The sequence below is a fragment of the Petromyzon marinus genome, chromosome 34, assembly GCF_048934315.1.
Source record: "Petromyzon marinus isolate PM22_M1 ecotype Great Lakes invasive population chromosome 34, UKy_Petmar_22M1.pri1.0, whole genome shotgun sequence".
Taxonomy (NCBI): Eukaryota; Metazoa; Chordata; class Hyperoartia; order Petromyzontiformes; family Petromyzontidae; genus Petromyzon; species Petromyzon marinus.
Genome location: NC_133700.1, coordinates 12,933,319 through 13,042,978, shown reverse-complemented (window position 1 = coordinate 13,042,978; position 109,660 = coordinate 12,933,319). Strand labels below are relative to the sequence as shown.

General features: G+C 46.3%; 1 protein-coding gene across 1 annotated transcript; it reads left to right on the top strand.

Annotated features, from left to right (window-relative positions):
* Positions 1 to 19,915: 19,915 nt before the first annotated feature.
* On the top strand, positions 19,916 to 103,727 carry ITGA9 (integrin subunit alpha 9). Its single transcript, XM_032965788.2, has 28 exons — positions 19,916 to 20,950; positions 25,923 to 26,044; positions 27,052 to 27,158; positions 27,317 to 27,443; positions 28,204 to 28,271; positions 29,061 to 29,193; positions 32,996 to 33,081; positions 33,594 to 33,656; positions 35,307 to 35,444; positions 36,932 to 37,037; positions 38,259 to 38,350; positions 46,228 to 46,318; positions 51,019 to 51,064; positions 51,465 to 51,619; positions 51,988 to 52,142; positions 56,250 to 56,414; positions 58,176 to 58,252; positions 60,551 to 60,698; positions 83,499 to 83,600; positions 92,456 to 92,535; positions 93,522 to 93,611; positions 93,882 to 93,993; positions 96,038 to 96,145; positions 97,326 to 97,451; positions 98,472 to 98,588; positions 99,112 to 99,213; positions 100,098 to 100,217; positions 101,153 to 103,727. Exons 1-28 carry the CDS (start codon positions 20,532 to 20,534, stop codon positions 101,222 to 101,224), a joined length of 3,327 nt encoding a protein of 1,108 aa, XP_032821679.2. The 5' UTR covers positions 19,916 to 20,531; the 3' UTR covers positions 101,225 to 103,727.
* Positions 103,728 to 109,660: the final 5,933 nt, after the last annotated feature.

Sequence of the window (109,660 nt, the reverse complement as noted above, 5' to 3'; positions counted from 1 at the left end):
CATTGAGCTCTTAATGGCACGTGCATTCGTGAAAGAGACAGCAAGAGTGATTCCTGCAACTCCTCAATTCCCATCCTCCATACTCTCACACTTGGAGAACCAGATTCCTTAATCCTCTTCCCCAGCGGCTTTCCCCCACTTATCTGAAACAGTTGAAAGCAAACGCAGCTGTTTGTGTTCGCCTTCCTCCCACGTCAGCCTCCGCTTGTTTCTGCCTTGGTGGATGAGATGACGCGCGCGGTGGAGCTGACGGCGCTGGACCGGGTCGCGCGCGTGTGCCGCCCCGGGTCACGTGTGCCGCCCCTCACACTGAAGCGGGCACGCGCTCCGTTTGGCCGTGACCTCCGTGCGAGGGACGCGGTCGAGGGACGGAGTCGAGTTGCGTCTCGGCGCGGCCTTCGTGGGCGCGATAGGAAATTGCGCGTGGGGAGGGGGGGTCCGACGTACGCAGACGGCAACAATAACACGCAAACGGTGGTGAAAAATAAATAAATTTTGTATTCATAAGCAAAAGATGAACCAGACAGATAGGCTTCATATCACATTTACTTTTGAGCTAGACTCATAAGCAAAAGATGAACCAGACAGACAGGCTTCATATCACACACCAAAGGATAAAATTAAATGTGGACCCATCGCATCCTTGGCCTTGAGCGCCAACGTTTTCCACCAGCATTTATTTGAGAAGTCAAATTGTGCTTCCATGCATTCTGATGGACCTACATTTTGTTGTGTGTGAATTTCAATGTTAACGTGGGTTTATATTTGGATGGTGAAAAAGATTATAGTGTGTATTACTAAATTATGTATAACCCATGACTTGCTGTAAGATAATACTTTTAGACGTTTCCTAACAAAAACGGAAAATTGTGCAAAAAAGCATGGGGAGATGCATGCTTGGATTTTCGTTTAGGAACAGAAAGAGGAACATGTGGATGAGAGAACTACTCAGGTTGATGCCATCATCCAAACTATTGAAACGTGAGTGGACTTGTGCAGGATACTTCATGTCTCGAAGGGATAATAATGATAATGGGGTGGCAGCCAAGCAATGAGATGTGTCCAAGAGGACGTCCACTGAGGACATGGAGCTATGAATTCAGTTCATGTTCAGGTGTAGGATCATGAAAGGTAGCGGTTGCTTGGGAGATATTCATCCAGCAGTGGATTGACCATGTCTGAAGATGATGTTTCATGTGTGTATAACATCATATGGGAAGCTACAGCACTCATGTTGTGCAGATACTTTTATAACTATGTCTTTAAAAAAATCTTCAGTGTTGAACACCTAAAATATCATTGTTAACTATGCTCACAAATATATTGCCAAAGGGACATCTGAGATGGCTTGAGGTGAGCACTTTGAGATTGACTTATCAAATAAAAAAGACGGTAAGTATTGTCATGAGTCTAGCTCAAAAGTAAATGTACACTGCTCCCGTAGACACGGCAGTGTGTTTATGTTGTACAATAAAGCGTAACAAATTGACTGCATATGCATACTCCAAAGGTGCCATGCGAAAAAAAATATATGTTTGATGAAAATAGAATCTCCCAAGATTCCACGAAACCCCCACCTCCCCGCTGTGCACAGATTGAATCACGAACTGGATTGAAGGAGCCGGTGCCGTTTTGTCGATGCGACACTAGCGGGACTTCACAGCTGATGAACAGCACTCCGCACGCCACGTGGCACTGCGTCGCCACTCACCATGGAGTACTACATCATGGTGTGGTGGGTACGCCTTTGAATGTCAATACAAGTACGCATGTGTACGTGTGTGTCAGTCGCGTATCGTGGTTGGCATGGGCCCCTGTGCAAGAAATAAAATGGGACCCCCCCATAAGGTCCAGGTGAATATCCCCTTCCTTCGTAGCCCAGTGCCTGGGCCCCTCTGGCTCATGAACCCCTGTGCAATTGCACCCCCTGCACACTCCATAGTCACTGATGTGCGTTGTGTTCACGTCACAGAGATTGCACGAAGGAACCTTTTTGCGAAATACGCATTATGATTTATGATGACATCGTTGATGATATGTACACATAGATTGCAGTGTATGGTGAACTTCTTTCACACCGTACGTAGCCAACCGTGCTAATCGGAGGTGCTAATCAGTGCAGTACGGCATGTGACCAAATCTCCCAGAATGAGCCCAATTTCATCATATTTCAGAAGCTATGCAGAGATGAGCCTGGATCGTGCTTGGATGGGCGACCACCGTGCATAAAAACAGGCACTGTAGGCTGCTGCGGGGCTATATTGTCAGCAGAGGGCAGTACAGCAAAATCCATTGTTGTACTGCACTTCTGTGCTCTAACGTTTATGCTCCCAACCTTCACCAACCCACATTGGCTCGCGTGGTGAAGTATAGTCAAATATATTATCCATAACCCGTACAACAGGGGGAGGCCCTCATCCAGCAGTGGATTAATAACAGGGCTAGACAGTACAAACACTTTCAGCAGACGCTAGGAATGAGTGAATAGTACATTCGTTGTACTGTGCATGACTAAATCTTAACTTAAAGCTTTCGTGACTGCAGGAATTAATATTCTATGGGACTTTCGGGAAGGCCACGTAGATAGAAAAATAATCACAATATCGCGACGTTTTGATCGCAACACAAGCAATCGTCATCAGGTGAGAGCTGCTGAAGCATATTTATATTATATTCTTGGTTCTTTCAGTAAAGTCACGTTTAAAAAAAGCTACTTTTTTCAAATTTTCTTGTTGTGGTTTTCACACCTGATGATGATTGCTTGTGTTGCAGTCGAAACGTGGTGAGAATTTTGTTTTATATTTTTATTATTTTATTGTTTCCCTTCTACGTGACTTTACCGAAAGAACCAAGAATATACGTATTTATATTGTTTCCCTGTTTCAGCAGCTCTCACCTGATAACGATTGTTTGTGTTGCGATCGAAATGTCGCGATATTGTGATTCTTTTGATTATTTTTCTATGTACGTGGCTTTACCGAAAGACCCAAAGAATGTGTATGACTACTGGAGACATACTTCGCGTGAAAGCTACATAGGTTTGTTTTAAAACGTAGTTCATGGCAGCTCGTAATTACATCAAGCTATTGCAACGTGAGACACATTTATAACACGAATTACTCTCGGCTCATCCACTATTATTAATGATAGGTGTATTCAGTGCCTGGCCATGTGTGTGCATGTGTGCGTACACGTATGTATGTGTTTCTGCAAAGCAGTCGTGTCGTGGTTAGCACACAGGTAGCCCACTGCGCTACAAACCGGGCGACATGAATTCGATCGCTGCTTATAGCCAACATCAGCAACAAATATCTGAACAGTCCTGGGCCTCTCCTAGGTCTACTCAGCCTTAAATCAGTACCTGGTGCTGTGTGTAAATATCAGCTTTTGGGATAAAAAAGGTGGCCGGGTTTGGTGGTGGCCAAGCACCCGCCCCCTAGTGTGTTTTGTTCCAACCTTAATAAGCGATCGCTAACAGCACTTGCCCCCACCGTATGTTAAAGGATATACGGGGGATCTTTGTCTTGTGTGTTTCTGCGTAGGGGTGTTATTCCTACTCAAAGGCAGCCCCCCCACCTCCACGTCAGCGATTAATCAGCACAGATAACCCTGCAGCTTTCAAGCAGACTGTTTGGCAGCGTGTGGCAACAACCAGCCACCCCCTCCTAACAAAGGAAAACATCCTGATGCCCTTTAAATTAAATGTTCAATTCTAACTTCCCCTCTTTCCTCCAAGGAGCCTGGTATGTCCTTATTGTATTGATCCCCCCCCTCCAATTATATAAAATTGTGCTATCAGCATTGTGTTGTCGCGAGACAAAGAAACTCCCATTAGGAACTCTTGTGGCAGAGAACATCCTGGAAGATGATAATACAGAACTACTTCTTATGATGCTCCTTGAAGAGGCCCTTTTATCCACACCGGAGCAGAACTTTGTATATACCCTGGCAAATATACTGAGATTTGTTTATCTCACATTTCTCAATCTCAGAACTAGAATACCCTAAATCAACAGTAAAACCAAATTAAACATGACGTTTCTGTTGTGCAGTAATCGGTGACCGGGTTGAGCCCGTTAGCTCACTCGACTTAAGAACCTGGTTTTACCATAAGTCAAGTGTGGGAGCCTACTCCAAGACGGCGAGTAGCAGCGTCCACCCTCCGACACCAACCCCGAGGGTCCCTCCTGGCAGAGCTTCCAAGAGAGCTGCCTTCTAATCCCCACGTCTCGAGAGAAACGATGGAACTGACACAGCTATGAGGCCTGTGGTTGACCCGTAGGCTGGCTCCTCCACCCGCGGGCTTCTCTGCAATGGGTGGCTGCCTAGATCTGAACCCAAGATCTCAGCGGTGCCGGCTCAGTGTCTCTGACAGCATCAGACGCCGTGAGTCACCCGGCCATTTCAAGGCCATCGCAGTTCTTGCCGAATGATTGATAGAATCCTCCCTTCGCTAGAGGGGCCCCACACATTTCTCCGGGCCCCGAAGGGCAAGAGTTACTTCCTGCACGTCGATTTAGAGAAATGATATTCGTCTTTTTCCGGATGATTCAATGTTCCCACATCTATACTTAACGGGAACGTTATCAAGAGATCGAGAAACACACTGTAGTAATAATACAAGAATGACGGGAAAAGTAAAATGCGTTCACTTCACATTGGTTGTGCTTAAATATATATTTTTGGATGAAGATACGGAATACGCAGCATTGTGCATATAATGTGTTGCCTATTGTTAAACCTGATGTTCAAAATATTGCATGGCTAACTCATGTTTCCTATTATGCATTACAGTACTTAAATGATCAGGTTTTGCTTGAAAAATGCTGACAGTTGGATACTGCAGTGGGTTTATTGTCATCAGTTCTCATTTATATTCAATTACAGAGCACTAATGGGAATTAATGGACAATTACATGATAAACTGTACAATTAGCGTCGCTGAGACTCCAAACTGTTTCCAATTAATTAAAATGCAATGGGAATCGTTATATTCCTAATGTTCAACCCGTTTTTTCTCAGCACCCCCATGACACAATTAAGGGGGCCTCATTTAATTCTGATACCAAGCCATTCTGCTGCCACCTTCGTGAACGTCAACAATCTCTGTTGTACTGGTGGTGGCACCCAGCTTGTTGGGATTATTGTTGCAAGCTGTATTGAGAGTCTTGTCGAGGTGCCATGGTTTGTCTCCGACCCTCGGGCATTTCCAATGAATTCTGAGAACGCTGAGAGTCTTCGGCGCCCCCTCCCTTCCCCCCCCGTTTGCGATGCCCTGACACATGCGGTTTTAATCAACCCACTGGCCACCCCCGTGTACACATGGCCATTATGTGCCGGGCATGACCTGACTGGCTGCGTTTAGTGACCTGGCAAAGCCTGACCCGACCTGCACCCTCACGCGCGCCGCTTTTACATTTCCAAGAAACGCTCCAGCACTGCTCTTTGCTGCCTGGCCCAAGGCTTTCTGCGTCATCAAGCACAAGATGACCGATGACCAAAACACCGAGAATGCGGCCGATCTCGTCAGATCTTGGAAGATATGCGGGGTTGAGCCTGGATCGTGATGCTCTAACAACGCATGTTGTTATAGGGCTGTTACAGGGCTACATCATCAATATAGGCCAGTGCAGTACAACCCATTGTATTGTACTATGCTGCGACGTCTATCCTCACCGAGTTCACAAACTCAAACTGACGAATGTGGTCGGTCTTCTTATTTCGTATTGCGTTTGAAAAGAAAAACACAACAGGGCTGCAATGAAATGTTTCATGTCGCAAGATATTCTACGGCAGCATCCAGGATGGTAGTTGAGTGGAGGCCGCTGGTTCCACCAGAATACGCGTGTTGCATTGGGCAGGCATTAGTGATACACGCCCTATGGTTAGCACCTCACTGCATTCACAGTTTAGCGAATTCTTGAGTGGTCCACTGTCGTCGAGGCAGCAGAGAGAAACCAGGCGGCTCCTTTCTATTCCTGCATTGGGTCTTCAACTTCTCCACAATGCACCGTGGGAAAATTATCTCCACGATTGGCATGGCGCGAGGAGTGCCCCATCTCGCAAAATTGATGGATACGTGAGCTGCACGTGTACACGTGCACACCCGAGACAACCCGCCTGTGCATGCTGCAGTGAACTAGAGAACCACTTACAAGATGAGATTGACCGTCTGCTGAGGTCACTATCAGAAAAATTATTCGCTCTTGCGATGCAGAGGTAGAAATTTCAGGAGACAGCCATCGTGACTATTGAGAGAGTATGCGTGTGTGTATATCAGCGACGCATGCAACAACATACATTATTCTTCCCTGTCCACCTCCCGCTGTTAAACACGCCTCGGTAATTTTCTTGAGTAAAGCATTTTGAGTTCGTGTCCTCACTTCGACGGCATCGCTGTAAAATAGCAACATAGCCGTCTTCGACAAGCACTGGGAAATGATCTTACTTTGTTTAGAAGCTTTCGTGACTGCAGGAATTCATACTCTTTGGTTCTTTCGGTAAAGTCACGTAGATAGGAAAATAAGCAATAGATCACGACGTTTCGATGGCAACAACTAGCGATCGTCCTCAGGTGAAAGAGAGAAACATGCCTCTGTGACGAGGCATTATAGAGATTCGAGAGGGGAGAGGGTAAGGATGAAATTCAAAGAGGGCTTGGGTGAAATATTTAGCAATCTTTGGAAGGACTTGATCAAGCAGGTAAAGTGTTAACTGTTGTGTTAGCCGACTCTCTGAGTTGCATTACATTTCTAAATGTTGTTAAGTTTGATATCTAAGCTTCCGTGTCACATTATTTATCTCTCTCACCCAAGCCCTCTTTGAATTTCAGCCCCACCCTCTTGCCCGTTCCGTTCTCTCCTCCCCCCATCCCCCCTCTCGGATCTCTATAATGCCTCGTCACAGAGGCATGTTTCCCTCTTTCACCTGAGGATGATCGCTTGTTGTTGCGATCGAGACGTCGTGATCTATTGCTTATTTTCCTATCTACGTGACTTTGCCGAAAGAACCAGAGTACAATTATTCATAATAAAGGTTTTTGGGTTAGATCGCGTTTATTTATAAATGTGTCGTAACCCTCCACCACCCGACACGGCCAATCAGCAAAGAAAAGTGTCACGTTGACAAAAGACAAATAATTCACTACTTCAGCCCACCGGTGTGTTGAAGAGTTAATCCACATTTACAGTTTGAGTACGACGTTTCGCTGGTAAATACTTCCAGCATCATCGGGCAATTCGCCAGAATGGTAAAGCCCTCGCTTGCTCCCGATTTTATATAGAGCAGAAGAGTGACGTCATCACTTAACTCATCAGGTGCAGTGATTAGAGGCGGAGGGGGGGGTAATGTAATTATATAATCGATTAGTAATCAGTCATTGGTTGTGATTAGTAATGAGTTGTAGATTAGTAATTCTTTAAATCAAAATGTAATGTGTATTATTTAATAATACGCTTCCAGGCCGCACTGAGCCGGTAGCTGTCAGAGCGATTAAAGTTATTCTTGTTCCTCTCAATTTCAATGGATTCTCTAATTAGTCTTTGCCAGTAATAATTAGTTTTACACACCACTGCAACATTGTCAAAATCAATTGAGTGTCCTTGTTGACAAGCATGTTCTGCCACTGCCGACAGTTGTGTTTGAGATAATTTAATATTTCTAAAGGCCTTAACTTTGCCGTTACCCCACGCACAATTCCAGTGGATGAGATAATTGCTGAGGTAGAATCAGCAGTTAGACTCCTTCCACATAATGAGGCAGAGATGACTAGACATGAGGTTGCTAAAATAATTGAGAATAGCAAAGTTCCAAAAGTAAATATTAGCTCTAACGAGGCAAAAGCCTTAAGAGAGCTGCGTGTAAATAAGGATATCCAAATCCTAGCAGCTGATAAAGGCCGCACTACTGTACTGATGTCACGAGCCGATTATGATAATAAAATTAGAAATTTACTAGAGGAAAGTACCTACATTAAAATTAAACGAGATCCAACTAATACTTTAGAACGTAAGACCACTGCAATAATTGCAAATTCATTAATCCCTAAAAATGAGCAATACCTAATTAAGCCAAGGGCCTCAAAACCACCTAGACTCTATGGGCTACCAAAGATTCATAAAATCGGCATCCCATTACGACCCATAGTCAGTACAATTGGCTCTGCCACATATCAATTAGCAAAATATATAACCAAACAAATACAGCCCTACATCGGTAAGACATCTTCATTCATAAAAAATTCAGAACATCTTGTGAATGTGATTAAAGATATTAAACTTACTCCTGATGATATTCTGGTAAGCTTTGATGTGATTTCTCTATTCACTAAGGTTCCAGTGGACGAATCGCTTAAATTACTTGATACACTAGTAAAGAATACCGGTTTACAAAAAGATATTCCGAAACTTGCTGGCCATTGCTTAAATAACACTTACTTCTTATGGAGAGGGGATTTCTTTAAACAAAAGGAAGGAGCAGCAATGGGTTCTCCTTTATCCCCTGCTATAGCAAATTTGTACATGGAAAACTTTGAAATAAGAGCACTTGCCTCGAGCACATTAAAACCATCCTTTTGGTTTAGGTATGTGGATGACACTTTGGTTGTCTGGCCACATGGTAAAGATACACTTAATGAATTTCTAAATCATCTCAATGCACAAAACCCGGCCATCCAGTTCACCATGGAAATGGAGGTGAATAATACACTCCCATTCCTAGATATTTTGCTTGGACATGGCCTAAACGGTAAAATAACACACAGCGTTTACAGAAAGCAAACGCACACTGATGCCTATCTGAATGCAGAATCACATCATCATCCAGCTCAAAAATCCTCTCTTATTAAGACGCTCGTGCATCGGGCGAAAACAGTGTCAGATGGTGAGAGTCTAGTGAGAGAGATTAAACACGTTAAAGACGCACTACGACAGAATGGCTACAATAATGCTCAAATTAACAGAGCACTGAATGCCAAATCACCATCGCAAAGCAATACTACTGAAAGCGACCAGATTGTTAAAACAATAAAAATTCCATATATCTCAGGAGTAACTGACAAATTAGCCCGCGTTTTGCAAAAGCAAAACATTACAGTAAGATTTGGTACAGTACACAAAATTCAAAAACTAGTATCTTGCACTAAAGACGCATTACCTAAACTATCAACAGAAGGTGTATATCGGATTAATTGTTCATGTGGCAGCTGCTACATTGGGCAGACGGGACGTAACATCAGCGTAAGACTAAAAGAACATCAGAGAAATATTAAATTATCTCAAACACAACTGTCGGCAGTGGCAGAACATGCTTGTCAACAAGGACACTCAATTGATTTTGACAATGTTGCAGTGGTGTGTAAAACTAATTATTACTGGCAAAGACTAATTAGAGAATCCATTGAAATTGAGAGGAACAAGAATAACTTTAATCGCTCTGACAGCTACCGGCTCAGTGCGGCCTGGAAGCGTATTATTAAATAATACACATTACATTTTGATTTAAAGAATTACTAATCTACAACTCATTACTAATCACAACCAATGACTGATTACTAATCGATTATATAATTACATTACCCCCCCCTCCGCCTCTAATCACTGCACCTGATGAGTTAAGTGATGACGTCACTCTTCTGCTCTATATAAAATCGGGAGCAAGCGAGGGCTTTACCATTCTGGCGAATTGCCCGATGATGCTGGAAGTATTTACCAGCGAAACGTCGTACTCAAACTGTAAATGTGGATTAACTCTTCAACACACCGGTGGGCTGAAGTAGTGAATTATTTGTCTTTTGTCAACGTGACACTTTTCTTTGCTGATTGGCCGTGTCGGGTGGTGGAGGGTTACGACACATTTATAAATAAACGCGATCTAACCCAAAAACCTTTATTATGAATAATATTGGTCGCGAAAGCCTACGTGTTAAACAGAGTACAATTATCTTACTGTTAATCAATGTACGAAGAGATCAGGTGATGGAGGAGTATTATTCTCTATCGATGGCAACATCGCTGGATCGTGCGAGACCATCAGAGGCACTTATCTCGTATCTATTCTCATGTCGAGGTTGGTAAGTGAGCCAGTTGACGGCTTCCGGAGTAGCAAAGCAAATATCTGAATTTCTGGCGGCGAATAACAGAATCGGGAAGTTGCGTAATTCACCATGAACATCGGCCGCTACTACCCTTGCCAAGATGATGGTGTTTTCTTGCTGTTCATGGCCAGCACACACATTGCCCATCGTACCCCATTGCCTCTTGGCGCCTTTGGTTTTCTTTTGTGCGCTACAGCGCAGCTTACAGCCGTGACTTGCGCGCGCCACGCTCTCCGCCGCGCTGCTGCAGTCTTTCAAGACCCCTGCAAAGACTTCCTGATATTGTTCTCCAGCGCCACCGGTCATGCCCGTTCGCTTGACGCCACTTGGCAAGGCGAACAAGGCGAGTCGTTTAAAAACACAAATGGGCGACGCGTGGGGAGAGACCCATGACCGAGGGCAGGAAGGCGGCGCTTGCTGGGGATTGCATCAACACGTGACCTCGCCGCTCGCTCTGGGTCGTAACTCTCTCGTTGGCGATGTTGGGCTTCACTCTGCACGGGGGCGACCAGTCATGGGACAATGCCGTAAAGCATTACAATTGCCCTGTTTCTGCCTGGACATTGTGTTACTATACTCTCAATAAACATGATGTATTGGGCGGCTCTGAGCCAGTGTTGTCAAACCGAGCACAACATTGCCTCAATGTCAGCGTGTTTACTGCACAGGTAATTTGTGTGTCTGCTGCGGTGTCTGTAGACTGTTTGAAAGCCTCTAAAGTGACTTTAGTGTGTACAAAACTGTCTGAAACGAGACCTTGGCGTCCAATTTTTTACTCATAAAGTTACGTGTGACGTGAATTACTGATGAATGGCTGTTGTTAACGCGGGGTAGTGGCTGGGGTCAGAGTGACGTGTACATTTGTTGGCCGCCAACATTGATCGGAGGAGCCCAAGATCGATTTAACAAAACATATCGCTCGAGGCTTGGGCAACGCATCCACCAAATTGGGGGTCCTGTAACAGTGTAACACAGATGGCCAGCAATTGGGACGATTTCTCATTGTACAAGATTTAAAACCTAGGTTTAAAACTAATTTCTTCAGAACTGCTTTTTGTGTTTAGTTTGCTGTCCTTCCCCCGCAACTCCGATTAGCACGGTTGGCTACGTACGGTGCGAAATAAGTTCAATATAATGCGTACAATAAGAGAGAGTAATGGGGATGACAAGGGCTGCCTGCAAATATTCGGCTTAGGCTGAAGGGTGGCCAGGACATGGATGAACAGAAATTGATTTTTGGATGAAGCCGTGTAGAGATTTCAATCTCGTCCCCTTGACGAGAGAACTTTATCTGGTCACGGCAGTTTCCTCCCACGTGTAACACACTCACAAATGGAACCATGAAAACATCCCAATGCAGTAGAATCCTACTGGACAAGAGTCTTGAGGTGCAGGGAGTTTTTCCTGGCTAAATGAATGGGTGGAGTGGTGGCACAGTGGTTAGCTCACTGCCCTGTTACAAGGCTAAAATCAGTGGCGATTGATGTCTTAACTGCGCCTGCCTACCTCCCCCCTCCAACAATAACAACAACCGCCACGACTCATATGAAATGGAGAGGTATTAATTTAGCAGTGGATCTACATAGGGCTCTAACCATTATAACAGGTCCCTGCAGGGTGGGCTGGTAGGAACATTGTAATTTTGCGCAATTTTATTTTTACACCCTAACAGCACGAGATTTCACTTCGTTAAAGTATTGAAAGGGGACGGACGGACACGTTAATCTATTGCAGGCTGGTACACTCAGTTTACAACTTCGTTCCTACCAGTATTATTTCTGGACTCCATGCTGCTGGGTTACCAGATATTATGGGTCCCTTATTAATAATCCAATTATTAGCTCGACTGTAAGCGAGTGACTCGCAATGTGAAGGTTGCGAGTTCAAATTCTGGGTGGCAGCTACCTAAGCCCTTAAGGATCGATAAAATATGCACCACTTTTTGGCGAAATGAATAGTCGTCCTGTGGATAGACTCACCCCTGCCATAGTAACCTGTGATTTCCACCACTGGCTCAGTGTATAAATAGGACATTAATACCGCCTCAATGTTCTATATTAGCAGGAAATCACTTTGACTTTGTATTATTATTCCTGTATCTGCTCATCGGAGCAATCATGACTATTACCCCCCCATCTCGTACTGCTGCGTGACTCCCCCTGATCTCTCTGTGCTCGTTGAGAGCCAGCGTGGTGGGAGTGAGCCTTGCATAATGAACTCGTACTTGATGGGAATGTGACGAAGTCTTTTTACAAAACCGCTGGCCTGTGTTGTGTTTTAAATCACTGCTCCACTCACATGCGGTAACGCCCACGAAAATACTGCACATTCCAATGGGAAACACATGTGCCGATGCACTTATCCAACTTAAAAAAATATATATTACTGTAGTCATAGCGTCTTAAATTGAATTCATTCCCCAGTACGAAGTAAGATAATCTTAATACGACACAATGAAAGGGCCGTGATGCACACGTGGCACACGTTAATGATGTTAATTGGCACAACGATAATTGCGGCAGCCCTCTCGCTCGTTACTTGGCCGCGTTCCGCACGGTGCCAAAATAGATGTGGAGACTCATTCGTTGACGCTGTTCGTTATCACGTGCGATGCCACCTGGTTATATTATTGGTGATTGGGGTGTACAAACTTATTATTCGTGTTGTGGTGCATTATAGGTTAAAACAGATTAGCGTGGTTAGCTACGTATGGTGCGAAAGAAGTTAAATATACATACAAGCAAGCAGAATTTGCCTCAATATAGGAATACAAATATTTTCAGTCCATCGCACTATTTCAAGACCAAAAGTATCCAGCAGCATTTGTTTTTATATTCAGCATATTTCCTTGTCTGTTCTTTAAATGAGTACTATATTCACCCTATATCTCTTGAATGTTAATGTTTCTGTGGCTGAGTATTGCAATTTGTGCTGTGTCCAACCTGGAACTCAATCTTCTTCGAACCGATTTGTGCTGCGAGGAATTACGATTGTGCAATTTTTACATTTCTCAAAATGTGACACGCAGTTGTCTATGTTCTGACTTTTGTTTTTTTTGCTTTTGTCATTTTGGTGACCCATATCACCCTTGCAAATACGACTCATCCAGGTCTCTTGAGTCTCGACACGATTTCCACCCATTCATAATTCCTACTCAAAAATATTTAGTCTTAGGGGCATACAGCGGGGGAACGGGTATGTAAATGCTCACTGAGGAGACAATTACGGGCTGTGTTTCAGGGACCGCAGCTTTTGCCGGAACGAGGGGTTTAATTTTGGTTGTTTCTGGATTGCCTGGCTAGGAGTGCTCTTATAAAACCGGGATTCCACAGCTCGTTACACGTCAAAGATCAAAAATCCCCCCGATAACCTTTACAGACTGTTGGTGCAAGTTCTGGAAGCGAGCACCTATGAAGGCCGCCACGGCTCACGAGGGCGTGGATGGCTGAGTGGACCTAGGAGAGGCCCAGGACCGGTTCAGATAATCGTCACTGGTGTTGGCAGTGAGCCGGAATCGAATTCGGGTCGTCAGGTTCGTAGCGCAGTGCTCTAACCCCTGCGCCATCACTCTCCACGTATGCACACGTACACACATGATCGATATCAACGCGACTTGGAACGTGCTTAACAATCATCAGGCGTGCACAGCGTTTAACAAAGCATGCATTTGTATATGAACGGAAAATATCGGTGACGGTGGCGATGCGATTTGCGAGCATTGGCGTTTTGCGCATTGTAAAGGACACGTAATCCAGATGTAGCCAGGACAGTGGCATTCTTGTATAGGTTCATTCGCATTGGTCTCGATATTTAAACTTACAATCAACGATGTTTGGACATCGAGTTAGTCGGCAAGTGATTCTCAGATAATTATAAATACGCGCACGTAATAACTAATTTGTCTCGCATTAGCGTGGCATTTAAAGCCTACCTGTTTTACGCTGCAGTCCGCACGCGAGTCTGAGTGGCTCGTGATACTTATTTCCTCATAGTCGATGGGAACATTAGAAGAAGAAGAGCACTGACGATATCAACCAGCGTCCATTTCGTGATTGATGAGAGAATAACAGTGTCACAAGAAAAACATGTTTGTTCCTGGCTAGTAAGTGTTATTTCCTAATTGCTTATGCCTCAAAAGTACAGAACATGGATATTATTCCCCACAAACTTTGCTTTTGTGACAGTGCTATTTTGAAATTTACCTATTTTCCATGAGAAATCGGGCGAATTTGTGTATTTTCATTCACATAAAGTCAGAAAAAAACAACATATGAATCAAAATTAACATGTATTTATACTAAAGTAATACAAAAATTTGACAAAATTTAGATACCAAGGCGCACTACCACAGGCGGGACTGGCCACAGCGGACCGAGTTCTCTCTGGGAAGGAACAACGTCAAGTGGGAGCCACTGGTGGACCCCCGGAAGGTGCTGATGCCACCACTGCACATCAAATTGGGTCTTATGAAACAATTTGTCAAACTGTAGATAAGGAGTCGGCAGCCTTCAAGTACCTTCAAGACTTCTTCCCGAAGCTGTCTGAGGCAAAGGTCAAAGCCGGTGTCTTCGTCGACCACAGATAAAGAATATCCTGGAGTGCAATGAATTCCCCAAGAAGCTCACTAATAAGGAGAAAGCGGCTTGGAACAGCTTTGTCGCAGTGGTTCGTGGCTTCCTGGGCAATCACAAGGTCAAAAACTACGTGGAGCTGGTTGAGACTCTGGTGAAGAACTACAGCACAATGGGCTCTAGGATGTCCCTCAAAGTCCATATCCTCGATGCTCATCTTGATAAATTCAAGGAGGAGCAAGGCGATCGCTTCCACCAGGATATACTGGACTTTGAACGCCGCTACCAAGGACAGTAGAACGAGAACATGATGGGAGACTACATTTGGGGGCTGACTCGTGAAAGTGATTTACAGTATAATCTTAAATTTCGAAAAACTACTCATTTCTAAACCTTTTGTAGTCATTTTTTATTAATTTAGTATAAATACATGTTAATTTTGATTCATTTGTTTTTTTCTGACTTTGTGAACAAAAATACACAAATTCGCCCGTTTTCTCATTGAAAATAGGTAAATTTCAAAATATCACTGTCCTGGTCACAAAAGCAAAGTTTGTGGGGAAAAATAGCCATTTTATATACTTTTAGGCATAATAAATTACGAAATAACACTACCCAGGAACAAAAATTGTGTTACATCGTGTAATCCGTCATTTGCGGTGGACGTCCTCAGGGGCGCGCTCTCCCCTTCGGCTGCTGCTCTGTTGGCACCTCCGATTAGCACGGTTGGCTACGTACGGTGCGAAAGAAGTTCAACGTACATACTGTACATACAGCCTCGGCTGTCACCCCTTCTAGCCATCCACGTGTTGTCGGGCGAACATCAGAGACGTCCTTTTTCCTGTTCAGAACGATCGCCGGCCAAAGGGTTTATAACGGTTCTAACGTGATATCCGTGTGAGATGAAAGGGCCGTGCCTTGGCCTGTGTAAGGGTCGCCGTGAACGATCTGCAGACAGACCGGCTTCACCCGTGACAGCTGCACGCGTGTGTGATGGGCAGGCAGTGTAACGCGCATCAGCAGCAGCAGCAGCCAGCCCTCTGATGATGTGGTGACTGATGTGAGGCCCAATATACTATGAACTTCAATGAAGCAGAGACACAAGGGAGAGAACCTTTTTGAGTCGCCTTTGCTTAGAGTGGCGCTTTTAGATTGAATGTTCCATATGCTAGACGTTACTGTCTTAGGGGTGTGACGCTTCGGACAAAACAACACACTCAATCGCAGCAGGTCGCCGCAACTAAGCAGACTTTAGCCTGGACCGTGTCTGTATGGGTGACTGTTATACACAGATTGTTACAGGCAGCTGCGCGGCTGTGCTATGTTTTGGACTGCAGATGGCAGTGCGCAAAAAGGTGTTGTACTGCGCTTCTAATCATAATAAACGCTTTTGGGTTAGATCGCGTAAGTATAAATGTGTACTTACGCGATCTTACTCAAAAGAATTCATTATGAATAATACTGGTCGCGACAGCCTACGTGTTAAACTGCGCTTCTATTCTCCCACGTCTATTACTCCCTGCCCAGACTTGACAGCAGAGACTCGGCCGCAGAAGTGGTTCAGATATCACCACTGATGTTAGCCGTGGCCTGGAATCAAACTTGGGTTTCTAGGTTCATAGAGCAGTGCTAAATCCACTGTGGCATGACCCCACCCTTCACGGACAACCATCGACATGCTTCCATCAGAGACAACATGTAGATCCATTCATTGGCATTGGCTGTGCTGTTGATCAACTCGATCCCGTCACAGAAATATGGAATGTCCATAACTGGCTCAGGATTGTAAACAGTTGCGCACTGCCCCATCCTGGATTCATTTATTTTAAAAGACATTAACCTTTCAAAAATATATCGTTTTTTTAACTGGTGCGCAGTCTGTGAATCCGTGGTTTATTTAGTCTCTTACGCAGCCATGCAGCGTCACGGCATGCAGGGTATGATTGGCATACCGTATACTCCTAATCTTGATTTGAGGTGGTCGCACCCATCAACCTGGCTCATGGATTTTATGTGCGTGACGACATCAGGTGGAGCAGATCCCGTTACACCACGAGTCGCCGGTCATGCGAGCAAACATGAACATGCGTGACCGTTCCCACATTCCTGCCAGCGGCAGATAGGCGGCGTTATGAACGCCGGGACATGTTCATAGTGAGAAGCGTGCCACGGCTTTCAATATCACACGATGCAGATAGGAGTAAGGGCACGCAAGCAGTTTGGGGGACGGAGCGTGCTAGCCAACCACTATCGCTCATCAAACTAGCCATAACCCTCACGAACTAGCCAAACTGACAATAGTAGCACTCCCCTAGCGCTAGCAAGGAGAGTGCTACTGGGGTGGGCGCTGCACCACCACCAAAGGTCCATGTAGCACCAGCCGAGTTCACTCTGCTTAGCGGTTAATCACTGTTATCATGGTGGCCTCCACATCCCCATCCCAGAGGAGCTGCAGCCGGGCCTGCTTCCCCCCAACCCTAACCAGCGAGCCGGTTACCAATACTTATCCCTCTTACCAACTAGCTACTGGTACTATAGCCTTACTTCTCAACCAACTAGCCAACCAGGCACTAGTACTGGCTCCCGTGCTGATCCTAATCACATCTGCAAGCGTCTCGCCAGATCATTTTTTTTCATCGTTTGTCTTTTCAATGTTGGCGATCACAGAGCTTTAAGAATGCAGAGTCGTCAACATGAACACCGTCGTCGTCGGCATCGCAGTCTCGGGAGACCATAGATTTATTGTGCCTTGGGGGTTAGGTCTTAGCGTAGCATCTGCTCTGCCTGGGAAGTCCAATCCGTGAGAGGCAGACTCGGCCGCAGTTGTCACAGATGTAGGCCGGCCTGGATGTTGTCGATGTTTTGGTCGTGTCCTGATGTTCCTTCCTCCTCAATCTCTTTGCTTCTCGTTGATGAGCCACAGTTGTTTCGTTTATCAGCAGCCTCCTGCCAGAGAAGACGGTCCTGGGCAGCATCTTCCCAGGTGTCGGTGTTGATGACGAATGACTTTAGATCTTGCTTGCAGACATCTTTGTAGTGTAGCGGTGGGCAGCCAGCTGATCTCTTTAAGGAGGACAATTCTGCGTAGAGAATGTCCTTCGGTATTCGTCCGTCATCCATCCGACGGACGTGGCCCAGCCAGCATAGACGTCGCTGCCTCAGGAGAGAATACATACTGGGTAGCTGTGCTCTCCAGAACTGCTGAATGCGTGATCCTATCCTTCCAGGTGAGGCCTAGTATTCGCCTCGGGCAGCATAGGTGGAGTTTGTTTCGCCTCGTGGTGTCCAGGTTTCCATACAACGCTGGTGATGCATGCTTTTTACACCTGTACCTTTGTGTGAACTCTGAGTTTTTGGTTGTTCCATACCCTAGATGTCAGTTTTCCAAAGGTGGAGGCTGCTTTTCCGATGTGGCTGCTGAGTTCGGCATTGAGTGACAGATTGTTGGTGATGGTGGACCCAAGTTAAGTGAAAGTGCTGACGGCTGCCAGTGTGTAGTTGTTGATGGTGATAGAGGGGGGGGGGGGGGTTTGTACCCTAACCCATTTTTTGGTTTTCTTCAGGCTGATGGTCAAGCTGAAATCCTGGCATGCTTGGATGAACTGGTCCATGAGGGTTTGTAGCTGCTTTTGGGAGTGTGCCGCTGCTGCAGCGTTATCTGCAAACAGCATGTCCAGAACGAGGAGTGTTCGCACCTTTGCTTTTGCTTTTAACCAAACAAGGTTTAATAGTTTCCGATCTGTTCTTGTGTGTAGGTAGACTCCCTCGATGGATGTCCCAAAGGCTTTGCCGGAGGAGGAGGGAAAGGAATATCCCGAACAGGGTGATTGACAGCCTACATCCTTGCTTGACACCGCCACATATTTTGAAAGGGTCTGAAGTAGACCCATCAAACTGGATGGTGCCTTGCATGTTGTTGTGAAAGGACTGAAGAATGCTGAAGCGTTCTGGGGTGCAACCTATCCATTCGACCATCTTAAAGAAGCCACACCTGCTCACAAGAGCGAAAGCTTTTGTGAAATCAATGAAGGCCATGTCGAGTGGTTTTCTCTGCTCTCTGCACTTTCATGGAGTTGTCTCAGAGAGAATATCACGTCCGTGGTTGATCTTCCTGCTCTGAACCCTGCCTGTGCCTCTGGATAAAGCTTCTCTGCGAGGACCTGGAGTTTATTCAGTGCAACGCTAGCAAAGAGCTTACCAGTGAAGCTGAGTAAGGAGATGCCACGGTAGTTGTTACAGTCACACCTGTCTCCCCTGTTTTTGTACAGGATGACAGTACTGGCATCTCTCGTGTCCTTGTGGGACAGTACCATCCCTCCAGTACAGACACGGCGTGCGAATATGGCTGTAGATTACTCAGCCAAACAAGGGAAGAGCTCACATGTGTCTGAACTAAACGTGGCAGTGAGTGCTGACATGAACATCCATGGCTTAATTTCAAATGGGTCAGTCTGCGTCAGTCACTCGAATATTTCCGCATGCGGAACACCACATCCAGTATACATCTCGAGATTGGTGTGGCTACGAGTCAAAAATGAAGCCCTGCTCGTATTCAGCACTCCCCCTGTCCTGCCACTCCAATCCGCATATAAGTGATTGAAACATCATCGGAGAGTGCAAGATATATAAGCTACGGTACCTTTACATACGCGGGCGAATATTTATATAGAATTAATGGTTATGAAGTTACCGAGCTAGTCAACGGCCGAATCTCACCGCCTGGGCGGTTTGCCACATTAATCGCTCGTGGTGGTGGTGGTGGTGACGAACAGTGGGGGAAGCTTTCACCAAAAATCGCACGAAAAGGGAAATCCGCAAACAACAGCGTACGGATCGGGCCCATATATGTGAGAGCATTGGTCAATGACAATGTAATGAATATACTGTAGTAGATTCAATGTGCGCCTGATATATATACAAGATGTGAATCTACATTGTTGTAGATTTGAACATCGCCAACATCGCACCAACCAGCATAGTGAAGGATGGTTAAACAACTCCTATGACCGACACAGCAGCGTGGAGGACGAGAGAGGGCCTTCTTCCAGGAGTATATTGGCATAGCACTGCTATGTAAAATGGATATTGTATTCATGCACATATGAGCCGCGGGCTTTGAATAATGCGAAGGGCAGGGGATCATGCGGATGGGGGTGGTGGGGAGGGAGAAGTTGGGGTTGGGTGGTGGGGCGGGAGACGTTGGGGTTGGGTGGTGGGGGGGGGTGCGAGATTCGTGACGCACGGAGCCACAGCAGGGCTCCGCCTGTGCTGCGCGCGCGGGTCCACGTGTTGCGTCTCAGTGTGCGCATCAGTGCGCATCAGTCCTCCGTGTGTTCCTGTGTACGCGCCCGTGGTGTATTGGCAGCAGCAGCAGGAGCAGAGGCAGCAAGGGAGGAACCTGCGCTCGTGACACCACGCGCGACGCTGGGATTTGACACGAGCTGTGGGGCAGAGCGTGCGGTGAGCGGCGACACGCAGTTTGGGCCATGCTGAGCTGCTCTTAGCCACGGACGTGAGAGGAGAAACAGAGGTTTTGAGTGGGGGACGGGGACTGCAAGCGGGCTTTAGTTTGGTTGGATTTGCCCACGTTCTTTGCGGGAGAGCTGTCTCCTGGAGATGCGGCCGTGCGCAGAAGTCTCGACATACTTCAGGATGCAGTGGAATTCGTAACATCTGGACTGCGTGCGGAGACAAACACCCCCATCCACGATACTCTGACTTGTACCTCGAGCGCAACACGCGAGGCGTCATACACGACATACATATACGTAAATGTGGACATGCATTTACGCGTGCAATATTAATGACATACTATACACAAACATAGTTATTTACACAAGTATACTCGCTAACATATACAAAAACATATGCATAAACGTATACTACTACACGGATTTACATTTAATGAACATACACGCACTGGTATACCCACCTACACACACTCGCTTAACCACATACTCAAGCGAATAAACACGTATACGTATACAACAAACTCGTACACACAAACTCATACACACATACAAACTGATACACACAAATACACATACAAACTCATACATACAGACACACGCACGCACACGCGCGTACACACGCACGCACGCGCACGTGCCATGGCGCGGCTGGGCCCCCTGTGCCGTGCTCCCCGGCTGCTGCTCCACTTCCTCGCCCTGCTGTGCTGCGCCTGCGCCTACAACGTGGACCTGGGGTCCCGGCTCGTCTTCACGGGACCCAATGGCAGCTACTTCGGCTACTCTGTGCTGGGGCACAGCTACAGGGACTCCAGCTGGTAGGGCGCCACGCCGGGTACCCCTTTTAGCGTGTGTGCACCCATGTGTGGGGTGTATGTGTGTACCCATGTGTGGGGTGTATGTGTGTACCCATGTGTGGGGTGTATGTGTGTACCCATGTGTGGGGTGTATGTGTGTACCCATGTGTGGGGTGTATGTGTGTACCCATGTGTGGGGTGTATGTGTGTACCCATGTGTGGGGTGTATGTGTGTACCCATGTGTGTGGTGTATGTGTGGGGTGTATGTGTGTACCCATGTGTGGGGTGTATGTGTGCACCCATGTGTGGGGTGTATGTGTGTACCCATGTGTGGGGTGTATGTGTGCACCCATGTGTGGGGTGTACGTGTGCACCCATGTGTGGGGTGTATGTGTGCACCCATGTGTGTGGTGTATGTGTGTACCCATGTGTGTGGTGTATGTGTGGGGTGTATGTGTGTACCCATGTGTGGGGTGTATGTGTATACCAATGTGTGTGGTGAGCGGTGGCGCAGTGGTTCGAGGCACTGCGCTACGAACATTCTGAGTTCGATTCCTGGCCCAGGCTAACATTAGTGGTGAGTGGTATCAGAACCGGGCCTGCTCTAGATCGACTCGACCTTGAATGATTACATGAAAAGGTATGTCTAAACTTTGCTTGAGACTCCCCAGGGTCGACTCGACCTTAAATATATACCTTCTACAGTGTGTGTGCGCACATCAGAGAGACAAAGGCAGCCGGGCATGGTCCTGGGCACACGACCCTTTCGTGTTGCGTTCCGGCTTTACGAGATTATCACTAAGCGGTAATTATACCGCCCGTCTGTGCCTATTCGGGTAGCCTGCAATGAGCTACTGAAGTAACACGCGCAATACACACTGGCGTTATTGGGTGTGATAAACAGCGCTGTGTGATGGACAGGCCGGCTTGCACGTGCTACAGCCGAGGTGTGTAATGAAACGATAACCGTACGCAATGTCTGTGTGCATTGTGTAACGTCTGCATGCCAATTGCATTTGAACACGCCGCATTATATTGCACGCTTGGTGGTAATAATGCTGCTGCACGTGCGTATGCCGATGCAACACACGGACCCACCAGCTGCGTAGCTATTTGAGCAGACGGCGTGCCCGGACTCCGGGGGTACGACACGGGACGTTGGGGTTGGGAAAGGACAGCCCCCCCCCCCCCCATTTGGATGATTTATCCATACCAACAACGCTACGTCGCTCATACCAACGTGGTCGACAAGCGCTGTAGAGTTACTGTGATTTCAAGAAGGGGGAGATACCATTGTAGAAAACACTAGAATTGAGATGCAGTGCGTGAGGTCGTTGAGCCCACAGGGGCCAGCAGTGGACTCGGTGACGAATGCGTTCGCTGGGGGTGGGGGGGGGACGATCGTGTCTGTAATGTAGGTTGAACTTCTTTTGCACCGTACATAACCAACCGTGCTAATCGGAGGTAATCGCGGGTAATGGTCGTGTCGCCCACGCGGGATATTTCTGCTAATGCCGCAACGCTCTGCCGAGGGGTGGTTGTTACCCCTCTTACTGTGTAGGTTACAGTTACACAAATGTCAGGGTTTCTTAGCACAGGACCAAAGCCCCAAAAACGCCGAACGGCCAGCAACAATCAGCACTGTTGAGTGTATACTATACGGGGAGTCATCGACTTACGAACGTGTTCAGTTCTGAGACCCGCTCGTTAGTCGAGCGGTTCGTAAGTTGGAACATGAACACAGCAATGCACTGTATTTAAATGCACCTTTAGTCAGTGTGTGTTACGGTTCAAGAAAAAGGGAAACTTGACTTAAAGCTTTCGTGACTGCAGGGATTCATATTCTTTGGGTCTTTTGGTAAAGTCACGTAGATAGGTTCAAAGAAAATAACAAACTACGACGTTTCGATCGCAACACAAGCGGTCGTCATCAGGAAAAGGGGGTTATTTTTGAACCTATCTAAGTGACTTTACCGAAAGACCCAAAGAACATTAAAAAAACTGATGCATTGTTAAACTCATAAATAATTGTACATTTTTATGTAATACAGTACTGTAATAAATATTGTAAAGAAAAATCTACGCGACTACGGGGAGAACATGCAAACTACAAATATACAACAGCCTGTATACCAGGCGAGGTAGTTATCATCTCTTTACCGTGTAGAGATGATAACCCAGGTGGACAGGTTTATAACCCTGTGCTAACCATTGCGCAACCACGCCACCTAAGCAGCTGTGTACATTGCATTGTGATAGAAAATGTGTGGCGGTAAAGCTGACGCTGTACTCTTTCAGAATTGCCCCGTTGAAAAGTACAATACCATTCAGTACAATCCTGATTCATATAGCGTCTGAAGAATGCTTCTGCATATCATGACGCTGGCCAGAACAGATGCTGAATGATTCCCACGGGGAGTAGGACGAGGTCTGTATATCAAAAAAGAGGCAGTCATAGGCAGAGGAGAAGAGGACCTTTGAATAAGTGTAACCATTCTGTTTCTATTATAAAGCTGTGTTATGTAAAATATTTGTATTTTAACAAAGACCCCTCTCACCAAGTAGCGCTCATTGCACTACAAAACCATGGTGATGTATTGAGACTCATTCATTATGTAGTGGATGCGTGCCAGGCTGGCTGCTTGACACTTGAGAGTTGAGATAAGTATGTGTCATTGAGATCAGAACCATAGCTCCAAATTGCCACTGCTTCCCTCTGTTGGCTGATATGGTTGATGAACTTGGGCTGGGAGCTCAGGAGTTGTACTCGTGGGTTTAACACGACTGCAGTGAGCTGTATTCCTCAATGGCGTAGCTATCGAGTGTGCAGGTGGTGCAACTGTATAGGTGCCAGACGACGAAGAGGGGGAATTAGAGGCCCGTTTCATTCCACGCACCAGGGCCCATGCCAAACACGCCGCTACTTCGCTGATATTCCGCTGTGTTGAGAAAGAGCACAACCTAACTGCTGCTGCAATTTATGGTGCGATGTGTGGTGAAAATAACATTTCACACTCCCGATGTCACCTTTTGAGAGGTTTGAGCGGCTGTAATTTGCCAGTTCAGATGTATTGCCATGTCACCATTCTGGAAACCTTTCTCAATCAAGGCTAGCACGTCGGGTTTAAACAACCAAAACAACGCAAGGTAAAACAATCTGTGCACACTACTATACTCTTGATGCCAAGCCCTGCCGTTTGTGTGGCTCACATTGCGGTGTGCAGAGTAATCTCTGATGTTACACGCACGTTGTTTGGAGTGTTACATCGTGGCCTACACCACCGCATTTTGGGGGAAATAAGTAAAAGAATAACCATTTACGTGGTCAGACAACGTGGTCAGACGTCCGGTCCATGTTTTGAAGACAGCATGGATTTTAATTTCGCGCGATCGTGCCCAAGCCAGGCTTGGACGCTCGCGCGGTGCCTCCCCCGTGTGCACATAGATCCCGCTTGAAAGGGCCCTACGTCATCCCAAAGCCACGCACTCTTCTTTTTCACATCTCCCCCAGAGGGCCCACATGTGCCAAGTTGTTTTTGTTGTTGCAGTTTGAGGCTGTATTTTTAGGGCCACAGCGTGCGCGCCGCGTGCGACGGAGGCCGTTTGCCCTGTGCTGGTTGCGTGTTTGCCGTGCTCGTGGTAAGCGCTTCCGATGGACTCAACGGCGCTGCACGGTCGTGGCGTGTGCGTCAACGCGCACCGCACGCCCAGTGCCGACGCTGGCTTCCTCTGCAGTTGTGCCTGTTTACATTGTACATTCTGGGTTAATACAAGGGTGTGGCTCTTTTTGGCGCTCATAAATGACTTATTTGGGATATGGCTTGTAAGGGAGGTGACCCGATGTTCGTGCCTTGTGAGGTCATTCATCTCACTGGTTTCTCGCCTGACTATAAATACATCGGTTGATTTACTCACTAAAATATCTGCACTTCCGGAACTTTAGGCCGTATTACGAAATCACGTTTTTTTTCCGTAATTTTACTTTCCGTCGAGACTCGGTGGGCACACAATGGCCCACCACCATAGGTGTGGGCACCGCAGTTGGCGTGGGTGTGCCGAACCGGGGCGAGCGGACCGTGTTCCCGTGGGGTTGTGCCGCGAGCGGCGTGCCGGCCCCGCAGCTCCCGCCCCGGTGCAGGGTGGCACGCGGCCCACCGCTCCACACCGCTCTCAGGTTGCACAGCACGTGACCATTTTTTTTGTTTAAGCGGTAAAAGGAACGCGAAAAAAATCGTGACAAAAGAAATAACACAAGAAGAACCTTTCGGCAGGGAAATAAATGTTTTCTTTAGGTGGGATGTGTGGCGCGGTGTTGGTGGAACACGAAAAAGCGGCATTAAAAACTGTTTGGGGCCCGAACATGTGCAAAGCGTTAAGGGCCCTGTAAACAAGCGGCTTTCTGTGTGAACACGTGCGCGGCCACGTCCAGCACTCGCGCCCTCACCTCTCGCTCCCGCGCTGCACAACATTCCGCGCATTTCACGATCGAGCGATCCCGGGGCCCTCACGCGCTTGAGACGCTTGATCCACAGCGCCGTTAGTACCAAGATTGATTGCGTGTTTGTATTTGCCCTGTCAGCGTTTACTAGTAGACTTTAATATTGTATAAATGAAGACGAAGGAGATGTTATTGCCTGTGGTTGTGTATTTATCCGTGGTTATTTATTCTGAAAGCTTTAAAGGCTTTATGTTTGGTAATAAATTACTTTAACAAAAAAAGATTTCCTAACCTTTGCCGGGGTGCTTTAAATGATGCAAATGTTGAACTTTAGTGGGGAGTTTTGACTGAACGCTACTTCCTCATTTGCCATTGAACCTGTGACGCCAGGCAATGGTTTTTCAACAGTCACAATCTGGCAGTGGCAGTGACGACATCGACTGCGTGGGGCCCACAATGACCATGAACCATAAAGCTGGCAGAGTTGTCAATTTAATTTTCACGTTCATCTCTGCGCCTCCCGTGTCCCTTATTTCACTACGTGGCATGCACAGGATCCTGGTGGGAGCTCCGAAAGCCGACTCGGATCTCCTGACAGAGACGGTGCACCCGGGCGCCATATTTAAGTGCCGGGTGCAGCCAAACGGCGAGCAGAGCTGCACTGAGATGCTGCTGGGTGAGAGGCCGTAACCATGGAGACATCGTTGTGACGACACCTCTGCGTCTGCACTCTGCCTTTACTCTCTTCCGTCAATCGGCACACGGCAGCTGACGAGGCTGAGTGAACTAATTCTGCTCCTCCACTGGCCATGGCGATCGCTTCCTCTAGAGCGATGTTTGTCTCTTAAGTTTTCCTCCATTACCCCATCAGTCTACCTCTCAGGTGGGTTTGCTTCTAATTCTTGCTCCTTCCACATGGCGGTAGGAGGCCACTGATGGCCACTTCCGGTCATCCTCGCAGCAGCGGCCTTTAGCTGGCCATCCGACAAAGATGGTCCACTGCATTGCGCGCTTTCAGATGTGCTTCTGCAGTCGTCTAGAATGCCCTTCTGATATTAGGAAGCCACTGGAGCAATCTACATTGAAAACTAATTTCTTTAGAACAGTTTATGTTAAGTTTGTTGTCCTTCCACGCACCTCGGATTAGCATGGTTGACTATGTATGGCGCAAAAGAAGTTCAACATACCTATATATATGTTCTCAATGCTTTTCACCTTAGTGGCCCCATATAATTTAATTCATCACCAAGTCCAGCAGTGTAAATGTTATTAATGTGGATTTAAACATGGCTATAGGTCACCAATACACTGAGACAACTCTTCAGGAAGGAAATGAACGTTTTCTTTAGCTGGGATGTGGTGGAGCATTTATGGAAAAAAAACACGTGAAATGGCATGGAAACGCTACATATATTTATGGCTCTTTGATTCCATTGTTCCCATCGTGGTGCGATGATAAGCCACCTCATTTGAGACAATACCACATAAAGGAGATGGTAAAAATGAGACAAGAAATCATGTATTCTTGAATCAAACCATAACCCTGAATAATGACTTTAATAAATTGGCAGTTGGAGGATCGTTACGCCGCTGGTTTTTAATCCTCTAGGTGGTCGGGTCTGTGGAAGCGCACGGATTGGGTGAGTTACCTCACCGTTGTTACCTTTGGGTCACGGCCCCCAGGCTCGCGGCACAACCACCAATGTGGGCGCACGTGCCTGGAGGAGCGCGACAACCAGTGGCTTGGCGTCAGCATGGCCCGGCAGAACAAACCCGATGGCAAGATCCTGGTAAGCGCAGTTTCACGCGGCCTGGACTTACCAACGTAGTACCCACCACACCACCTCATCGCTTTCCTCACCCCCTCGCTGCCTACTCCTTCTCCCCCTCTTCCTCGTCCTCCTCGCCCTTGTCCTCACCCGTACGTTTCCCTGCGTTTTCGCTGTAGGCGTGCGCTCACCGCTGGAAGAACGCGTTCTACGTGAGGGAGTGGAAGCTGCCGCATGGCCTGTGCTACATCATCCCCGCCAGCCTCGCGCCCAGCGAGAGCACACACATCATCCCCTGCTTTAAAGGTACGGCCGAGCCAGCGGAGTACAGCGAGATCTTTAATGAGCTGGGCACGGTGGTGGCAATTTTTTTTTTTTACCTGTGATCCAACGCTTTGGGAGTCGAGTAGAAAGTTGTTAAACGGCCAAAACTGCTGGGCTGTGAGGTGGCCAGGTGATGGTTAAGGTGAAGGTCATGGTTGTTTTATACCACACAAGCCTAGATTCGTTTGAGGTTTTTCCTCCTGAAATAAAAGGCGTTCGAACTTTTTTTTAACCCAGAGTGGAGTAGTGTCCTAGTGGTTAGTGCACTCTGTTGTGAATCGAGCATTCTGAGCTCAATTCCCAGCCATTGTTACCATCAGTGATAAGAGATATCTGAACCAGTTTTGGCTGGGTCGCCTGATTCACCATCTCGCATTGACCAGGGTGGTGGAGTATGGTCAAACAACCCCCATGGCCGACATGGCATGGGGAGGCCTTCCTGCAGGACTGGAGCGGTGATAAGGCTGTAAAAGAATACTATTAGCTTTATTATTAACGCTTTTGTTGGCCATAACGTGGAGACCCAAGCCAGAGGATAAAAGTATTATTGGCCCTGACAGCTAACCCGCCGGCTGCTATCCTACTGATTGAATATTTACAAAGACAAACGCATGTTGGAAGGCGTTACATACTATTCTTCATGTATGGTGCGGGCGAAGAGGGCTGCGGCATTGAAGTTACGGCCAGTGTTCACCGTGTTTCTTTGCCGGGGCTGATGTCAACCGTTGCATCTGTCGCGCAGAGCACCAGAAGAAGTATGGGGAGGAGCACGGCTCCTGCCAGGCGGGGATCGCGGGACTCTTCCTCGAGGTCTGTCTCCCGTGATCCACCGTACTTGCCCGAGACGGCGACATCGATGAACGTTTAAAATGTGTATAATTGTTTATTCAAATTTTATTTTACCAGGTAAAGTCCACTGAGCTATATAGCTCTTTTTCAGAAGCAACCTGGCCACAAATAATAGCTCATCGAAGTGGTTTATCACGTGAAAATTTATCGCAGCCAAATACTCTAAACGCGTGATGTTGATTCTAAATGTCGAGGGGAAAACCAGAGCACCCAGAGAACAATCCACGTGACCACGGGGAGAACATGCAAACTCCAAATATACAGGCGTCAGGGTCGGGATGGAACCCACAACCTCCTGCATACCAGGCGAGGTATTTAGCATCTCGCCACAGTTTAAGATGGCAGTGAGGCTGAATCTGTTCATCGTACTGATGACGAGCTTCATTTCACTTTTAATTTGTACATTGCGCCTCTGACCAAATCACCCGGAATGCGCTAGGTAAGCTTGATCCTGGACAGGGCTTGGCTGGATAACCACCGTCATGCATTTAACAGCTTGCTTGGGGGGCTACCTGATGCGCAGCAGTGCAACAACATCCGTTATCGCACAGAACTCCTGTGCTCACGTTCATAAACTCCCACTGACCAGCGTGGTGAGTGTAGCGTGTTCATAATAACTCCTGTGTAAGCATGGGGAGGCCTCCATCCAGCAGCGGATTGACAAGAGGGTCATACGCAGTGATGTTGGGAGGGTGTTGGATCAGTGGCATTTGTAATGGCGAGGGTGGGGGCGGTGCCTCTGTGTCCCAGGATGCGGTCGTGCTGGGTGCTCCCGGCTCTTTCTACTGGACAGGCACGGTGATCCTGCACAACCTGACCACACGCGCCAACTCCTTCTACTCGGAGAGCGAGCGCCGCGCTGTCGGATACAGCAGCTACCTCGGTGAGCCATGGCACAGCTATGTCCAGCGTGCAGGCAGTGCAACTGCACCAATGCCCATGGGCCGTGGGGGCCCAAGTGCCGGGTTAAGAAGAGGGGCGTAGGAGGAGGCGAGTGCTGGCGGTTGGCATCGAGGCCTTGGCGGTGCCAGCTTTAGGCCTAGGCAATGTGGGCATTTGCCTACGGCGGTGGCAAGTTGTTGTGTTGGGCCTTGAGAGGGGCGGTTTTGTGTGATTGGTGGATGTGGGTGCTCGAGATCTGCTCACGGACATCGACACACCGTCGATGGTGATAGAATGGGGAAGGAGTGGGGGGTCCCATTTAATTCCCCATACCATGTCTCATGTCGACCAAGCACCGCTGCTGATGATCCGGCCCAGTGGGCCATGGGTGCCCACTCTCTTCCCTTCTCGCATCATCGATTCAAACAGCAGCAGCAGAATAGTAATTTTGTATTTTCTTACTGATTTTCTTTGACAAGAGTTTTTCCCTTTTGTAGTGACGTACTCAGAGAAACTAGGAGTAGGAGGCACTCTATTTATTAACAGCCTTCACAGGTTACAAGGGATAACTACAACTCTTAGTCAGGACAGCTGGCAGACTACCTGACTGATGATGCCGAGAAGGTGAAGACACAGACGAAGACTCCAGAAGCCCGACGAGGGGATCCCACTCCAAGCAACAGCCCTGAACCTTCGCTCAGGGTCCCCTTTTATCCTCCTTGCGTGGGCTCAATCCTCCCCGGCCACGCCCCCCTTCTAGAATCTACTCACAGGTTTCCGGGCTTACCTCATGTGCCTCCTCTATCACCTTTCCCCTACATCCCTCTCTCTGACTTATCACGTGACCTGCTGACAGACAGGGCTGCTGCAACTACAGATCCCCTTCTCTGCCAGCAACCCGCGCTATGCTACGTAGTGATCCGTTCCATGTCACTACACTTGTATGGAAAATGAATTTGCGTTCCGATGCGTGGTACCACGCAGCTGTTCGGCTTCATCGTCACGCGCGCGGGCGCCTCGCAATGTGCTGCCAGCATCCTGGGATTGAGAGTGGAAAACTAAGGCCCCCCCACATTTGCAAAAAACTGCAAATGTGTTCACTTGTCAGTTTGTCAGCTTGTTTAGCCGTTAATTTGTTTACGCTTTGTGTTTGCAGAGGAAATGGAAAATTGTCCAGTTCCTTGGGCAGACCAAGAGGTTCTGTGTCTTGTTATGGAGTGTGGTGGTCGTGTTCTTTTAAAGTTTAAGAGCCAAGAATGTTTTCTGCTCAAGGTGCACTTTCTCATTTGTTCATAGGACACAGCACCGTAAGTGGCCAGCTGGCTTAGAGATCAGAGCGCTGAGCTAACACAGCTGAAATTCCTGGTTTAAATCCGGTCATCCACCTGTGATAGCGAGTTGATAGTTTCAGCCTGGTCACCAATGACTGCGCAATAAATTAATTCATATTAATTTGGGTTTTTACTTAACCTGAAACAATTCCACCTCCGTAAATGAAAACTATGGGTTTGACTACCGTGTGACTCTTACTGTCTGTAGCAAAGTGAGCGGTAAAGTGCTGGCTCCAAGTCCAGTCAAGAGGTCACTTGCAGGGATCTAAAATTCGTTCTCTAATGCCTCCTACCACAGACCATGCTCTCACACGTCGTGTTGCCCTGCCCTGCGAGGGTTCCTCATAGATTGTTCATTCTCGTGACACTACACCGGTAGCACAATCAGGATAACACTGGGGGGAGGGGCATGGGTAAATAAAAAAATGTTTGTTAAGACACAGCACTGTGTTTCATTTGAATATATGTATTCTCTTTGGCACCTTGCGGAGCCGTGCTGTAGATGCCTCCGCAGGATATTACGCGTCGGCACTGGGATGAAGCCCTCTAACGAGGGCCCCATCTGAGAATTAGGATCGCCGCCGCCACCGCTGTCGCTTGATTGAAACATCGGGGCTTGGCAGAGCGCGCCTCGCTGCACACAACAGGTTGCAGATGTTGCCGCGTGTTTGCTGCTACTTTAGGCGCAAGTAGCTGTGTGCTGAGCTTGTTCCCAGACACAGGTGGCTGGGCACTGAGCTTGTTCCCAGACACAGGTGGCTGGGTGCTGAGCTTGTTCCCAGGTGCAGGTGGCTGGGCACTGAGCTTGTTCCCAGGTGCAGGTGGTTGGGCACTGAGCTTGTTCCCAGGTGCAGGTGGCTGGGCACTGAGCTTGTTCCCAGGTGCAGGTGGCTGGGCACTGAGCTTGTTCCCAGGTGCAGGTGGCTGGGCACTGAGCTTGTTCCCAGACACAGGTGGCTGGGTGCTGAGCTTGTTCCCAGGTGCAGGTGGCTGGGCACTGAGCTTGTTCCCAGGTGCAGGTGGCTGGGCACTGAGCTTGTTCCCAGGTGCAGGTGGCTGGGCACTGAGCTTGTTCCCAGACACAGGTGGCTGGGTGCTGAGCTTGTTCCCAGGTGCAGGTGGCTGGGCACTGAGCTTGTTCCCAGGTGCAGGTGGCTGGGCACTGAGCTTGTTCCCAGACGCAGGTGGCTGGGCACTGAGCTTGTTCTCAGGTGCAGGTGGCTGGGCACTGAGCTTGTTCCCAGACACAGGTGGCTGGGTGCTGAGCTTGTTCCCAGGTGCAGGTGGCTGGGCACTGAGCTTGTTCCCAGACGCAGGTGGCTGGGCACTGAGCTTGTTCCCAGGTGCAGGTGGCTGGGCACTGAGCTTGTTCCCAGGTGCAGGTGGCTGGGCACTGAGCTTGTTCCCAGGTGCAGGTGGCTGGGCACTGAGCTTGTTCCCAGACGCAGGTGGCTGGGCACTGAGCTTGTTCCCAGGTGCAGGTGGCTGGGCACTGAGCTTGTTCCCAGGTGCAGGTGGCTGGGCACTGAGCTTGTTCCCAGGTGCAGGTGGCTGGGTGCTGAGCTTGTTCCCAAGCACAGGTGGCTGGGCTCTGGAGAGCCATGAACTCAAACGAATAAATGCTCATGAACTTCGTCGTCGTGACCTGGCACAGCAGCACGTGCGCTCGGCCTGTGAAACGCTGCCCGGGAAGTGGACAATGATCCTCCCCCTTCCCACCTCCAGCGGCCACGATGAACTGGCACGATTACTAGTCATGATTCAATCCATGGCTACTTTGCAACAAGCGTAGGTTGACGCGGTTGTGACGCACAGCTCTCTCACGTGTCATTCGAGGGCTGTACTGCATGTTGTTTGGCGCGATGTCTGACATTTTGCTCCACGTGCTGTTCCTGGAGAAGCTCCCAGCTTGTGGAACGAAACGTCAGACATCGTGCCGAACAGCACGGTACGACTCAACAAAACATCGCAGAGCTGTTGGTTATATTTCTTGTCTTGTGTTAACTGTCACGTTTGTATTGTTTCTTGGTGTTTCTGACTTATACAGTTTAACTTAAACTGTTTATACAGTTTAAGTTTGCTTCGTTATCCTTAATGTAGCTGCACATCCTTTTGTAGATCATTTGAATAAAATCATACGTATATGATTCTCACACACATAATTCCGAGTACGTATCTTGAACATAATGTATTACGCAGGGCACAAATCAGGGTGTCATGTCTGGTGGGGGAGTTTCTAGGCAAATGAAGACCCTGCACACTCCATGCACCTGCTAATTCGTAATCACGGAAAGCTCTGCCGTGGGTGACTGACTATGCAGAATTTGGATATTCACTATAGATTTGGGATGATTGCAAATCCTGAGCAGGTGAGTACTGCCATGTTTGTGTTCGATTAACCCAGAGTCAAAGACAAATCGAAGGCTGTAGCCAGGGCTCCCGTTTCTAACAACTCTGGTGGAATCGTTGCAGGGTACAGCATCACAGCGGGGCACTTCACACACCCGCAGAGCACGGAGGTCGTGGGCGGAGCGCCACAAAGAGCCAACGTTGGAGAGGTGAGGGTTACGCGAGACGCCTCAATCATGCGCATGCACGCGCACGCACTCATGTGCGTAGGAACTCCACAGGCTTGCACATGCAGAGCTCCGTTTCAGCCGAACCCGTCAGTGGCAAATATTTAAACTGGTCCAGGGCCTTCCCTCGGTCAACTCAGCCTCCTGTGGTGTGTGCACAACAGTACTGGGGAGACTCAGGCAGCCTGGCATGGTGCTGTCCGTACCAGCCTATTGCGTGCCATTCCATTATTAACATGTTCCCACAAACAGCACTTGCCCCTATACTTCATAAGGCCAAATGCGGGATCTTTATCTTTTCATGTGGGTATTGATAAAGCGATATTGGAAGCACCAGGCACCACCTTTGTACAGAAGACAAAACTGATAGCAATGCAGTCTAATTTTGAAACTCAAATGTTTACGTACCATTCTCGTACTGAAATAAGTGCACTCGAGTTTGTGGTTATTTTATATCTTAATGTCACACATTCCTGTATGTCTGTCTGCTCAAGGTCTACCTCTTCAGGATTCAGCGAGGAGGTCTCCACATCATACGACATTTCTCAGGGAAGAAGGTGGGCTCACGGATAGTGTTTGTAAAACTTTAAAAAGTCTTCAACTTCTGTTCATATTCGTGACCTGACGCTACTACACATTTGTTCTGCGGCCATAACATGGCTACACGATGAAAGCAGATGAAGGTAAAGATACAGCCCTGCAATGCCTTGCCCTGCCATTGCTGGTGGAAGAGGTCTTCTCTAGAGGAAGCTCTAGAGAAGGTATTTGGTCTACTCTACCAGACTGGCCATGCGTCTTGGAAGAGTCTTAGTGCCCACACCTTACCCCACCACACAAGATCTACTGATCGACTAACTGTGGTTGTACCCATTTACCCTGCTGGGTACACAGAGGTCGGGAGTGAGATTTAATTAACTTGCCCCATTGCTTCAACTGGCACGCCAGGAGCTAGAATCGAACCGGCAACATCTGGATTGCAAGTCCAGTGCGCTGACCGTCACACCACAGCAGCTTCCCTGCTACAAGATGATTGTTTTGTCATCATCACAAGGCAGCAGCAATAGTATCCAACGCATGACTTTGTAAACATCGAACTTAGGGACAAGTCAGTGCACGTGTTTTGGTCTAAAAGTGATTTTGATAAAACCGCGCTGGTGCCTTGCATACACAGCCGCTCCATTGTGAGGGCTCCCGTGCCTGTGGGGAGGAAGGATATGCGAGTAAAAAGAAAAAAGCCTTTGTTGCGCATGGGACATAGGGGGGAATTGTTCTCTACATGCTAATGAAGATTAGCAAAAAATAACACTTTAATTCCCGTTGAAATAGTTCTATTAACATGTATTTTCTGGAGCTGTGTTGGCAGGGATGTAGAAACATCGGCTTAATGCACTTCACCACCCCGGTTATTAACAACACTGCTTTGTAATGAAACGCACGGCGATGTGCTGTATTCAGCGAACATTTCACTCAGAGGACCTTCTCTAGATGAGAGCCCAGGATGTAAACTTGTTATGTGATTTAAACATTTTCTGTTGGGAAACATAACCTTTGGAGAAATATCGCTCCAATCGAAATAAAAGTTTTGAGAGACGTTCAAGAGTGCAGCCCAATCAAACCGTCGGCAATGAAACGTTCGGCAAGAATTATCATTGCAGTTAAGATCCATTTAGTTTTTTACAATCGAGATTACACATTCAGCCCATTGTGCCACTCTGGTCAATTAGAAGCCAGGAGATTAAAACGTGACCTGTGTGTGCTATACCTGTTATTCTACAGTCACATAGTAATTACTTTTTAGGGCCAGTGGGTGATGTGGGCCCAGCGGTAGGGCATTCACCGCTCGTTATTGCAGAGGTTCCTGGTTTGAATCCGACAGGCCACCCTGGTTAATGCCGAGGGTGTATTAGCCATAAATGCTCACCATCTACTTCACAGTGGATGTTAAAGATCTCGTGATATAAATCTCGGAATTGTAGGCCATCGTGTGCAGAATCATGGTTCAAGTTTGCCAATTTGACACACCGCAAATGACCAAATTGGGAACAGCACACAGCAAATGACGCCACCCCCTCCCGACTAGAGAATCCCGGCAGGATCCCCCCAAAAGAGTCTCGAGACTCGGCGAGGCGCTCCGTGGTGATCGAGGGGGGCGATAACAAAATGTGCGATTTAGCCCCGGGCATTTGTGCATCATCTCGTTTGCTCAGATGGGCTCGTACTTTGGCTCGGCACTGTGCGCCGTCGACCTCAACAGCGACGGCCTCTCGGATCTGCTGGTGGGGGCGCCCACGCACAGCGCCTCACGCGACGAGGGCCGCGTGCACGTCTATGTCAACCACGGCAATGTAAGGGTGCCGCGGCGGCAAGATGTTGACTACCTCGCCTGGTGCGCGGGAAGTCGTGGGTTCGACGATCCCGACCCTGACGATGCCTGTTGTATATTTGGATTTGGCGTGTTTCTCTCCCCGCGATCGCGTGGATTTTTCTCCGGGTCCTCCGGTTTTTCCCTCCACATTTAGAATCGATATCACGCATTTGGAGTATTCGACTGCTATAAATATCCACGTGACAAGCCACTTCGTTGAGCTATCATTTGTGATAGCCAGGTCGCTTATAAAAAAGAGCAAATAGCTCAGTGGGCCTTACCTGGTAAAATTAAAATAGATTAAAAAAATAGATAAGAGCAGCGGCACCTGCACGAGGCCAGGGTAAACTTGGTGTGGGCGGCGGCAGCAGTAGCAGCACGTTCACGTCAGGTATGGTGTCGCTGCTCCGGTCCCTTTGCACGCACATCGCAGAGTGGTCCGTCCAACTTGCTGAGGACTTTGGTAGAATAGGCGGATACCACGCACTGATCAGATTTGTCAACGTCTATGGATAATGAGAGTGAGACCGTGCACAGATGCTGCACTGGATGTGCGTGGTTAATTGGTCAGAGTGAAAATTACACATTTGTGTAATTTGCTGTGATCAAAACTTAGGTTGGATTTGGTGGTCGGGTAAATAGTTTACTTTCCTACCTGTGTGAAGCTCTCGTAACAATTATTATGAATAGTCTTGTTTTATTTTGATCATGAATTGCTGTCCAATCCGAGTGATCCAGCTGAATTAAATTATCGTCCAGTTGTAAATATAAGCCCATTAATTGCACAGTGCCATAGGCTGGTACCATACATGTTTTTTTTTTATTTAAATTCAGCCGCCGTGACACATTTGTGTAATGATGCCATGCTCCGGGATTTCAGTTTAAAACGAAAAAAAATATTGTTCACTAAGCTGACGGTGAAAAAAAAGTTATTTATTTGGAGGTCGGCTGCGTGCCGACCTCCGAGCCACACAGAGCGCAGATTATTTATAAACAGCCTCACTATTCATAATAACAGCCTCACTATTCATAATAACAGCCTCACTATTCATAATAACAGCCTCACTATTCATAATAACAGCCTCACTATTCATAATAACAGCCTCACTATTCATAATAACAGCCTCACTATTCATAATAACAGCCTCACTATTCATAATAACAGCCTCACTATCCATAATAACAGCCTCACTATGCCGGCAGTGCCCCGGCACAGGTGATGGTCGCCTTCCACTGCTGCCCACGCCGCCCATCCAGGCACCTCCCTCCCCTTGTCCCAAAACTTTCTTGAGGGTGTAATCGTGGGAGGCTGCTCGCTCACTCACTCGTTCATCAAATTAGTTTCGCGAAGAGCGGGGCAGACTATCACAAATAACCAGCGCAGTGTCTGCCTGCCGCACTGCCCGGCGCGACCTTTGTGCCCCCCCCTTTTCCCGGCGTGTCTTAACACGTGCCCTTTGACCCCAGGGTGACCTGGTGGAGCAGGAGCCGCTGGTCGGGTTGAACGCTTACAACGCGCACTTCGGAGCCGTCATCGCCGCGCTGGGCGACATCGACGACGACGGATTCCCAGGCACGTTCCACTCGCCTGGGCACCAGGGACGTGCGGTCAGGGGAGGCAGGAGAGGCACAGCCTCACCTGCCATACCCCAATGAAAATAGCTGTTATGTAAAGTAATATATTTTTTTATTTTTCCACTGATCTGTGTTATGTTCTTTTTGTACGATTCCAATCATTTTTGTCGTCAAAATCGCCAAATTTGCGGAGCTCCGCTGCAAATAGAGGGAGAGACGAGAGGTGAGGCAGCGACGAGCTCAGCCTCCCCGATGATTGCGCAACCCCTCAGAAACTGGATGGAGCGCGGGCAATAAGCGCGTGCCTCTTATTATCTCTCTGTAATGATTGGACTCATACAGAAATGGCATTTATGACACAGATCAGTGCAAAAATCTTATTGTTTATTCTATTTTATATATTTTTTTACTTTTCGTAACAGCTATTTTCATTGGAGTATGACAGGTGAGGCTCCGCCTCCCCTGACCACATGTCTCTGCTGGGTGGCAACTTTTCGAGTTTCCATCTGGGGTTACGGCTTTTCCTGGTTTTCTTAGGATCGTCCCCTTGTTCAATGAGGGTTGAGTGAGATTGCTACTGTGCTGGGAAATCTGAAAGTCCTCCGAGGACATGAAGTCCCTTTTTTGTCAGTTGTGTGATAATGCACCACTCACGACAATGCACGTGGATGTTGTTCTTGCGTCTTTCGCGATAGCGAGAATTATTCTTCCCGTAATATGTGCCGATTATTTGTGCCTCAGCGGTGGCAACCCCCAATCTCATCGCCGTCTTGGTTTCACACGCACGCTGCCGCAATAGGCCACGCCCTTTCCTACTATCGTTTTGATTTTAATAAATGATTAAAGCTGGTAGTTATTTATACACAAGGTAATGATTTTTGGAAAATGGGCTCCTGTAAAACATAAATGTGTTCTTCCGTTTTCAGTCAAAAGAAATGCTCACGCATAAAAACACACTGGTTTTTTAGCGTTACATTCGTTGTTAAAAATGAGAACGGATTTGTTTGGTAGAAAATTAGTTTAAAGTGCTTAGCCGAATTGGGGGATAAACGCTTCAGAATCTCCCGTAATGCAATTACAAACCGAGGAATCTGAAATAAATAAAACTATAAAAGAATGTTTAACCACACAGCTCTTGATTTTATTGAGCGATTTATGAGCAGCTGTCCGAGCGGCCGTGACCGTCCCTCTCCTGCGCTTGCTCTCCGTCTCTCGGCAGACGTTGCAGTGGGGGCACCGCAGGAGGAGGAGTTTGGGGCGGTGTACATCTACCATGGCAGCCAGAACGGCATCACTCACAAACATTCACAGGTGTGTGTACTCCCACACCACTCACACACAGGTGTGTGTACTCCCACACCACTCACACTCACTCGCAGATGTGTGTACTCCCACACCACTCACACTCACAGGTGTGTGTACTCCCACACCACTCACACTCACTCGCAGATGTGTGTACTCCCACACCACTCACACTCACTCGCAGATGTGTGTACTCCCACACCACTCACACTCACAGGTGTGTGTACTCCCACACCACTCACACTCACTCGCAGATGTGTGTACTCCCACACCACTCACACTCACTCGCAGATGTGTGTACTCCCACAACACTCACACACACTCACAGGTGAGTGTACTCCCACACCACTCACACTCACTCACAGGTGAGTGTACTCCCACACCACTCACACTCACTCACAGGTGTGTGTACTCCCACACCACTCACACTCACTCACAGGTGTGTGTACTCCCACACCACTCACACTCACTCACAGGTGTGTGTACTCCCACACCACTCACACTCACTCACAGGTGTGTGTACTCCCACACCACTCACACTCACTCACAGGTGTGTGTACTCCCACACCACTTATACACATTCACAGGTGTGTGTACTCCCACACCACTCACACTCACAGGTGTGTGTACTCCCACACCACTCACACACACTCACAGGTGTCATGGTGGTTGTTTGAACATACTTCACCACGCTGGTCAGTGTGGATTGGTGAAGGGGGGTCCAAGGACCGGTTAGATATCCCTGATGTTAGGTGAGACCGGTGAACCGAACCCAGGTCGCGAGATTCGTGGTGCAGCTTGCAAACCACTGTGCCATCGCTGTGCCCTGCAGTCGTATACCTCTGTTCGGCTTATTGTGAACAGGGGGTAGACGATATTGCTTCTTGTCGACCGCGTGAAAACCTCAGTACGAGGGATCGGCGCATGTCAAGAAGTTAAAGCGGTGAGCGAAATACGTAGTGCAGACCACGTGAATGATGATGCCAGCGTCTGCCAAATTTCCCTCTGGCGGGCCCTTTCCACTCGCCCATTGCGTATGATGAAGAACTCGCCAAGTGTCACCGTGAGCTCTGGTCTGGACAGAGATCGTGGCCTCTGTTAAAATCTTCAGTTTTGTTTGCCGACTGCGCAACTGTATTTCAAGTCAGCCCGGTGTTGGATGCGTGAATTCGACCGTTCCCCGGAAGTCTGTTTTCCCTTTCATAGGCGATGACTAACTATGGAAGAAGGCGATCCCCCAAGATGTGTGAGCTCCGTGCCAAAGTAAACTGCCTTTTCACCAGGTTTTGCAGCGAGCGTCTGCTGCTACTGTCTGCTCGTTACCTAGGATGAACCTGGAGCGATTGGTGCCAAGTCCGCTATTAGCGTTCATTTTCACTCTGCTCTAACCCGCGCCCACGTCACCCTGAATGCGCCCAAACTCATCAGATCGCAAAAGCTCAGCAGGTTGGAGCATGGCTGACACCGGAGGAGGGAGTTGGTCTGCGAATGCCAAGTTTTATAGCCTTGGGCTGTGAGCTAGCCAGGAGGTGGCAGTACAGAAGTTAATTCAAAATGTCTCTTTACGGAGCTATGAGTGTTTGACTATATGTATGGATTTTCTTGGGGTGCTCACAGATTTCTTCCAAATGAAGCCAGATGCTCATTCATGGGATTTTTCAAACATACTAATGACAGGGCCCTTCTGAAAAAGTCTTGCTACCGTGAGGTTATTCTAGGTAAATAATAAAAATAACAATAATTATTATCACCATCCATTGCGCTTGCTCTGCGATCGCATAGAAACTGCGAGACGTTGGTAAACAAAAACTATCCACATCGTTACCCACAAGTTCTGTGGTCATTGTTGCCCGATGGCCCAGCCTCCCATACGCCGCAGCCTCTCCACATGTGACACCTGATTAATTCCAGACGGTGGCCTCGCGCCAAGCAGGGGGTCGTTTCTCATCCCCACTCGCCTATGTTTTCTCGTGTCTCGAAACAAAAGAATATTAGCTGTATAAATACAATAAGCATTGCTCGGGAATCTGGTCCTGTGCTGAATCCAACCTTAAATCACAGAATTGTCTCCTGCCCTCTCGGACCACATGCAGTGCGCCGCTAAGTTATTTTGCAGTGACAGGTTCCCCTCGCTCCACACACAACAAAGATTCCCCATATTGCCTTGAACAGACTGCTAGGGTGAGTGGTGTTAGTGAGCAGCAACTATGAAGGCCAACATGGTACACCAAGGAGGTGGGTGGCCAGGACCATGCCTAAACGCCTTTGCCTGCCCAGTGGTGATGTTTTTACGCATCGGATTTGATCATCATTTGAGGCTGAGTCGACCTAGGGGAGGCCCAGGACCAGTTAAGAGAATTGTCACTGGTGTTGGCCATCAGCGGGAATCGAACTCAGGTTGACAGGTTCGTAGGGCAGTACACGACTGCTCGTAGCACTCACTCACACTCATAAGAAGAAAGGAATCCCCCTGTGTATATTTATAGATTTCCTGAAACAAGTGCTGTTAGCAAGCACCCATTCAGCCTGGCACTTCACACACGGGGGGGTGGTGCAGTCAGGACCATGCCTATCTGACATTGTTTCCCCTGGTGCTGCACCAGTTACTTACTCATTTAGGGTGGATTTGACCATAGTGAGGACCAGGACGGATTAAGACGTCACCGATATAATTTATGGCCAGCAATTGAATGCACATTTTCCAGGATGGTAGTGCAGTGCTTAGAATCGCTGTGCAAATGCACTTCGCGCGCATATATATCAGGCGCCTTCAAAGGTGCTCACTAACAGCATTCACAATAACAGTCTGTTAAATATGGGGAAACCTGTCACTGCAGAATAACTTAGCGGCTCGCTGCATGTGGTCCAACCGTACGGAGCATGGTTTAACACGTAGCACAGTTGACTACGTACGGTACGAAAGTAGTTCTGCATACATACATAAGATATACACACATTTGCGTAAACACGTGTCAGCATTCACACGTGCGTGTGAACTGTCGCTCGTAGTCGTCACAGTGGAGGGAGAAGTGTGGTTGTGGGGATCGCTGAGGCGAACTCCCCATGACGGCCGTTCGCTTGCGCTCACTGCCTGGCACGGAACTCCCCTTCGGGAAGCGACGCACTTCCTCTCGTGTCACGCAATAGCGTTGCGTGTGCGCTTGATGATGTCACCTTCCGCTACTTGAAAACAACTACAGTATCATCACGCAGCACAGTGTGTGTGTGCAACCAGGGGCTCCAGCTCTGGACATCTGTGAAAAAATAACTTCATAGCTCATCGGATTCCTCCAGGATAAATGTAGATTATTATTTTGAGGGATTTCCACGGTGCCTGGAAGAGGGCGGAAAACGCCAGCACAGTGTGGTGACAACATTATATTTGGTCACGATGGCATCTCGATGATTTGTTATTAACCTGTTGTTTGACATACACATTTATTGAAAGAGCAACTATATCCACGTCAATTTCTCAACTACCTCGTCTATTAAAATAAGTTGTATTTTGTTTTACCAAACAATATCTTCTCATCCCTCTTCATTTTATTAGCGTTTCTCGAGCGGTCGATTCTGAATGCATCTATTTTTATTAATGCTACTGAATTTAGACATACAAAAATAATACACTTGATAAATCCGGTCTCACGTTTATTAAATATTAAATCATGAATATTTGGGTAGTTGGATGAGGTTTGTTGTAGAGCCATGTGTTGGAAACGCACAGGCCAGGCGGTGTCAAAGCTGCCTGTGGAACGTCATGATTAATATTGTTTAAAGGCCCTTTTTAAAATTCGTAAATTTCTCATGTTACGATTATATAAGTCTGCTCAGCAAATTCCACTTCAGCACACAGTGTCCCGTTAAACACACTGTGAGGCCAACGTGCATTACTGAAAAGAATTTGTTCAAGAAAAAAATCCACAGATGCTCCACGAGTCTCCCGCATTGGCAGTGTCCACCGCTTTGAATGGAAAAGATGCTCAAGTTAATTTCAGCACCGTAATTTTCTTGATGGCTCAATTGGTTTGCCTTTTTATTTTTACACGGCAGCATTCCGCTTGCCCTCCTCCGCATGACGTCCACTTGAGAATGGATGGAGGCCACGGGGGATCCAACGCAGTCCCCCCCCAACCCCCGCCCCACTGCGTAGAACGGCCTGAGGTCCGGGGTAAAACGTTCTGGATCGCGTGTCCGGCATCACGGAATGTGCCACGGTTTTTGGAGGGAGGCGGAATCCGCGATTGGAATTCCCACAGCCGGCGGATTTTTGCCGTCTGTCCGCACGTGGGTCCCAGATGCTCCTGTGCCACGAGACCGAAACACCACGAGCCAGCATCGTGAGAATGGGGGCCGGGGGGACGGAAGATTATTCCACTCTGGTATTAAAAAAACAGTCCATGTTACTCCTTAAAGATTCTAACGGCTGAAAATAAAAGTTCGGTGGATTTAAATTAGTGTGTCAGAGTGAGATCAGTCGAATGTCATGCTCATTTATTGCAGCTGATAAAGAGAGTCTGTTACATTTATACATTGTTCAATGGTGTCAGGGTGATGGGTAGACCACAGTCCGCTAGTTTGTCACTGCCGGTGGGTTTGTGTAAGGCAGCGTGCTGGAGGCCGGCAAGGGTCCTGCTGCGTCATGGTCACCATTACTCATCAGTCGTGACGTTGATGCTTCGAGTTGAACTCTGTTTTGTGTGAAGAAGAGAGCCTTGCTGGTGCAGCCCCAGCTGTCTTAATGTACATGACCGTGCAGTTGTGTCCTCCTTCATCTACCCCGTGGCTTTATGCTCTTGTCCATGAAATTCTCAGCAATGCCCTCTCTAAGTGCACACCCATCCTTACTTCAAAGAGCACCACAGCCGACCGGATCGCAGTATATGATGTAGCCTTTTGTTCACACGACACAGCACAATGCGGATGTACATCGTGGCCTCGAAATGTGACCACATTTCCAGACGCCGTACAGAGACAGTGGGTGTCATTATTTTATAGAGAGAGGCTGTCAGTCATCGCCATAGGTAGAGGGGAAGGTCCTGAGCCTGGACTCGGGCAGGGACAGGGAGCCGACAGCACGGATGACTGGGGGAAGGAGAGAATTCCAAACGATGGAGGCAGTCCAGGAGAATTATTGACCTTCCACTGAGCGAGCTTTGGCTGTGGGCTTATGGGCACAGCTGTGCTCATCTCTCAATTCAATGTATCGGTTGTTGGCTGTGGATAATCCTTACTAATTGGCTGTGTGCTAAACAACAATGGGAAACATTCACTTCCATTACTCCCTGAACACAACGACACCATTTCTTGTCGGTATTATTTATACATGCCAATATTGATCAAATTGTAACCATATCCTTAGTTCTTTCGGTAAAGTCACGTTGAAGGGAATCAATAAAATAATAAAATATATATAAAACAATAAAAATTCTCACGACGTTTCGACACGACGTTTCGACACAAACGGTCGTTTGTGTTATGGTCGAAAAGTTGTGAGAATTTTTATTGTTTTATATATATTTTATTATTTTATTGTTTCCCTTCAACGTGACTTTACCGAAAGAACTAAGAATATGAATTACTGCAGTCACGAAAGCTTTAAATCAAAATTGGAACCAATTAAGCTCCTCACCAGTAGCTTGAGACTTTTCGTTGTGAGCTTCATCAGGTCGTGACATCATGAAAAGTCTCAAGCCCCTGGTGAGCTGGAGCTTTATCGGTCAGAATCTGATCAACACATCGGCACGTATAAATAATATTGTAAACGTGACAATCTTGTCGGTTTAACGTCAATAATATTGGCATAAAACCACCACGTGGCCTAACTGAAACTCAGATACGGATTAGGGACTCCCCGGTAGATTGTAACTTCGGCCAATTTGTCTCTTGTGCAAACTCGACCCTTGAAGAGGTGCACGCTCTGTCGGGTGGGCGGGGAGTGCGAGTGAGCTGCGCGCTCGCCAGAGCTGTCTCTTTGTGAAGGCGACATGGCACCGCTAATCACGATCGACGCCTGCTCGCGGTGGCGCCGGTGATAAATATGCGGGACTTGGACATGACGGGGGCCACACGTGTCAATCGAGGTGTTGGCTTTCGGTAGGCGGTGTAGCTGATGTCGTTCTTGCTGTTACAGTTGCTATTTGGTTGCAGCCGCAGGGGAACTCAGTCCCACGGTGAATCCGCGCTTTTTTGGCAACGGAGTCAGCCGGCCCTATCGCATTACAATTCAAATAGAGACCTCGTTCACAGCCAGATGACGAAGCTAATTGCTCTCCCTTCCTTTATTGTATTAGTTAATGGACACATAGACTTAATAATTGAAATTTCATAATTTGAATTGGCAATAATGTTCCAAATCTATGAGAGAAATCGACCATTATGGCTGTAATGTTCTCATGAAACTAGATAATGGTCTTAGTTGCCATTTCATCTGCACAGCGATTTTACTTAATTTTTAATACCTTTTTGATGTGTTTTAAAATATTGATGCTGCTGTTTACATTGTTGTTGTTAACTTGCACAAGTTGAGAGAGAGGGACACGGGAACAAGGAATGTCACTGCCATGTACCTCATGTATGCATGGGTATGTGATCAATAAAGCTGGCTTGACTTCACTTGGAAGCCGTTGCCAACGATTGGCTGCCACCAGGTTTAAGGGGAACTTTGTTTGCCAATGCATTGCAGCTGTGTGTTTCCAGTGACGATTTTAACCTCACTATTTGTTCTCAGATTAGTTTTGTTTAAACCAAAAATGCATTTCCCCATATTACGCAAACAAGTTGTGAAAAAACAAAGACGTAAAAAATCTAGTTCAGAAGGTGGAAAATTTTAGAAAAGAATGATGATGTGGATGTTGCCAATGTAAATAATGAAATAACTATCATTGTGAAAAGACCAGTGAAAGTGGGGGACAAGGTAGAATAACAATCGCATCAGAAACGTGGATCAATCACAATGAAGCAAAAGATGGAACAGGAAGCAAAGAAGTGTGGAGAGGTGCATGTTTGGAATTGTGGAAAGAGGAACACATGGATCAGGGACAATGCAAATTAGAAACATAATTTACATCAGACAAGTAAGTTGGTTTGTTAGGAGTGATGATGACAGATGGGCGAGACTGGTGATGGAATTACAGCCAAATGTGGGAATGCACTCGAGAGAATGACTGCCATGGAGATGGAGGGGTAAGCTTACATGCAAGAATGAGATGGATTGTGACATTGCAAGACTGTGAGGGATTCTTTTTGGCACGGGGAGGCTGTCATCCAGCAATGGATAGATCACGGCTGACAAAGATGATAAAAAAGTGGTTCCTGAAATGCGTTCCTTGAATGTAACAAAATGTGATGTTGTTTTTTCTTGCACATCATTATGTTATCTGTGTCTGTTTTCTCTTCGAAGCTCGCACTGCGTTTGTTTTATGGGGAAGTACTTTAGAGTAAACACTGGGGCCAGATGTGCCTGTGCTAAGCGTAGCTTCGTGTGTTCGCATGTGTGTCTAACTCCATGGGGAGTGGTAGTATAGCAGTCAGCGTGCTACGCTACGAAACCCGGCGACCCGAGTTTGATTCCCGCTCAGGGCCAACACTAGTGGCGATTACAGAACGAGTCCACGGCCTCCCCTAGGTCAACTCAGACTAAAATGAGTACCTGCTGCTGCTGCGTGTAAACATCGCCACTAGAGAGACAATGGCGGCCAGGCGTGGTTCTGGCCACCCACCTCGTTTGCCATGCCGGTCTTCATAAGTGCGAGCTAACACCACTTGCCCCAACAATCTGTTCAGGCTATATGGGACATATGTGTCTTTGTGTAACTCTGGGTCTGCATATGTGTGTGTGCAATTATGTGTGTGTGCATAACTGTGTGTGTGTGTCTGTTTCTTTATAGAGGATTTTTGGGAAGAGTATCGAGTCTGGGATTAGCATGTTTGGCCAGTCCATCTCGGGTCAAGTGGACTTGGATGGGAATGGCTACCCAGGTAAGCAGCTCTATCTCTGTCTCTCTCTCTCTCCTCCTCGAACCCACAGATGCGGAGTCGCGTGCAGACCAAGAAACTGAGCGAACCTCGCGTATTGAGACAGACATTCCTAAGACTCAGCCTTGGGCCACGTTAAATAACTACAGAAAATACAAATAAATAGAACTAGAGAGAGTGTATGCGCACGCGGCGCGATGGAACAATAAAACACGATATGACATCACAGCGGCAGGGTTTAGCTGGACAACGCTGAGGGGCATGCGGTGGCGCAAAAACACGACGAACCAGGCCCTGGGCTGAGCAGGTGGCTTACACAAAATCCAGACGCCCTCCGCTCCACCTGGAACAATAGTCGGTTAGCTATACGCATTAGTTAGCCCTACGCACGGTCCTGTGAATCTCCGACGTGTTTGTTTTAGAACCGCCGATTCGGCCCTCTGCCCTCTTGACATGTTCCGCAAAGTCTCCTGGGGGAATATTTTCAAGGTCGCGCAACGGACAATATTGGGGATCGAGTCGTGGGAGCTGTCGGGAGTAAATCGTGGGAGCCTGTGGCCCGAGCAGGGGTCGCTTGACCTGAGCATTAGTAGACGGCACTCCAAGGCAGGCGAGCTAAGGCGTCGCGACGGTGACGTGTGTATTGACAGCGCCAGTAAGTCTGTTGTACCCCAAAACAAAACCAATGGCTTAAGGCAGTTGTCTCTCGGCCTCATTACACCGTGGCTTTAATGCAGCCGCATAGCGTGGGAGACGGGGGGCTATAGGTGTCTGACCTCCAACCCCCTCGCCTCACATTTCATAATTTGTTCCACTTTCCTCTATCTTGTGCCAATATGCTCAAGTAGTGCAACATCTTTCTGGCACCCATCTCTTGTGATGTCGCCGTCAAGCCGTTCTTTCTCAAGTCTTCCTCTCTTTCGGGTTCCTTCCATTTTTCAAACAACACACTTTAAATGTTCCTGTATTCCATCCTACATATGTGTCCAAGTAGTGCCAGTTTCCTTCTCAATACTGCCCACATCATCGGGTCTTCTTCGATTTGCAACCATTTTCTTTCTTTTAGATTGGTCATTCTTATAGTTAAGTCAAAAAATATAGTACAACCTTTCGCAGCAGTGTAAGTTTTTATTTAGCAAGAAGCAGGGGACTGGACAAACTCCAGTTGTACAAAACGTACGTGATCGGCGTCACAGCTGATCCCTCAAAAACACACGAGGCGACAGGCAGAGCAGATCGCATCGTTCCTCATTCTGTTAACTTTCGTCTGAGTTGGTTTAATATTGACTCTTGTCATGCGCCCCCTGAATTCTTCTATGCAGCGACTTTTAACGAGGTTACGATCACTCGTCTGGTTCGTAAGCAGGATGCTATTCACTGTGGTCATGACTGCAAGATTCACACAGACAATGTCACCCCGTGTGCCACTGTAAATTATGATAAACATTAGCCATTGGTTAATGGCTAATTATGAAGCATTTAAAGTTGAGCAATTTTGTAAAATATTAACAGTTCACGGAATTACCTATTCATGTTTCTTATTAATGCAAAACTGTCCACGGTAATTCACACTTAAGTGCTTAATGATGGCAGCGGCACTGCTTAAACAGCCTTAATGATGCATAATGACTCCCACGCATGGCACTGTATTCAGCTGCATTCATGAACCTATTAACTTGTCTTCTATCGGCTGGCATAAATAACCGGACTACTCACAAGATGAGATTGGGCTGGGAAAAAAATTACACTCCAGTTTGAATTTGCGCGATAAACAAATCACATTAAATGTTTTCTCATCGGGCCCAGCGCCAGCTCCTCTTGAAGGGGGGCGGGGGTGGGCAGTCGATCTGGTGTGTGGGGGGCCACCATAATAACAGCGATGATAGCGCATAGCAGTGAACTTGGGTGGTGCTACGGGGACATTTGGTGGTGCAGGGACCATGACAGCAGGAAAGTGCCGGCCCTGTTTCTCATAAATTATACTGCATAAGTCAAAGTTTGATTCGTGTGACTAGGTGAGAACCCAAGATACCAGTGGAGTCTTGTTTTGGAGTACATGTAAACCCTTTTGTAAATCCACTGCTGGATGAGGGCCCCTCGTGCTCTGGCATTGTTGGACCATACTACTTCACCACGCTGGTCAGTGCGGATTGGTGTAGATGGCGAGAATATACATTGGAGCATGGAAGTACAGTACAATGGTTTTTCTGCACTGCCCTCTGCTACTCCACGTGTAGCTCCTCAGCCTATAACACCCTTTTATGCATGGCGGTCATACATTTAAGCACTATTCAGACTGCTTGCCTTCTGAAAACAAGAAATCAGGCATATTCCAGGGATTTTTTTTATCAATAAAAAAACTGATATTCCACAATAGTCATTGACTGCAAAAAGAAAACAGGTCCCACTTGAGAGTCACGCATGTACCTTGAACGCCTCTCCCACCGTACATAGTCAACCGTGCTAATCGGAGGTGTGGGAATTAATCGAAGTGACTCACAGTTGAATTTGAGCAGCGGTAGTGTCCTGCAGCGAGAGCCTTGGGATGTTTATCATTCCTGACCGGCCGCTAGGCTCTTAATGCAGTGCCCAAACCGAGAGCTTCGTGTGCGTCCCTGCAGTGCAGTGTCCATATGTGCCCAAACCCCAAAGGGCAGGGGCCACAGTTGAGGGGTCGGAAAGTAAATTGAGTGAGGCATTAGCGCCGAGCGTCTGGCGATTCCTGGGTTTTATTAGACGAGCTAGCGCCCGTTACACTTTTATTGCTGCGCACGTCGTGCCGAGAAAGGACGCAGCCTCGTAAACTGGCTCTGTGCATCACTTGGCCCACTGAGACGCTTGCGGATCACAAAGATGTGGCACCAAAGCAAAAAGACGGTCAAGAGGGTTAATCGGCTGTAGAATACCTTTTAGGAAAATGTGCCGCCAAACTTAAACACTTAGGGCCAGATTCCTATCTTGACAAAGTCACGAACATGTACGGCCCGCTTGTCAATCCAATGCTGGATGAGGGCCTCCCCATGCCTGTGGGTAGTAAGAGATATTTGACCAGACAGTACTCTTCCACTCTTGTCAGTGCAGGTTGGTGAAGTTAGAGGGAGTAAAAAAAACGATGGATTTTTGCTGCGCCACCCTCTGTTGGCCGTAATGCCGATTACACTTGATTGTTTAGACATGGTGGTCACCCATCTTAGCACAGTCCCGGCTAAAGACCCACTTGGCTTCTGAGATTTGATGATACCGGTCACATTTCGGGTGATTTGGTTATACCCTGACAATTGCATTGGCAACACAATAATGTTTTTTACCCAGGAAAAGCCTCATTTTCAGGAGGATCCTGCGATTGGTCAATCCCATTAGCATGTGGGAAGAAAGCGGAGACCCTGCAGAAAACCCATGCACACGAGGAGATAACAATTATAGCTCCCCACAGGTAGAAAGTTAAGAATCCACTGATATACCGTTATCCCCGAGCACCTAGCAGCCAGCCCCAAGCCTGCAGCATCAGCCTTACACTGGCGGTCGTCAATGCCAGAATTGACCAGGCTCGAGCCTGCTTGGTTTCTGAGATCTGGCACAATCTGGACCATTTGTGACGATTTGGTTGTAAGAATTCGTCCCATTGTAGATGACAGAATAATTGTTACAGTGTGTAAGAAAAATGGGTGGGAAGGAAGATTCCTGATCAAGTGACAGTTGAACTCTTTACCGTGTGCGCACTGACGCAGACACAAGCACACAGCAGGTCGGCCACCAGTGTCAGTGAGAGCTTGTTTTTTGGGCGGCTGCAGATCTTAAAATGAGATATTTCTGCAGGTGCTTTTGTAGAGGGAAATAAGTTACTGTGGCTGTTTTTTATTCATGTACTGTCCCATTGTTACCATCACAAGAACGAGCACTGCTCTGTTATTGTGTTGTGTACTCGTTTCACGAATTGGAGAAGTCACAAACGCACTGGCGAACTTGACGGGCTACGTGGTGGGTATCAATTTCAATCAATCCATCTTTATTTTGCGTGACGCTATGGTCCTCAATAAATTAGGCATCGGTGCATATTACAGCAGAACGGCAATGATACAGGGGCATAGAGCAACAAGAATTAAATCTCGACCTCGGCAGCTAACACCGCATCAGAGACCTGTGCATAAAATCCAGTGTTGCACTGTACTTCTATACTCCCACATTTGTTCTTCATGTCTTCCCCAACCCGAACTAACCAGTGTGATGAAGCATGGTCGAATAACCCCCGTGACCCACATGGCATGGGGAGACTCTCATCCAGCAGTGGATTGACACTGGGCAGTGCATACAAGCATACAACATGTATTTGTGTATACCAATGCAGAACTGTGCTGTATAACTAATCGTTGAAAAGTTATTAACGACCTTCCTGGTATGCAGGAGGTCGTGGGTTCGATCCTGACCCTGATGACTTTGGGTCCTTCGGTTTTTCCCTCCAAATTTCGAAACATGCGTTTAAGATTATTTGGTTGCATTAAATGTCCACGCGATGAGCCACTTTGTTGAGCTATCATTTGTGGCTAGGTCGCTTCTGACAAAGAGCTATATAGCTCAGTGGGCTTTACCTGGTAACATGAAAAAAAATAGTTTTAGTTTAATGATCATGGCATGAACAGCGTGGCGCTTCATCCCATTGCTCAGCAGCTGCCGCTAAAGATGCTGTCGCCTCTGGTTTCTTGCAGACGTCGTCATTGGGGCCTTCACGTCGGACGTGGCGGTGCTCTTCAGGTGAGATGGCGCCGCGACCCAACGCTGGCTGCTCTACATTACCACGTGATGACAAGCCACTTCATTGAGCTGTCATTTGTGGCCAAGTTGCTTCTTAAAAAGAGCTATATAGCTCAGTGGGCCTTGCCCCGCTAAAATAAAGAATAGTTTAGTTTTATGTGTATTTTTTTTGTGATTTGCTTACCTTTCCTATACTTTGCCCTCCTATCGTGTTTTTGTATGTTTGTTGTTGTAACGTACTGAGCCGCTCCTACTGGACATCTGTGAAAGAGCTTTATAGCTAATCTGATTCCTCCGGTATAAATCAATATTCCGATTCTGAAATGTGAAGTGCGTGACGCCGTCTCGGAGAGCACTGAGTGGCGAGCGATCGAGCGCCTACGCACGTGGTGTCCCGCAGGACGCGACCGGTGATCACGGTGGAGGCGTCGGTGGTGCTGCCGCGTTCCGTGAACATCACAGCGCCGCTGTGTGTGGACGGTGGACAGCCGACGCTCTGCCTCAACGTGAGCGTGTGCCTGCGCTTCCGCGGGCGTGCGGTCCCGGGCAAGATCGGTGAGGGCCTACTGCTCGCACGCGCGCACACGTGCGCGCGTGCGCACGTCTGTATGGGCGTGTTCATGCGTGTCTAGAGAGTGGTAGTATAGCAGTCCCGCTCACGGCCAACACCAGTGATGATTGTCTGAACCGGTCCTGGGCCTCCCCTAGGTCGACTCAGCTTCAAATGAGTACCTGGTACGATGTGTAAACATCAGCTCACGGGAGACAAAGTTGTATTGGCATAATGTTTGTCACACCAACCCCGAATACGCCATGCCGGCTTTCGTAGGTACTTTCTTACGGAACTGTCCCAACAGGCTGTATGTCGATACAGGGGGTGCGTGCGTGCTTGCGCACATTTAAATCTTGCTCTCTGACTTCAGAGCTCTTCTACAACCTGACGGCGGACGTGGCCAAGAAGGCCGGAGGTTCACGGATCATCCTGGGTCCGTACGCCGACGGCATCACGCAGGTGTCGGGCAAGGCCGACCTCGCATACGACAAGCAGCTCTGCCGCACGCAGCTTGCTTACATCAAGGTGAGGCCTGGGGCAGCACTAGACCACCACCACTGTGAGCCTGGGTTCGAATCAATGTCTCAAACGACGAGTCCCAGTGACCGGGGGGCAGTGGTGGAGGTGAAGCATCGTTTGAGTTCCACCCTCGAGTTCCCATTTCGCCAAGGGTAGCCACCTCTAACGTAAAACAGAACACGGACATATCATGGGAATAAACATATCTCGCAATTCTGGAATATAGAACTACACGTGTAAATACCCTGTCTTGAGTCGTGCAGTATTATGTACCTCACAAAACTGGGGCATTTAATGTCCTAGTTTATATTACCGAGCGCGTCTCCAGCTACCTCAGTCGCCAGCATCTGGAGACTTGGATTCTCAAAGCCACGTCTCTCGCAGCCTCGCTGTGAAACCTCGCAGGGTGAATTCATGGTGGGGTTGATTTAAAGGGAGGGGAGGTGGTTTTTTTCCTTCTGTGTGAAAAATTGGGATAAACATTCCATCCGTCGGGTTATTTATTTGATCCATGAAGCAAGGGGGATGGGTCTGCGAGAGTCTCCACTTGCACACCATGGCCGGGACAATCAACGACAACCTTGACTCCGCTTTCCCTAAATAAGCTGACAATTAGGTGAATTGGTACATGAAAATTGTAATTGAAGCAATGCTTGTAAAATGTTGATATGGCTTCTTTGGCATACTGCGTAGTACTGTCCGCAGACTTTACTATCCAGGAAAGCCTCACAGGAAAGTCTCAAGACACCACCTGAAGCGTACACACACAGATTACAATGTTCAGTCTCAAGTCTCTTGTTCAGGAGGGCCCTACTAAGTTTTCACAGTAGATGGAAATGTTACTGTCTGTGTAATCCCAAATGAGTAATTTGTTCACAGTATTTCAGCATTGGGATATTTGGCCAATACTACTTACATTGTGTGTTTGTTTATCTATATGTTGAAACCCGGAGAAAATCCATGAAGAACAGGGAGATAAACATACAAACTTCACGCAGAAAGATGTCCAAGTCGGGAATTGAACCGGACCCTTCTTGCTGTGAGGCAGCAGTGATATAACTGGACTACCCTGCCGCCCAGTGTTAAAATAAAAACTGAGTGGCAATAAACACAAATGTACAATAAGGTGCTTTTATCTTCTGTTTTAAATTATAACAGTGGTGTAAATTGTACTTTACTATGGCAGGGGTGAGTCAATCTATTGAACAATGATGGTTGACCTTTCACAAAACCACAAATTTAATCCACCCTCATTCAATCACTCGTCAGTGATTCGGAAATGGTTAATAATAATTTCACTTTTTATTTCTCCCAATTCTATTTTTTGGAAGAAAAAAAATATTCCACTGTCGCAGCAACGGTTTAAAAATAAATAACAACATATATTTTAAACGTTTACAACAACTTTATTGGGTCGTAGCCTTGCATGGATCTTTTTTTCGTGTCGGCAGTTTTGTCCTGCGAGGACTCGGTCTGCGGCGCGCGCCAGCGTCTGTCTGTCCGTCCGTCCGTTCGTCGTTTGCGCAGCAAGCACCCCCAGCAACCGTGGCCTCGCGCGGGGGCTCCAGCGTCACTCAGACGGCCCGGGGATATTTTCTCTCTCTCTCCGCTGCACTCGTGCAAGTGCGGGGATGTAAAACACGTGCTGCCTGATTATTGTTTTAGTAAATTTTCATCTTGTTATTTTGGTGGCCGCCACGGGGCCGCCCGGCCGCCGTACCACTCGAGGGCTTTGTTTGTGAGCCACGCAAAGTCACCGCGATGATTATTCTGCTTTGGTTGATGGTAAAGAAGATATAAACTAAACTATTTTTAATTTTACCGGTAAGGCCCACTGAGCTATATAGCTATTTTTTTCAGAAGGGACCTGGCCACAAATGATAGCTCAACGAAGTGGCTTATCATGTGGAAATTTCTAGCATCCAAATACTCTAAACGCGCATTTCTAAATGTGGAGGGAAAAACCGGAGGACCCGGAGAAAAATCCACACGACCATGGGGAGAGAGACACGCAAACTCCAAATATACAGGCGTCAGGGTCGGGATCGAATCCACTACCTCCTGAATACCAGGCGAGGTAGTCAACATCTCGCCACAGTGGCACCCCAGTTTGGAAATAGTTCGAAGTCACTTGGAAAGTTTCCATATTTGGTATTCATCAAGGGTGACGTATCCTATAAAATAGTGGACTCCAAAACATATTTATAGCACAGTTATTAAATATTTAAGAAAAAACATCCCAGGAGGGCGCTCTCTTTTCCCATTGATTAATTCTGTCGAGCTCCCCACGTCCACACCTCCAAATCACTTTTCCGATGTCTACACAATGTTCAACAACAAGACATTTGTTTTATTCAGACTTTTGAAATTTGTGTCCATGCCTGATCCAATGTCTGAAAACTGCGACTGCAGTGTGTGGGGTACAGATCCTCCTGGCTGATTAAATGCCCCATTACCACTTTGTTACGGAAATGCAATTTAGAGTAATTACTTAATGACCTAAACATAAACGTTTGACTCGCTCGGAGCGTTCATCCACATGAACTCTTGATTGCACGTTAGTTCTGTGCAGTAAGTGCTCTTTGGATATTGTAATATCATTTAACACAATTCTATATCATCGTGTCATTTACTTCTGCAGGAACACCTCTCTCTGAGTCTCAATGCTCTTTTTCAGGAGAATCCTACACCAGAATGTTTGGCCAATTCCTTTTTAAGACGTTTTTTGACACGTGGTCGGAAACAGGAGTCATCTGAAACAGTGGGTGAATTTATTTCATAGAGAGAAGAGTCAGTCATAGGCAGAGGAGAAGAGGAGGGTCTAGACCCTGGAATTGAACATAGGAAAGGGAGTCGGCAGCACGGGTGGCTGGGGAAAGGGAGTTCCAGACAATCAGAGCAGCACAGGAGAATGAGTGACCTGCCACTGAACGAAGGTTCACTGAGGGCTTCAGAAAAAAAGTCTTGGTTGCTGGAGCAGAGAGTGCATGGAAAGAAATAGAGTGAGATGAGAGGGGAGAGGTAGGAGGGCGTGTGCAGGTGAGTAGGGTGAGATCAGTGGGGAGATGCGGGCGGGGGTGAGTCCATTCTGGATGTTGACAATGGTGAGGTGCGACCTTAATTCTGGCAGCGTGCGTCTCTGCGCCTAGCACGCCGTGCGGGGTAGCGAGCGAACGCCTCGTCTGTCGGCAGAGCCACGTGCACGGGTGCGCAGTGCGACTCCGCAAACAACTACCGCTGACGCTCGCTCGCCAGATTACAAACAGCTTCTCCTCGACGTGTGGAAGTGTCGACCGCGTTTTATTTTTTAACCATCGTCTGCCTTGACGGACAAATGCAGAAACTTGATATGACGCGTCGGGCGCAGCGTGTGTCCCCGATGGCACGGCGGTGGCGAGATATCATCTGCCTTGCCTGGTATAGAGAAGGTCGTGGGATCGTTCCCGACCCCGCCGCCTGCTGTATATTTCGAGTTTTCATGCTCTCCTTTTGGTCGTGAGCGCCGCGTGCGTGGGTGCCACGTGCGTGGGCGCCACGTGTGTGGGCGCCGCGTGGGCTACGTCTCGGTGTCCGAGTGAGTCGGCCAGAGAACTATAATTCAACTTGGGTTTTTTTAAATCATTATTATTACTGAACGGAGTTATGGAAAACAAAGTTAATTGTTTTTTGTCTCGGTCGAAATTCACAATTGTTTATGCTCCAGTGAAAGCTTTATGAGCCTGTAGTTTTCTTCTTCACATTTTTGTAAATTCTGTGCATTTCTATCATGCGCCTATTACTGTTACGATTTTTTTCTCCAAACGAAGAGTTTTCAATAAAGTATTTATATTTTTCAGCACTGCATGACACATGTATGATGGTAATTATGCTAGCAGTGATTATTATGTCAATGGTAATAGCACTGATATTGATGATGATTATTGTGATGATTATTCTGATGATGATAAGCATAATGAATGTAGAGATCATGATAACAATAGTTATATCATTTATGAAGTAGTTCATAATGGTCATAACGACGATGATTATGATATCACGATGATGATGATGCTGCTGAATCCGCTTGCAACGTGGTAACGTGGCTCGCGGCACTGTGGGTTTTCATTCCGCCAGCGGGACATGAGGGACGTGATCTCGCCGCTGGCGTTTGAGGTGTCCTACTGGCTGGGCAAACACCACGTTGACGACGTGGGCGGCACCAACGGGCGGCCCAGATTCCCCTCGCTGGAGCCCATCCTGCGCTGGAACGACGGGCGTGGCAGCGTCGTGCGCAACAAGGTGCCGCGGGCAGGAGGGACCAAACAGCGACAAAAAACAGTGACTTCACTGAGCCTCGAGACTCTTTGTCAGGAGGGTCCTGCCAAGTTTTTGTAGTTAAGCGCAATGTTGCTTCTCTGTGTAATCCTAATAGTTCAGCGTTGGGATGTTTGGCCGAATCGAGGTCACATTGTATGGGGGTATCTTTAGCTATGGGAGGAAACCGGAGAACCTGGAGGCAACCCATGCAGGACAAGGGGAAAACCTACAAACTGCACATGCTCACACACACCCACATACTTACTCACACTGTCACTCACACTGCAGAAGACAGGGGAAGGGCATTCAAGATTCACGTCGAAAGGCACCCGAGTCAGGCATTGAACCCAGGCAAGAAGTACCCTGCAGGCTTGTCAAGAGACGCGGCATTTTTATTCGCCGTGCCAAGCGATCAATTTCGCGACAACTGCAATACACAGAGGCTGTGGTGATTGAAGCCCAACATGAGGCTTCAGTCCTGTGCAGCGGATTTGTGACGAAGCTGGTGGAGCAAACGCTGTGGGCACACACGAAATTGATTTTGCCAAGAGGAGGGTACTCTGCAAGCCCACTTTTGTGATCCCCGCAATGTAGGACCCTTTCAAAACCATTACTTTACCCTACATTGCGGGGATCACAAAAAAGATCTCCAAAATCTTGAATAAACACAAGATCCAGGTCCGTTTCAACACATTACATAAAATCCGTGATCTGGTTCCGTCTGTAAAAGATGTGAATCCGGACATACAGTACCCTGGTGTCTACAAACTAAGTTGCCTCTGTGGTAGTAGTTACATTGGAGAAACCAAACGCCATGTCTCGGACCGCATTCGTGAACACAAAGCAGACCTTAAACACGGTAGGACCAACACCTCGGCCATGGCAGATCACTGTTATAATTCAGTAGGCTCACATGACATTGACTTCTCCAAGACAGAGGTTCTTTGCAAGCCATCTGGCTACCATGAGAGATTTGTTCATGAGGCTATCCACATATACAAGCACAGAGACAATTTCAACCGAGAAGATGGATTCTATCTTAGCAGTCATTGGAAGGATTTGATAAACCATTTCAGGTCTTAATTGATTGTTCACGCTTACGGTGGCTTTCAGACAGCATACATTAATTTTTCATCTCCCCCCTACTCTTTTCAAAACATAGATGGACTCGTCCTTCTAAAAAAACTGCCAAATCGCTGCCCGTGGCGCTACCGTTTTTTAAAATTAATAAAAAAACACACTGGTTTTTTTTAAAATAAATAAATAAATGCGGCCCGCCGCTTCTTTCAAATGTTTCTTGCCGTTGTTTTTTTTCACACCTGATGATGACCGTTTGTGTTATGGTCGAAACGTCGTGAGAATTGTTTTGTTTTATATATATTATTATTTTATTATTTCCCTTCAACGTGACTTTACCGAAAGAGCTAAGAATACGTTGTGATATTGTTATTATTTGTATTTTATTATTTGTTCTATCTACTTGGCTTTACCGAAAGACCCAAAGAATATGAATTATTGCAGTCACGAAAGCTTTAAGTCAAGATTTAACGCAACACATTCTTAAAAAATAACACCGTGGTCTGAATATATATATAAACGGTTACGTTTCGGGTAATGACTGAAGAAGGGCCATTTCCCAAAACGTCACTTATCTATATTTGTTTTAAGTCACAGTGCTATTGACGAATCAAACGTGCGTGCAATTTTCCATTTCTCAAATATTTCCCGTGTGCACTCTCGCAGACCGTGTTCGAGAGGAATTGCTTCAACGAGGATTGCGCCACTGACATGAAGTTGGAGGCCAAGATGTTCAGCAAAAGGTGAGAGCCGTTGCGACTGTTGGCTTCTCTTTAGTAGCGAATAATGAACCACTCTTCCCCTCTGTGCATAGTGTTCAGTTTACTTATTCCCTGCTGCCTTGGAAAAACGTTATATCTGATGGGAGTGGTTCTCACGTGAACTTTATACGTGGAGGATATGAAAGATGGGTGTGGTTAATGCAATGTTACAAATAAAAAACTTACAACATTTTTATTTTACCAGGTAAGGCCCACTGAGCTATGTAGCTGTTTTTCAGAAGCGACCTGGCCACAAATGATAGCTCAACGAAATGGCTTATCATATGAAAATGTATTGCAGCCAAATACTCTAAACACATTTTTTTAAACGTGGAAGGAAAAACCAGAGGACCTGGAGAAAAATCCAAGCGCCCACGAGGAGAACATGCAAACTCCAAACATATAGGCGTCAGGTTCGGAATTGAACCCACGACCTCCTGTATACCAGGCGAGGTAGTTAACATCTCGCAATAATGGCCCCTAACTTGTCCAGATCTCCCTTTCGCATCACGAGTCAAAGCTCGCGGCTCCCGGCGCTGCTGCTGCTGCTGCTGCTCCTGAGCGGCAGTGAGTGCGCCATCCGCATTAAGCGCAAACTGGTAAAAAAAGTAATTTAACCAACCTATGTAAATGAGTTGTAATTTCCACCATGCCTACGGGAAAATCAGATGAACTCTCTTGAACCCTTCTCGTGCTACGCTTCAACAAAACATGTTTTGCATTGAGCGCATTTATTTCTCTCGACTTAGCGTGGTAAATTAATAAATGAATGCACGGCACGATGCCAATGGCGCGTTCCATCATAAATCTTTACCATTCGTTTGTTTGGTTTAAGAAAAAGCGGTGTTCTCGGTTGTACAAGGCCGGTGACTTTACCGCAGGTTTTCGCCGAGTTCTGTGCCAGCTGGCTCCAAACTCGCCTTTAAGCGCTCCGCGTGAATCCGCGGCTGATTATTTTGCCGTAGCAGCACATTTTTGGGGGTTTTTAGGTTCTATACTGGCAGATTCGAACAAAACTGCCATTTTCTTGGGAACTGCGAGCGTACTTCGCACACTCACCGTTCACCACGAGCGCATGCGGTGATCCGAGACTTTTTTTGCGTGAATGCAGCAGCTTCGGGTTTCGTCAGTAAGTCATTGGGAATGCACGCATGAGTGATGCGTGCGTGCATGGGCGATGCGCTCGTGGGCGATGCGCACGTGGGTGATGCACGCGAGCACGTGAACGCCCCAAGTGGGGTGAGCTGCGACGTGCGCAGGGCGGAGGGCGCGTGCCACTTGTGTCAGGCCTCCGGTGGGGTGGGAGACATCGGCGGGAGGTTGATTGCCACACCTGCGGCGGCTTTGCTAGTGTTCCGTGTTTGCAAACCCACATCGAAGACAATTTGTTTTAGAAGTCACGGTGTTGGCTTATTGTAGTTACTTCGGGGTTTGCGCTATTTATTTTTCCAGTATTTAGTTGGCAAATTTTTAGGGAAACCGCTGCGGCGAAATTAACTTTTTCTGTTGTAGATGTGTCCACTCCACAAACATAGCCGGGTAAACGGCCGGGGCCTGCAGGCCACATCGTTAGGTGCGATGCACATGCTCGCAGTGAGGCCCCACGTGGGTTTTGGGTGTGTTGGTGCACCACCCAGGCAGGCAAGGGAATTCGGCTTCACTAATTCGTGTGCGACACGCCACCCGGTTGTCCATGCGCTGCTGCGGTGGTTCCCAGCCTGTGGTCCGTGCACCACTGGAGCTCCTCGAGGCCATGGGAAGTTAACCACCGGATACAGTGCAGTTCACAATGTTTTATACAAAACACCACGTTTTTACCGCATGGTGGTCTGCAACATTTTCTGAAGGGCTCGGTGTTCCATGCATCAAGAGAGATCGCTGACTTAAGAACACTGAGCACCTTGTGAACATTAATCGCATGTGAGATGGGCTGAGCTGATTTGTGAAGCTGTGTTGTGGGCAGCAGAGGGGCGGTGCAGCATAACATATTGTTGTACTGTACTTCTATGCTCGCATTTCTATGCTCCCCGTCTTCGCCAACTCGTACTGACCATTGTGGTGATGACTGATCAAATAACCATGACCAATACACCGTGGGGAGGTCCCCGTCCAGCAATGTACTGGTAACAGGTTGTAAAATGATCTTTGTAATGGGGTGACTACCTCTAAACTTGCTGCCTGGTCCCACCTGGAACCGTGGGTGGGTTCCCTCGTCGGCGGGAACGGGAGAAAGACGCAGGCGCTGGTGGCAGGGCGATAATGCTGCGCTGGGACTTTCAGTGCCATCCAGACGGAAGAGCTGGTGATCGGGGATGGGCGTACGGTGTCACTGAACGTGACAGTGAGGAACGAGGGTGACGACGCTTACGACGCCACCACCACGCTCTCCTTCCCCAGCTCGCTCTTCTTCGTCAAGGTTTGGGAGCCGGTGAGTGAACCTATCGGAAAGTCAGTTCACCCACCAACTGTTCAGTAAGTCAATCGGTTCACCAATTATTTGCCGAATGAACAATCAAACATTGATCCATTCGTCAAGTCAATCACTCATCTTGACCTCGTGCCGCTAGACCCTCACAGACACGAGTTCATGTTTTACTTGTCAGTGTTTTACTTGTTAGTGTTTTACTTGTCAGTGTTTTCGATCATTCAATCAATAAACCAATGACTCAGCAACTAGGCAATACACTAATCATTCAATCATTCAAACAGTCAATTACCAAATCCTTCAACTAATCAATTACTATTTCAAGCAACTGACCAACTTGTCATGCTTTTAATTTACACATAATTCAATGAAACAACCAATTAATCATTCAGCCACTGTGAAGGAGACCGCCTGTGTCAGCCTGTGTCAGCCTGTGTCAGCCTGTGGCTGCCTGTGTCAGCCTGTGGCCGCCTGTGGCCGCCTGTGGCCGCCTGTGCCAGCCAGTGGCCGCCTGTGTCAGCCTGTGGCCGCTCCTGGTTCATGGAACAAACAAGGACTGGGCCCCAAACACTCGGGGAAAGGACAACTAGAAACACAATTTCCAGAAACCCAGACGAGTAGTATAAACAGTCAGGGGAAGTTAGTGAATTATTGTTCTTAATGAAATATATAATAATCTGCCACGATCTGCGCACATTGTTCAGTATCAGACCCCACCTCCAGTGGCTTGGCACACGCCACTCATCTTGACCTCGTGCCGCTAGACCGTCACAGACACGAGTTCGTGTTTTACTTGTCAGTGTTTTACTTGTTAGTGTTTTACTTGTTAGTGCTTTACTTGTTAGTGTTTTACTTGTTAGTGTTTTACTTGTCAGTGTTTTACTTGTTAGTGTTTTACTTGTCAGTGTTTTACTTGTTAGTGTTTTACTTGTTAGTGTTTTACTTGTTAGTGTTTTACTTGTTAGTGTTTTACTTGTTAGTGTTTTACTTGTTAGTGTTTCACTTGTTAGTGTTTCACTTGTTAGTGTTTTACTTGTCAGTGTTTTACTTGTCAGTGTTTTACTTGTTAGTGTTTTACTTGTCAGTGTTTTACTTGTTAGTGTTTTACTTGTTAGTGTTTTACTTGTCAGTGTTTTACTTGTTAGTGTTTTACTTGTCAGTGTTTTACTTGTTAGTGTTTTACTTGTCAGTGTTTTACTTGTCAGTGTTTTACTTGCCAGTGTTTTACTTGTTAGTGTTTTACTTGTTAGTGTTTTACTTGTTAGTGTTTTACTTGTCAGTGTTTTACTTGTCAGTGTTTTACTTGTCAGTGTTTTACTTGCCAGTGTTTTACTTGTTAGTGTTTTACTTGTTAGTGTTTTACTTGTTAGTGTTTTATTTGTCAGTGTTTTACTTGTCAGTGTTTACTTGTTAGTGTTTTACTTGTTAGTGTTTTACTTAGTTAGTATTTTACTTGTTAGTGTTTTACATGTTAGTGTTTTACTTGTCAGTGTTTTACTTGTTAGTGTTTACTTGTTAGTGTTTTACTTTTTTTGATTTAAAGCTTTCGTGACTGCAGTAATTCATATTCTTAGTTTTTTCGGTAAAGTCACGTTGAAGAGAAACAACAAAATAACAAAATATATATAAAACAATAAAAAAAAAATTCTCACGAGGTTTCGACCATAACTCAAACGGTCATCATCAGGTGTGTCGGTTTGCATAAATTTATTTTTAAAACGGCACATTTATTTATTTATAAAAAACGTTGGCGTCACGCGCAGCGATTGGCAGTTTGCCCAGGACTAGTCCATCTATTTTTTTGAAAAGAGGAGGGGGGAGACGAAATTTTTTATAATGTATGCTGTCTGAAAGCCACTGTAAGCGTGAACAATCAATCAAGAACTGAAATGATTTATCAAATCTTTCCAATGATTGCTAAGATAGAATCCATCTTCTCGGTTGAAATTGTCTCTGTGCTTGTATATGTGGATAGCCTCATGAACGAATCTCTCATGGAAGCCAGATGGCTTACAAAGAACCTCCGTCTTGGAAAAGTCAATGGCATGTGAGCCTACTGAATTAGAACAATGATATATATATTTTGTTATTTTGTTGTTTCTCTTCAACGTGACTTTACCGAAAAAACTAAGAATATATATAGTGTTTTACTTGTTAGTGTTTTACTTGTTAGTGTTTTACTTGTTAGTGTTTTACTTGTTAGTGTTTTACATGTTAGTGTTTTACTTGTCAGTGTTTTACTTGTCAGTGTTTTACTTGTTAGTGTTTTACCTGTTAGTGTTTTACTTGTTAGTGTTTACTTGTTAGTGTTTTACTTGTTAGTGTTTTACTTGTTAGTGTTTTACTTGTTAGTTTACTTGTTTGTGTTTTACTTGTCAGTGTTTTACTTGTTAGTGTTTTACTTGTTAGTGTTTTACTTGTTAGTGTTTTACTTATTAGTGTTTTACTTGTCACTGTTTTACTTGTCAGTGTTTTACTTGTTAGTGTTTTACTTGTTAGTTTACTTGTTAGTGTTTTAGTTGTTAGTGTTTTACTTGTTAGTGTTTTACTTGTTAGTGTTTTACTTGTCACTTTTTTACTTGTTAGTGTTTTACTTGTCAGTGTTTTACTTGTTAGTGTTTTACTTGTCAGTGTTTTACTTGTCAGTGTTTTACTTGCCAGTGTTTTACTTGTTAGTGTTTTACTTGTTAGTGTTTTACTTGTTAGTGTTTTACTTGTCAGTGTTTTACTTGTCAGTGTTTTACTTGTCAGTGTTTTACTTGCCAGTGTTTTACTTGTTAGTGTTTTACTTGTTAGTGTGTTACTTGTTAGTGTTTTATTTGTCAGTGTTTTACTTGTCAGTGTTTACTTGTTAGTGTTTTACTTGTTAGTGTTTTACTTAGTTAGTATTTTACTTGTTAGTGTTTTACATGTTAGTGTTTTACTTGTCAGTGTTTTACTTGTTAGTGTTTACTTGTTAGTGTTTTACTTTTTTTGATTTAAAGCTTTCGTGACTGCAGTAATTCATATTCTTAGTTTTTTCGGTAAAGTCACGTTGAAGAGAAACAACAAAATAACAAAATATATATAAAACAATAAAAAAAAAATTCTCACGAGGTTTCGACCATAACTCAAACGGTCATCATCAGGTGTGTCGGTTTGCATAAATTTATTTTTAAAACGGCACATTTATTTATTTATAAAAAACGTTGGCGTCACGCGCAGCGATTGGCAGTTTGCCCAGGACTAGTCCATCTATTTTTTTGAAAAGAGGAGGGGGGAGACGAAATTTTTTATAATGTATGCTGTCTGAAAGCCACTGTAAGCGTGAACAATCAATCAAGAACTGAAATGATTTATCAAATCTTTCCAATGATTGCTAAGATAGAATCCATCTTCTCGGTTGAAATTGTCTCTGTGCTTGTATATGTGGATAGCCTCATGAACGAATCTCTCATGGAAGCCAGATGGCTTACAAAGAACCTCCGTCTTGGAAAAGTCAATGGCATGTGAGCCTACTGAATTAGAACAATGATATATATATTTTGTTATTTTGTTGTTTCTCTTCAACGTGACTTTACCGAAAAAACTAAGAATATATATAGTGTTTTACTTGTTAGTGTTTTACTTGTTAGTGTTTTACTTGTTAGTGTTTTACTTGTTAGTGTTTTACATGTTAGTGTTTTACTTGTCAGTGTTTTACTTGTCAGTGTTTTACTTGTTAGTGTTTTACCTGTTAGTGTTTTACTTGTTAGTGTTTACTTGTTAGTGTTTTACTTGTTAGTGTTTTACTTGTTAGTGTTTTACTTGTTAGTTTACTTGTTTGTGTTTTACTTGTCAGTGTTTTACTTGTTAGTGTTTTACTTGTTAGTGTTTTACTTGTTAGTGTTTTACTTATTAGTGTTTTACTTGTCACTGTTTTACTTGTCAGTGTTTTACTTGTTAGTGTTTTACTTGTTAGTTTACTTGTTAGTGTTTTAGTTGTTAGTGTTTTACTTGTTAGTGTTTTACTTGTTAGTGTTTTACTTGTCACTTTTTTACTTGTTAGTGTTTTACTTGTTAGTGTTTTACTTGTTAGTGTTTTACTTGTTAGTGTTTTACTTGTTAGTGTTTTACTTGTTAGTGTTTTACTTGTCAGTGTTTTACTTGTTAGTGTTTTACCTGTTAGTGTTTTACTTGTTAGTGTTTTACTTGTTAGTGTTTTACTTGTTAGTGTTTTACTTGTCACTGTTTTACTTGTTAGTGTTTTACTTGTTAGTTTACTTGTTTGTGTTTTGCCTGTTAGTGTTTTACTTGTTAGTGTTTTACTTGTCAGTGTTTTACTTGTTAGTGTTTTACCTGTTAGTGTTTTACTTGTTAGTGTTTTACTTGCCAGTGTTTTACTTGTTAGTGTTTTACCTGTCAGTGTTTTACTTGTCAGTGTTTTACTTGTTAGTGTTTTACTTGTTAGTGTTTTACTTGTCAGTGTTTTACTTGTCAGTGTTTTACTTGTCAGTGTTTTACTTGTTAGTGTTTTACTTGTTAGTGTTTTACTTGTTAGTGTTTTACTTGTCACTGTTTTACTTGTCACTGTTTTACTTTAAATTTCGATGTAAAGCTTTCGTGACTGCAATGATTCATCTTCTTTGGTTCTTTCGGTAAAGTCACGTAGAATGATAATAAAATAATATATTGATAAAATAACACAATAATATTCTCACGACGTTTCGGCCACAACACAAGCGGCCTTCATCAGGTGAAGGGGGCTTTGTGTTCGCGGATGCGGTCCGAGATATGTCTTTTGGTTTCTCCAATGTAGCTACTACCACAGAGGCGCTTTAGTTTGTAAACGCCCGGGTACTGTATGTCTGGAACAGCATCTTTTACAGATGGAACTAAATCACGGATTTTATGTACTGTGTTGAATTGGACCTGGATCTTGTGTTTGTTCAGGATTTTGGAGATCTTTTTAGTGACCCCTGCAATGTAGGGTAAGGTGATGGTTTTGAGTGGCTCCACAAGAGGATCCTTCTTCATGACTGGAGTGATGGCTTTGCGGATTGTGTAGTCGGAGTAGCCATTAGCCCTGAGAGCCTGGTGTACGTGCTTGAGTTCACTGGTAATGTGTTCCTGGTCGGAAATGCATTGGGCTCTATGGTATAGAGTCTTGATGAGGGAGTTCTTCTGGGATGGATGGTGGTGGGAATCCGGTTTCAAGTAAGCATCTGCATGGGTAGCTTTCCTGTAAACAGAGTGGCTCATTGAACCATCATGTCTTCTTTTAATTAAGACATCCAAAAAGGGTAGTTTGCCATCTTTTTCGACCTCCATGGTAAATCTGATGGCTGGGTGTATGGAATTGATGTGGTCGCGGAATTGGTCTAGAGCAGGCTGGCCATGTGGCCAGATGACAAAGGTGTCATCAACGTACCTCTTCCATAAGGTCGGGCGTAGAGTGGCAGTCTGGATGGCGTCAGTTTCAAATTTTCCCATGAATACATTGGCTACAACCGGAGATAGGGGGGAGCCCATTGGGGTGCCCTCAGTTTGTTTGTAGAAAGTTCCATTCCAGGTGAAGTAAGTGTTGGTTAAGCAATGTCTCACCAGGGGGGGTACATCAGTATGCAGTCCTTGATGAACCAGGTCTTCAACGATAGCGATGGTGTCAGGTACCGGGACTTTGGTGAACAAGGACACCACATCAAAACTGACAAGCAGGTCGTTTATGGACAGGGAAATGCCTTTGATTGTCGATACCAGGTGAGTAGAATTTAGTACCGCAGAGGTGGTTTTTCCAGTGAAAGGTCGCAGTATATCAGCAAGAAAACGTGCCAGTTTGTAGGTGGGGGAGCTGATAGTAGAGACGATGGGACGAAGGGGTGTATCTTCTTTGTGTATCTTTGGAAGGTCATATAATCTTGGTGGTCTGGCAGCAGAGGGCTTCAACGAGAACTGTTTGAACTCATCAATTAATGCTGTTGAATCAGAGATGATTTTGTTCGTTTTGGTGACCAGGCTGTTGGTGGGATCTCTTTTTATTTTTGTGTAGCTGCCATCGTTGAGTAGTTCTTGAATTTTGTTGTTATATTCTGTTTTGTCCATGATGACAGTGGCATTGCCTTTGTCGGCTGAGAGGACGACAATATCATCCCTATTTTTTTAATTGAGATAATTCAAAACGTCCGTCTTTGCTGATGTTGCTGGGTGGCAACTTAGCGTTTTTGAGGGTTGCAGCGATTTCAGATCTTGCTACGTCTGCAGAGATGTGACTCAAGCCCTTGAGTGCAACGTCGACATGGGCAATGATATCATTAACCGGGAAGTGTCTCGGTGTGACAGCAAAGTTTAGACCTTTAGCTAAAACGGATTTCAGACCATCAGAAATGGAACTGTTACTGCGATTAATTACGACTTTGTTGACGTCTATCTTTTCGGTGTGTGGATCCGATTTTTTGCTGGAGAGGTGATTGAATTTGGAAATCAAATTGTCCCTACATTTGTTCGACATAGTGGCAGCCGAAGAGGTAGTCATATTGTCTACATGTTCCCAATCCGATGTAGACATTGTTGCTGTCAATTTTAAGTGTGATTTGTAGAGTGTCTTGTCTAACTGATCGAGTTCGGTGCGTGTAAGTCTGATTTTTTCCGAGATAAGAGCGAAGCTAGTTCTAGCTAGAATTCGTTTTGCATTGAGAGAAGTTGCAACAGCAGAGGTTAGTGTAAATGCGGTTGGTATTACCTTAGAGTCGCGGCATCTCTTCAGAAAGGTGAGAGACTCGATTAGTTGAGCCTTCTTATCCCGAAGTCTGTTGAATGCTCTTAAGGATGTGTGGAATCCCTCCCCGTAGAGGCGGTTAAATTTCGATTTAAAGCTTTCGTGACTGCAATGATTCATCTTCTTTGGTTCTTTCGGTAAAGTCACGTAGAATGATAATAAAATAATAAATTGATAAAAGGAAATAACACAATAATATTCTCACGACGTTTCGGCCACAACACAAGCGGCCTTCATCAGGTGAAGGGGACGAGACTGTCTGGTAGGACAGCGCTGGAGTGAAAGAGCCACGTTCAGATACGGCCTTTAAGCTGTGTGAGAGGAACAAAGCGCCTTGACAAAGGAATTAGCATATAATTTAGCATTGAAATGGCTGAATGATTAGCTTGTGACTGGTCACAGAAATAGCTATGTTAAAAGTTAAAGCATACACACCCGCAGAGGCACCCATTGTTAAAGGAATTAGAATAGAATTTAGCATTGAAATAGCTAAGTTAAGGCATACACATCCGCAGAGGCACCCCTTGACAATGGAATTAGCATAGAATTTAGCATTGAGATAGCTGAGTGATTAGCTTGTACCTGCTGCAGAAATAGAGCTTGTACCTGCTGCAGAAATAGCTACGTTAAAGTCAGAGCATACACATTCACCGAGGCCCTTAGTACAAATCAAACAGGAGAATTTAGCATTGAAATAACTAGGCGAATCCAGCATTGAAACAACTGAGTGATTAGCTAGTGACTGGTCACAGAAATTACTACACATCTGAGCTATTCACAGTACTATATAGTGAACCAATAAAAACTAAAATATAAATTATCTTCATGTTATCAATAAACTCTATATTCTCCAATCAGCTAAGCTACCAACAATAAGTCGTTATATATCACAATGCTATATGGCGAAAAAATGGGTGGATTCTTACCCTCAAATTTCAGCACCACGGATAGCTACGGGCACCGTTCAGACGGACGAGTTCGTCCATGGTCGGAACAGAGGAGGGGGAGAGAGACAGCTGCGAGGCCCTAGTATGCTCCATGTTGTAAAACTATACCATTAACCGTGGTGTGAGAGGTATTAAGAGGCAATGCTGGCGAAAGAGCTGCGGTCTGAAGGTCATCGTAAAAATACAATTAATTAAGAACAGAAATGATTTAAAACATCTTTCCAGTGGTTACTAAGCCTGAATCCATCTTCTCGGTTGAAATTGTCTCTGTGCTTGTATATGTGAATGGCCTCATGAACGAATCTCTCATGGTAGTCGGTTGGTTTGCAAAGAACCTCCGTCTTCGAGAAGTCAATGTCATGTGAGCCCACTGAATTATAACAGTGATCTGCCACGGCAGAGGAGTTCGCCCTACCGTGTTTCAAGTCTGCTTTGTGTTCGCGGATGCGGTCCGAGATATGTCTTTTGGTTTCTCCAATGTAGCTACTACCACAGAGGCGCTTTAGTTTGTAAACGCCCGGGTACTGTATGTCTGGAACAGCATCTTTTACAGATGGAACTAAATCACGGATTTTATGTACTGTGTTGAATCGGACCTGGATCTTGTGTTTGTTCAGGATTTTGGAGATCTTTTTAGTGACCCCTGCAATGTAGGGTAAGGTGATGGTTTTGAGTGGCTCCACAAGAGGATCCTTCTTCATGACTGGAGTGATGGCTTTGCGGATTGTGTAGTCGGAGTAGCCATTAGCCCTGAGAGCCTGGTGTACGTGCTTGAGTTCACTGGTAATGTGTTCCTGGTCGGAAATGCATTGGGCTCTATGGTATAGAGTCTTGATGAGGGAGTTCTTCTGGGATGGATGGTGGTGGGAATCCGGTTTCAAGTAAGCATCTGTATGGGTAGCTTTCCTGTAAACAGAGTGGCTCATTGAACCATCATGTCTTCTTTTAATTAAGACATCCAAAAAGGGTAGTTTGCCATCTTTTTCGACCTCCATGGTAAATCTGATGGCTGGGTGTATGGAATTGATGTGGTCGCGGAATTGGTCTAGAGCAGGCTGGCCATGTGGCCAGATGACAAAGGTGTCATCAACGTACCTCTTCCATAAGGTCGGGCGTAGAGTGGCAGTCTGGATGGCGTCAGTTTCAAATTTTTCCATGAATACGTTGGCTACAACCGGAGATAGGGGGGAGCCCATTGGGGTGCCCTCAGTTTGTTTGTAGAAAGTTCCATTCCAGGTGAAGTAAGTGTTGGTTAAGCAATGTCTCACCAGGGGGGGTACATCAGTATGCAGTCCTTGATGAACCAGGTCTTCAATGATAGCGATGGTGTCAGGTACCGGGACTTTGGTGAACAAGGACACCACATCAAAACTGACAAGCAGGTCGTTTAGGGACAGGGAAATGCCTTTGATTGTCGATACCAGGTGAGTAGAATTTAGTACCGCAGAGGTGGTTTTTCCAGTGAAAGGTCGCAGTATATCAGCAAGAAAACGTGCCAGTTTGTAGGTGGGGGAGCTGATAGTAGAGACGATGGGACGAAGGGGTGTATCTTCTTTGTGTATCTTTGGAAGGCCATATAATCTTGGTGGTCTGGCAGCAGAGGGCTTCAACGAGAACTGTTTGAACTCATCAATTAATGCTGTTGAATCAGAGATGATTTTGTTCGTTTTGGTGACCAGGCTGTTGGTGGGATCTCTTTTTATTTTTGTGTAGCTGCCATCGTTGAGTAGTTCTTGAATTTTGTTGTTATATTCTGTTTTGTCCATGATGACAGTGGCATTGCCTTTGTCGGCTGAGAGGACGACAATATCATCCCTATTTTTTTAATTGAGATAATTCAAAACGTCCGTCTTTGCTGATGTTGCTGGGTGGCAACTTAGCGTTTTTGAGGGTTGCAGCGATTTCAGATCTTGCTACGTCTGCAGAGATGTGACTCAAGCCCTTGAGTGCAACGTCGACATGGGCAATGATATCATTAACCGGGAAGTGTCTCGGTGTGACAGCAAAGTTTAGACCTTTAGCTAAAACGGATTTCAGACCATCAGAAATGGAACTGTTACTGCGATTAATTACGACTTTGTTGACGTCTATCTTTTCGGTGTGTGGATCCGATTTTTTGCTGGAGAGGTGATTGAATTTGGAAATCAAATTGTCCCTACATTTGTTCGACATAGTGGCAGCCGAAGAGGTAGTCATATTGTCTACATGTTCCCAATCCGATGTAGACATTGTTGCTGTCAATTTTAAGTGTGATTTGTAGAGTGTCTTGTCTAACTGATCGAGTTCGGTGCGTGTAAGTCTGATTTTTTCCGAGATAAGAGCGAAGCTAGTTCTAGCTAGAATTCGTTTTGCATTGAGAGAAGTTGCAACAGCAGAGGTTAGTGTAAATGCGGTTGGTATTACCTTAGAGTTGCGGCATCTCTTCAGAAAGATGAGAGACTCGATTAGTTGAGCCTTCTTATCCCGAAGTCTGTTGAATGCTCTTAAGGATGTGTGGAATCCCTCCCCGTAGAGGCGGTTAAATTTCGATTTAAAGCTTTCGTGACTGCAATGATTCATCTTCTTTGGTTCTTTCGGTAAAGTCACGTAGAATGATAATAAAATAATAAATTGATAAAATGAAATAACACAATAATATTCTCACGACGTTTCGGCCACAACACAAGCGGCCTTCATCAGGTGAAGGGGACGAGACTGTCTGGTAGGACAGCGCTGGAGTGAAAGAGCCACGTTCAGATACGGCCTTTAAGCTGTGTGAGAGGAACAAAGCGCCTTGACAAAGGAATTAGCATATAATTTAGCATTGAAATGGCTGAATGATTAGCTTGTGACTGGTCACAGAAATAGCTATGTTAAAAGTTAAAGCATACACACCCGCAGAGGCACCCATTGTTAAAGGAATTAGAATAGAATTTAGCATTGAAATAGCTAAGTTAAGGCATGCACATCCGCAGAGGCACCCCTTGACAATGGAATTAGCATAGAATTTAGCATTGAGATAGCTGAGTGATTAGCTTGTACCTGCTGCAGAAATAGAGCTTGTACCTGCTGCAGAAATAGCTACGTTAAAGTCAGAGCATACACATTCACCGAGGCCCTTAGTACAAATCAAACATGAGAATTTAGCATTGAAATAACTAGGCGAATCCAGCATTGAAACAACTGAGTGATTAGCTAGTGACTGGTCACAGAAATTACTACACATCTGAGCTATTCACAGTACTATATAGTGAACCAATAAAAACTAAAATATAAATTATCTTCATGTTATCAATAAACTCTATATTCTCCAATCAGCTAAGCTACCAACAATAAGTCGTTATATATAACAATGCTATATGGCGAAAAAATGGGTGGATTCTTACCCTCAAATTTCAGCACCATGGATAGCTACGGGCCCCGTTCAGACGGACGAGTTCGTCCATGGTCGGAACAGAGGAGGGGGAGAGAGACAGCTGCGAGGCCCTAGTATGCTCCATGTTGTAAAACTATACCATTAACCGTGGTGTGAGAGGTATTAAGAGGCAATGCTGGCGAAAGAGCTGCGGTCTGAAGGTCATCGTAAAAATACAATTAATTAAGAACAGAAATGATTTAAAACATCTTTCCAGTGGTTACTAAGCCTGAATCCATCTTCTCGGTTGAAATTGTCTCTGTGCTTGTATATGTGAATGGCCTCATGAACGAATCTCTCATGGTAGCCGGTTGGTTTTACTTACTTGTTAGTGTTTTACTTGTCAGTGTTTTACTTGTTAGTGTTTTACTTGTTAGTGTTTTACTTGTTAGTGTTTTACTTGTTAGTTTACTTGTTAGTGTTTTACCTGTTAGTGTTTTACTTGTTAGTGTTTTACTTGTCAGTGTTTTGCTTGTTAGTGTTTTACTTGTTAGTGTTTTACTTGTTAGTGTTTTACTTGTCAGTGTTTTACTTGTCAGTGTTTACTTGTTAGTGTTTTACTTGTTAGTGTTTTACTTGTTAGTGTTTTACTTGTTAGTGTTTTACTTGTTAGTGTTTTACTTGTCAGTGTTTTACTTGTTAGTGTTTTACTTGCTAGTTTACTTGTTAGTGTTTTACTTGTTAGTGTTTTACTTGTTAGTGTTTTACTTGTTAGTGTTTTACTTGTTAGTGTTTTACTTGTCAGTGTTTTACTTGTCAGTGTTTTTTCTTGTCAGTGTTTTACTTGTTAGTGTTTTACTTGTTAGTGTTTTACTTGTTAGTGTTTTACTTGTCAGTGTTTTACTTGTTAGTGTTTTAATTGTTAGTGTTTTACTTGTTAGTGTTTTACTTGTTAGTGTTTTACTTGTCAGTGTTTTACTTGTCAGTGTTTACTTGTTAGTGTTTACTTGTTAGTGTTTTACTTGTTAGTGTTTTACTTGTTAGTTTACTTGTTAGTGTTTTACTTGTTAGTGTTTTACTTGTTAGTGTTTTTCTTGTTAGTGTTTTACTTGTTAGTGTTTTACTTGTTAGTGTTTTACTTGTTAGTGTTTTACTTGTCAGTGTTTTACTTGTTAGTTTACTTGTTAGTGTTTTACTTGTTAGTGTTTTACTTGTTAGTGTTTTACTTGTTAGTGTTTTACTTGTTAGTATTTTACTTGTTAGTGTTTTACTTGTCAGTGTTTTACTTGTTAGTGTTTTACCTGTTAGTATTTTACTTGTTAGTGTTTTACTTGTTAGTGTTTTATCTTGTTAGTATTTTAATTGTTAGTGTTTTACTTGTTAGTGTGTTACTTGTTAGTGTTTTACTTGTTAGTGTTTTACTTGTTAGTGTTTTACTTGGTAGTGTTTTACTTGGTAGTGTTTTACTTGTTAGTGTTTTACTTGGTAGTGTTTTACTTGGTAGTGTTTTACTTGTTAGTTTACTGGTCAGTGTTTTACTTGTCAGTGTTTACTTGTTAGTGTTTTACTTGTTAGTGTTTTACTTGTTAGTGTTTTACTTGTTAGTGTTTTACTTGTCAGTATTTTACTTGTTAGTGTTTTACTTGTTAGTGTTTTACTTGTCAGTGTTTTACTTGTTAGTGTTTTACTTGTTAGTTTACTTGTTAGTGTTTTACTTGTTAGTGTTTTACTTGTTAGTGTTTTACTTGTTAGTGTTTTACTTGTTAGTGTTTTACTTGTCAGTGTTTTACTTGTTAGTGTTTTACCTGTTAGTGTTTTACTTGTTAGTGTTTTACTTGTTAGTGTTTTACTTGGTAGTGTTTTACTTGTTAGTGTTTTACTTGGTAGTGTTTTACTTGTTAGTGTTTTACTTGTTAGTGTTTTACTTGTTAGTGTTTTACTTGTTAGTGTTTTACTTGGTAGTGTTTTACTTGTTAGTTTACTGGTTAGTGTTTTACTTGTCAGTGTTTTACTTGTCAGTGTTTACTTGTTAGTGTTTTACTTGGTAGTGTTTTACTTGTTAGTTTACTGGTTAGTGTTTTACTTGTCAGTGTTTTACTTGTCAGTGTTTACTTGTTAGTGTTGTATGTCGGGAATCACATCTTTTGCAGACGGAACCAGATCACGGATTTTATGTAATGTGTTGAAACGGACCTGGATCTTGTGTTTATTCAGGATTTTGGAGATCTTTTTTGTGATCCCAGCAATGTAGGGTAAAGTGATGGTTTTGAAAGGCTCCTCAAGAGGGTTCTTCTTCATGGTTTGAGTGATAGCTTTGCGGATTGTATAGTCGGAGTAACCATTAGCCCTAAGAGCTTGGTGTACGTGCTTGAGTTCACTGCTTATGTGTTCCTGGTCGGATATGCATTGGGCTCTATGATACAGAGTCTTGATGAGAGAATTCTTCTGTGATGGATGGTGGTGGGAATCCGGTTTCAGATAAGCATCCGTATGGGTAGCTTTCCTGTAGACAGAGTGGCTCATTGAACCATCAGGTCTCTTTTTAATTAGGACATCCAAAAAAGGTATCTTGCCATCTATTTCGACTTCCATGGTAAATCTGATGGCTGGGTGTATGGAATTGATGTGGTCGAAGAATTGGTCTAGAGCAGGCCGGCCATGTGGCCAGATGACAAAAGTGTCGTCCACGTACCTCTTCCATAAGGTTGGGCGCAGAGTGGCAGTCTGGATGGCGTCAGTCTCAAATTTCTCCATGAAAATGTTAGCTATAACTGGAGAAAGGGGGGAGCCCATTGGGGTGCCCTCAGTTTGTTTGTAGAAAGTTACATTCCAAGTGAAGTATGTATTGGTTAAACAGTGTCTCACCAGGGGGGGTACCTCAGTGTTTAGTCCTTGATGAACCAAGTCTTCAATGATTGCAATGGTGTCAGGTACAGGAACCTTGGTGAATAAGGAAACTACATCAAAACTGACAAGCAGGTCGTCTGGGGACAGGGAAATACCCTTGATTGTCGATACCAGGTGAGTAGAATTTTGTACCGCAGAGGTGGTCTTTCCAGTGAAAGGACGCAGGATTTCAGACAAAAAACGAGCTAGTTTGTAGGTGGGGGAGCTGATAGTAGAGACTATGGGACGAAGAGGTGTATCTACTTTATGTATTTTTGGTAAGCCGTATAATCTTGGTGGCCTGGCAGCAGAAGGTTTCAACGAAAACTGTTTAGATTGATCAATTAATGCGGTTGAATCAGAAATTATTTTGTTGGTTTGTGTGACGAGGCTGTTGGTGGGATCTCTTTTTATTTTTGTATAACTACCATCGTCGAGTAATTCTTTAATTTTGTTGTTGTATTCTATTTTATCCATGATGACAGTAGCATTGCCTTTGTCAGCTGAGAGGACTACAATATCATTCCTCTTTTTTAATTTATATAATTCAAAACGCTCATCTTTGCTGAGGTTGCTAGCTGGCATCTTAGCATTTTTGAGGGTTGCAGCGATTTCAGATCTTGCTACGTCTGCAGCGATGTGACCCAGGCCCCTGAGAGCAACGTCTACTTGGGCAATTATATCATTAACTGGTATGTGTTTAGGTGTGACTGCAAAGTTTAGACCTTTAGCTAAAACGGATTTCAGACCATCGGAAATAGAACTGTTACTGCGATTAATTACGACTTTATTAACGTCTAACTTTTTGGTGTGTGGGTCCGGTCTTTTGTTGAAGAGGAGGTTAAATTTGGAAATCAGGTTTTCCTTACATTTGGTCGACATAGTAACAGCTGAAGAGGCAGTCATATTGTCTACATGTTCCCAATCCGATGTGGTCATTATTGCCGTCAATGATAAGTGTGATTTGTAGAGTGTCTTGTCTAACTGATCTAGTTCTGTGCGTATAAGTTTGATTTTTTCTGAGATAAGAGCTAAGCTAGTTTTGAAAAGAATTCGTTTCGCATTAGAAGAAGTTACAGCAGCAGAGGTTAGTGTAAATGCGGTTGGTATTACCTTAGAGTTGCGGCATCTCTTCAGAAAGATGAGAGACTCGATTAGTTGAGCCTTCTTATCCCGAAGTCTGTTGAATGCTCTTAAGGATGTGTGGAATCCCTCCCCGTAGAGGCGGTTAAATTTCGATTTAAAGCTTTCGTGACTGCAATGATTCATCTTCTTTGGTTCTTTCGGTAAAGTCACGTAGAATGATAATAAAATAATAAATTGATAAAATGAAATAACACAATAATATTCTCACGACGTTTCGGCCACAACACAAGCGGCCTTCATCAGGTGAAGGGGACGAGACTGTCTGGTAGGACAGCGCTGGAGTGAAAGAGCCACGTTCAGATACGGCCTTTAAGCTGTGTGAGAGGAACAAAGCGCCTTGACAAAGGAATTAGCATATAATTTAGCATTGAAATGGCTGAATGATTAGCTTGTGACTGGTCACAGAAATAGCTATGTTAAAAGTTAAAGCATACACACCCGCAGAGGCACCCATTGTTAAAGGAATTAGAATAGAATTTAGCATTGAAATAGCTAAGTTAAGGCATGCACATCCGCAGAGGCACCCCTTGACAATGGAATTAGCATAGAATTTAGCATTGAGATAGCTGAGTGATTAGCTTGTACCTGCTGCAGAAATAGAGCTTGTACCTGCTGCAGAAATAGCTACGTTAAAGTCAGAGCATACACATTCACCGAGGCCCTTAGTACAAATCAAACATGAGAATTTAGCATTGAAATAACTAGGCGAATCCAGCATTGAAACAACTGAGTGATTAGCTAGTGACTGGTCACAGAAATTACTACACATCTGAGCTATTCACAGTACTATATAGTGAACCAATAAAAACTAAAATATAAATTATCTTCATGTTATCAATAAACTCTATATTCTCCAATCAGCTAAGCTACCAACAATAAGTCGTTATATATAACAATGCTATATGGCGAAAAAATGGGTGGATTCTTACCCTCAAATTTCAGCACCATGGATAGCTACGGGCCCCGTTCAGACGGACGAGTTCGTCCATGGTCGGAACAGAGGAGGGGGAGAGAGACAGCTGCGAGGCCCTAGTATGCTCCATGTTGTAAAACTATACCATTAACCGTGGTGTGAGAGGTATTAAGAGGCAATGCTGGCGAAAGAGCTGCGGTCTGAAGGTCATCGTAAAAATACAATTAATTAAGAACAGAAATGATTTAAAACATCTTTCCAGTGGTTACTAAGCCTGAATCCATCTTCTCGGTTGAAATTGTCTCTGTGCTTGTATATGTGAATGGCCTCATGAACGAATCTCTCATGGTAGCCGGTTGGTTTTACTTACTTGTTAGTGTTTTACTTGTCAGTGTTTTACTTGTTAGTGTTTTACTTGTTAGTGTTTTACTTGTTAGTGTTTTACTTGTTAGTTTACTTGTTAGTGTTTTACCTGTTAGTGTTTTACTTGTTAGTGTTTTACTTGTCAGTGTTTTGCTTGTTAGTGTTTTACTTGTTAGTGTTTTACTTGTTAGTGTTTTACTTGTCAGTGTTTTACTTGTCAGTGTTTACTTGTTAGTGTTTTACTTGTTAGTGTTTTACTTGTTAGTGTTTTACTTGTTAGTGTTTTACTTGTTAGTGTTTTACTTGTCAGTGTTTTACTTGTTAGTGTTTTACTTGCTAGTTTACTTGTTAGTGTTTTACTTGTTAGTGTTTTACTTGTTAGTGTTTTACTTGTTAGTGTTTTACTTGTTAGTGTTTTACTTGTCAGTGTTTTACTTGTCAGTGTTTTTTCTTGTCAGTGTTTTACTTGTTAGTGTTTTACTTGTTAGTGTTTTACTTGTTAGTGTTTTACTTGTCAGTGTTTTACTTGTTAGTGTTTTAATTGTTAGTGTTTTACTTGTTAGTGTTTTACTTGTTAGTGTTTTACTTGTCAGTGTTTTACTTGTCAGTGTTTACTTGTTAGTGTTTACTTGTTAGTGTTTTACTTGTTAGTGTTTTACTTGTTAGTTTACTTGTTAGTGTTTTACTTGTTAGTGTTTTACTTGTTAGTGTTTTTCTTGTTAGTGTTTTACTTGTTAGTGTTTTACTTGTTAGTGTTTTACTTGTTAGTGTTTTACTTGTCAGTGTTTTACTTGTCAGTGTTTTACTTGTTAGTTTACTTGTTAGTGTTTTACTTGTTAGTGTTTTACTTGTTAGTGTTTTACTTGTTAGTGTTTTACTTGTTAGTATTTTACTTGTTAGTGTTTTACTTGTCAGTGTTTTACTTGTTAGTGTTTTACCTGTTAGTATTTTACTTGTTAGTGTTTTACTTGTTAGTGTTTTATCTTGTTAGTATTTTAATTGTTAGTGTTTTACTTGTTAGTGTGTTACTTGTTAGTGTTTTACTTGTTAGTGTTTTACTTGTTAGTGTTTTACTTGGTAGTGTTTTACTTGGTAGTGTTTTACTTGTTAGTGTTTTACTTGGTAGTGTTTTACTTGGTAGTGTTTTACTTGTTAGTTTACTGGTCAGTGTTTTACTTGTCAGTGTTTACTTGTTAGTGTTTTACTTGTTAGTGTTTTACTTGTTAGTGTTTTACTTGTTAGTGTTTTACTTGTCAGTATTTTACTTGTTAGTGTTTTACTTGTTAGTGTTTTACTTGTCAGTGTTTTACTTGTTAGTGTTTTACTTGTTAGTTTACTTGTTAGTGTTTTACTTGTTAGTGTTTTACTTGTTAGTGTTTTACTTGTTAGTGTTTTACTTGTTAGTGTTTTACTTGTCAGTGTTTTACTTGTTAGTGTTTTACCTGTTAGTGTTTTACTTGTTAGTGTTTTACTTGTTAGTGTTTTACTTGGTAGTGTTTTACTTGTTAGTGTTTTACTTGGTAGTGTTTTACTTGTTAGTGTTTTACTTGTTAGTGTTTTACTTGTTAGTGTTTTACTTGTTAGTGTTTTACTTGGTAGTGTTTTACTTGTTAGTTTACTGGTTAGTGTTTTACTTGTCAGTGTTTTACTTGTCAGTGTTTACTTGTTAGTGTTTTACTTGGTAGTGTTTTACTTGTTAGTTTACTGGTTAGTGTTTTACTTGTCAGTGTTTTACTTGTCAGTGTTTACTTGTTAGTGTTGTATGTCGGGAATCACATCTTTTGCAGACGGAACCAGATCACGGATTTTATGTAATGTGTTGAAACGGACCTGGATCTTGTGTTTATTCAAGATTTTGGAGATCTTTTTTGTGATCCCAGCAATGTAGGGTAAAGTGATGGTTTTGAAAGGCTCCTCAAGAGGGTTCTTCTTCATGGTTTGAGTGATAGCTTTGCGGATTGTATAGTCGGAGTAACCATTAGCCCTAAGAGCTTGGTGTACGTGCTTGAGTTCACTGCTTATGTGTTCCTGGTCGGATATGCATTGGGCTCTATGATACAGAGTCTTGATGAGAGAATTCTTCTGTGATGGATGGTGGTGGGAATCCGGTTTCAGATAAGCATCCGTATGGGTAGCTTTCCTGTAGACAGAGTGGCTCATTGAACCATCAGGTCTCTTTTTAATTAGGACATCCAAAAAAGGTATCTTGCCATCTATTTCGACTTCCATGGTAAATCTGATGGCTGGGTGTATGGAATTGATGTGGTCGAAGAATTGGTCTAGAGCAGGCCGGCCATGTGGCCAGATGACAAAAGTGTCGTCCACGTACCTCTTCCATAAGGTTGGGCGCAGAGTGGCAGTCTGGATGGCGTCAGTCTCAAATTTCTCCATGAAAATGTTAGCTATAACTGGAGAAAGGGGGGAGCCCATTGGGGTGCCCTCAGTTTGTTTGTAGAAAGTTACATTCCAAGTGAAGTATGTATTGGTTAAACAGTGTCTCACCAGGGGGGGTACCTCAGTGTTTAGTCCTTGATGAACCAAGTCTTCAATGATTGCAATGGTGTCAGGTACAGGAACCTTGGTGAATAAGGAAACTACATCAAAACTGACAAGCAGGTCGTCTGGGGACAGGGAAATACCCTTGATTGTCGATACCAGGTGAGTAGAATTTTGTACCGCAGAGGTGGTCTTTCCAGTGAAAGGACGCAGGATTTCAGACAAAAAACGAGCTAGTTTGTAGGTGGGGGAGCTGATAGTAGAGACTATGGGACGAAGAGGTGTATCTACTTTATGTATTTTTGGTAAGCCGTATAATCTTGGTGGCCTGGCAGCAGAAGGTTTCAACGAAAACTGTTTAGATTGATCAATTAATGCGGTTGAATCAGAAATTATTTTGTTGGTTTGTGTGACGAGGCTGTTGGTGGGATCTCTTTTTATTTTTGTATAACTACCATCGTCGAGTAATTCTTTAATTTTGTTGTTGTATTCTATTTTATCCATGATGACAGTAGCATTGCCTTTGTCAGCTGAGAGGACTACAATATCATTCCTCTTTTTTAATTTATATAATTCAAAACGCTCATCTTTGCTGAGGTTGCTAGCTGGCATCTTAGCATTTTTGAGGGTTGCAGCGATTTCAGATCTTGCTACGTCTGCAGCGATGTGACCCAGGCCCCTGAGAGCAACGTCTACTTGGGCAATTATATCATTAACTGGTATGTGTTTAGGTGTGACTGCAAAGTTTAGACCTTTAGCTAAAACGGATTTCAGACCATCGGAAATAGAACTGTTACTGCGATTAATTACGACTTTATTAACGTCTAACTTTTTGGTGTGTGGGTCCGGTCTTTTGTTGAAGAGGAGGTTAAATTTGGAAATCAGGTTTTCCTTACATTTGGTCGACATAGTAACAGCTGAAGAGGCAGTCATATTGTCTACATGTTCCCAATCCGATGTGGTCATTATTGCCGTCAATGATAAGTGTGATTTGTAGAGTGTCTTGTCTAACTGATCTAGTTCTGTGCGTATAAGTTTGATTTTTTCTGAGATAAGAGCTAAGCTAGTTTTGAAAAGAATTCGTTTCGCATTAGAAGAAGTTACAGCAGCAGAGGTCAGTGTAAATGCGATTGGTATTACCCCAGAGTCGCGGCATCTCTTCAGGAAGGTGAGAGACTCGATCAGCTGAGCTTTCTTATCCCGGAGTTTGTTGAAGGATCTTAAAGTTATGTGAAAACCCTCCCCGTAGAGGCGATTAAATTTTGATTTAAAGCTTTCGTGACTGCAGTAATTCATATTCTTAGTTTTTTCGGTAAAGTCACGTTGAAGAGAAACAACAAAATAATAAAATATATATAAAACAATAAAAAATTCTCACGACGTTTCGACCATAACTCAAACGGTCATCTTCAGGTGTGTTGGTTTGCATAAATTTATTTTTAAACGGCGCATTTATTTATTTATAAAAAACGTTAGCGTCACGCGCAGCGATTTGGCAGTTTACCCAGGACTAGTCCATCTATATTCTGAAAAGAGGAGGGGGGAGAAACGAAATTTTTTATAATGTATGCTGTCTGAAAGCCACTGTAAGCGTGAACAATCAATTAAGAACTGAAATGGTTTATCAAATCTTTCCAATGATTGCTAAGATATAATCCATCTTCTCGGTTGAAATTGTCTCTGTGCTTGTATATGTGGATAGCCTCATGAACGAATCTCTCATGGAAGCCAGATGGCTTGCAAAGAACCTCTGTCTTGGAAAAGTCAATGGCATGTGAGCCTACTGAATTAGAACAATGATCTGCCACAGCCGAGGTGTTGGTCCTACCGTGTTTAAGGTCTGCTTTGTGTTCACGAATGCGGTCCGAGACATGTCGTTTGGTTTCTCCAATGTAACTACTACCACAGAGGCAACTTAGTTTGTAGACACCATGGTACTGTATGTCAGAAATCACATCTTTTACAGACGGAACCAGATCACGGATTGTATGTAATGTGTTGAAACGGACCTGGATCTTGTGCTTATTCAAGATTTTGGAGATCTTTTTTTGTGATCCCCGCAATGTAGGGTAAAGTTATGGTTTTGAAAGGCTCCTCAAGAGGGTCCTTCTTCATGGTTTGAGTGATAGCTTTGCGGATTGTATAGTCGGAGTAATCATTAGTCTTAAGAGCTTGGTGTACGTGCTTGAGTTCACTGCCTATGTGTTCCTGGTCGGATATGCATTGGGCTCTATGGTGCAGAGTCTTGATGAGAGAATTCATCTGTGATGGATGGTGGTGGGAATCCGGTTTCAGATAAGCATCCATATGGGTAGCTTTCCTGTAGACAGAGTGACTCATTGAGCTTCAATGAAGCTCTATCGTCCCGACAGGTTTGTTCCTTTCACCTGAAGAAGGCCACTTGTGTTGTGGCCGAAACGTCGTGAGAATTTTATTGTGTTATTTTATTATTTTATTCTAATTTTATTTTATTATTTTATTCTCATTTTACGTGACTTTACTGAAAGAACCAAAGAAGTGTTTTACTTGTCAGTGTTTTACTTGTTAGTGTTTTACTTGTTAGTGTTTTACTTGTTAGTGTTTTACTTGTCAGTGTTTTACTTGTTAGTGTTTTACTTGTTAGTGTTTTATTTGTTAGTGTTTTACTTGTTAGTGTTTGACTTGTCAGTGTTTTACTTGTCAGTGTTTTACTTGTTAGTGTTTTACTTGTCAATGTTTTACTTGTTAGTGTTTTACTTGTTAGTGTTTTACTTGTTAGTGTTTTACTTGTTAGTGTTTTACTTGTCAATGTTTTACTTGTTATTTTGTTGTTTCTCTTCAACGTGACTTTACCGAAAAAACTAAGAATATGAATTACTGCAGTCACGAAAGCTTTAAATCAAAATTTAGTGTTTTACTTGTTAGATTTGAGAGGTCAGCGATATGTTGCAACAAATTTAAACATTTTACTGTCCGAAATGATTGCTTCTGTTGAGGGGTTCGCCGGTCATTGTTGTGCAATGGGCCCTTGCGCTCTGTCCATCCGTCCGTCCATCCGTCCGTCCATCTGTTCTTTAATTCGTTCGTCTGTCTATCCATGTGTTGCTCCGTCCATCTGTTCATCCGTTCGTGTGTCCGTCTTGTCTGTCCATTGATAATGATGCGTCCTTCACATGAAATCCATCAGTGGCTGCTGCGGCGGTTGAGGTTGTCCTGCACTCACCCACCGACTGACTGCGGTGTGCATACACCCACATTAAAATCCCTGTTTACCCAAACGTCTTCTCAGTTGTCCACTAATCGCGCATCCTTACCAAGCACGTAAACCACATGGTCCCGCTGCTGCCCGCCGCACCCGTCAAGCCGCTGGCAGCCTTCTCGGCAACTTTGATGTGAACAGACCTAGTCGGTGAATTATCCTTCTCAAAATATCCAACGTTCGGCACTTAAAGGGGACATGGTTTTTTTGGCCAGTGTTTTGCTGCTAGTGTTTGTTTTGATACTCGATTGGGCCAGGTTATCGTCGTACAATTGTGATGATAATAGCAGCAGCTGCAGCAGCAAGAGAGACAAGAAGCAGGGACTCGCTGCAGGAGGAAATGCAGAGAGGGGGCGGCAGCATGCGATCGTTGTTGGAGAGTGGCTGTGTCACAGCTGGGCACAAGTGCAGCCATTTTGTGTCAATCCACTGCTGGATGAGGAGTGAGGGCTTCTCCACGCCATGGTGCACACGGGGGGGTTATTTGACCATAGTTCACAGCGCTGGTCAGTGCGGGTTCGGCAAAGGCAGAAAGAGCATTGGTGTGGGACATAGAAGTACAGTACAATGATTGATTTTGCTACACTTCCGCTGTGCTGCCCACCTAACAAAGCCTCGAGGGTCGGTGTTTGGTGCCGCCATTGCCACCGCCGCTAGGTTTGATCTAGGACGCTCACGGCCGCGCGTCTTAAGAACGAGTGTGGTGGTCATGAAGTGAATCCGCATCGTCTGCCTTGTGTCTCGCAGGAGGAGAAATCTGTCAACTGTGAGCTGAAGCAGGAGGAGGATCAGCCGATAAACTCTCTCAAGTGCAGCATCAGGTTCCCCTGCATGAAGGCGCGCACCAAGGTGACTGCCCACCCCTCGCGCGCACGTGGGGGTCACTCCCGAGTCAGGGAGTTTTCCAAACTCCCGACGGGCACCAGACGCGCGAGCGAGTGCTGTGGAGGATTTTTTTTTATTTAATCAGGTAAAGTCCACTGAGATATGTAGCTTTTTTTCAAAAGCGACTTGGCCACAAATGATAGTTCAACGAAGTTGCTTATCGTGTGGAAATGTATTACAGCCAAATCAACGCATGATGTTGATTCTAAATGTGGAGGAAAAAACTGGAGGACTCGGAGAAAAATTCACACGACCACGGGGAGAACGTGCAAACTCCGAATATACGGGTGTCAGGGTCAGGCTCAAACTCACGACCTCCTGCATACCAGGCGAGATAGTTAACATCGCGCCACCGTGACGCCCCGGCGTTTGTGTCGATCCCTTGAAGGCATCCAGCGAAGGATCGTTCGGCTGAGGACCCCCGACAAGAAAACGAAATGTGATCGACTGCCTTCTCAGAGCGGGGGCTCCGCGAGTTTGCATCTAATATCTCAAAAGCCGTGAGATTTAGGTCGTGAAAATACCACAAAAAAGTTTAAAACCGAGACGGCCGTCCCATGCGCTCGTCCCCCACGCCTCGCCAGGGCTGGGCTGTGGCACGGTGACATCGGCGCCACCACGGTGCTCCGCGTGCGCCGGCTCCTGCTTTCACCGTTCTCCCCAAGGCGAGGGGGACGCTGCCATCCCGGTGTCCCGGTCGGCGTGCAGGGCTCGCAGTCCAGAGGTGGTCCCGGTTCAGTTCGATTGCCCAGCCCCACGGTGGAAACGATGGTGCAAGTTTCTTAAGTCAACTCCCTGGGCTTTGTCCATCCAGCAGTGTGAGTGGGTACAGCCACAGTTGATCAGCAAGTCACGTTTGGTGGGGTGAAATATAAAGTGTGGGTACTCCTTGAATTTCCTCTCTTGGGAGATCTTCCATCAGCATCGGCTCAAGCAAGATATTGCAGGGCTGCACCTTTACCTACCTTTAGTCAAGGCAGGAGGTCACCGGCCGTTCAATCACCTCTCATTCTGTCATATTCCCTCCCCACTCACACTCAACACACACACACACTCAAACAAAGCTAGAAAGCTCCCCCGTATAGCCTTCACAGATTGTTGGGGCAAGTTCTGTTGGGGCAAGTTGTGTTAGCATGCACCTATGAGGGGGTGAGTAGCCAGCACCATCCCCGGCCGCCTTTGTCTCCCTAGTGGCAATGTTTATACACTACACCAGGTACTAATTTTGAGGCTGAGTCGACCTAGGGGAGGTACAGAACCGGTTCAGATAATTGTCACCGGTGTTGGCCGTGAGCGAAAATTTAACTCGGGTCGCCAGGTTCGTAGCATTGCACGCTCACCGTTGCACCACCACTCCCCACACACACTCACACACGGCTCCCGAGGGGACTCATGTTTCATGAACACGTCGTGTTCGCCATGAACTCCAGCCTGACCCTGAGCCACTGCCACTCTCTGACTTGGTGGTGCAGCTCTGCGGGTTTGTAATGCCCCCCCTCTTCCCCCAGCCCCTTCCCCACATGATTCAATTGTCACGACCCGGGGTTGCCATTAGATCCAATAATTGATTGCTATTTACCTCGTGTTGCATGTGGAATCATCTCTAGTGGCGGAAGAGTTGCGAATGAATCAATTGAAAAAGATTGATTCCCGCAATGCGATGAATGCACCATGTTTGTTGCGGTTGCACCCGATTCAAGAGCCGAATGGCTCACAGGGCTATACCAAATAAATGAAACTGAAAAAAAAAACTGAAACACACCTCAGGACGTTAATCCGTGAATCGTTGAATTGTAACTTGCCATGAGGCAGTCGAGAGTTATCAGTTTAATTTATTTTCCAATCTTTGAAAACCTTATCTCCATATATATAAAAGGCAAAGTTGTTAATATGTGTGTCTGTTCAAAATGTTTAGCGTACTTCCCGACATGCAACAAACTTGTAATTTGCCATGTGGATACTTTCCAGACTGTATACCATGCAAAAATTATAAAAATACACTTTAGTTTTTTTTTTTGGGGGGGGGGGGCGGGAGCTCAATAATGCATTTATTTTTTGCACGGCAAGTGAGCTGTGACGTCAAATCTGTCATGTGACCCACGCATGTGGAAACGTAACGCATTGCAGTGTAGTGGTTAGCGCGCTGCGCTACGAACCCAGCGACCCGAGTTCGATTCCCGCTCACGGCCACCACCGGTGATGATTAATTATTTTTACCGGTCCTGGGCCTCCCCTAGGTGTGTGACCATCGCCACTGGGGGGACAAAGGCGGCGGGCGTGGTGAATCCAAGTCCCAGGCGAAGCCGGGTAGTCAAGCTAGTCCTGTTATATACGGCAGTTGATGAAAACATCAGTGAATAAGTTACTGATTTTTGAGAATAGGTTTTCCCCTTTTTTCTGGCAACAAAACAGCTGTGTTAAGATGTTAAAACACCAAACTGAAACCTTTTACAAGGAATCAAGTCTGCACTATCCACAATACTTGTGGTCCGAATCCAAACAAAACACATAATCTGATATTATATTGCCATTGTCTTTGAATCTGATTGGTCCACACCAGAGACAGCTTTCTTTTCAGCCTCGTCTCAAAACGGTGTTAGACCAGAGGATGCCACAAGGCGAACAGCACAAAGACAATGCCACTATCAGAGTACCGAGAGCTCGGGGTGAGCATCTACATCATGGGACCTCCTTTGCCAGTACCAAAATGAGAATAGGTTTTTCCCTTTTTCTGGCAATGCATAATTATCAGAGTACGATCTTGATTTGAAGCTTTCGTGACTGCAGGAATCTATACTCTTTGGTTCTTTCGGTAAAGTCACGTAGGTAGAAAAAATCATGACGACTGCTTGCGTTGCGATTGAACCGTCGTGATCGATTGTTTGTTTATACCTACATGACTTTCCCAAAAGAACCAAAGAGTATCAGAGTACCTTTTTTTTGTTTGCATTCTAACCACAAGTATTGTGGTTAATGCAGACATGATCCCGACCCTGACGCCTGTATATTTGGAGTTTGCGTGTCTCTCTCTCCGTGGTCGTGTGTATTTTTCTGCGGGTCCTCCGGTTTTTCCCTCCACATAGAGAAACACGCGTTTAGGGTATTTGGTTGCTATAAATGTCCACATGATGAGGCACTTCGTTGAGCTATCATTTGTGGCCAGGTCGCTTCTGAAAAAGAGCTACATAGCTTAGTAGGCCTTACCTAGTGAAATAATTATAGTGTAAAATCAAATAGTTTATGGTGGTGTATTGACTGAGCACTCACCCTGAACGGTTATAGCGAAGACGTGGTTGAGGAGGGGGCGGGGGGGGGAGGCACCCGCGGCCTGGCGCTGCCCTAATAGAACGTTCCCTGCGTGGCGCCGTAACCACTGCCGGTGAGACGGCGCCCCCCCACAACTCCACGCTAATGAAGAGAACCGCAAGTGGCGATAGCGTCTCACGGCACGAGCGCTGGGGAATGTGGCGCTTCACTCGGGGGCTGCCATGTTCCAGCCCCAATTGTTACATTTTTATGGCGCAAATTACCACTGAGTTGTGGTTGATGGTGATTCCTACGCTCCTTTATGCATTCTCGAAAGCCTGAATGAGTCTCAGGACTCATTTATAAGAGAGAGTCCTGTCGCTTGCCTGCCTGCCTGCGATGTTTGGGTATTTCTGTGTGTGTGTGTTTTCGTGCTCGTGGAAGTTACCAGAGAAACCCCACGTGTATGAGGAGAGATGGCGTGATGGTATTGACAAATCAGAATCAGAGATCAGAAACCTGACTGCTAGACTACCATCTCGACGCCTCCACCTCATAGCCCCGCAACTTAGGGTTTCCCGCATGTGATCTCCATGTGATCCACCATCCTTCCCTTAATGCTGGCCGTGTTCCAAGCCACGTGTTTTCAGTAATAATAATAGTGCTGCATCACTCTTCCTGTTGAACGTCAGCCCCCTTTATCACACAAGCCTTGGAAATACCTTTCTAACATCTGCCATTAATTGTAACAATTTACCCTAAGTCAAGTTGTTAATCTTATAGAGTTTTATATAAGGTTTCTGCTCAAGTAAATAAATTAATATTGAATAAAACCGTCAACCCTAGACCAGCGAATTATATTAAATACAGCTTGTAGCCCTCCCTGAAATGTGTAGGTTGTAAAAAAAAATCCAATCCCATTGTAGCCGCTGTCCAGCGTTCATGCCCTCTGCCGTTAAAAGTAAAAATATGTGGTTCTTATAAAAACAAGCCGGCCATTTGTGTCTTTAAGGTGATATTTTATCTTCGGCTCAGGCAGCTCAAGCTGTTTTGAATCTAACTTTATTTTTCTTGTGTAGTCATTTATGTAATGTGCTGTTTTTTTCAGTTCCCTTTTCTGAAATCCTGCCCCTCTTGTGCCGGTGTGTTTTCTCAATGAGAGTTAGAAAAGCATTAAAAAATAAACCTCGCTCTCTCACGTTTGAGCAAAAATATGTAATTGCAGCTCAGCTTAGGAAAAGAGTGGTGATTTAAAGCAGAGGTAAGAGACGGTGTGTATATTCCAGGAAGTGGTGCATGGCTTTGGGGCTCCGCAGCCCACATGTTAGTATTTTTAAAACTTTCAAAATTTGGCACAAATGATAAATTACTGTTGTGTGCATGGATGGCATCGTCCCATAGGGGCCAATACACATTTTTGGCGTGATTTTAATCAAAACATTTATGGAATTTAAATCACACGAAAGTGCAATTTTCTCATCAGGACTTAATGGTTAAGTTCCAATTAACTTTGTTTTTTTTTTACATTATATGACAACAATAGGGCCGCATAGCTTTCATGATATCTAGTTTAAGGCCACATTGCAGAAATGACACGGTGCAAAACAAACGGCTATTGTACATACACACCTCGGCGGTCGATTGCGTTCTGCATGACACAAGTTTGCAGCTTTGGTGTTGAGAAAAAGATTTTCAGCCGTACGACCATGGCACGGCAGTGGTGTCACTTCTGCGCCACTGTCGTACCTGTCCCGCACTACTCGGGTTGCCACCTGGCTTGGTTGTCCCATGATCTTCCTCTTGTTGAGGGAACTCTGTCAATCTTCACTGGACTAATAATATTACTGGACTAATAAAATCATAATAATATTAATTCTACACCACTCGAGACAATGCATTTCTGAACGCAGTTCCCCACCCTTCCAGCATTGTGACATATTCCTCTTGCCACGATGGGGATCCTGGTTTTTGTTGTTGCTTTAGCTCGAGCGGCAGGCACGTGGCTCTGAAGAGTGGGTGGTGGGGATGCGCCACATCGACGCGGCGTGCACATCACAGACTTGTGGAAACCGGGAAGTGTCGTGGCGACATGAGATGATGCCGCTCCGCCGCGGCACATTCTCGCTTTAAAACGACTCGCTTTTAAAGCAAACAAACTCAAATGAGTGCCGGGATTTTTGCCTTCAATCGTTACCATAAATCGTTGGAGTTTTCTTTTTACATTTATTTGAGACAAGTGTCTGCTTTCAGCAAAAGTGTTTTTATTAAACCTGCGCGCACGTGCTCTTGAGCCAAAGGTAGCGGTGCTTTTTATGAAAAGCGGCGAGAAAATGTTCTACGTTTGTGCAATAAAGTACAGTGTTGGCACGATTACACTTTTTTATTTTTTCAAAGAAACAAAACAAACTGTGCGGAGAGAGAAAGAGCTGACTACAACAGAGACAGCTAACTACAGCAGAGACAGCTGACTACAACAGAGACAGCTGACTACAACAGAGACAGCTAACTACAGCAGAGACAGCTGACTACAACAGAGACAGCTGACTACAGCAGAGACAGCTGACTACAACAGAGACAGCTGACTACAACAGAGACAGCTGACTACAACAGAGACAGCTGACTACAGCAGAGACAGCTGACTACAACAGAGACAGCTAACTACAGCAGAGACAGCTGACTACAACAGAGACAGCTGACTACAGCAGAGACAGCTGACTACAACAGAGACAGCTGACTACAGCAGAGACAGCTGACTACAACAGAGACAGCTGTCTACAGCAGAGACAGCTGACTACAACAGAGACAGCTGACTACAACAGAGACAGCTGACTACAACAGAGACAGCTAACTACAGCAGAGACAGCTGACTACAGCAGAGACAGCTGACTACAACAGAGACAGCTGTCTACAGCAGAGACAGCTGACTACAGCAGAGACAGCTGACTACAACAGAGACAGCTGTCTACAGCAGAGACAGCTGACTACAGCAGAGACAGCTGCCTACAGCAGAGACAGCCGACTACAACAGAGACAGCCGACTACAACAGAGACAGCTGACTATAACAGAGACAGCTAACTACAGCAGAGACAGCTGACTACAACAGAGACAGCTGAATACAGCAGAGACAGCTGACTACAGCAGAGACAGCTGACTACAACAGAGACAGCTGTCTACAGCAGAGACAGCTGTCTACAGCAGAGACAGCTGACTACAACAGAGACAGCTGACTACAACAGAGACAGCTGACTACAACAGAGACAGCTGACTACAGCAGAGACAGCCGACTACAGCAGAGACAGCCGACTACAACAGAGACAGCCGACTACAACAGAGACAGCTGACTATAACAGAGACAGCTGACTACAGCAGAGACAGCTAACTACAGCAGAGACAGCTGACTACAACAAAGACAGCTGACTACAACAGAGACAGCTGACTACAACAGAGACAGCTGTCTACAGCAGAGACAGCTGACTACAACAGAGACAGCTGACTACAGCAGAGACAGCTGACTACAGCAGAGACAGCCGACTACAACAGAGACAGCCGACTACAACAGAGACAGCTGACTATAACAGAGACAGCTGACTACAGCAGAGAGAGCGGACTACAGCAGAGACAGCTGTCTACAGCAGAGACAGCTGACTACAGCAGAGACAGCTGACTACAACAGAGACAGCTGTCTACAGCAGAGACAGCTGACTACAGCAGAGACAGCCGACTACAGCAGAGACAGCCGACTACAGCAGAGACAGCCGACTACAACAGAGACAGCTGACTACAACAGAGACAGCTGACTACGACAGAGACAGCTGACTACAGCAGAGAGCTGACTACAGCAGAGACAGCTGACTACAACAGAGACAGCTGTCTACAACAGAGACAGCTGACTACAGCAGAGACAGCTGACTATAACAGAGACAGCTGACTACAACAGACAGCTGACTACAACAGAGACAGCTGACTACAGCAGAGACAGCTAACTACAGCAGAGACAGTTGACTACAACAGAGACAGCTGACTACAGCAGAGACAGCTGACTACAGCAGAGACAGCTGACTACAACAGAGACAGATGACTACAACAGAGACAGCTGACTACAGCAGAGAGAGCTGACTACAACAGAGACAGCTGACTACAGCAGAGACAGCTGACTACAGCAGAGACAGCTGACTACAACAGAGACAGCTGACTACAACAGAGTGAGCTGACTACAACAGAGACAGCTGACTACAACAGAGAGAGCTGACTACAACAGAGACAGCTGACTACAGCAGAGACAGCTGACTAGAACAGAGACAGCTGACTACAGCAGAGACAGCTGACTACAGCAGAGACAGCTGACTACAACAGAGAGAGCTGACTACAACAGAGACAGCTAACTACAACAGAGACAGCTGTCTACAGCAGAGACAGCTGACTACAACAGAGACAGCTGTCTACAACAGATACAGCTGACTACAACAGAGACAGCTGACTACAACAGAGACAGCTGTCTACAGCAGAGACAGCTGACTACAACAGAGACAGCTGACTACAACAGAGACAGCTGACTACAACAGAGACAGCTGTCTACAGCAGAGACAGCTGACTACAACAGAGACAGCTGACTACAACAGAGTGAGCTGACTACAACAGAGACAGCTGACTACAACAGAGAGAGCTGACTACAACAGAGTGAGCTGACTACAACAGAGACAGCTGACTACAACAGAGAGAGCTGACTACAGTAGAGACAGCTGACTACAGCAGAGACAGCTGACTACAGCAGAGACAGCTGTCTACAGCAGAGACAGCTGTCTACAGCAGAGACAGCTGACTACAGCAGAGAGCTGACTACAACAGAGACAGCTGTCTACAGCAGAGACAGCTGACTACAACAGAGACAGCTGACTACAACAGAGACAGCTGACTACAGCAGAGACAGCTGACTACAGCAGAGAGCTGACTACAACAGAGACAGCTGACTACAATAGGCCTCGCGCCAAAGCCAACCTCACTCCCCCCTCTCCTCCCCACACAGAAGGGAGTGGAGTCTGAGTGGCAAGGTTTTCATTGTCGACTTCCAGATTCATCAAATAATTTAAAACATTCTCCGTGCGCGGAGGCACTTGGCACACTTGCCGTGCTTTTCCTCAAGCAAATTGCGCAACACGTTACCACGGTGATTTGGGGCCATTGTACAGTGAAATTATTAAAGATATAAACACTGATGGCCATAGATATTTTGTGGATTTAGTGGCATTTAGCAGCTGGCGAGAGAGGCTATTTTAACAGCCGAGGAAAGTGAACAAAAACCGTTGTTGTATTGTACTATGCTCCAACATCTTTGTTCCCCACCGTCACCAACCCGCACTGACCAGCGTGGTGAAGCCGTGTAACGCACACGAAGCCGGATGGCGCAGAGACCCCTCATCCTGTAGCGGATGGTCAGAAGGGCCGGGACGAGTGCACGAGTGGAGGTGGACGGCCACAGCGCTTTGTCTTGTTGTCTTCACTGTGCAACGCACTTTACTGCTCTGCCCCTCTTACACGCCTCCCCACTCCCCCGCCCTGTGCTCCTCCGCCACAGCGAGAATTCAGCGTGGTGTTCGACACGACACAACTCACGGGGAGCGAGGGCCCCTTAGAGTTCACCCTGCAAGCGAGAAGGTGCGTTCCCACAGCAGTGTGGGTTAAGATGCCAGCTTGTGTGTCTGTGTGTGTCTGGGTGCTCATGGCCAAAAACAGTGGTAAACATTTGAACCGGTCCTAGACCACCCCTAGGTCTACTCAGCCTTAAATAAGAGTATCTGGTGCAATGTGTAAGCATCAGCACTGGGGAGACGAAGACGGACAGGTGTGGTGTTGGGCATCCACCTCCTCATGTGCCAGTGGCGGTCTTCATACGTGCTCGCTAACAGCACTTGCCCCAACGGTCTGTTTTTGTCCTTGAGCAAGTGTGAGGAATGTGATGAGTTCACACATCCTTGGAAGTTCTGGACACAGTCCTCTCAACTGTGTCTCCGGCAGGCGACGTTGCACTGGTTGGATGATGTAACCCGCGTGGCCGGCCAATTACTCAATTGGGATTGTACACATAGCAATCATTTCCCCCTCCTGGAAGATTAGTACCCCAGGTCAATTGCAAATGAGACCATGCCGGTCTCCTGAGTTGTCACCTGTTTAAACAAAATAAACTTGAAGCTCGATCTCATGCAATTATACTGATGCCACAATTCTAATAAAATCATGAGAAACACAAAAATCACTGTAGCACTAAATCAACGAGGTGCGGCACAAGAACGCATTTTTATCTCTCAATGTCTTACATCTATTGTATTGTGTCTTGTTTTTTTTTGCGTTTGTGCTTTTTCATTATCCACCTTTGGTAGCTGGAGTCTCCCTTGAAACGAGAGACTCGGGCTCTCACGTGGTTTAGATAAAGACTTTTCCATTTGTCTGTGTTCTCACGGGTGCGCCAAGCCACCCCCCACCCCACGTTACTATCGCCGCTCAGCAACCACTTGCCCCCACCCCCGCGACCCCATCAACGTTTGTTTTTGCCGCCGGCCGCTCGGTAACAATTCTACCGCGAACAGCGACTTGTGCCGCTACTAAGACGCGGTGTTTGCGCGCGCGTGCGTGTGTGGACACAGCGCCAGCCCAGAGCACGCCTCCATGCTGGAGGACAACGACCTGGTGCTGCGCGTGCCGCTGCGGTTCCAGGTGGACACGACCATGAAGGGGTAGGGAGCGTCGCGCTTGCCCCACGGTGCCTCCGTCTGGGGGCCGCTGCCGCGTGTTGGGGATGCCGTGTTGGGCCTGGGGATGCCGTGCAGGCCTTGAGATGGGGAGGACCTCTCCCGGGAGTGTGGCACGGTGTGTGCGTGAGCACGGCGGGAGAGTGTTAGTGCACGTGGTGCGAGTGCACGTGGCGAATGAGCACGGCGAGTGCGTCTGGTGAGTGTGCGCATGCGGTGAGCGAGGCGGTGAGCTCTGCCTCTCCGCTCTACCAGGACGGTCAATCCACCCTCGTTCGTGTACGGAGGAGAGGCCACCAACAGCAGCCAATTCGTGCGACTCGACAACGCCGACTGCCTCTACCAGTGGATCAACTTCTCCCTCCAGGTTCTGCCATATATACCCCCCCCCTCCCCTGCATATTTTATTCGTTTGATGAATGGTGGAGGTGCCCGGGTGGCCACGGGGTGGTTTAGTCTGCGACACTCATTGCTGGGCACACGACGTGTTGTGCCCCTCACGTGGACATAGACGCCTACTGTTGAAGGGACCTCAGTGAGACGTCTTCTGAGACTGCTATCCTCCAACAAGTTGGTGTATCGTTTACTGATAGATTTCAGTGCAGGAATTACTTTGTTCCACGATATGACGCCGCTGGCATCATAGAGATAGGGGAAATAAGAACACAATGGAGCAAAGAAATTAACACGAGCCCACGCCTGCATCGTTCATAAACATTCAATATATTTTCACACTGCTCAACCTCAGTTCGTGCAAAGACTGGCAATGTTGTGTCTTACACAAACATTCATATTCGCCAGGTTTTAAATATTTAGATAACCGGTTTGAAATGGCCTCCTGCGCTTTGGTCGGTGGCTCGGTTCGGCTTGCACAAACGCCACCACGCCACCACGGCACGACGCCACCAGGCGCTCACCAAAAATCTACACGGGTCGCTCGCACGGTCTGGGCCCCTCGGAGCCGAGGGCCGGGCCCTGGCGGCCGGGAAGTGGCCGGAGCGGCCCAGACGCGGGGGGCCGGCACCGCCGCTGTCCTTGGCGTGGGCTGCTCGCTGTGAACATGCGCCAGCTCGTAGGAAAGCGACACATCTCCCACCGGTGTTTCCTGCGGGAGGCGGTCGCTAAGTGTTTCACCGAGTCTCCACCTGTCTAGCGCGGAACGTTGTCAGCGCTGTTGCTGCTGCCGCTGTTGTTCGCCCACCGCTTGTCCGATTTTCTTTGTTCTGGTGCATGCACGTGCGTCTTCCTGGAGTGGGGAGCCGGAGCATAGTGGTTACCGCACTGTGCTATGACCCTGGTGATCCGAATTCGATTCCCGGCCACAGAGACGAATATCTGAACCAGTTCTGATCCTGTACGTATGTTGAACTTCTTTCGCACGGCACGCAGCCAACCTTGCTCATTGGACGTGAGGTATTAGAATCCAATTACTTTGTCCCATGACAAAGTATATTATAGAGGTACGTGAGGGGAAATAAGAACACAATACACCGAAGAAAGTAAGACGAGCCCAAACCAAAAAGTCGACTCAACCTTAAATGAGTGCCTGGCGTTTCAGCATTGCGGAGACAAAGGTGGTCAGGTGCGGTAGCCGGCCAAAGCACAACCTCATGCCACCGTACCGGCCTTCACAGCTGCTCTTTACCAGTACTTGTCCCAATAGCTTATGTAGGCTATATGGGGGAGCTTTGTCTCGTGGTGCAGGGTGTGTGTCAGTCTGGTGGGAGGCTGTGGGGGAGGGGGTCGTGGCACTCCGCCAGAAAATCCGCTGACTCTGTTCCACGTTTCCTGCACCAAGCGGATTCTTTTTTTCTCTGCTCCTTTGATTTGGCGTTTTTGTTGTGCGTGTTTATTGATGTTTATAAATATCATTATGCTGAGCAGGGGATGTACTGGGATACTCTTCATGCTACATTTAACAGACTAATACTGCACTCTTTCTGCCATGTACGTCTTTAAATACTCACTGTGTGGTATTAGAATAATCTGATGAATCGTTGAAGGCCCGACTTAATGATGATAAAAACATAAAATAATACTTGATACAATTAAACATCCCATTACAGACCCCTGTGAAAAGTTTTTAGTCTCGGTGAGACTTCACTGCATCACTGTTGTTGTTTTATAAGTCACGGGCAACTGCGATGTATGCTACAAACTCAGATACCTGAGTTTGATTCCCAACCACGGTCAAAATCAGTCGTGAATGGAATCCGAGCCAGTTAGGGTTGCTCCCTGCTTCACTCGGGCAAAATGGAGATCTTTGTATTTGTGTTCCTATGTACGTACGTGTATGTCTGGGTGGGTATGTGTTTATTTGTGTGTGCGTTTGTATACAGCGATGTACCTGTATGTAAGTGTGTATGGTTACGTGTGTATCTGATCGTCGATTCTCCGGCATGCACACACAGGTGATAAACTTCGGGCCAAGCCCCCTGCCCAGCTCCAGCGTCGAAGTCCTCATCCCCAACGTCCTGACGGAGGATGGGCCGGAGCTCTTCCACGTGCGGCACATCAAGGTGCTCGCCTCAACACTCATCAACCCATCGCACGAGTACGCACACGGGCGCGTGCACAGCAACAGCCATCGCTTGCTACTAAGCGGCGGCGGCGACGTCACCACAGTGTGCCTGGCGAGGTGCACTTCGAGGCCACGTACACGCGACTTCCGGTTCCCATCTGCCCACGCACGCTCTGCGACGCGTGTTCGGGTCATACCACGTGCTTAATAGTCTCATCCTTTTTAGTTTTAGTGTCGTTTGGCACGATGTCCGACGTTTCGCCCCACATGCCGAGAGCATCTTCGAACAACCGGTTCCCGAAGAGGTTCCCAGCGCATCGTAGCCGATTCCCTGCGACACCCTACGCAGCGGCACCGCGCGCGCTCGCTCCCTCTCGCCACACGAGGGGACGCTGGGCGTCAAGCCGTCACCGGCATGGGAGCGGCGTGCCAGCGCGCCGTTTGGATTCGCGGCGAGCTTCCGGCGCGAGAGAGACCGGCGAACGATGCAGCGCATCACGTTTTGGCTCCGTGGGCTAAGGGGGTGGGCCGGCGGTATGGATGATGAAGGGGGCAGGTCGCTGGCGGAGTGATGCCCCCCCCTGCGTCAGTGCTGCTCCAGGTGCTCCGAGGGACCGTGGCGAGGCTGCGTCTTTAGACTTCGGAGCGCGCAGTATGCGCACACAGTTGCGGTGTCAGGTGACAGATCAGAATACAAACTCAGAAAAACAAGTTCAGTGCTGCAGTACGTGCAGTGCAGTCTGTGTTCGCTAAACACAATTAGCAGATGTGCATTTTAAACGCAGAAGGCCGATTTTTACAACTCATCTGGATAGCCTCTGTGAGAAAGCTTTGCCAAAAGCGTGTATCCCACAGGGCCCTTTAACAATTCTAAACAAATACGGAAAAAAAACTGAGTAACCCTTGCACTCAGATGAGAAATGTGAAGAGCTCCACTCTGTTGGTGATTCTGATGGTTGTAATTCCACACTTCTATCGTAGTTACCAGCAGTGTAACTATATAGCGAAACCAGCGCTTACAGCTACTTGGCACAGAGGGTTCACGCTAGCTTCGTTGGCTTTAACAACCGGCGAGTGTCGTTTATTTCACAGCCGTGAGGTTCTGCCGCATTTGAGGATCGCGTCGTTTCTCATGCCCGCCGCTGTCTCCGTGCCGCGCGTGCCGCCCCTGCCGACAGATCAACAGCGCCAACGGGAAGTGCTTCACCAAGGTGCCCTCGCAGATCTGCCTCGTGCCGCACGACTCGGGCAGCTTCTTGCGCACACTTTTCACCATCTTCAACAAGTCCGGCCGCAAAGTGCTCGTAAGTCCCCTTATACCTTCCTGATCGCCCGTGGGGACTTGTGTATATGTTGTATGCATGTTGTATGTTGAATTTCTTTCGCACCTAGGCGGCCCGACTGGGATCCTGGGTTCAGATCCAACCACCGCAGTCGATGGTCTCAGTCCAGTAAACAATTGCTGCACAAATCATCCATCATATATATCTGAGGACTGAAAAAAATAATATTACCATTTGACAGGCATGAGAAGAACACCTCCAGAGCTGCAGAAAGTGGAGCACTGCCCCGACTGCGAATGAGTGGAAATCGAGGATCTCATATGTAGTTCTGTGATATCAACTTCCAGAGGGCACGCTCCATCATGGGGGGTGTTTAACACATTTTTTCCCAATAGTTTCAAATGTAAATGTGTTCCTCTGATGGTGATGCTGACAAGCACAGTTGGTAATTTTTTGGGATAAAAGAATACATACCACGTGAGTTTGGAGGCCGTAAATTGACACCACTGGGCATTCGAGGGGGAAAATCAGTTTTGGGATCAATTTATTTCATAAAATGAAGTTTATATTTTCTAAACATTTAGGTCTGGTGGGGGTATTGGGGTGCCACTTTGCCCCCAGACCCCCACCCCGCCATGTCCGGGTTTCTCTGCCATTTGTTAATAAATTATGAAATGACGACAGTGGACCGCTCCCAATCGTGTCCCAACAACACTGAGATCTTTTCTCCAGAAATGGAAAATAAAGGACTTGAATGTGGTTATTAGCACAGTTGACTATGTATGACACACATCACTGATGACTGCCCACCACAACACGCATCCTCTGGTGCAACAAGTGGACTCCACCACCAGCTACCACCCCGGATGCTGCTGTAGCATGCCTTAAAAATACAATTGTAGCCCTGTTGCTTTTCTCAAACGCCATGCGGCAGGAGAGTAAAATGTAATAATGGTCACGAGGCTCATCGTCTCCATGAGCCGATACAGCATCGCCGGTCCGCCGCATCTCAGTGGGCCATTCCCTCCCCGTGCACCGCAGGACTGCGCATGGCGGGGCGGCTGCCTGGTCGTCGGCTGTCAGCTGGGGAACATCGACAGTGGGAACTCGATCTCCATCAACGTCAGCACCCTGCTCAACACCAAAATCCTGGAGAAGGTAAGCCACGGCCCAGCATAGCGTTTGGCTGCACCATCGCCACCCCTGCATGGGTGAAAAAAATTGGTCGGTCGGACTGACGGCGTCTCACCGTGGCATTCACGTGCAATTGCTCCCTGACCAAGAAACGCAAATTACATCTCTCTGAGTTGCAGTCTTAATTGCTCGGCATGCTAAGGCGCAGCCCTGCAATGTCTTTGCTTTTGGCACTGCTCCAGAGAGCTCCTCTAGTGGAGGCCCTTACATCTCGAGAGAGCTCCTCTCGAGGATATTTGGCCTCCACTTGCACACTGACCAGACATCTCGGAAGGTACGGACAAACCAAGCCCAAATAAAAACCACTTCACGATCACCACCACTAATGATTGCCCACATGTTTAAAGTGTCTGCAATGTGCGCTCCGGAACGTGGAGCTGCAAGGCATGTGAAATGTTCGACGTGGCGGGCGCGTGAGTCAATAAAAAAAAAACACGCAATGTGGAGCGGGGGCATTCACGCCTGTGTGGGGGCTGTGCCACTGCAGGACAGCTCGTCGGTGATCCAGTTCCTGGTGGACGCGAAAGTGCACCTCAACCACAGCCTGCACATCTATGAGGCACCGGGGGGCAACCCAGACGGCACCACGGTGAGCGGCGGCGCGTGTATGTATGTGTGTATGTGTGTGTGTGTGTATGTTTGTGTGTATGTATGTATGTGTGTATTTATGTGTGTATGTATGTGTGTGTATGTTTGTGTGTATGTGTGTATGTATGTGTGTATGTATGTATGTGTGTATGTATGTGCCTTGAACCTCTTTGACACCGTACGTAGCCAACCGCGCTAATCGGAGGTGCGGCGGAAGGACAACAAACTAAACACTAAAAGCTGTTCTAATGAAATTTGTTTTTAATCTAGATGATATAAAAGTTAATAGCTCCAATGGCTTCCTAATACCAGAAGGAAGAGTGTTCCAGGCGGCCGCAGAAGTACATCTGAAAGCGCGCAATGCGGTGCCCGTCTTTGTTCGATGGTTAGCCAAAAGCCGCTGCTTTTGGCTATGTCCAGCACAGTCCTGTCCAGCACAGTCTTGTTTACGCAAGAAAGCCCTCCCTGAGTCTCATTACCCTTCGTGAGGAGGGGCCTGCCAAGTTTTCACAGCAGGGAGCAATGCTGCTATGGCGAAGTGGTAAAACTTGTGCATCACAGCAATAAGTTCGTCTCGGGCCCTTCTCTGTGTGGACTTCATCTGTTCTGAATGGGTTTCCTCTGGATTTTCTGGTTTCCTTCCAAAGCTAAAAACAAATCAAAGTAAATGGTATTGGCCAAAACATCCCAATGCTGATAAATAGCCTGCAAATAACACAGAGGCTTTCGCGACCAATATCATCCATAATACCTGCAAATTACTCACAGCAGCAACACGGTTGCCCTCTACTACGAAAACTTGACAGGGCCCTCTTGAACAAGAGTATTGGGTTAAATATTGTAGTGGTAGTAGTAATAATATAGTAATGTGTGTGTACGCTTCAGGTGGTGTTTGAGGCCCTGCACGACCTGCGTCCGCGTGGCTACGTGGCCGTGTGGATCATTGCGCTGAGCCTGCTCATCGGCATCCTTATCTTCATCCTGCTTGCTGTCGTGCTCTGGAAGGTGTGGCTCGACGGGGCTCTCGCCCGCTTGATGTTGCGTGTCCCAGGCTGTCCCGCACGAGGTCAAACCCTCCTTAATGAGGAGGAAAAGAATACTTTAGTATTAATTAAGTGTTAACTTGAAGCTTTCGTGACTGCAGGAATTCATATTCTTTGGGTCTTTCAGTAAAGTGACGTAGATAAGTTCAAAGAAAATAACAAAAAACTACGACGTTTCGATCGCAGAAAAAAATCGTAGTTTTTTTTGGTTATTTTCTTTGAACCTCTCTAAGTCACTTTAGGGAAAGACCCAAAGAATATCAGTCAGGTGCCCGGTCATGGTGCTGCAGTGATACGATTGCATCGGTGTTGTATTCAACCATCTGGGGGTGACGTCAGTGGCATCATCACTCCAGTACCATCGTGGCAATGGTTAATGACAAATGGGATGAGTTTTTTTTATGCACAACTGCTAGGGGCAGACCCTTCATTGTTATGATAATTATTATTTTTATTTCATCTAACTTTAAAAGTTGAGCTCCTAAACTCTCTAAAGATGGCAACAGTGGCATTAATGTGCACACAGCAGATCCAATACCGGGTCTGTTCAGAAAAGTTTCTCATGGGCGATGCAAGAAAATGAAACAAATCCGAAAGAACTATGAAAGGAATCCCAGGGTATTCACGTACGATCCCGACTGTTGAAGCGCGACACGAGTCAACCTTGGAAATGCCGCGGCAGCGCCTCGCTTTGTAAGAGTATCCGCGGCGGCCGTGCTCTTGATCTCCCATTGATGACGAATCCATTTGTCGTGCCGCGTGTCGTGGGTCTCGCTCAAGCCACGTGCGGCGCAGCAGCAACCGAGGCTCCCTGCGTGGAGGCCTCCCTAATGCCGGAGAGAAATCTGCAGATGCCAGCTTCTTTACATCGTCTCGTTTTATTTCCCATGCCCACAGCTCGGCTTCTTCAAGCGCTCGTACAAGGAGAGGATGCAGGCGAGCAAGCAGGAGAAGGAGAGCCTGGACTGAGCGGCGCTGTGGGGGAGTGGGCGTGGCAGCGCCGTGGCCACGAGTCCCCGGCGTCGTTGAAGCGTGGTCCCGCGTCGCCCACGCAGCCACAACCGCTGCACGGCGTCGCGGGCGACGCGGGCAACTCGCCCGCTCTCTCGTTCGGCCACCAGCACAAATCACAACCGACCGCGAGAGTGAGCATGGACCCAGAGGAGGTCTGGCGATCGCAGCCCCTCGCAGGAGAACAAGTCCGCGGCGCATCCTGAGTGCGTCGCACAGGTGCCGACATTCCGCAGGCTTCTATCTTTGCGCGACCCCTCGCAAGCCAATCAATCCTCCTCCCTGCTCAAGCTGCAAAAGCCGTCGTGGCCCCTTGCCATCGGGTCATCCTCCTGACAAATAAAATGCGGCGTGCGATGACGCAGCATCTCTGCTTGTGATGACCACAGCGCTCGTCAACTTGGAGATCCTCCTTCGCGGCGAGGGGAGTGCGTGCGGCTGCATTTTGTGAATTCCCGGCGGGGCGAGTGGATCCCACGGCAGAGCCTCCTCTGAGAGTTCATCTGAACGACCTCGTAAACTTCTGGCATCCGAGACGATGATGAGCGTTCGGGTTTGATAGACACAGTGTATATTTTTTCAAGAGGACATTGGGAAAAGTGCTGCCTTTTTGCGTGAAATGAATTCACTCTGTTAATAAGTTAGAAGGAGGCGTTGAACGATGAAATAGATGGTGACGCCACACGTGGAACTGATGTGCTCACCCTCGAGAGCTGAGCGCTAATCTCCACTTTTCTCATGGAAATCAGAAGAAGATGTTTTCCGTGCCAGATGCAACTCTTGGCGGAGCACAGTGCCTTTCCGGACACCGAGCAGAGACCATCGTGTGTTTATTCAAAGCCCGCGTGTGACGAGTTATTTTGAAGCTCTGCATTTTCATTTTTGGTGCTGCCCATCAAACCGAGCCTTTGTCCAGTTAGCAATAAAACTAAGCATGTTTTATTTACACGGTGAATAAAACTACACGGGCAATAAAAGCAACGAGCTCAGCCGATTTGACCCACGAGCACATTCGCTCCGCACGTGGAACAATTTATCAGTGAGGCCTTTTCCATCCTCCACCCATGGCATTTCCGTATGCCGCACGTCCCCTCCGACGGACGTTGGGGGTGCACGGAGGCCTTCGTGAGGTCTGCCGCTCCCGCACTGGGAGAGCCGCCGTGCCTCGGCACTCTACGTGATGCCGCCACCGTGTCGCACGATGCTGTGCACCGAGCCGTGCTGTACCGAGCCGTGCTGTACCGAGGCCTGCTGTACCGAGCCGTGCTGTATCGAGCCGTGCTGTACAGAGCCGTGCTGTACCAAGCCCTGCTGTACCAAGCCGTGCTGTACCGAGCCCTGCTGTCCAGAGCCGTGCTGTACCGAGCCGTGCTGTACCGAGCCCTGCTGTACAGAGCCGTGCTGTACCGGGCCGTGCTGTACAGAGCCGTGCTGTATCGAGCCGTGCCAGCTAATCTGACCGATGCTGGCACCTCACCAACTTTGCCTCCAGTTGCCGTCGTAATCCACTGGCGTCGTTGCGATAGCGAGCATTTCCGTTCGCGAGGTCTCGAGACCTGAAAACAGTGCGTTAAATGAACATCCACGTGAATTTTTGTTGTTTATATACATATATATAAAGCAACTCAATCAATGAATGCCAAATAGTGTAACTGCTGTACAGTGCGACGATTTTGCAACAACATTCTCTGTTGACTTTTGTTCGCTTTACAAGTTGACCACTGTGTGGTGGGGGTTAGGATTCTATGAAAATTCGCAAGTCTAGCGAGGACGTCCGCTCGGAAGGTTCCGCTGGGGGGGGGGGGGCTACGATGAATTTAAACGTTCAGCAGAAACGCAGAGTAACGGAAGTTCTTGCGATTCCCACTGGAATTTAGAATTCTTTCTGGGGTCCCCGAGCACATGTTGTGGAATCATTGTGAAATATTTGTGAGGGGCTGTTGGTGTGAGGAGGAGGGGGATGTGCGCTGACATTGATCTGCCCCAGCTGACTGCCCGCTCGTCAAGGGGAGAATCGCCCTTTGCGGAGTTTGTTGTGGAGAGACCCGGATCGAGACACCCAAATCGCCCTTCACCAAATAATTTCTTCCAACGTGACTGCAGTAAATTGCCTCTTTTCTGCACAACAGTGGCAAATCACTTTAAACAATTATAAGGTGTTTTAAAAAAAATAGTACAAATATGTAAAAACCCGTTTATTAAAGACATTTAGACAGTGTTTGTATAGTGTGGCACACGAGTGTAGTGTTTTTTACAAGTTTTATATTCACACACACACGCAACTGTACCATAGCTCTCACCGCATTGCCGGACTCACTGTGGCCAAGAGATGAATGCGTTTTATTTTTGGCTCAAGTGAAAGAAAGCTTCCTGCGTTTGAGATTCCGAACGTCTCGTTGAATGTAGCCAAACACAGAGAATGAGCGTCACAGCAGCGTTTGAATAAATGAAAACTTCCAGACGCCTTCATTTGTCGTTGCTTTTGTGTGCCTGCACTGCTTTTTGCTGCACAACTTCCCGATGAATCCTCCAGGATATGATTCTCGTTGGAAATCTACACAGACATTTAGTATTGTACACCCGTTTCATTATAAATACATCCTTTCTCGTGTTTATTTTTCAAGTAATATGTTCTTGAACCAGGTGAGAACTCGAGAGACCAGGATGAGTCTCGTTTGTAAAAGATAATAAGAAAAATCAAAATAAAAGCTCGCTGCTAAAACATCCGACACAATGTAACCGGTATTGGCCAAACAACCCAATGCTGAAATATTGCACTGCAATCACAGTATGGCACTCGATTGCATGTACGTTGACCTTCTTACGCGCCGTACATAGCCAACCATGCTAATGAGAGGTGTAGGGGAAGGGCAACAAAACTGGACACAAAAACATTTCTAACAAAAATAAAAATCAATTCAGATGTGAAAGTGCCGAGCTCCGGTGGCTATGCACGATTGGTATCGGATAGAGCAGCAACATTGTACGCAGCCCTCGTGCGGAAACTTGGCAGGACCCTCCTGAAAGAGTGACGAGACTCAGCGATGCTTTCCTGGATAAACAAGCATCACAAAACTGAAGTAAATGATCAGAATCTATAAATGGATCAAGCCCATTGGATGCTAGTTCAGTGTCCTCAGACAGGATAAACCAACCAGAATCTCCGCCCAGGAATCCCACCACGTAAGTAGACATCTCTCCAACACCGTTTTTTTTATATGTTACCAGGTAAGGCCCACTGAGTTATGGAGTTATTTTTCAGAAGCGACCTGGCTATCACAAATGATCGTTCAACGAAGTGGCTTATCACGTGGTAAAGTATCGCAGCCAAATACTCTAAACGCGTCTTTCTAAATGTCGAGGGGAAAACCGGACGACCCGGAGAAACATCCGCTCGACCACTAGGAGAGAGAGAGACGTGCAAACTCCAAATACACAGACGTCAGGTTCGGGATCGAACCCACGACCTCCTCCATACGAGACGAGGTAGTTCACGTCTCGCCACCGTTCAAGCGGACGTCGAGGGGCCGTTGGTAAGTACGCTCAGATTTATATTTAAACACCGCTCAAATGTATATTTAAACACCACTCTAACGTAAGCTATGAATACACCGTAATTTCTGCAGATGTGACGATGCATCTGTTCATTAATTTATATTGATTTTCATAGACTCCCGAAAGACGTTGAATAATCGATCCTTTTCGTTTCCTATGTCTTACGCACTGGGTTTGATATTCGGTTCCCATGACCCCTGCATAATTCACCAGTGGCCGGTTGCAATCACCGCAGTGTTCACAATTGAATCGATTCTTAACAATAAATCGCGACCGTGAATCGCTACGTTTCATGGGAGAACCGTGGGGTGGGGGGGGGTACGCTCCACGTTGGGGAGTTCCTGCAGCGAGGTTCGGGGTGGAGCGGTGGTGCGAGTGGTGCGAGTGGTTCACGCCCAGCTGCACCTCGAACTGGCTCATGGGCCAAATCACATTTCTGGCCACAGCCTACATCAGTGGTGAGCGATCTCTTAATCAGTGATGTGGTGTGGCGGTCGAGAACCTTGATCCAGAAGTGAATTAAAAACTGAAGTGAGGTTCATCACACGGTCTGACAAAGTAGGGCCGGGTCCATCCCCATCGAATACATGAAAAGGTTGTCGCCCTCATTGCACACACAGAGTGCTTGCCACAAATGAATCACAAATACCTCGCTGATCTTGTCAAGGAGCATCAACTAAGGAGCGACTTTGGCTAACAATCGAATGAAGACGGTCAATGCATCGTGCACTCTCAAATGCAATTCTGTGGCCGTCTGGAATACTCTTCCTTCCGATATTAGGAAGTCACTGGAGCTATGCACTTTTAAATCATCTAGATTTAAAACGAATTTATTTAGAACTGCTTTTTGTGTTCCATTTCTTGTCCTCCCCAGCACCTCCGATCACGGATGTCTACGCAGTTAGCACCCGACTCCCTCGCTACATCTCTTCTCACTTCTGTATCCCCTCCATCAGTCTGGTTTCCGTCCGCTCCATTCCACCGAAACCGCTATCCTCCACATGCACAACCACTTGGCTCACCCACGTCACTCGGCCTTTCATCTGTCCTCATTTCGCTCGACCCGTCCGCGGCTTTCGACACCCGTGATCACCCCATCCTCTTGTCCACTCTGTCTCACCTCGCTATCTGTGGCATCCCACTTCATTGGCTCCGCTCTTACCTCACTTCCCGTTCATCCTCTGTCTCTTACAACCATGGTTCCCCCTCCACCGTCACGGCCGGCACCCCAGGGTTCTGTGCTGGGTCCTCTCCGATTCTCCCTCCACACGTGCCTCTCGAGCTCATCCCTTCTAATTGTCATCTCTCGTATCGTCTATTTGCCGATACGAGAGACCCTTCCGACCACATCTCATCTTGCCTCATGTCCATCCAAATATGGATGGACATAAAATGTCCTTTCCCTTCATCCTTCTAAAACCACCGTGCTCTAATTCTAGATTTGAAGCTTTCGTGACTGCAAGGATTCATACTCTTTGGTTTTGTTCGGTAAAGTCACGTAGGTAAAATAAAATAAAACAATAACCGTGCTCTACTTTCCCCCCTCCCGCTCTCCTCCCCCCTCTCTACATTTCCCCCCGCTCAGTCTCACTTCGATGGCTTCTGTCCAAATTCTTGGCGTCACCTTCGATTCCTCATTTTCCTTCACTTCCCACATCGCCACTCGCACGTGCCGCTTCCATCTTTTCAATGTAAGGAAAATTCGCCCCCTCGTCACCATCACCGCTGCAAAACTTCTCGTGCACCCCTTCGCCTTCACTCGTCTGGATTATTGCAACTTCGCTCCTGGTCGGTCTCCCTGCCAACGCCCTCGCCCCTCTACAACAAAATCTAAACTCGGCTGCACCCACCGCCGTCTCTACCCCCCCCCCCCTTCACCTCTCATTGCTCCCTTCTTCTTCTATAACTTCACCGGCTTCCTATTTATCACCACCGCCTCTTTAAATTGCTCACCATCGTTTTCAAAGCTTTGCATGAACTGCCCCCACCCCCTTACCTCTCTTCTCTCATTTCCTTATACGTCCCATCCCGCCCGCACCGATCACAAGCTGCCTATCTGCTTGCTGTAACTCCTCCGCCCTGCGCTCAATCTCACTTTCACTCCTTCTCTCTGCTTGCCCCCTTACATTGGAACAAACTCCCTCTCCACATCCGACTCTCCCCCACGCTTTCCTCTCTTCTCTCTGCTGCCTTTTACCTTCTCTCTTCCACCACCCCTACCAGCACCACCTAACGCCCCTAACGCCTCCACCACCGCAGCGTCCACCTCGCTCCCTCCACCCTCGTCACTACCCGATCCCCATCCCTTACCTTGCCATTTTATACCGTCGTCGGTAAGCATTGTCAAGCGCCTTGGTTAAAGGCGCCTTATACATCCAACATAGAATGGAATACATAGACGACCCATTAGCGAAGGGCATTGGCCCCTCGCTATGGCAGCCGCGACCCGTTGCGTGCCTCGATCTGGCCCACCGGCGGTAGGGACACGAGCCCTGCTGAGCGGTCTCCGTTGCGTGCATCGACGCCACGGCAGCTGTTGTAGTCGCACCCCAGAGCGCCATTTAGTGGCGCAGCCGCTCGCTAAAGAGTTTCCTCGTGAGCGGTACCGAAATAGAGCTGTGGCGGAAACCACGACAGCGATCATTCTGACAACGCTACATGGGATCCGGTCATCCTTAAAGAGCCCCAGAGAATCCCCACGAGTTGGGAATTCCTTTATGAACCCGTGTAGGGCATTTCGCAGATATGCTGCAGGATGTTTCTTCTATAAAGGACGATGATAACAGTGGCGCTAATTTCGCACGTGATCGCCAACTTGTGGCTCTTCGTCCCGAAATGTGTGGCCTAATGGACAATGAATGCAGCTGGCTTCATCCCACTGCTATTCCAGCGGTTGTTATTGCTCACTCGAATGCACCTGCATCCTATAAGCCAGATCCACCACACCCACAAGCCAAGCTCGTCTAGCCAGTGGAGGCAGCTTCACAAAGCTCGCCAGCCTTACCAACCTCACCAGCCCAGCCAACTCCACCAACCCCTTCAGCCTCATCTCCCCCACCAATATTACCAACTTCGCCACCCCTACCAGCCCCACCAACCCAGCCAATTCCACCAACTCTCAACAGCCCCCACCAGGCCAGCCATGCCACGCATCTCATGGGGATGCCTCAGAGAGCCCCTCAGGTGTTTCCTGGGAGGTTTTGCTCGACCGCTTCCTGCCGCTGCCGCCGCCGCTGCTGCCCGTGCACCTCGTGACCCCCGCTTCCCGCCCGGGGGCGCGCCCGGCGCTCACGCGGGAGAGAAGTCCGCGCCGCGCCGCTCATCTCCCACACGCAACGCCTTTCCTGCGGGGCTCCATCGCGGTGAGGAGGAGGAGTGGGGCAGCCGCTGCCCACGCTCGGTGTCTTCCTCAGCACGGGGTGCAGCATTTGCCTCGTCATCTTTTTGATGGGACGTTCATTGACCAGGACTGTTTCGCGTAGAGTAGCCCTCAACTTAAGTCTCAGCTGGAAGGCTTAAGCAGAGCATTCGCAATAATGTTACAGGAAACGTTAAATTAATTATTAAAGTAAACTTACATTATGCCAGGTAAGGGCCACTGAGCTATATAGCTCTTTTTCAGAAGTGACCTGGCGACAAATGATAGTTCAACGAAGTGGCTTGTCACGTGGAAATGTATAGCAGCCAAATACTCTCAACGCGTGTTGACAGATGTGGAGGGAAAACCCGGAGGACCAGGAGAAAAATCCACACGACCACGGGGATAACATGCAAACTCCAAATAAATAGACGTCAGGTTTGCGATCGAACCTGCGACTTCCTGTACACCAGGCGAGGGAGTTAACATCTCGCCACCGCGGCGCCAGAAAACTGTAACACGCCACAGCATCCACTCGCTCTCGTAGAGGAGAGGACGCGACTAAGAACCACAGATGAGCATGAAGGCAGCCAGGCAGTGAGAGGGCGCCAACGATTGCCCAAATTCTGCGGTTCTCTATGTATTAAGGTATTATTGGCCAAATAATGAGTGTTTGCAGTGGAGCGAAACGTCAGACAACATGCCGGACAGCAGGTGGTAAACCCAAAACACATCGGAGAGCTGCATAGTGGCAAACGTCAAATAGTTAAATAATTTGAAAGAGAATATGATCTTGTTAAATAAGGGGGAGTGTATCTGATTATATGGAAGGTCCTTTCTGGAAGCAGAACATTTTCCATAATGCTAGGCGCAAAACAATGTCAAAAAAGTACCGACTTCAAAAATATACTACTTAATGCCACAATTGGCCATACTTCAACTTGAAACATAACTTGACTGTACACGAATATTCACGAGGTGTTTTCCTCACCTGCATTATTGTTCACATATTTTCTTTCGAAACCTCCACAAGCCATAGTTTGTTAACTCGATGTATTTTCCAGCACCGCGAGATCCCTGGCACCAGGCCTCGCGTGGTTTAATCTGCCTCCGCCTGCTGAGGCTTGGCTTTGAGTGGTGCAGGACAGCGGCAGAGCGTCGCTTCAAATGCAGCCCACCGATTGATAGAATCTCCGTGTAGCCAGCACTGCTTGGCAAGCTCTGTTGAACATTTCAGAAATCCAATAAGACTAATGTGGATACTTGGCTGAGTGGCTCTAACAATATGAAATCTATACTCGCATTGCCAATGCTAATGATGTTCATCTATAACTATTTTTGGGTTGGATCACGTAAGTAGTGTTATGCCAAAATTATTGTCATTAGCTCGAATGGTAATAATTGTGTTTGCGTTTCAAATGTGCAAGGGCAGAATTTGCGAGTGCCTCTGGTTTTGTTTGAACATAATTGTACATTTGCTA

Excerpts from the sequence above, each read along its gene's own strand:
- ITGA9 (XM_032965788.2), top strand. The coding sequence starts at position 20,532 with ATGCATAAACGTATACTACTACACGGATTTACATTTAATGAACATACA. Across the intron at positions 52,143-56,249 it reads CGCAGCTTGCTTACATCAAG|CGGGACATGAGGGACGTGAT; the intron begins GTGAGGCCTGGG and ends TCATTCCGCCAG. Across the intron at positions 58,253-60,550 it reads GCCAAGATGTTCAGCAAAAG|TGCCATCCAGACGGAAGAGC; the intron begins GTGAGAGCCGTT and ends TGGGACTTTCAG.